General features: G+C 42.5%; 6 protein-coding genes across 24 annotated transcripts; 2 read left to right on the top strand and 4 right to left on the bottom strand.

The window, feature by feature from the left end:
- Positions 1 to 27452: 27452 nt before the first annotated feature.
- On the bottom strand, positions 27453 to 29557 carry LOC117447389 (potassium channel subfamily K member 15-like). The gene is made up of 3 exons (XM_034084096.1): positions 29275 to 29557; positions 27828 to 28390; positions 27453 to 27698 (listed from the first exon to the last, which is right to left on the bottom strand). The coding sequence occupies exons 1-3, from the start codon at positions 29555 to 29557 to the stop codon at positions 27453 to 27455; spliced, it is 1092 nt and encodes a 363-aa protein (XP_033939987.1).
- A 4122-nt stretch (positions 29558 to 33679) lies between these two features.
- On the top strand, positions 33680 to 37476 carry LOC117446545 (opioid growth factor receptor-like). The gene is made up of 8 exons (XM_034082810.2): positions 33680 to 34302; positions 35024 to 35086; positions 35212 to 35244; positions 35337 to 35391; positions 35501 to 35579; positions 35671 to 35737; positions 35811 to 35959; positions 36043 to 37476. The coding sequence occupies exons 1-8, from the start codon at positions 33778 to 33780 to the stop codon at positions 36350 to 36352; spliced, it is 1281 nt and encodes a 426-aa protein (XP_033938701.1). The 5' UTR covers positions 33680 to 33777; the 3' UTR covers positions 36353 to 37476.
- A 338-nt stretch (positions 37477 to 37814) lies between these two features.
- On the bottom strand, positions 37815 to 59739 carry dido1 (death inducer-obliterator 1). 4 transcript variants are annotated; one of them, XM_034084040.2, is made up of 17 exons: positions 59648 to 59739; positions 58099 to 58193; positions 56802 to 56901; positions 55480 to 56551; positions 54010 to 54394; positions 52578 to 53087; positions 50069 to 50345; positions 47102 to 47612; positions 46851 to 47010; positions 46618 to 46734; positions 46380 to 46535; positions 45964 to 46129; positions 44972 to 45425; positions 44235 to 44382; positions 44034 to 44123; positions 43753 to 43948; positions 37815 to 42723 (listed from the first exon to the last, which is right to left on the bottom strand). In XM_034084040.2, the coding sequence occupies exons 3-17, from the start codon at positions 56881 to 56883 to the stop codon at positions 38393 to 38395; spliced, it is 8655 nt and encodes a 2884-aa protein (XP_033939931.1). In that variant the 5' UTR covers positions 56884 to 56901; positions 58099 to 58193; positions 59648 to 59739; the 3' UTR covers positions 37815 to 38392. The 4 variants fall into 4 exon arrangements, with proteins under 4 accessions (XP_033939931.1, XP_033939933.1, XP_033939932.1 ...); XM_034084042.2 differs by having other exon boundaries at positions 46428 to 46535; XM_034084041.2 differs by having other exon boundaries at positions 52578 to 53084.
- A 606-nt stretch (positions 59740 to 60345) lies between these two features.
- zmynd8 (zinc finger, MYND-type containing 8) lies at positions 60346 to 87599 on the bottom strand. Of its 11 annotated transcripts, XM_034082435.2 has the most exons (23): positions 84543 to 84663; positions 84381 to 84451; positions 84152 to 84278; positions 80232 to 80299; positions 79822 to 79973; positions 70036 to 70257; positions 69250 to 69363; positions 68187 to 68252; positions 67921 to 68013; positions 67732 to 67819; positions 67109 to 67164; positions 66942 to 67019; positions 66707 to 66822; positions 66129 to 66631; positions 65908 to 66039; positions 64861 to 65016; positions 64211 to 64738; positions 63612 to 64124; positions 63144 to 63334; positions 62126 to 62206; positions 61931 to 62009; positions 61591 to 61830; positions 60346 to 61051 (listed from the first exon to the last, which is right to left on the bottom strand). In XM_034082435.2, exons 3-23 carry the CDS (start codon positions 84229 to 84231, stop codon positions 60879 to 60881), a joined length of 3729 nt encoding a protein of 1242 aa, XP_033938326.1. In that variant the 5' UTR covers positions 84232 to 84278; positions 84381 to 84451; positions 84543 to 84663; the 3' UTR covers positions 60346 to 60878. The 11 variants fall into 11 exon arrangements, with proteins under 11 accessions (XP_033938326.1, XP_033938327.1, XP_033938324.1 ...); XM_034082436.2 differs by lacking the exons at positions 84152 to 84278; positions 84381 to 84451; positions 84543 to 84663 and adding exons at positions 85616 to 85709; positions 87486 to 87599 and having other exon boundaries at positions 66707 to 66843; XM_034082433.2 differs by lacking the exon at positions 84381 to 84451 and having other exon boundaries at positions 66707 to 66843; positions 84543 to 84664.
- Positions 87600 to 89998: 2399 nt separating this feature from the next.
- Positions 89999 to 127866, top strand: LOC117446440 (nuclear receptor coactivator 3-like). 6 transcript variants are annotated; one of them, XM_034082601.2, is made up of 24 exons: positions 89999 to 90087; positions 108854 to 108921; positions 109150 to 109241; positions 115198 to 115302; positions 115578 to 115738; positions 117271 to 117371; positions 117568 to 117742; positions 117855 to 118046; positions 118400 to 118486; positions 118768 to 118911; positions 119543 to 119690; positions 119779 to 120407; positions 120749 to 121722; positions 121822 to 121945; positions 122199 to 122435; positions 122580 to 122792; positions 122933 to 123050; positions 123177 to 123348; positions 123827 to 124189; positions 124586 to 124948; positions 125066 to 125315; positions 125387 to 125585; positions 125747 to 126029; positions 126163 to 127866. In XM_034082601.2, the coding sequence occupies exons 4-24, from the start codon at positions 115217 to 115219 to the stop codon at positions 126172 to 126174; spliced, it is 5031 nt and encodes a 1676-aa protein (XP_033938492.1). In that variant the 5' UTR covers positions 89999 to 90087; positions 108854 to 108921; positions 109150 to 109241; positions 115198 to 115216; the 3' UTR covers positions 126175 to 127866. The 6 variants fall into 6 exon arrangements, with proteins under 6 accessions (XP_033938492.1, XP_033938494.1, XP_033938495.1 ...); XM_034082603.2 differs by having other exon boundaries at positions 122196 to 122435; positions 123177 to 123339; XM_034082604.2 differs by having other exon boundaries at positions 122196 to 122435; positions 125087 to 125315.
- An 8741-nt stretch (positions 127867 to 136607) lies between these two features.
- Positions 136608 to 137884, bottom strand: id1 (inhibitor of DNA binding 1, HLH protein). Its single transcript, XM_034084029.2, has 2 exons — positions 137422 to 137884; positions 136608 to 137185 (listed from the first exon to the last, which is right to left on the bottom strand). Exons 1-2 carry the CDS (start codon positions 137779 to 137781, stop codon positions 137150 to 137152), a joined length of 396 nt encoding a protein of 131 aa, XP_033939920.1. The 5' UTR covers positions 137782 to 137884; the 3' UTR covers positions 136608 to 137149.
- Between the last annotated feature and the right edge of the window lie 6295 nt (positions 137885 to 144179).

Below are 144179 nucleotides of genomic sequence, written 5' to 3'. Positions count from 1 at the left end.
GGGATTCAGCGGACACATGAGACTCTCTCCATCTCATCATCAGAGCCGAGGATATCCCCTAGTTATCGATCACAACACGATCACGGAGGAAAAGAGAAGAGGAAATAGAGAAAACACTGATATAGAGCAAAATGGGCTGAACCTGATTCAACAGTAGATGCACATTTCCAGCAGAGATAATGAGATAAGTCAAGCCTAAAGAGACCCATTAGAGGGATTTCTAAGTGTGAAATAGAACAGTTAAGTGCCTTATTATCCAAATACATGTGAAGTATTGAACATATTTATAATTTAGCCAAGGTAAAGCCCACTCTACATGCAGCAAAGCCGCGGTACATTACTGAAGCCATTATAGTTCTCTGAACACACAGAGCGTATTTAACATTGTCATCCATAACACGTTGTAGTAGCAGGAAAAATAAAATGTTATAGCTTAGCTTAGCATAAAGACTTAGCTTAGCAAGTCTGGCAAAAGAAAAAATTATACATGCTTCTTCCACCAAAAGAATTACATTTATTCGAGAAACTTTTACACAGGTTAGTTTACAGTAATATTCACATTAATCAGTCTGTTTATATTCACTGCTATGTAACTGTAACCTGAGAACCACTGAAGCTACAACAGTGCAACAGTCCAACTTTTAAAGGAACCCCCCCCCCCATTTAAAAACAGTTCTTGTTGAGAAAAACAAGCATATCTGTCTTCTCAGGCATACCGGGAAGAACTGTTTGAACATTTTAAAGTAAAATGCTTCAATCTGGTGCACTTTAAGCAGAATTACTAGAGACTAGATCTAAGGGGTACATAAACACCCATTTGAATAATTAAATAAGTATGTGAACATAACCAATAACCTACCATAGCCAATAACAAATACATGTAACGTATTTTATTTTTGTTGTTCATTCATATCTTATTTTACTATTTTATTTATGCATATTTTTTTATCTCTCCAGTTTAAAACGATATGTCTGGTTTACTGTCCTATAGTATACATTGGAATGATGTCAAACCTGTTTTATCCCAATAATTATAAAGGAGAGCCTTGGAAATATGTGTTTACATAAATTGTGATCAAAACGTTTGAGACCCACTGAGATAACGACTAAAGTGAACTATCTAAACACTCAGAGTCCTTCACCTCACTGAGCTGTAGTTATCAGCCTCAGTCTGACTAGAGAGGACTCTCCCTCCACATCATTGTAGAAACATCTTCTTCTTCCGTTAGAGCAGCTAGCACCAGATGCTAATAACAACAGCGCCGGTTCCAGTGCACCCTCCCTTTCTCCCTCGCTCGCTCCCATGCTCGCACTTTGGCTGTGAGCTGTGGGTGCCAGATAAGCCAACATCCCCCATTTTCATCACTTACAGCGCCCATCGATGTACAGGGCAAATGAAAAGTGTAACCGGGATGAAAAGGGTGTTACATTTACTTAATTATGAATGTTGTTACATCAAGGCCGAAAATTAGGATGACCAACATCTATAACGCCAGTGCGACGTGCCGGCCCTGGTCCCAGGTTACGCTGTAGGAAGTATAGGTACAACGCTACATTGCCCGCCCTGCCGCAGTCATACAGTAGGCTACAGAGAGCGGCGAGAAACATCTCCTCAGGCATCGAAAAGCGGAACCGAAATTCACATTTCTAAATGATGCCGTTGGAATCGAAATGTTGACCGGAACCGGTTCTCGGTACCCAACCCTACTCACGCCGTACGTGCGACTGGGGCCGCCATTAGCTGTCTTCAACCGCGGTCCGTGCCCCTCACGAGCTACGTCTTCCCTTGACACAGGAACCACACTCCGTTGAGCGCCTGTGTCACACAGAAACAAGCTTCCTGAGACTCTGTCGCTGACGAAGAGAAGCCTGCTCGTGCCGCCAATGCTCAGGGCCACTACTGAGCGCCGGCTCCCCCGTTTCCCAGAGGTTTGTAGCTGAAGGGAGCGATACACTTCTTCGCCCTGGCCCCGAACCGCGAGGGGTAAAGACACTCTCCGGCTTGTTACCGTCGCGTCCAGCCTCCCCCAAGCCTTCTTAACTGTTGAGGGGGCGCTGAGCGTCACAGCTAGCGCCTCTGCACCGGACTGCTGGGTAGCCAGGAAAAAAAAGGCGGCCTCTTCAGCCAAGGCACAGGGCTCCGTAATGGACGTGTTGGCTAGCGCCGTCTGGACCCGGGGAGGCAAGTGGCACAGGAACGTCTCCATAAACAAAATCCGGGGATCTCCCCCCCCTAGCAGATTCAGCATTTTCTCCACGAGCTGAGATGGCTTGCTGTCTCCTAGGCCTTGAATGTCAAGAATCTGGCGGGCCCTCTCCTTAGCAGATAAGCTATGTCTTAAGGAGAAGGGCCTTAATCGCCCTAATATTTGCCATGTCGTGGGGGGTCTACGATAAATCCCACCAACCTGGATGACGTGGAGCTTCCCAGCGCTGCTACCACGTGGAAATATTTCAAGTCCCCATCACGGACTTGTCGGCAGGCAAAGTGTGCCTCCACGTGTGCGAACCACGCCGCAGCGGCATGCTCCCAAAGCTCCGGCAGTTTAATAAAAACATCAGCCATGTTCATTAAGTCTTCGGAAACTTTCACGAAAACGTCAGGGTCACCAGTGTAGAGCCGATGAATGGGAGTCAGAGGCGGTGTGTTCAGTATGGAACTCCACACTTTATTATCCATTAATCAAGACAAGGTAAGTACATTTACTGCTACTGCATGTCAAACTAGCATGAATGACAACAACCCCGGCACCCTCGCTAACGGGTCCGAGTTGCAACACAATAATCCCAACGGTGAATGATGTCTTATAACGTGTCACCACAACCTTTAATAGGTCCAAACCAAAATCATCACACACCATTATTTGAATAATTGCGGAAGGTTCTAGAAAAAAAACATCTCCGACAGATATACACAAGCAACATTTTGCAATAGCTGAGACCACGTTAATGCATGCAACCAGGCATTCATGCATTCACACGCTTGAGCTGTGTCGAATTTTAACCTCCTAGTGCGAAAACTGTGGCAGCTTCAGTAGGGGAATATTTTATTATGGACAAGCAGACCTACAGAGCAAGCGTAAGAGCCGCTGGTCACAGCTCAAAAGGTGCGTTTATCTTTGAAATGTGTTAAGAAGCTCCAGCAAAGTGGAAACAACCAACAATAAAAACAGATGGTTATAAGGTCTAGTAATAATAACCAACAATAAAATATACGGACGGCTTGCATTAGACAAACCTGTGTGTACATGTAAACATATACCACCTGTATTAACATCCTCTTCATTTCAGCAATAGAACGCTTTTGCATATTCTTTCAAGTTAGTTTAATAGAAAATGGTGTGTCATGAACTTGGCAATTTGTTTTGTGATTGGATGTTTTGTTTTGGAGTTTGCCGTGTTCTTTTTTTTATTCAGGAAGTACACTTGGAGCTCTTCCGGGCCATAACATTGTGACAACAACTGTCACACAGCAGCAGTTTTCTTCACGAGGCTCACACCACTATGAGGCAGAAGAAAAAAAGTGGAATTCTTCTGTTTTTACAGAACGTCTTTTCATCCAAACTCAATTCTTCCCTATAATGACCAAGTTCATACTCTCATGACAGCATCATATTCATCAAATGAGCATCACTCAGCCAGTTCAGTCGAACAGAGGAGGGAGAGAAAAACAATAATGTTTCTGAGCTCTAAATTGTGTTTGCTGATAGCGCTGCTGCTTCGCTAGCTGTTGATGGATATTACTTTCCATGCCGTTCCCCAGGCCGCCGTGTGAAGCAGTGCCTTTTGAAATGAGCGATTGTGTGATGCTCCTCTTAAACTAGTTCAGCATAGCATCATTCATCATCTGTGGCACAGCCAGCGGGGAGCAGCAGCGTCCCCATGTCTGCCAGTCACAATGGGGTTACGTGGAGAATTGCTGTCTGCAACGTCACAATGCTGCTCTTTGCACTGCACCTCTGAGATTGCACATTTCACATCTGATACCCCAGCTGGGGGCTATTTTAAGAGGTGTTTTAAAGATACTGCCACCCTGCATCTATCCTGTATTAAAACCAAACCTATATTTACCAGACATTTCTCCTGAGAGGGGAAAACAGAGCAGCAGCAATGTTTCATCCATGGGAAAAACTGGGAATAACATTTTTAACATTATCTTGGTGTTCTTGATACTTCACACTTAAAGGTGGGGTAGGTAAGTTTGAGAAACCGGCTCGAGATCGCTAGAATTTGAAAATACACAACCGGAGAAAATCTGCCACTTCCTTACAGAGCCCCTCCTCCAACACACACGAACGCGCACATGACCAATGAGGGCACGAGATAAGTTTGTGCCCCGATGGAAGGCTGACAGGCAGGGAGGCCATCCAGCTACTTTAGCCGGGCCGGCTAAACGGATTGGTTGTACCTTTTACAGTATTACGGCTTCTACAGATGACATTTTTTTATGGATATTTTGTCAAAGCACTTCAGATATTCATTGCTATCGGGATGTTAAGAGCATTCCATGGAATATAACAAATAGTGTATCTCGAGCCGGTTTCTGAAACGTACCTACCCCACCTTTAAGTTAAAGAGGCCCTATTATGCTTTTGTTGGGTTTTCCCTTTCCTTCAGTGTTATATAGGCTTTTGTTCATGCAAATGGTCTGCAGAGGCTAAAATGCCAACGTTCCCTTCTACCCCCGTCTGAAACTCCTCGATTGGACTCCTTTCTTTACTTTTGTAACACAAAGACATCACTATGTAACTAACGTTCTTCTATTGGCTAGTACTCCTGCACATGATATTTGATAGGCTAAGGGGCGGGAGATCTCTAAGCGGTTGACCAATCACAACAGAGCTGGCAAGCTAACCGATCAGAGCAGACTGGGCTCTGGTTTCAGACAGAGGGTGAAAAGAGGTGTTGCAGCACAGGCAGTATGAGAAAAACAAAGAGCTTTTTGAACATTAAAGCATGGAGACATGTCACAGTAGAGGCACTAAATACAAATGTAAACCTTAACATCAGCATAATATAGGATATTTAAGATATACTGTAGGATGTCCAAGTTTATACAGTCATCGGAATTGGCACGATAAAGATTGCCGTGAGTTTGTCAGTGCTCCACTTTCAGGATCACTTTTTCCGCAGCACATCTAAAATGCACACCTGCCAACTCTTCAGGCTGTGTGTGTGTGTTTGAGAGGAGGTTGTTTGCGCAGGGAGCAAACGTATTGTTAGCAGTTCATTTAAAGCTGACTTTGGATTTGCTGCTTTTTGAAAGCATTACCACAGAGTAGAGGACAAAGCTAACCTCAGCATTTCCTAGGAGAATCTGAATACTGATTTCCCCCAAAAACATTTTTAAGTGACTCCTCACCACATAATCTTTTAATTGAATGGACTCCACTTGAAGTGCTTCCGACGTGCAGCGGCTACATCCACCACTTTCTACCTGCCGCACGAATGGAGTTTTGCGGGTTGATAGAGAGCCACAAAACAAACTGGATGCCCTTTGAATGTACTTCATTTTAAAGGAACATCTGCAATGTGTGGAGCAGTACAAAGACTTAAGGATGGTTACACAAGCATTTGATTTCAATGGAATTGCCATGACCAGTAAACCATCTTCACAGTGCTGCAAACCCTTTGTGAAAACAGAGAGCCTGAGAATCCAAATAGAGGAAGCTTTGGGCATTATTTCGCCACACAAAAGAGAAACGATGTACAGACTGTTTTGAGACAGGAGACTAAGGTACAAACTTGAACTAGCACAATTCCTTACACAGAGCTATAGTGACTCACTTATAATAGCACAATATTCAACATTCAATATTCAAGGATAAGAGAAATGTGTTATACTATCTGTAATAGTTATTGTACAACAAAGGTTTGGGCAACAACAAGTCCTGAGCCATTCACACCCAATGCCAGTTTTGTATGTATCCACTTGGGATGCTTTGTATTGCTCCTCTCTGTGAAAGTAAACTGGGCTGATTTATTTTGCCCTTTCATTTTCCTTAAGAAAAGCCCCTTTCATGTTTTGGGGGTTTTTCCCTTTAGTGTTGTATAGATGTGTGTGAGTGTAAAAGTCAGTTCCTACAAAGAAAAGACCTTTTTGAACACATAGAGGCTCAAAATACAAATATGATCCAACAAATTAACAGCATTATACAGTATGTCCTCTTGTTGTCTTATTGTTTTGTTTTTTCTTTCAATGTACAACCTTAAGCATGTGTTTCCAACTGCATAATTCTCAATTGGTTCAGACGACATACGTTTGTACATCATCTCTTTCAATAAACTATAAGAAAAGTGTGTTCTTTTTAAAAACTAGAACAATGAGAGTTATAGACTACAATTTTCTGAATAAGACACCCAAAAAAGATTCTTGGTTTTCATTCAGTCCTTTACAGCCATTCAGTATAATATATCTATTTTGCATGAGCACGATGTAATGGAAATGAATGTTATGTTCTCCTTTACTCTGAAAATAACCCTTAAAACTACACAAAGACAAACACACTTAAAGTTAATGTTGTAAATTACTACAGTGCAGAGCATATCTTCATTTCAAAGTGTTTCATGTCATACTGCGTTTCATTTCACTGCTGCGGCTTCAGATTTGATTACATTTGAGAGTGAAGTTCAAGAACTTGTAAGAGGCAGCATCTGACAGTGAAGAAAACTAAAACACACATTCCCTTTTGTTGGACTATAAATAAAACACACAATTAAACAGAAACGGAGAAAACAATGGTTTCGTGATATTGTTAGTTTCTGACAAAGCGGTGACAAAAAACAAATTACTTTAATTACCTTAAGAAACAACATTAGACCCAAGTAAGGGAGCACAGATATCACAAAGTGCTCCACATTGACAGTATAAAGTGTAATTCAGTGTAGTCAAAGAGTGAAATTGAAAGAGCCACAACCTCTATACAAAGCTATAAACCTGGGAGAAAGCCATTCTACAAAGGTGTTTTAAAAGTACTGTCTTCCTTCCAACATGAGGGAGTTACAGGGTTTGGGAGTTACCACCTCAAAGGAGCGATTGCCTTTGATGGTGTTAAAGTCTGGAGTGTGAAACACGAAAAGCAGCCCGGGTCAGGTGACCTCAGTGACCTGCTGCCGAGATACGGCACTGTAGCAAGTAAGTAATGTGAGAAACAGACAGATCTCAAATCTGAACTTGATAACAAGGATTTGGCCGTTTCTAAATTGAACGAGGAGCCAGAAAAACAGTGTTTCTAAAGAGTTGAGGGACTTATTGAAGACAATTGTTGCATTTGTTCCTCCCATGGCAACATTCAAAAGTTGCAAACATATGCCACATACAAGCTTTTCACCTGATGGTCCAACCCAGTCTCACATCTAAACGTGTAATAACTACGTTGGTCCACAACTTGGGACGTAGTATTTCTACAAAAACGCCTCTGAAATTGTAAGATCCCTACGTTTTTTTTCACCATTCATTCCAATGGCTGCGTCTACGTCACGTGATCTTCACATTTCTCCCTGCAGAAAAAAAAAACATGGCCGACATTCGTTTTATTCTCGGTGGAAAATGCCTATTTAAAGTTACTTTGGCCATTAAAATGCGTTTTGATGTCATTTGATGCGAGAAATACGAGTTGTTATTTCAGATTATGTGTGCAGTGGATGTACATGATCTTTAGTTTGCTAGTTATTACGAAGATTACTTCAGGAAATTGTGTCCATTCAACGTTTTCATTGTTACCAAGGTGGTTGCTAGGGACGCTGCTATCGATATTATTTCTGTTATGTTGTGTAACTGTTTAATGGTGTTATCTTTATTGCTACCCCCTTCCCCGTCAATGTATAGTGTTGGTCCACAGCGCAAACATATTAGTTTAACAAAATCTGCATCTAAAATTGTGGCATAGATACGTTATTTTCCCCAGTGCAATTCTCCAACCCAGTCTCACATCTCACAGCACATCGTCATAAACAAATACTGAAAACAGACCGAAAACATTTTAAAAATAAAATAATACTTTATTCCGAGTGTGCTTGCTTTTCTCTTTGAAAGTCATCACATACCGGCATTGTAATACACGGTTCGGCTGCATTAAATATTACATAGCTGCCGTAGTTCTCTATTTATAGAGCCCTGATGAGAAGACTTCTAGACAAACATGAGGAACTGAAAACGTGACGTGGATCATAAATATATCAGCAATTAAACAACATCTTACATTTCTTTTCACACAATATGTCTCCTTGCAGTATCAACACTAATTCGGCTGACTTTTATATTTGATCCAATTGGTAGATAGGCTGTATTTACACCATAAAGGTGCACAGATGATATAAAAGGACACATAGTGGTTAAAGCATGCTATTGAATTTCATTATTTTATTATTAGATATTAATAGGATCCCTATAAAGTATATTCATTACTCGTTATTCTCTACTAATAGTTAATTAAAGACTGTATATTTTGCACATCCCTTTCAAGATTTAAAGATGTTCTAAGGTTTATTGACATATCATATACACAACTACGTGTAGTTGTGTATATGATATGAAAAACTTGGGTCGCAGGTTCCTCAACAGTGCATTACAAGACATCTATCAATATTTGTGTATACCTCCAGCAATGTTAACTATGTTGAAGCACTTATTTTAACTGATATTATACATATGTATTATACTCTCTTACTATGTAGGTAGTATAAGAAATGTGTAGAATATGACACTTTAATGGTGGAGGTACACACATATTGATAGATGTCTTGTGATGCACTGTTGAGGAACCTGCGACTCGAGTTTTTCATCTCCGACCTTGTCATGTATTGAACAATCAATAAATAAAGAACACAGAATTATTAAATATAAAACACAGAATTTGTGTGATTATACTAAATGATTTTCAAATAAACACAACTGCATATTTAACTGTTACACATGCTGATGTAACGCAAATGTTCCAACTTGGGATCAATAAAGTATATCTTATCTTAAGATGATCGATGGCTACTGCCATATTTGCAAAATGTGCCTCTGAACCTTGACAAGTGCATGTTTCAGGCTTTTTTTTGTTGATTCTGCAGCCAAAAATGACCCTGGGATCGGCGAGAGACAACGAAAAGGGTATAAAGCGGTTCGACAGCTAAACAATAAGCTGAAACTTATTTTAAAGCTCCCATAAGCCGAGTGTGGGGGGAAATTCTGAAGCAATTGGAGTCAGGACTCAAAGAGAGACACGAGGAGAGCTGGAGCTTTGATGGCAAACACTGGCGGTTTATTTGGAGCTTCGGCCGGAGAATTCACAAGACATGTCACGGGCCACGAGTTGACCACACGGTTGAGATGCCACAATCAATTCTGAAGCACCCTCCTGTCGCTCCAGGTTTGAACTAGTTCAGAGTGTAATAATCAACATTCTTCAATAGAGAGACTAAACAGCCGAGGACACTGAATCACATTTGCTGTCGCTTATGGAGAAAGATGTGTTCCAGCTGTCCCACAACAATAACTATCTCTCACCGAGAGTTGCCCGGTCACGAACTGGTAACAACAACAACTTGCTAGGGCAGCCTCTCCTTAAGGGAGATAACGGCTGCTCAATGTTGGTCAGCTGCGTCAGAGGGCAAAAGGTAAACATGTAGGGCGAAATGATTCCCTGACACTGAGGGAATTCGGTTTTGGATGACGATTGTTGGTAGTTTTGAAACTATCAGTGACCAATTTCATATTACATTGTCTTTGACATTGTTCTTTCAGCTTTAAAACGGACAAAGGCGACACACACATTGCCTCAGACATCTTGCTTTCTGTGGCTAAACAGAAGCCCAGCACTTGCATCCTCTCGATATGTAAATAATGTCGACTTAATCTGATCATCTGTGTGAAACGGATTAAGGCAGGGGATTTGTTTAGTATTTAATGGGATATCATGCTAATTCAACATCAAAATTAAGCTTATGAATACCCTCGACACATGCTTACTCTCTCTCTCTTCACTTTTCGACTCAATCAGCTGACTGTGGGATCTCATCTCCACAAATTTGACAGGCAAAAAAAGATCCTGTTAATCCTTATAAAGAGAACCTCTCAAAATAATGACTTAACATATCCAAAATACTTACAATTGCAAATTGGTTTCTTGTTATCTTCTGATACTAGTCATTATGATTCATTATTTTAAGACAAAACCAAGTCATCATTTTGCGAAGTTCGTCCCAGTAATGTTTTCTTCTATTGACAGCAAAGGGCCTGCATAGCTGACTGAGGGATAACTCTTTCAATAACATCTACCAGATTTTGCCACAACATCTGGAAGCCAATTATGTCGTTTATATTCAAAGAAAATCATATTCAACTGTACTAACGGTCCTTTTCTTACCATTCATTTGTCTTTTACTGTGTTCATGTATGCACCACTAAAGCAAATTCTTTGTACGTGTGAACCGACTTACCAATAAACCGTGTTTCTGGTTCTGATTTGCTCTGCTGCTGTCAGCTGTCTGATCAGTGTCAGATCCATGCAACCCTCCTCCACCCCACCCCCCCTCCAGCTTTCATCACCCTTGGGTCTTGTCAGAATTCTCACACCACAACAAATCCATCCAGAGCTTCAGGCATTGCTCTTCAACCTTTCTCCACCACAAGTATTCTAGACTCGATCAGGGAGAATTTCCTGTTGAACACCAGCACCTCAAAATAAGGACACTAAGAGGGGGTCTAATCAACCGAGAGATACTATTATTTCCTCAACTTGTATTGGCGGTTTCAAACCATCATTGACTGCTGACTCTTCTATTCTCTCAACCGGCCGTTAAGCTATTAATCACTTACATCTACACTTACATCTACACTTACATCTACACTTACATCTATGAACAACCCATCATTAGACAGGCTTAAACAAGTGTATCTGATCCCACCCACATCCTCCACCCATCGTCCATCTCGTTCCTTCTGGTAGGAGATTCGGGGTCCATCAAAGCAGACCATTACAAACATTGAATCTCAACACATTGAATGCAAAGTTTAAATGTCGACCATGGGATTTAAGATAAGATAAGATAGTACTTTATTGATCCCAATTTGGGAAATGTTTGCGTTGCAGCAGCATAAAAAGACAAGGCATTAGAGAAATGAAAAAACTAGAAATAAACAACCCAAAATGTAAACATCTCAAATAGATGTTTACATGTTGTGCAAATGTTGCCATTGTATGTTGTCTACGTGTACGTGTATGTGCAAACTGTGTATATGTACATAAGTCATGTGTCAATATGTTTTATCATGTACTATGTATGATTTTTCTATCTTTTGCGGACCTGCAGGACTTTATTGTCCCCTTAAGGACATTTGTTCTGAACAAATGTCCTTAAGGGGACAATAAAGTAAATCGTATCATAACTTCTTCAGTGGCAAAGGACATTTCCATCAGCTGGCTATAAACAAGCCTTACCTTGTCTGTTGCAGTTGGCTTTTGTTGTGGCTCAATAACTGAGATCCATAGAAAGGTTTGAACTGCAGCATCTGCATATTACTCCAAACCAGAATATGTTATGATCAAAGTAAATACGGTACGATAGAAGATGAACAAATCCCTGTCTTTGTTATCTTGGCCACTCTCCTGTCTTTATTGAGGAAGGATTGACTAATGAGTGAGATCAGCCCTCTTTGCTTGGAAGGGGAAAGGAGACACAGAGATACTGAGTGCACTCTTCTAAGCCTGTCTTCTATTAAATCTCTCCATATTGAACTATGTTAGCTGTAACATCCATATGCATCCAATATGTGCACACACTGTGACATTTAAACTATGCCTTAGGTTATGGAGTTTAAATATTAGATGCAAAAATATTGTGCCAAAGTTATAATTGTGGAAAACAAGTGAGCAGAAGCCTTGATTCAGAGGGTGCTCTTTTATGCAGCGCAGTTAATCAAAAAGCTGAAAAGAGCTTCTAAACAATGAGACAATCAAAACCAATGAGGGCTTGCATGCCTTTGGTTTTTCAAAGTGTAAGATGTTTTATCTCTTAATGACATGCACCTGGTGAACAACTGGTGTTTCGTGTTCGTGCTTTGAATAGCAATTATGCGGAATGTCAGAGGAGCTATTATACAATAAGCATTTTCCAATAACAATCAGCGTCACTGTATTGTTTTCCCCCGACACGTTCGCACCGTCCCTTGTGTGGAAATAGCGAGCACTCACCTTTCTGCTGAACAAGACCTGATGCTAAATCTAATTCTGACCTACCATACAACATGTCTAAGTGACAAGTCCCATTGTGCGAGAAAATCAATCACTTTCCCACACACGCAAGAACTAAAAGTCAGCATCCTCCTCCTAATTTGCAAGATCTTAACTTTCTGGGTTTACTCTGCGTGTTCCCCCTATTCTTGTTAGCGAGAGTGAGTGACTGAGAGGATCTCTGCAGGTGGCGCAGCCGTTTGGGGATGATGAGCGATGGTGTGTCTCGGGCCCATCTTTAATTCAGATGTCTCATGGTTCTGTGGTGGAGAGAAAACAAGAGACTTAAAGATCCAAGATTGATGCTCGAGTGGGAGGCATGCACAGCCAGCGTGAGTCACACAGCTGAGGCACCGTGCAAGAAAACAAGCGGTGGATCTGCAGTTCGTATGTCATGCCTTATACTGATCGACTGGGCTGTCTGGTTTGGGTGTTTCATTCATAAATCGCTGTCTTTTATATGTTTGGGTGTACTGGAGCGCTGCGGGAATATTAACTGAAAATGCAGCTCAGAATTAATATTTGAGATGTTTGCCGTTTGAAGGACGTCTCAGTAAGAAATAAACATGGCTGGAAACCCATGAGGGCCCCGGGGCAAGAAATGAACCCCAGCTGACACCTCTTCCTCTCACTCTGTGGGCTACGTCTATTTCAAGGACACGTCAAAGCAAACAACACTTATATGTGGCAGGGTTATTTACAGTCTCAAAAAGTGACCAATAACATGTCAGTTAGTTGGGATGGTTTGATTAAACAATCACATAAGCAAAGTATAAACCAAAATAAAAATGTTTTCAAAATTATAATTAAAATTGCCAAGGTCAGATACACCTCACTATATGTAAGTGTTGCACACAATTACCAATATACCAACAATTCTGGGGGGGCTATAGCAACTCAGCTGCGGTCAATATCTATCAGCTTTTCCTGGTCCTGCTTTGCATCCGAAATGTAAAGAGTATGTGTGAAATATAAATGCCCTTACAAAGAGAAACTGGGTAGAAACAGTGGTGCGTTTATTTTAAAGAATTAAATCAATGAATCACCTCTGTTTGAATTAAGAGAAGAACGGACCGATCACTGTTAGTGATAAGATAAGATAAGATAAGGTAAGATGGACCTTTATTAATCCCCGTGGGGAAATTCAGTTGTACAAAGCAGCAACAGGTTAAGCGTGAAAACAGGACAGCACAGATTCACACAGGTTAATAAAATCAAAAATAAAATCAAGATTTTTTTTAAATAATAATGATAATAATAATAATAAAAGACTATGACGTAGGAGATGAGTAAAAATAAGTGTAAAATAACTGTCAGCATATATACATATTTAGTCTAAATCTAAATTTCGAAGTACGAAATGAGTTAAAGTGACAAGTGAAAAGTGAAAATGGACATCTGTACATGTAGTGACATATCTATCTATCTGATGTCGGCGGATCTCTGGTGTCGGCAACTTAACAAGATTTCAAGAGATTGGAGGCCCATGTCAAGTTAACAAAAAGGGGGGGGGGTACAGGACCTTCAAATCTACAGGTATTATGACAACTCCGGGAGTAACCGGGAAAGAGGTACGACAGCTAATGTTGTGCTAACTGATTGCTAACATCACGTGGGCTTGTCATGCATAACTGATCCACCAGTATGTTTATGTTTGCTGCGATATTTAATGTTTTAAATCATATTGCCAGCGTAGTGGTTTGTGTTGCTTTGGTTCAGCAATTCTCAACACAGAATTAAACAGTCATCTGACGGCTGACATCGATTTTTTTTCACATGGTCCGTATTTTGTTTTGTTTGTTGGTCATAGGAGTGGCTGTTACAGCAAAGTTAAAAAGTCATCACATCATATTAAAAACCATAAAATATTTCAATCCAAGCACCTCTTTTTTGACACAAAGGGCATGGCCTGCCAACTTTCCCCTTTTATGTTGCATTACATCGCAGTCAGAGCTGTCCAAAACTGCAGAAACAACTTTGAAAGAAGCACAAGAACTGTTTTAAAAACATACATAGACAAATGTTATGAAAAGTGCCTTAAATATATAGAAGTGGACAACCTATAACTTCAGTTGGTGCTTTCATTTTCACTTGACAGTAGCTTAAAAGCCTATAATCACTTATTCATGTTCACAAATTTAAAAATAAAAACTCATAACTTTCTGGTTGGGTCAATTTAAATTCTGAGATATATCCTGCTAGAAAGGGTCAACAAGTTTTATAAATCAGAAGATGTTTGTTTAGAGACAGAAATGTGCTCCTTAACTTAAATCTGTTCCTTTTCATTGTGCGGTAGGTTTTGTTAAAAGTTGGCATTTGATCTTATGATTGTGCTAGAGAGAATGAGTCACATGTTATATAATTCGCCATTTAAAAAAAACATTTTCATACCACCCCCAGAGCGAGAAACACTCTTTCTCAAGGTCGGTATGTGGAGACTAAGCAACGGTGTGTTTCAGCTGAAGTGATGCCATCAGCCCCCCCAACAGACCAAACAAAGACGTCCTCACAGGATAAAGGAGCGGTATGAATGGAGCGAGACTACAGGTGCTTGTGTAATTGCACACACAGCAGTTCCCAAGTCTCCTCAGGGACAGCACAGCTCTGAGCCAAACACAAAGGAATCACATGAGACATGCAAATCAGAGTAAAAAATGATGTCTGATCATTTGCCTGCTAAACGGATTTGGGCAAGCTTAACATTTATATCTTTTGAAGTCCACTTGATAAGAATTGGAAAATTGATTGAAGCGGGACGGTGCACTGATTGGTCAACCGCTGAGAGATGTCCCGCCCCTTAGCCTTTCACGTAAAATGTGATGGATCGAACCAAAAAAAGCGTGAGTGTTACACAGTGATGTCACTATGGGGAACTTTGGGATTTTAGCCATTGCAGACCAGTTACATGCAGACAAAACTACAGGAAAGCGAAAACCCCCCAAAAATAAAAGGGCCCCTTTTATGTGTTTAGATTTCCACTTATTTACACCTGTACTTCTACTAACTATGAACTATAAATAAAAGCTTTATATGAATTGGAATAACTACTATGATAAATAATGTATACAGAATGTATATACATAATTTACATATTGTATACATCAAGGACAAGGTGTAAAATTAATATAAAAATGATTGTGATAAAAAAGAAAAGAAAAAAAGAAAGTTTGGGGCTCTCTGCTGGAACTGCTACCCCCGCGACCCGACCACGGATAAGCGGGAGAAGATGGATGGATGGATGGATGATTGTGATAAACATAAGACACGGAATTCATTATGAATAAGTGGAGGAATTGAACTCGTGTCAAAACGTACATTAATTTTTACTCCTTATGCTACAGATATGATATGATACTTTGCCATACACTGAAATAATACACCATATGGGGTATCATTAATTATGTATCATATGTTCATGTGTGAAAACAGCATTAAGGAGTAATGACTGGAAACAACCTGTGATGACATCTGCTGTAAAACTGTCAGAGGGGGAGGGTGTGTTGTCTGGCAGTAAAGATGCAATGTGCTAAACAATATCATTTGCAAATGCGGAAATGTTATGAACAAACCTTAAGCAAAAATATGTGTATAAGGGGAAGAAGTACTCAGATCTTGTACTTAAGTAACAGTAGAACTACCAGAGTGTAGGAATACTTGTTACTTGTGTGTGTATTCTTTTATTTTACTTTGCACACCTCACCGCTCTATTGCTTTTGCTGGAATTTGTTGGGATGGACAACAATTGGTGCCCAATATTTTTGTCACGATTTCTAACTTCCCCAGCCAAACTAATGTACTGCTGCCACCAGCAACTCTTCATAGTTGCCTTGGAAACGAAACTTGCGGTAGCTTTTCTGTTTAGTGAAAGTGAAGTAATTGATGCATTATATGCAAATCAGAAATAACAGTGTGGGTAGAGATGATGTGGATGTTCACTCAGCTGGCATACCAAGCAGATGCAGATGAGTGTAAAGCTGTCTGTTTCCTGGGAAGACCTTTGATGGTGAATGCCAGCCGCAGCTCTGCTGATGGAAACGTCTGCTTCCTGCTCAGCAGACCAGCAAAGACACAGTCAATGGAATATTAAAATCATTATATCAGAGAAAGGAAAATAACCAGAGTTGGAGGCGAGAAATGGAAGTGCCATAAACAGAAGTGATTGTTCGAAAGGAACCATTTCATCCGACTGGAGTATTTCAGATGCCGGCGTGGTCATCACTGATCTACTCTGTGCCGGCTGAATGTCTCAATCTACGGTGGACAATGAAATGTTCTGCAGAAAGATAACAGTACTTTAATTGGATGTGAGGCTCAGGAAGGTCTTAAAAGAGGACTATAAGCACATGCGGGGAAATCTATCAATGTAAACCTTTTTTTTCATGTAGCTTAAATTGCTAAAAAGATGATCATTTTCTCATTGTTTCGCTTCCTTGTTATCACTTTTTGATAATGAGCATGGCTCTATATGGGGAAACTGTACAGCAGTCCCTTGAGATACAGTAACAAGGATTTTAAGCTACTGACAGTTGACAGGAAGAAAAGCAATGATGGAAAATGGAATAAAACTGAAGAGCAGTATTGTGAATTATTTAGTGCCCTTAGCAAAGATCTGACTACTCGCTCATTTATGAAGATTAACAGATGTGGAAAATCACTCTTGTCATCTTTTACAGTTCCCAACTATATATAAATGGCATCTCCAATGTGAACCCTTCTCTATGAGGGTCCTCTCTTCCGCTCTTCCCATCACAGTATGTCTAAAAATAAAAAAAGGATGCATTTGTTATCCAACCCGACTCAGGCCCATTGTGTTGCCTTATCTCGATCTGTATTTCTGCCCCGACAGCAACTTCTGAATCAGTCTTACCTACAGGAGGAAACGCATGTGTGCAAGATCTATATAGAGCTGCACATAATGAGGAGAACAAGAGATACATGTGACCTGTTCGACTCAGAGAGAATCCCAGCCACAGAATGTGTAGAATAGACGGAAGTCCTCGTCTCATAACGATGCATCTCTTCAATCTCAGCATCTGTGTTGTTCTAAATTGCTGAGGCAATTGCGTACCTTATCTGTCACAATAAGACTTTGTGCTGTTTCATTTCTAACATCTTCACTCTTTTCTGCCGGTCCTCTAACTCAGGAGCCCTCACAGCCGATGAAGACGCTCTCACTCAGACATTAATCTGCCACTGGCCGCAGCCTTGCTCCCCGGCCGCAGATATACTATCTTAAGAGAATGAAAACTTCATTTGGCCTCCTCCTCCTCCCCTCTCTCTTCGTCCAATCTCCCGCTCCATCTCAGAGCCTCTGTTTGGACAGGAAGACGTGTGCTCAGAGAGGCTGTTGTCTTGTTAAATGGTACAACTGAGGAGGAAATGGATTACAGCCAACCTTGATCATTTAACATCCTCTGCCTCAGACAACAGACTGAATCACTAAGGAACGATTTGCCTCAAAGGACACTCTCGTTTTATGCTGCTCTTTGTTTTGCCTTTTACAGCTCAATATTTACCTCAAACTCTTTAGTATGTAACACACAAGACTAAAGCCAAACTGGAGAGACCATGCAACAACTGTAGCTGGTTAGACGTCTTACGTGTCAAATTAAACGAACAAAGACGGTATTAAGGTACATCAACTGTTTTTTGTAAGTTAAGTAATGTCGTACAAAAAGCGCAAACACTGGAGACAGCTGTTTATGTGACATGTAAAAACAAAGTTGATTTCCTTTAAAGGTCCCCTTTTATGCAAAATCCACCGTCGGAAAATTAGCTGATCAGATTTTGGCCACTTTGTGATGTCACCATGGGTTCTTTTACATAAAATGTACTCAACTTATGTACATAACCTTGGTAACAAACATGTTTATCTTTACCCACAACATAACCTTTGCCAAACCTAACCAAGTATTGAATTCACAAAAATGACCACATGTTGAGCAGACGACCCTGCATCTAAGTAAGTGACCTTAAGGTGTCCCGTCTTAACTTGCATAATGCACTGAATCAGAAGAGAGAAAGTGTCACAATCTGAAATTGGTTTTACTTATGGGTGGCCCAGGAGCCTCCTCTCCAGGTTCTAGTCCCTAATCCATATTTGGTCCAATCGGGACGTGATCTGGCATTCCTTCGGTTCAAAGACCAAGACCCATGAGCCAAAGGTCTCTGCACCCATCCTGGTGTTGGAGCAGTTGGCCCAGGGAGCAGTCCCTTGCTCAGGGACACCTCTGTACTAGCACTTGGTCTCTCCGGGACTTGAACCGCTGACCTTCCTGTTCCCAAGCCATGTCTCTATGGACTTAGCCCCCACTGCCCAGAAGAACAGCCGGCAGTGTCTAATGTAGAAGAGGCAGGAGGGACCCAGATGCAGAGTTCACATACATTAAAGATATTTTGATAAAGAAAAACATACAGGAACAGTGGCAGGCAGGTACAGCTGGCAGGAAACAGGCAGACAAAACTCCATACAGCTAATAAGGAGGAAGAGGAACTGACAAAACTAAATACACAAGGGAAAAAGGAACAGGTGAAACTCATTAGTGCAGAACAGGCAATCAGACAGGCAGGAAGTGAACAAATGCAGGAAGTGAAACGAGACAAGAGACTTTCAAATTAAAACAGGAAACAAACACATACATTAATATGGAATATTAATATACTGAGCAGCTGGTTTAGCAAGTCAGTAGGTCCTATCTTCTGAGGAGAATGACTGGCTGTACACAATTACGTAAAATAAATGTAGTTATACGATCATTCATACTGGACCGAAGGTGGACCGACCGAAGTATCAAAGAAAATAACTTGGCTTCTATCACAGTAGGACTTTATTTAAAGAGCCCTATTGTGTTTATGGGCGTTTTCCCTTTCCTGTTGTGTGTTATAGGTCAATGTGCATGTAAAGGGTTTTACCAGTGGGAGTTTCTCCTCCGACACAATTCCCCCCCCCTGCCTGAAACGCCTTGATTGCAATCCTTTGCATTCCCTAACATAATGAAATAACTATAACGTGCACTTCTATTGGTTAGCGCTCCAATACATTGTAGATGCTAGGCTAAGGGGTGGGACATCTCTAAGTGGTTGACCAATCACAACAGAGCCGGCCAGCTAACCAATCAGAGCAGACTGGGCTCTGGTTTCAGACAGAGGGTGAAAAGAGGTGCAGCAGTACAGGCAGTATGAGAAAAAGAAAAACCTTCTTGAACATTAAAGCATGGAAACATGTCACAGTAGAGACACTAAATACAAATATGAATCTGAACATTTGCATAATATCGTCTTTAATTTTGCGTTAAAATGGAAAGATGAGAACATGTTTGACAGTATCCTCTTCGACCAGTCAAACAAAGTCAAACACACCGAGCAAAATAATGAGGTTACTGGGAAGGTGACATGGACATTATGAGCTAACTCAGAGTGGCATTATTCATTTTAATTAATTACCCGTTTATGATTCCTGCAATCAAACTGGGACGTCATTATTACAGAGATGTGGGCCTGTTGATTAGAGGGGGGTTCTCTTTAAAGACTTAATTTAAACTGCGAGTGATCAAGCAGCGTGATCCCTTTGACACAGAAAGTCAAAGAGGCGCAGTGTGTCAAACACAGCGTCTGATTGAAGAAGACAACCACGGAGTAAAAACAGCCTTTTCACACTGTTCGACACAAGCAGCAAATTGGTTGGAAATTAAAACTAATGAGCAATTACCCCACCAATGAACTTCTATTAATGTCTGTTTTCTTAATGCTCCTCCGCTGAAACCTAATTTCTACTTATTTAATCAATCTGAATAAATATGACACTTGTCTTCAGTTCCTAATCTTTCATTGTGCTCACTGCAGAGACTGTGCGTAGGTATTCTGATGCACATCCAAGAAAATAACCCATACTCTCCGGGCTCCCGCTGAAAGACTGCGACTGCAGTGTACACAGAGAAATATATTTCTCCATAATCAAAACATGGCAACCGCTATTGCTTTGGTTTATTTGCTCATTCATAAGCACTTAATTTGCATGCAGGCTCTATTGTGAACCTCCTGCCTATATTTCTGCCATGTAAATTGTATTATTTACCCTTTGGAAAGAGAAGATTTGCACTCTGCTTGAACCGAAGGCTTGTTTTTTAATTAATCTGGCCGCCCCTCCCATGCACATGAAAGACCCTTCAACAGGGACAGTAATGACTTAACATGGGCGTTCACAAAGGGAAATCTGTAATACTATTCACACACTCTCTCAGTCCTGAACAACTACAATACAACGGAGGATAAGCCACATCATTGCTTTGATTGTGGACTGTAATCAATGATGGTGGGGTAAACTGAAGGTTATCGATGTTTTCCTAATGGGCTAGGCATTGTTGTGTTAGTATTAGAATTTTTGAATTCATAGATTTGCAGACATTTTCTCTCGAACAGATCTGAGTGAAATGTTAAAGGTCCCATGTCATGGCCATTTCTACTGACCATATTTCCATTGTTGAGGTTTACTAGAATAGATTTAAATTATGCAATTTTCCAAAATCCCATTGGTTTCTCAAACAGCATCTCTGTATAGTATGTGTATTCACCGGTATTCACTAAACGGCTTGTTGGAGCTTTTCCGTGTTAGAGTTTTACTCGCTACAGGGTGCACTTTGAGGGTTTTTGACTCTGCAGACCGTTTACATGCATACAAACCTCCATAACACACCAGGTAATAACCGGCAAAGCATGACATGGGCCCTTTAAGCAACCTCAGCACAGATTATTGAAGAACCTGTTCATCACTAACAATAACGTAAAACCAAAATGCCTGGACTGCAGTTTCATGAATGGATGAATGTGTGCAGGAGAACTGGACTCCTGAATAATATGGATGTTTTAAAAAGGATCCCTACCACCACCTACAGCTTACAGCCTGTAACAACATCCAGTATGTGAGCATCAAATACACTCTAGGAAAACTGATAAATGGATTGCCTCTCACTTACAATACGTTACATAAGAACATCCTCATACAAAGGTCTTTGTGTTGGAGTAAAGCTCATCCTGCCTCTGCAACTCATGTTACACTATCATTTAGAAGATAGCTTTCAATACTTTCGGGCTGAGTGTCTGAGCAGCAAGAGACACAGGTATGAAGGGGAAACTCAGGTGTCATCGTCAAAATGAGGTGACACAGCATCTGCAACATCGATAGGAAATGACGTCATTTAGCCCAGTTTTCGTCATTCACCAAAGAGTGAGCTTTATTGATTGGTCATAACTGTAACTCATTACTAAAAATGTGTCAGTAAGCTTGACTAAAAACACACTGTCATCTACTCGTAAAAAAGCTATCTGTGTCCAGGCTTGATGAGTAACCGATTACAGGATTATTTAATCGGGATACAAAAGAGTTAACCGTATATTTGTAAGAAAGTGTTAGGATTTGTCTGTGTTGGTATTTTTCTTGTCCTTTTCTGTCTTTGGGTTTCCTGTTTTATTTTGTAAAGTGTTCATCCCCGTTTCCTGCCTGTTTGCTTTCTGTCGGTTTCCCTCTCTGATTACCCAATTGTGTTCACCTGGTACCTATGTGTTTTCTCCTCCCTCCTCACCTGTCTCGTGTTTATGTGATTAGTCCTGGGTGTATTTAAGTTCTGGGTTTTCTGTCTCTCTTTGTCGGGTTGTCTTGTGTGATAACTAAGTTCGTCGGTGAGTGCTCTGGTTGTCTTTGTCGATATAGGTATCATAGCCTTGAAATAAATCAGATTACTGGTATATTCCTAAAACATGGGGATTAATAGCAGGATTATGCAGATACACTGCCCTCATTTTGTGCTTTCAAATGCATATATCTTGATACAATTTAAATATTGTTGTTGTTTTTAATGTACAATCTGCACATTTTTACTTTCACTTACAATCTTTGAATAAATATTATTATTCTATTCATTTGTTACTGCACAATTTAAATTGAACTTCTTATCTTCATACATCATTTTATTTTTGATTTCATTTCTATTAAAACTTCTTATATTTGAATACTTTTTTTCTTTTATATTATATTCTAAAATGGAGCAACTGTCACAATTTCCCAACCGGATAAACAAAGTATTTGAACTATGAGTCCGGTTACATAGATAGACCAATGCTGCTCCCTAGTGTCAGACATTGAGGAAATTAAAATGCAAGTCACCGTCTGTTTCCACGAGAGGCTCATGTTAAAAGGATAATATAATTCAACACTTAAGTGATCCTTGAGATGACCCTCCACGAGGAGGTCAGAGTACAGGTCAGATACAGATTACTAAAATATTAACAGGAGGAGATAATAATTGCAAATGAAGCCTTCTTGGGGAGCAACTCGTTCTGATTTAAAATAAGATACAGAGCTCCTTTAGCTGCAGTGTCTTCTGACAGTGTTCTTTATCAGCATGGCTCTTTTAGTTCATTGTCAGTCCCAAAACTGCTGGTACTTCAGGACGAAACCATATGCCAGTTGTGAGTCGATCTGTGATCTGACTGCTACAATAAGAACCAGCAGAGTTGTTGTAATTGGGGTCAAGAATTGGAGAACTGCTGCTTTCAACAGCGTGTCACCCTGCTGATTAAAGTAGAAATAGGAGAAGAAATGTGAGGCTGCAAAGGAAGATTACCTCACATCATGTGAGAAGGTGTTTTACAGATCTCAGATCAAACAGTGAACCATTTTTTTTGTATGTCTTGGGCCATGTTAAACACTAGCAAACTCAGAGTTGTAAAGGGTCACTCCAATAATATAAAAACTCCAAGAAAGTCAGGTACCTCACTAAATCGAAGATGACAAGATTTTCTGATTGTTATACTGCATTCCAGAAAACTAAGACCTTGAATATGTTCTGACTAATCCGCCCCAACTTCATGAAGAAGTGACGTCACACAAAAAATGTAAGTGCAAATAGGGCAAGGTAAGTGCATTTGTTTGTATTCGATTAAAGACTACAAATTAAGCTAGAAATGTTTTTGGTTCATAGTCATTGGTCAACCGATTAGAGATGTCCCGCCTCTTAGCATGTCACGCACAAAGTGCTTTATCGCTAGCCTATAGAAGCGCAAGGGTAAAATAGTGATGTCCCTATGTTATAGAAGTAAACAAGGAGTCCAATGGAGCAGTTTCAGGCAGGGGGAGGAGTGTGTGGGAGAGAACCCCCCTCTGGAGGGAACTTTGGGATTTTAGACCTTTCAGACTATTTACATGCAGAAAAATGTATATAACACACAGGAAAGGGAAACCCCAAAAAGCACAACAGGTCCTCTATTTTCACAGGCTGGGTAGCACTCATCACAAGGGACCCTTCAAGTAATTTTGTTACTGCAAAATTTAACGAAAAGCGAGCTTTATTAAATAATAAAAGCTGTGGCAAAAAAAAGGCAGTATCCAAAATATCCAAAAACAAACGAGCACTAGGAACACAGACCGTGGAATAACATGGAGGGGAAAACAATGGACCGACATGGAACACAGGGGAAGACTAGACTAAATACACAGAAGGGTAATCACAGGACAAGACACAGCTGGGCAGGGGAGGGAGAAACACAAGGGCAACAGGTGAACACAATCAGACACACTAACTAACGACAGGGAGGAGGACCAGACAAAACACAAGGAGGAAGACAAAACACCAAATGAACAGACTTACAAAACCCATAACCAGACAGACAACACTAACACCGTGACATAAACCTAGGAGTGTGACAGAACCCCCCCCCCCCCCCCCCCCTCAAGGGACGGATCCCAGACGTCCCAAAAAAAAAAAGTCCAGCAGGGTGGGTGGAGGGGGACCGGGGGAGGGACACATAACTAGGGCCAAGAAAGGGTGGGTGGAGGGGGTCTGGAGGACGGGTGGAGGGCGGAGTTGGCAGGACCCCCGGCAGGAGAGCAGTCGGCGGGACCTCTAACGACACAGGGTTGGCAGGACCCCCGGCAGGAGAGTAGTAGGCGGGGCCTCCAACGGCACAGGACATGGAGTTGGCAGGACCCCCAGCGGAACCTCCAACGGCACCTGAGTAGGGACAAGAGAAGGGACTCGAGTAGGGACTGGAGAGGGAACTCGAGAGGAGACTCTCTCGAGAGTGAGAGGGCTAGAGAGAGTGCTTGAGAGGGGACTCGATAGGTGACTCAAGAGGTGACTTGAGAGGGGACTCGAGGGGGAAACTGAGAGGTGGCTTGAGAGGGAACTCGAGAGGAGTCTTGAGAGGGGACTCGAGGGGGAAACTGAGAGGTGGCTTGAGAGGGAACTCGAGAGGGGACTCGAGAGGGAACTTGAGACGGTCGGTACGCCGACAGGACACAGGGATCTGGCGTCGGCTGGAGAGCCAACAGGAGACGAGGTGCTGGAGTCGGCCGGTACGCCGACAGGACTTGGGGAGCTGGCGTCGGCCGGTAAGCCAGTCCTGGAGCCGAAACTGGAATCGGGACCATGGCTACTGGGGCCGGTACTGAAGCCGGAACCATGGCTGCTGGGGCCGGAACTGGGGCCGGAACCATGGCTGCTGGGCCCGGAACTGGGGCCCGAACCATGGTTGCTGGGGCCAGGACTGGGGCTGGAACCATGGCTGTGTGGGCCGGTTCTGTAGCCGGAACCATGGCTGCTGGGACCGGAATCGGAACACGCAACCATGGCTGTGTGGGATGGTACTGGAGCACGGAACCATGGCTGTGTGGGCCGGCACTGAAGCATGGAACCATGGCCGCTGGGGCCAGAACTGGGGCCGGAACCATGGCTGCTGGGAACGGCACTGGAGCCGGAGCCTCTGGAGTACGGGCTGGAATCCTGGCCTTGCATCTTCCAGAGACCTTTTGGAGGCTTCGTGGACCTCCAAACGCCAGACGGGTTCCTGAGAAAAGGTCTGAGGCTGGAACTGGAGCCGCTGGAACCGGAACAGAGGCCTGGACCATGGCTGTGTGGGCCAGGTAATCGAGCAAGGAAACATAGCTCTGCGGGCCGGTACTGGTGCATGGATCCATGGCTGTGGAAACCGGAACTGAAGCCGGGATCATGGCTGTTGGAGCACGGGCTGGAATCCTGGCCCTGCGTCTCCTAGAGGCTTTTTGGAGACTCCGTGGACCTCCAACAGGACAGTAGTCGGATCCCAGGAAAGGGTTAGAAGCTTGTGACAAGTCTTCAGGGCTACTAGTAAAAGTTTGTAGCCTCTCAGGCAACAAGCTCCTGAGCCAGGGCTTGCGAGCAACCTCCCGGCATGCCTCCTTCAAAGCAGCCTCTTTACCCCGTCTAGATGAGGCGTTCTTCCAGGTGTAAAAAATGTACTCCAGAGAGTACCCAAGACATTCCGCCTGTGGGGCCAAAACATTAAAATCTGCTGAGTCCAAATTTGGTTGGTTCATTCTGTTACGATTGGGTGACGCAGGTAGGACTCAAATGCAGAATTTAACGAAAAGCGAGCTTTATTAAATAATAAAAGCTGTGGCAAAAAAAAGGCAGTATCCAAAATATCCAAAAACAAACGAGCACAAGGAACACAGACCGTGGGATAACATGGAGGGGAAAACAATGGACCGACATGGAACACAGGGGAAGACTAAATACACAGAAGGGTAATCACAGGACAAGACACAGCTGGGCAGGGGAGGGAGACATAAACCCAGGAGTGTGACACGTTTTTTAGTTGCCTTATTTTCTACAAAGTATAATTCAATGCATACTTTTCTTGTCTTTTGGTAAAGACCTTTGAATAAAGCATTGTGTATTTCCTCAACAAATCTATGAAGGCAATTAAACACTCAATTGGAAACATCTCTAATTTGCCACTTTTTGTGTGCAGCGGTTCATATTGCAGTCTTTGTTGACACACTCATTCATCACGTTTTGGACCGCTGCCTTCAGACGGTCTCTGCTCACTTTACTGTACGTGCCTGACTACAGTTTTCCACAGCACTGAGCAATGAGGATGGAAACGTTACCAAGGAAACCACCCAGAGCGACAGAGTGAGTGTTCCTATTAGAAGACACTAACAATTACTGAGTGGAAACAAGTGAAGGACAGCTGACAAACCTGCACGTCTCACACCTCAGATATAAATGAAGATAGCTGATAACCTTTCTCACTTTTCACACACTTCCTGTCAACGCTGTTATATAACAAGCAATACATTTCTCTTTAGTGGTTATATTTAGGGCAAACATTGTCTTTTTCTTCTCCATTTTGAGCTTCATGGCTTTCATAACATGTCTTCTTTCAGATTCTTTTTAATAAAACATTAAAAATAACTAATTTAGTTTTCTGGTACCTTGTCTGTATCAATTGTCTACAGCAGGGGTGTCAAACTCAAATACACAGTGGGCCAACATTTAAAAATGGGTACTAGTCGAGGGCCAGACTGAATCAATGTTTATAGCAAAACGTATTGAAATGAACTTATTGCACATATTAAACCTGGAACTAACAAAGCTTAAATTATTGCCTATAAAAACAACATTAAACATTAAATAATCAGTTGCATTCATTTCTTATGGCTCTATCTGCAGCTTTTCCAGAGACATTTCTTATGATTACATTTTTCCACAGTGCAGAAGGAAACATCCATCAAACTCAGTTTGCTGCTGTGTGATACTAGTTCAAGCCAGAGACTTGGCATCTCATCTCGGGTGCAAGTTCATCAACGTTTGGGCTCAGGCTCTGAGCTGAGGAAACCCTCAGGATGGAGTGAAGGTGTGCGTGCAATATACCGGCGGGCCAGATCGAATAGTAATTAAAAATTATCCTGCGGGCCAAAATTAAATCCACCAAGGGCCTGATTTGGCCCCCGGGCCTTGAGTTTGACACATGTGGCCTACTACAGTATACTTCTTTTGCATAATAAAATAAAATAAATAAATAATGTTGGCTGTTGACAGTATTTTCTGATTTATTAAATCATAGAGAGATATTAAACATTCCCTCGATACACATTTGTTTACTCTAATAAGTCACCAACGTATGTTCAGATTTCTCAACTGTGCAAATAGGCATATTGCCTAATTTGCATATTTAAACATAACATTTCAAACTTATAATACAATAAATATCTACAAAGTAATCGACCAGGGGAAGATAATGATATCTGTTAGTTAAAATATTTACTCTATACTTTATAAAAAAGCATTGTAAACTGTTAAAGATGTATGCTACAGGACTCAGAAAGCACTTCCAGCAGACATACTATCAGAGGGTTCAGTGTTGTGTGCAAAACGTCCAGAACAAAGGCCACAAAGTGTAATGTTTGGAGAGTTATAATGACTTTCTCCTGCTGTGGGGATAGTTCTTGCCCGCACAGAGAGCCTGGCTGCAGGGGGAGGCCTGTGAGGAGGTGAAGCAGGAGCTGCAGGAGGCCCGCTCCACCCTGTAGGAGATGGAGTTGTAAAAGACGGGGTTGCTGTGGCCGCCCACCTCGTCAGGATGAGGCGGAGATGGGCGGTCGTATAAAGCACAGCAGATGCAGGAGAGCAAGGCCCTGAGTCTGCTGGGATCAGAGAGCTTTTTTTGCTCAGGCAAAACAAGTCTGCGCTCCTCTACAGGGGATTGGAGGAGATTCATACAGCTGGTGCCTCCCTGCATGGGGAGGCTCAGGTTGCACAAGCTGCTGTGTCCGTCTTTATAGCTAACATCAGCAGTTTCGGCCTCCGACACCTCCCTATCCCCCTGCGTGTCCTGAGGCTGCTCCGCCACCCTTGATTCAGGCTTCACGTCCCGCTCCCCGGTGCTTACAGTCAGAAACCTCAGCACCACCAGGTTAAGAAAAGCCCCAATCACCGTCAGCCCCACCAAAATGTACACGAAGCTAAACGCCACATAGGGGGGTCGCTTCGAGAGAGCATCAGTCTTCTGCAAGGCCACAAAATCTCCAAATCCGATGGTGGTGAGCGTGATGAAGCAGTAGTAATAAGCATTAAAGAAGGTCCAGTCCTCAAAGTGGGAGAAGGCTGCGGCTCCGACACACAGGGTGCTCATGCACGACAGCAGGCCCACCAGCACCATGTTCCCCATGGACACCTCGGTCTGCTGGAAGCCCAGGCCCTGCTTGGCTCTGCGCAGGAGGAAGCGGACGAAGGTGTTGATCCTCTCGCCCTGGCTCTGGAACATGACCAGGGTCAGAGGGATGCCCAGGACAGCGTAAAACATACAGAAGGCCTTGCCAGCGTCAGTGCGTGGAGCAGCGTGGCCGTAACCTACAAATCACAATATTCAAAGACTAGAAATAAACAAGAAAGTAGAAAATATACATGTTGCATTATAACAACAAGGTATTATGTATACATATAAATATATGACAGATGGAACAGATGTCAAATGTACAATGTGGTTTATATGTAGCAGCTTCCATGGATTTACCTACATGAATCAATGTTTTGATTTGTCACGTTATGATGTGTAACTGCACATTGTGATAAAATTACTATGAATAACACCCAAATTCTGCCCGCTTTATAGGCCTATAACGGTTTTTAGCTCATGTTTGGACAGTTTTATTCAACCACAACCCCACTGCAACTTTAAGGTACTTTACTTAAGTATATCCAATTTATGCTAGTTTATACCCTACTCTACTCGGCTTCATTTATGAGGGAAATTGTGAACTTTTCACTACATACATTTAACTGCCATCGTTTCTACTTTATTAAACTGCAACACATATTATTATTTTGAAGTCTTCATGTATTAAAAAATGATAAAGCTGTACATTTTACCTCAACAAATCTAAAAGAGCATCTGAACTCTGGAAAATAAATAGCTTGAGATGAATATGATGTACAAATCATTATCTTGTTAAAAAAAACAGGATAATTGCATTATAATATTTCAGGTCCCTCAAGATAAATGTAACGCTCTGAAAGGGGCCATTTGACATAGTTTTACAACTTGCTGATAATTTGCTTGTAATAAGCTACATACATAGGTCTACTTTGCAGGACTTTGACTCACATATTTGTTTACACTGCTGTCGATCCACTGTTACTTTTATAAGTGAATAAGTACTTATTCCACCTCTAAACACATACAAACATGCGGAAACACAAAGAAGTCAGATAAAGTATGGAGAAACCATACTTGCCAATTGTGGTGATGACAGTGATGGCAAAATAAAAAGACCCTGCGAACTTCCACTGCCTCCCGGCGCGGTGCGGCTCGGACTGCAGCACCACCCTCTCGATGTCTCGGTAGTCCTCCGCCGTGAAGCCGTACTTCCTCTTCAGATCGTTCAGCCTCTGCTCCAGCGCCTTCTTCCGAAGAACCTCGCTTTCCGACTCCAGCGCGTCAAACACGGCGGCTCCCAGCAGCAGGTAGAAAACTATGGAGAGGATGAGAGAGAGGGTCCTGATGTTCTGCGGCTTCATCCTCAACTCCGTAGTGCGCGCGGAGCGGCCCGAGGGAGGGAGGGTGCTCAGAGTAACACGCAGGAGCTCCCTCCATCAACTCCATCCATAGAGAGTGATGAGTTCAGGCACCTCAAAGAAAGCTATGTGTGTGTTGAAGTTGTGTTATATTAGCCTAGGTGAAAAGCTTATGCACAGGCACCTGAGCTCAGCAGCTGCAGCACCTTGCCTTCCTATAGGATGTTAGTAAAGGTGCTCACATCACATGACCTATGCCATGTCTTACTTTGCATATCTCTATGTGCTGAGTACATAAGTGCAACACGGTCGAATAAATGCAAAATAGGCTATGGCAAAATGCAGTCCACTATCAGCTTTCACTCCTGGCTTTCAAATAGTTGTGTGAACACTAGAAACGTCTCACACTCAACGACCGCCACTTGGATATGTAACTGAAGTGACCCTCCTTAATTTCTTCTTACATTTTTTTAAATATATTTAATATAAATACCACCACCATGCAAGTGATCTTGCTAGTATGCTAGCAGCTGTGTAAGATTTGAGACAACACTACAGTCAAAATTCACGTACTGTACAAGTGTTTAAAGTGCATAAAATAGCAGTTTACTAAACTGAGACACTAATTTGCTTTACCATAATTATCCTACAGAGGCACTTTTGTGACACAATTGGAGCGAATTCTATGTGCTAGCTAGGCAGTCAACTCGAGCACCATTTATACACTTACACGTGATTATACAACCAACCAAACTCACTCTCTGTAACCCGACACTCTATTTAAACTGCTCTCCCTCGCTAATGCTGCTGCCTTGCTGCTTCTGCTACGCTGCTGCTTCTCTGCCCCACCACCACCCAGCATCCACCTGCAGGCTCCGGGGCATAGTTATTAAATCATCACTTATCAATACTCTTTGTAAAAATCATTTTCAGGGAGTGATAAGGCCGGAGCCTAGATGCCAAACACAAACTATAAGCTGCTTTTAATAAACATTTGTTGTCCGATATGCAAATCACACACCACTTTAAACTGCAGCCTTTACATTTACAAGGCAGCCATAGCCGTATAAAAATGCGTAAGTTCTCAGTTTTCGTTTTCTGTCCCTCTATATTTAAAAAAAAAAAGCCTTTAAAAAAAGTTGTTGTGCTGCTGACTTTCCCAGACGGACTCCTGGCTGTTAATCCCTGATCCTGCTTGGAGAGGTTTGGGATGTGTCAGAGTGTGTTGTGTCTGCCACACATCAGAACTGTGCTTTACAGACTCTACTCCACTGATTATTTTGCCCTGTGAAGCGTTCATGTGCGGAGTATTCACAATACGCTCGGCTAAAGTGTTACTCTGACCGATGAAGCATTAGCTGGGGGCAGCGTTTGACCTTTATCAAGCACACTAGTCCCTGAGTGATCCAGCAAGCCTTTGTCATTAACTAAGTTCAACACACACACACAGTGGAGATGATCCGTGTGTGTGTGTGTGTGTGTGTGTGTGTGTGTGTGTGTGTGTGTGTGTGTGTGTGTGTGTGTGTGTGTGTGTGTGTGTGTGTGTGTGTGGTTGTGTGTGTGTGTGTGTGTGTGTGTGTGTGTCAGTGCAGCTACACACAGCCAGGCCTGCATGTTCATGAAGCCTCGCTCAGGTTCTCAAAGGCATCTGCTGGGTTTTTGCTCGTCATGCTAATTGGGTTCACAGCAGAACAACAAGAAAATAGACTTGACTGCTGTAGCTCCATGCGGCAAGAGATTTCAGTTCCTATCCTGCATGAAGGACACATCTTCTGAAATCTTCTGTGTCTTATAAAGGAATGGAACTCAGTGCCAAACTACCTTACTGAAATAGAGTCCAGAGCCTCTTTCAAGAAGAGATTGAAGGGCCATCTCCTAATGACCGTGTACCCTGTGAGCTGTGAACCCTAATTTAATTTCATCGCATGTTGTTGATGATATTGGTGATGTTTTTAATGTTGTTAATGATGTCAGGACTTGTGTCCTAAATGTTGCTGTATTATTGTTGTATTGTTTTAAGTGTCGGACCCCAGGAAGAGTAGCTTTTGTCGAGAGCAAAAGCTAATGGGGATCCTTAATAAACATAAACATGACGTTTCCATCTATTTCAGGAGGACATTTCTATTTGTGTGAGCCATTCATGCACTAAACCAGGCCGTAAAGCGCCTGAGATCTGTCATTTAAATCCACATTATTGCCTCCATTCCATACAGAGCATATGGCAGTCTCTATGGCACTGTGTTTTTATCTTCCGCAGACAGCACAGGACCGTGTCCCGCTTTAGTTAGCACCAATGAATCTATTGCCAAGCAGATGTTAACGGTCTAGCATGCAGACAAGTCTTGATTTTCTCCATGGGCGGTAAGAGCAATGATCTCCTTTTGAAAGGAGTCCCTCAGAGATAATAGCATCGCCAGAGTCCACTTAATGAGCACACACACTGCTTACTTCAGTATTATCCAGCATCACTTCTTCTTGTAGATTTCACATTGGATTTTCACAAATCACCCAGAGAAGAAATAGAAACATCAATTAAGCAGTATTAGACAAGTGACTTAAGTAATAAATAAAAAGGATCCTGTGGTTTAACAACTCTCCAGAAGTAATGCTGCAGTGTTATCGGATCATCTCATATCTCTGTGCTCTACAGGACATTTCATGCATCCCTTTATCTTCCACAGGAAGACATTAAGAGCAGGATGTGCACTGACTGAGTCGAGACACTCATCTGTCCAAGTGCCAGCCCCGTATAAAATGAGGCAGGAGAATACAATGCAAACATGATGCTATCTGTACATTGATAACAGCGGGTGACGCCAGAATCGTTATGATCGTCATATATTACGGAGACAAAGCCTATTTTGGTCATGAAAACAAAAATGTATTTTCAAAGCTAGAAAAGGCTTTATATGAACCTGCAGGCGGGCGTCTTCTCTGGTGACGAGTCTCAGATGAATACAGGTTTGAACTTTGCAGCTAATGGGAACAGTCCATTGAGCCTTATTAGCCAAAAGGGCACGGACTGTGTCTTTAATTTATTTTCAAAGGTTGAGGCACTTCTCCGTCACCCTCACACCAGGTGTCTCATTCTGGTTCAGGCACCTGGTGTGAGGATGCAGTGTTGTGTTCTGTTTTCTCAAATGATCGTAAATTGTAGCTGTTTTGGCACCAGGGTAATTCTTACTCTCGTGAGGATACTGCCTCTGCATAGTTGCTGAGAAGAACCAAATCAAAGTCAAATAATTTAGATCATTCACCAAATAAATCTTGGCATAGGGTAGGTTATTTATTTTACTATTGTTGGATGGATGTTAGATATTTAACCGGACACTTCCACCTAAATATTAGCCCAAATTGAAAGGATATGTTTTTAAATAATAATCACGACATTTCAAAAACTCAAATGTGTTAATAATCAAACATTAGACAGGCCTCTCACAGTCTGTTTTTATATCGCTTCTTAACTATTTTTCTTTGTAGATTGTTGCTTTCATTGTTTTAAATGGTCTATTGCTTTAAGTACATGGCTGGTGTTATTTATTCTTTCTTGTTTATTTTAAGTTTTTAGCTTTTCATTTGTATCTTTACTTATTTTATGGTTTGTGAGCTGAGCTGTCTGATTTTTATATTCTGGAGGTTTTAAAGTGCATTACAAATAAAGCTGTATTTGATGTGGGGGAATTATCCTCATTGTTTACCTCACAATCACTTCTGCATGTTCAAAAGTCTGCACATTTAAATGTATATTTAACCTTGTTCACATACTGTAGGATGGACATTCACCTCATCAGAGTTTAACTTCTGTTATTTTTGTTATTTCCAATCATACTGTTAAAACATGTTAATTCTTTTTTTATTTTGTTTATTCTTAATATCCCCGTGTGTATTCTCGTGTGTACTAAGTGTTTCTCTCTTATTCTGTTGCTGCTATAACACCTTTTGTCCCTATGGTGATATAAATAAAGGTCCAGCATGTTTCTGATTGGAGGAATACGATGTGTTGCAACTGTCCACAGTCTCCCCTACATTCAAATGATATTTTCCAGATCAGCTTTCTCAGCAATACATATTGTGTTGCCATTTAACCCTGAACTAGCAGCCTGAGCCGGGAGGTGGAGTTGGTGTGTGTTGGTGACAACGTTTCTATTTACAGTAGGAGTTGGGAGAAAGTGAAAGCGAAACAGACAGCGAAACAGACATGTCATAACGCGACATCGGGTGACATGAGGCCCCTGCCAGTGCTGTTGTGTCGACTTGTGGAGGGTATTATGGCCTTCTTCAACGACAACGGAGGTTATTCTGTGTTTGAGTGGTTTTTACGCTCTCCTGGTATCATATGGCGCTGTATGAGAAGACTGTGTAGTTTAATAGTCAACGCATTGATACCGATAAGATGGCGATCGAATTGCGAAAGCGCGGAAGAGCCTGAAACAAACTCCGAAGTCAACTTTCCAGCGATTAGTTCCCCCAAAGATGTGGAGCAGTCCCGCGGTAAAGGTCCACCGAAGAGGGCCGCTGACTACAACCGAGATTTGACCCCCAAGGAGCGGCAGGGGTGTGACCGAAGCGTCGGGGAGTCTGAAGAAGTTGTTGCGCAGTTAACCGAAGATGAAGATGAGTCTGAGGAAGATGGTGGAGAGTTTCGCGTTGATTCCTCAGATGAGTTTTACTGTGGCTATGACTCCACCTGGGAGACAGAGGACCAGGAGCCGAGATGCAGCGGGACAAGGCGACCTGCAGCCGGGCATGTGAGTCCAGAGGCCCGCTGCGCTGTGAGGGGGGGGGGGGGGGGGGCGAACTGGACTGTAAGAGCCGAGGGCATGCATTTGATTCACTTTCTATGTTTAGATTTACACTGTGTGTCTTTAGTGATCCAAACATAACCTTATTTTAACTTCTAATTGTCACAGGGATATGTTGTAAAAGTAGAAGTACCAGAGTGTAGGAATACTCTTTTACAAGTTAAAGTCCTGCTATCAAAATGTCACTCAAGCAAAAGTACAAAAGTATTAGCATCTAAGTAAAGTAGTCACCATGCAGATCGGCCGATTTCAGAGTTAGATATCATGTTTTGATTATAATTATTGATGCATTAATGTGTAATCAAAGCTGGTAAAGGTGCAGCTAGTTTTATGTGAATGTGTATACTGCAGGGTAGCTTGTTAACAAACTCCAGGTGTAACTAAAGTCTTATTTAAGTGTTGATTATATTTCACATCATTAATCCAAATCTGCAGAGTAATTTAAAGGCACTAAAACTATTTGTGGAGTAATTGTACTATATTTACCTCTGAATTTTAGTGGAGTAGAAGTACAAAGTATAAAAACATGAAATACTCAAGTAAAGTACAGGTCTCTCAAAATTGTACTTGAGTAAATCTACTAAATTACTTTAGACCAATGTACATTTGTAACAATTTCACAATGTCTTGAGATTCAACTGACTTTCTTTTCTTTTATGTGCACCAGTACAAGTTCAGAAGCTTCGAGAATGCCGCAAAAGACATGCAGAACTACAGGCATGACTACCCTGTAAGTTGCGTACTCGTACACACACTCACACACCCACACCCACCCACACACTACAAACATAATATACACTTTAACTTGTTTCAGCGTTAACCAAGCACATATTGTTCTTTTATACTTCCCCACAGTCTCTGAGCAAGATGTCACACTGGAATGAGTCGGTAAGTACACACATGATAACTGTGTTGGACTTATAGAGGTATTTAATTATGTGTATATAACATTTGTATAATCTCTCAATCGTCCTGAATAGGATGACCAGCCTAATCTGAAGTTTCACCTCGGGCTGATGCGTTCTGTACCTGACGGTAGGCCTACACTTACAATCATGTTTGACTTATGTGTCAAATCAGTATAACTATCCTAACATCTATCAACTTAGTATTTACTTATTTTATCTATTGTATTTGTTATCAGATGCTTTCATAAAGGATTTCCACAATGATTGGTATGGAGATTATAATAGACTGGAGAGTGGACACTCCTACATTCAATGGTAAGAAACTCTATTATCACATCATTGAAAATGTTATAACCTTAACCTTTTACTTCCTGTTGAAAAAATGTACTCATTTGTTCTCTTAAAGGTTGTTCCCACTGCAGGAGCCAGGGGTGAACTATCAGGCAAGAACACTGACGAAAGACGAAATAAAGGTAAACTGCTAAAAGCTACCGAATTCATATCTTAAAATAAATGTCCAGATTGTAAACTCTACTTTCCCTTCAGGACATTTGTCAAAGCAGCCTGGCATTGTTGAATCTGTTGGATTCCTATAAGCTCATGTTGGACTTCTATGGTATCGAGTTGCTTAATGAACAAACAGGAGAATTGACGAGAGCGCTGAACTGGAAAGCAAGATTCAACAACCTTAACAGGTGATCTCTTCATGCTTTATCTCTACAATTGTACACTAAAAGCAATACAAATAATATATATAACAACTTTTTGTCATTGACAGTCACACTCACAACAACCTGCGCATCACCCGCATCCTGAAGTGCCTGGGAACCCTGGGGTACCCTCACTACCAAGCCCACCTGGTGCGCTTCTTCCTGGAGGAGACCCTCGTCAACAGAGAGCTGCCACAAATCAAGGATAGTGTGCTCAACTACTTTGTGTTTGCGGTCCTCGATAAGAGACAACGTAGAAGTCTCATCAAGTTCGCCTATTTGAACTATGACCGTAAAGAAGAGTTTGTGTGGTGCCCAAAGAAAATTCAAATGATGTGGTCACGGGAGTCAGCGTCTCTGCAAAAAGCATGCTTATGATCTTCACATGCATCCCTTGAGTATGGTGAACGAATAGGAAACCAAAGACAATTAAGCTCTTAAAGTATTTTCTGTCAATGTTCCCCAAATTCAATCTACATACTTAGGTTTACAATACTCTATACGACTACATACTAATGCGGAGAACTGAATGTAATAAACATATCATCACACATTCAGGAATCCATTTAAGGAAATATTCACAAGAATTAGTATGCAGTTTGTTTTGAGTATACTGTAAACACACTGCATACTAAAAACAAGCTTAAGATCAGAATGTAAAATATTTAGCCATGATACGACTATTACTATTTTTGTTTCATTAAATGTTATTCTTATACGCGTTTTTATAAAGAAAGCCGTTCTAAACTGGGTGAAACTGTTTAAATCAGCAAGTGCAATTGAATCTTAAGTGCCTATGATTCAGAAGTAGTGAAAATGTTTTTTTTTTTTACTAAACCTGAAATGTTTATTCAACTTATAACCTGAACTCTTGTAATTTCTAATACATTTTATTCACTTATTTACTGTGGTTTTTCCTTGCATTTATTCCTATTATCAAACTAGCATTACACACACGTGTTTAGCTTCACAGATTATGGCAAACATAAAGTCAAACACTGGTGTTCTTAAAGAAAAGGATATATTACCATTACGTTATACGTGAAGTATATTAAAGCATTCTGCATTTAAAGGTGGGGTAGGTAAGTTTCAGAAACCGGCTAGAGATACACTTTTTGTTATATTCCATGGAATGCTCTTAACATCCCGATAGCAATGAATATCTTAAGTGCTTTGACAAAAAATCCATAACAAAATGTCATCTGTGGAAGCCGTAATACTGTAAAAGGTACAACCTGTCCTACCTGCCTGTCAGCCTTCCATCGGGGCACAAACTTATCTCGTGCCCTCATTGGTCATGTGCGCGTTCGTGTGTGTTGGAGGAGGGGCTCTGGAAGGAAGTGGCAGATTTTCTCCGGTTGTGTATTTTCAAATTCTAGCGATCTCGAGCCGGTTTCTCAAACTTACCTACCCCACCTTTAAGGGACCCAATGGAGTGTTTCTTTCCTTAGTTTTGGTTCATGTAAATTACAAATAAATGTATCCTACAGATATTCCCATCACGCCTGGGTTTCTCCTCATTCTGAACGATGTAAGGGCACAAATATCTAAGGTTTTATAAAAGACTGTACTCAGGTTTCCTTGAGACTTTAGCTTGTGGTGAGATTCTGCCAGCGCTTGGATAAATGTGGATATACAACTTTAAAACAATTAAGTAAATTATTTTGGAGGTGTTGCTAAATCACAGTTATTGGCAATGGCCTAGCCTTCATGTGACACTTTACTGCACTGAGTAACTAATATACCAAAAACCTAAACATAAAAACTAAGCAATTTCACATGACTTTATTTATTCAAAACTGTTTTTGTTTAACTTTGTATTGACAACAGCAGAGGAAGATGTCATCAAACAGGTTTAATTGGTTGAGCTGAAACAAAATTAGGACATATCATTTACAACCATTGATGGGATGAATATTGTAGATAGTTGTAGCCTTTCGCTTCATTGGTGCTAGACATTAAACACACATTTGCCTGTAAACAGTGTTTCCTTTACTTTCACATTATCCATCTCAGATATATGGCTTTCATTTTTCACTACTTAGAAAAGTATGATTAAAAACATCAGTATATACACAATACATTCATATTTACATATTGCAAATGGTGTGTTACATTATTGTTTTCTTAAAAAAAAAGAACTGCTTGGAAAGGAGAAAGGTACGTGTAATAGGACTGTTACCCACGTTAAACATCTTGTACACAAGCAACAAAAATGTCCTTCAGTTTTTTGTTTTTCAAATGTGGTAAAACAAGTTAGAAACCTTTAAGTGACAAAAATAATACAAACATTGTCAAACTTTCTAGTATGAATACAACTGTGGCCATTTTACGAAATACTGCTCATTTACAGTGATACAACTCTTTTTCAACCGGTGAAAGATTGAACTCTCTTTCGTGTAGTGTCCTTAAAACTGACTAGGACACGTTCTTGTCATTTTCTGCAGTTTTGTCCTTCTCCTTAGGTGTATCGTGTTTACTGTCCTTTTTTTCCTCTCTTTTATCTCGGCTTCTGCTCTTGTCCCGACGATCCCTGTCTTTGTCCCTCTCTCTGTCTCTCTCCTTCTCTCTGACTCGGTCTTTCCCACGGTCTCTGTCCCGGTCTCTTTCCTTGCTACGGGATCTATCCCGTTTTTTGTCCCGCTCTCGATCACGCTCGCGCTCTCGATCACGCTCTCGGTTTCTCCCTCTATCGCGGTCGTGGTCCCTCCTGTCAGAATCCCTGGCTCTGTCTCTTTCCCGGTCTCTTCTCTTGTCTGTATCTTGATCCCTGTGTCGCTCCACCTCCGTCTCCCTGGCCTTCTCGCCCTCCTTCCCTCTGCTGCGCTCTCTTTCCCGAGTACGCTCCGGATCCCGTTCTTTTTCACGGCTGCGCTCCAGATCATGATCTCTTTCTCGGGGATGCTCCGGATCCCTTTCTCTGGTACGCTCCGAATCCCGTTCTCGAGGACGCTCCGTATCGTGATCCCTTTCTCTGTTGCGCTCAGGATCGCCTTCTCTTTCTCGGTTGCGCTCAGGATCAACATCTCTTTCTCGGGTACGATCAGGATCGCGTTCCTTTTCCCTGGTACGATCAGGATCGCGTTCCTTTTCTCTGGTACGATCAGGATCGCGTTCCTTTTCTCTGGTACGCTCAGGATCGCGTTCCCTTTCTCTGGTACGATCAGGATCGCGTTCCTTTTCTCTGGTACGCTCCGGGTCGCGTTCTCGTTCCCGGATACGCTCCGGGTCGCGTTCTTTTTCCCGGATACGCTCCGGGTCGCGTTCTCTTTCTCGGATACGCTCCGGGTCGCGTTCTCTTTCCCGGATACGCTCCGGGTCGCGTTCTCTTTCCCGGATACGCTCCGGGTCGCGTTCTCTTTCTCGGATACGCTCGGGGTCGCGGTCTCTTTCTCGGATACGCTCCGGATCGCGTTCTCTTTCCCGGGGATGCTCGGGATCGCGTTCTCTTTCCCGCGGATGCTCGGGATCGCGTTCTCTTTCCCGCGGATGCTCGGGATCGCGTTCTCTTTCCCGGGGATGCTCGGGATCGCGTTCTCTTTCCCGGGGATGCTCGGGATCGCGTTCTCTTTCCCGGGGATGCTCGGGATCGCGTTCTCTTTCCCGGGGATGCTCGGGATTGCGTTCTCTTTCCCGGGGATGCTCGGGATCGCGTTCTCTTTCCCGGTTACGCTCTGGATCATGGTCCCTTTCTCTGGCTCTATCCCACTCCGGCTCTCTGCTCCACCGCCTGTCCTGGCCCCTGTCCCATAAGGGCCTGCCTGGGTGTGGGACATCCCGTTCTCTTTCCCTCCGGCGGTCCTCGGACAGCTCCCCCTGTCTCTCTTCAGAGGGTTTTAAGGGACCAGCAGCAGGTTCTCTGTGCCCTCCTTCGAAGCGACTGAAGCGCTCTCCGATGCGAGGTTCTGAGTCCTCTCGGGTGGAGCTGCTCTTCCTCCTCATTTCAGGAGAGTGTCGCATCCAGGGCTCGTCCTGGTGCAAGTCTGGACTGTGAGCTCCCATGCGACTCGGAGGACCAATGGGAGCCTCTGGAGGAGTTGGCAGTAGAGGCCCAGAGTGACGGATAGGTCTAGGTTCATCAGAGTGCCTGTCCAAGCGGTATCGCTCGGATCCTCCAAAACGCTCAGAGGGATGTGGTCTATTCTCCTGAGGGGGGGGACCCCGGTGCTCATCAAAAGATCCTCGACGTGGAGGTGAAGAGAGGGGTCTGGAGCTCTCGTACTGGTTATGAGGCTTTAAGTGCTGTCCGCTTACCTCGCCAATGGAGGGTGGACCTCTTCTGTCCTCATACTGATTATGTGGCGGACCCCGGTAGGCCGGACCTGGCGGGGGACCCTGACTGTCTTTATAAATATGTAGAGGGTTTGGATTCTGCTCCACGTTAGGTTTGAAAGAGTTAGGGTTTTCTCTGTTATAATGTTCTGCAGGGCCTCGAGGTTGGTCCCCCATTGCGGGTTGAGCCCGTTGGTCACCATACTGAGGTGGCGGGGGACCCCTGGGCCCTTGAAAGTGGGACGGAGGAGGGAGTCTGTTTTCAAAGTGACTATGGGGTGGCCCAGCGAAAGGTGGAGGAGGAGGACCTCTGTTTGCAGGGAAGTTAAATGGTGGTGGTGGGGGACCCCCAAATCTTGGTGGAAGATTCTGTCCATCAAAAGTAGGAGGTGGGGGCAGGCCTGGAGGGAGACCTTGCTGTACAATGTGCTGGGGGGGAATGGAGGGATTAAACATTTGGGGAGCAGGGCCTCTCTGGGCCATTGGAAGAAATTGTGGTGGTGGTCCTCGGAGGGGCATTATATTATGGGGAGGTGGTACAGAAGGAAGCTGCTGCTGCTGCTGCTGCTGCTGCTGCTGCTGCTGCTGCTGCTGCGGCGGTGGTTGGGAGCCTTGCCACTGGTTCTGATAAGGGTATGCAGTTGGACGTGGACCATATTGTTGGCTGTTATCACCCTGCATAGGGGGAGGACCACGGACAGCGGGATGAACATGCATGGGTGGAGGGGGTCTCTGCATAGGAGGGTGGCCTGACATTGGAGGGTGGCCTTGCATGTGTGGTGGTATAGACATCGGAGGAGGCCTTAAAACCATATTTTGTCCCTGCATCGGATGGTGCGGGGCGAAGTTTGATGGGGGGGGGATGTCAGCTGGAGGTCTGTACTCTCTATCGAAGCCTGACCTGTGATGCGGCATGTGATGGTGCTCAAGCGAGTGTGGAGTGTCGACCATTTTTGTGCTCTGAGTGAGTACTGGGATTGTGGAAGGTCTTTGGGATGCGTTTGCATGCTCGTTATAATAACTTCTGGATGGCACATCTTGGCTATTATCATCATAATCTGATTCTTCATTAGCTTTTAAGATACTGGCAGCATTTGGCCAAATACTGAACTTGTCCAATTCTGTTTCTGGCTTGATTGGCTCAGCTTCCACAGTTTTGACTTCTGGCTCATCCATATAGTTGACTTCCATATCAGGGTCCACGTCCTCTCCTAATAATGGAATTGCTACCTCTGTTTCGTCTGACGTTAGGAAGGGTAGCGTCTCGCTTTTCACTTCCTCAAGAGGCAGCGTTATCTCTTGGGCTTCTGAGGAGTCTGGGAGTTCAGTAACTTTATCCAGATTAGCCTCTGGAACCACAGGTTGTGAAACAGCTGGAGAATCCACCACCGGAGCAGATGGTTCTTCTTGCTCCTCAGGTTCTTCAGTCGGTTTGTTGTCGTCTGCAGCCTGGCGAGGATCCCTGCTCTGTCGGGGATCTCTCCTTTGGTTGATCAAGGGAGCAACTGATGTAGACTTTATTAGTTCCTCAACCTTTTTGCCAAGCTGCAGTAGCTGAGAATTGGCCAAAATGGATGTTACAGGTGTGGTTAAGAATGTCTCTGGAAGTGTCAATGAAACATCAGGTGTCACCGTAGAGAATTTTTGCTGCTCTCCCTGTTTCTGGAATGCTTGATCCCCGATCTGTTTTAGGCTCTCCAAGATCTTTTGTGCATCAGTAAGAGACTCAACCTTAACTTGAACTGGTACAACAGGTTTGACATCTTCAAAAATTGAGTCATCCTCTGGATCGTAAGCTACATCATCAGCTTCATTTGCAACCACCTCAGGCTGCTTAGAGATTTTAGGTTTGATTTCCATCTCCACAGACTTCTTAGGCACATTGTAGCCCATACTGGGGTCATACTCTTCTTCTGGATCGTACGGTCGGTCATCTTCGTCCTCCTCCACCGGTTTCTCTTTAGAACTCTGTGCAAACTGCTGCACAATGGGGTCAAGCATTGAGGCGGACGGGATGGTGAGTTCCCCACTGTTATCAGACGGAGAGTTGGAAGCTTCTGAGTCGTGCTTTTTCTTCCCAAAAAGAGTGTTGAGGATCGTTTGAAGAGGCGTAGCAGCAGAGGAAGCAACAGAGCTGGATGAGGATGGTGACTCCTTGCCGGTGACAGTGGATGTAGCTTTGAAAGAGGACAAAAGAGAAAAGACAGAGGAGGTGGCTGTGGTGCTGCTGGAGGTCTCAGAAGAGTTAGAAGGAGGTGACCCTGGAGGAGTGGTGCTGAAGGGGATTTCCAGACTCTGTCGCGAGCTTCTGTCCCCTCTGACTGAAGAAGATATTTTTGGAAGGCCAGTGTCATCAGTATCTCTGTTTTGAATCTTTGATCGTTTTTCCTCAGTTTCTAACGGACCACCAGCTCGCTTTTTGTCCTTTTGGCAGATCAGCAGACCCAAGAGGAGGTTAGGACGAGCAGGTTCAAGCCCTGCAAGAATAGACAAAACAAGAACCTTTGTAAACATTTTATGTTGATAACCGTAGATTAACAGAACTGAATGATAATCTTGTATTCCTGACATGCTCAATAAAAACATTTAAGTTAAATTAGTTTCTACAAGATTTTTTGATACATACATGAGGAACTGTAAGTCCATAAGGCTTTATCAGAGTTGTATCTGCTCTCTTAAGTGAATCCTTTTATATCTCAACTGACAATTGTGGAAATGGTTCGCAGTCATTAAATGTGTTAATATGTAAAACAAAACAAACTGAAATATGTATGCAGGTGCCAGCTGCAGAGAAACGTGCGCCATCAGTAGGCTTGTGTTGGTTATTGAAGAGATGCCTTTGTAGAGGCCTTGCTTATGCAATACATAACCAAGGGTCACTGACAGCACAAGACTGGACCAGGAAATTGGAAAAACACATGACTGCCAGTAAGACTGCACTAGATTGCAAACCATAATATAATTCTGGTAAATCTACAACCAGGTGAATACATCAGTTCTTATGGAGATCTGATTAAAGATCATTACTTCAATCTGTTTAAAGAAACATCGGGAAAAAGTAAGATGTGTAGTCATATGTTTTCTGAAGCTAGTCCAATAGTAAGGAATTAAGTGGTGCAGCATGTTACCATTTGATCACCGGTGTGATATGATGTAACTTGTCAACCATTTTAAATTATTTATTTATTCAAATAGTTAAATTATGTTTATGTAGAAGCCAAGTCATAAGAAACAACAGGCTGAGACTGGACTCAAATGGCATCAACCTGCGATGCAAACTTCCTTTATTAGAAATGTGTTATACAAAATCAGAAACACAGCAGAGGACACAGCAGCTGTTATATGAGGTGTTTTCTGGATGAGATTTAGCAAAAGAGTTAGTGCCCCCTACAGGACAAACTAATAAAACACCAAACCCTCAGTTAAAAAACAAATATGACACAAAATCATTAAAATAAACACAGTTACATTTAGTGGTATATATGTGTGACCCTGTGAACGCTTACCTGGCCCATCAAACGGTAAGAGTTTGGAGGGTAATGGGTCCTTTGAGCTCAGAGGGATGAGATAGAGGTCTTTGATACGTCGGTTGTTGTTAGCCACCACACCAAATCGTTTCCTGCTGCTGAAGTAGGAGAAGAGAGAGACGTATGCCACTTCCTCCTCCTCTGTGGCCGGGTGGAAACGGATCAGACATAGTTCCTGAAAACACGGAGAGCAAAGTATGTAAGGGATGCGAGGCCTTTACATTGAGCACTTTTATACTCAATCATTGTTTTCATCAAACCTTTGAGAGTGAGGTTTTCAGTTTTCCAACGTAGTCCCACACTGTGCTTGGAGATATCCGTCCTCCAATGTGAATGGTGTCTGGCAAATCCTGCACACAAAATATAACACTAAGTATGATGCTTTTGCTTGCTTGCATGATATGCCCAAAGGTTTTGAATTAAACAATGACTAAAAAGGAAGACGAATCTAAATGGCTAACCTCCTTCAGGTATTCAAAGGATCCTGACACCAGATAAGCCTTGGTCACAAACTTGGCCACAGACTGCATGTTGATTAGTCCTTTCCAGATCTTCTCTTGACCGTGGAGGAAGATGGCCGTCTCGCCCTCAGGAGGGGGCTCGGATGAACTGTGAAACCAAAATGTCTCCGTTTTAGGGGAAATCCAATACCTCACATATTTCTAATGCAATTTAAGGGACAACAATTTAAAAACACCTCCATAACTTTAATAATGACCCATAATTAAATGTCCATGACCATTCATATCGTATATGTACACAAACGGATGTGTAAAGTAAACTTTAGTTATTGATAAACTTTTGTCCAATGTCTAATAGATTGTAATGTTTATATTAACTGAAAATACCTTTAAGAGGCACATTGCAAACATTCTTTTTAATTATATTAGTCTGTCACTGGCATTACAAAATAAGGGGAAACAGACCGAGTTATACCATTTATACTAATGAATTAGAAATGTGGTTTTTTTCTGGAAAAACAATATGGCAATATAAATATGGAACCTACATGCCACAAAATATTTCAAACATATAATTGCAAAACTTATAATTACATGGTTTTTAAAAAGGTTTTCCATGACTATTGGAACCCTGAATTTAAGCCCTTGAGTAAAAACATACCACAGTTGCAAACAAATAAACCACTAAAGCGAGCAAGTCTCTGAAGAGCTTATAAAAGCGTGATGAGATTAAGCACCTTGTTTTCCCTGGTTTGAAGGCAGCCACTGAAGGGGGGGGAGCCGGGGGCATCGGCAGCGGAGCTTTGGGTGCGACATCCACTGGAGCGCTGAAGGGAGCTGGGAGGGCTTCTGCTGAGCTGTTGGGGAGTCTCTCTGCAGCCGGGTAGGTGACAGTCACCGCGGCGCTGTGCCTGGCCATGCGGGGGTCTCTGCGGGTGGTGCTGACACAGGACACGATGGGGGCGATGGGTGTGGGGGCCTGGGCCAGAGGAGCCAGCATACTGAGGTCCAGCTGTGGCTGTGGCTCTGGGACAGCTGGCTCCACAGTCGGCTGGTAGGATGGAGGGACTTGGCCAGGAGGAGACACGTCCCCCGACCTGGAGGAGGGCTGCTCGTGTCTCAGAGGCTTAGTGTCAGGCTTCTTGGTCAGTTTGGCTTTCTTAGCTACAGGCTCATCTTCTGACCTCTGACCTGGAGGGTAAGATTATAAGAATGATTGCTTGTGTGAAAAATGTCGCAAAGAAAATGTTGAAGAATTTTATTTAAATAAATGTGTGTCTGTCATTCATCAAATGACCGAACGTAATGAACATTTAGCAAGGAAAGTCGTGCAATATTTCTATATAAAAAAATGCCATACTGTAATTCAAACTGTATGGCGACTTCAACAGTAAAAATGCTATGAAGTTATTGGCTTGTGCATAATGAGCATTTTCTTCTGCTGCAGTTTAACATTGAAATCTGTGAATGTTTCTCAGTGAGCCTGGCACTTACCACTGTGAGTAAACAAAACATGACATCAGTTTCACCCTTTCTTTAAATATTGTCTGGAGTAAAGGGAACGCTGTAGGCAACAGGCTGCCAACCTCCTACATCTCAGTGTGCTAACCAAATGGTTTCATTATTTGAAAACTCATGCAGCGTGTAGAATAAAATCTGAGGTTGCTCAAAGAATTATGGAAAATGGCCACTTTTCAAAATGGACCTTACACTCCTGTGTGTCATTTACCTGTGCATATCAGACAGTTGAGGTCGAACAGATGAGTCCTGTGTTCAGAAGTAGTGTCCTTGAGCATTGTACTGAAAATGTCTGGCATGCTGCCGCTGCCACTGTTGCCCTCCGCAGCAGAGGGCTGAGCCGAGGCTGGAGGAGTGGGCATCGACTCATCTTGGTCCTGTGAACACAGAAAACTCTGAGGTGAGCTTGAAAATCATTGCTTTTCAAATAACACCCAGTACTTTGGGTGTTAAAACAGATAAGGTGTGACACCCGATAAAAAGAAAGCTTCAGAAAGAAAGAAACAGCATTGAAAAACAGGACAGTTTGCAAGATAGTTAACCCAGGATTTGTATTTGTAACTAAGCAACCCATGCAAAAGTGAAAAACAAGTGTTGAAGAGAGAAAGACAGCATGCCACCACTTACTGCAGCAGCGGCCATGCGAGAAGATGAAGTGTTGGCAGAGATACATACATCTCCATCAGATGTTGGTGGAGCGTCATCCATATCCATGCTATGAGAGTCATGCCTGTTGCCCAGTTTAGAGTGCCCTGAATGGGCCCTTGCACCGGGAGAGTGGGCCTGCAGGAGAACAGCACATTTTGTCTTTAGAGTTACCTACATTTAAACTTCATGTTTCATTTAAAATGAGAGTAGTATTTACCTCAGCAGTATCAGGCTTCTTCCACTCAGATATCTCTTTGGAAAGCAGCTCTTCAGCGCTCAGTCTCACCAGCCTGTAGGGACTGACCTCACGACCCACCACTCTGTAGAACAAGCCCTGAGACACAACACAATAATCATGAACATCAGTTACAAATACGCTTGTTAAGCTTTTTAGGCTGAAGATACACAACTCTTTAAACATACACAAAATACGGAAAAAAGTTTACTTACTTTGTTTTTGGGATCTTTCAGGTTGAACATGAGGGACCTGTATTTGTTCTTGTACTTGCTGTCAGTGCTAAGGCAGAGGTTGAACATTTCCTTTTCAATGGCAACCGATAGCTTTGACACTTCAGGCTCATTCATATTCAGGTCGTCACTGTCGCTCACCCTGGTGGTACCGAACACAACAAATGATGGTGTTCAAATCTGAAGTTTTACTGAAATATTTGTCGATGTATTACGAACTTTGGACTCCTTACCTCTTAAAGATGATGTCAGTCAGCGAGCGCCGGATGTTTGTTCTCATCTGGTTGTTTGGTGGGGGCCGCACGGGGGACACAGTGGGCGCAGAAGGAGCTGGATGTGGAGGTCTGGAGGATGAGGAGTGGCTGGAGGGAGCTGAAGAGGGTGGAGTTGATGGGACTCTGGAAGACGAAGAGGATGGAGGTTCCTTTTGTGGGGGCTGCTTCTTAGGAATGGTAAAGTTGGACTTGGTGACTCTCAGCGCTCCTGTGGCGTGGATCGGACCCTGAGGAAAGCGAGACTTGTTTTGGACGGGTATCGGACCGGGTTTCTTGGACTTTGCTGCAGTTTTACTCAGGGGTGTCGCAGGCTTCTTTGACGCCTTCGAGGTGGTGGTCTGAGGCTTCCTGCCCTTTGGGGAAACCTTGGCTGCTTTAGTCGCCGTGGACTTCTTGTTCCCTTTAGTAGGAGCAGGGGCTTTTGCTTGAGCAGGTTCCTTCTCACTCTGCTTCTCTTCTTTAGGGGGGGCTGCAAACCAAGAAGATACATACATGTTAAAATATGCAATCATTTGCAATATCAGCAGAAACATGTAGCAAGACAGAATGATGACTTTCAGATGACATTGCTGACTCATAAAGCTCCACATTATGAGATCATTAACGGTCATAGTTACAATTAAGACCACCCACTCTTGATGAAAAGATAAAAACGTAATTCACAGGTTGTGTGTGCGCATCCTGAACACACTGCAATAAGCATTCTTAAATACACACAAAGTTGACGCCCTGGGCGGTTTAATAGCCCCTTTATTTGTAGCAGCTGAATGCGGATACATTGTGCTGTTAATGCAGGTCCATTTGGGGAAGAAGCATTTTCTTCCTAAACATTATTTAGAAGAAATGGGCTTCATACTCCCACCATATATCCGAATAGGAGGGAGGGGGAATGATGCACTCCTGTCTCGTGCAAAAGTACTCAGCAGATACTGAAAAGATAGAACCACAACTACCAGGTTGAAGTTCATAACTTCCTCATTTTCAAACTGTTAATTTAAATACATTTGTTTAATGAGCTCAGCCACAAACCACAAACACTAGAACCAGCTAAGGCTCTGAGCTCTGTCTTAAAAAGTGAAACCCCAAAGTGTCAGTGGTAGTCATATGAATAATAGATGCAGATGCACAAGAATGTTCCTTAAACTAAAAAATATAGTATTATGTTAACCGGTTATCACCAAGACTTGTATGGCAATACACACTCGGTTCAAACTGTCATATGCAGATGCCAGAGCGTCATCCATTATGTTCAAGCTGAATTAGAATAAGCATTACCCCACTTGAACACACAAATTATTCACCCACTGAAATGTAGAAACCACAAGATTATTGTCCAGAACCACAGTATTGAGACCCGAAGCAACCAAAGTAAACCATCATCTAATTAGTGTCACACCAAGCTAAATATGACTCAGAAGAAACAAGAACAAATGAGCCATGACTTCTTCCTCCTGTTGGTCACTGCAGTCAATGGCCACACTGATTTCCTGACCTTAGAGGTTCAATTAGCTTTAAAAACCTGCTTTCTCATCAATAAAGATCCACATGTTGCCTTCAATGACCCCTTATAAAGGGAAACTAACTGTCCACATTTCATTGGAACAAACGATCCTTATATTTATCAAATCTCGTCAAAAGTGCAAAATGTGTGTAAAACACTAGACGCTGGATGTACTCCTCCTTTGCTCAGCCAGGTCTTCAGCTTCGTTCTTCTGCTGTGGCCCTTCTGAACTTCACTGCAGTATCTCCAGGAGGGGGGGGGGGGGGGGGGGAGAGATGGTCTCTGGCAGGGCTTCCTTCTTTTCCCGTCTGCTGAACATCTGGGGGGAGGGGGTGTCTTCTGTGTGATGCCTCCATAGTGTGTAGATAAATCAGTTGTAAATGCTTAGATTGAGCTGAACTTCCCACAGCAAGCCAACACTGCTCAGATAATCAATCGAGGCATCCTACAATCTGTTATATCACCTTTTATTTCAAAGCCAGTTTTCCAGGAGTGATGCATCATAATCAATATGAATAAAAAAATCTTTGAAGTCAGCCTATTAACCACAAAATGAAGGGTATAAATAAACTACTGCAGTGACGGCAGATATTATCAACTCAATATGAGCCGTTAGCTTCTTTAGTCCACCTTAACATGGGGAGATCTGAGACACCTACCTGCTGGAGAAAGGGAGGGAAGAACCTTTTTAATGGGTCAACAGCTGAGGTGATGAACCTGGGAAGTGGAGACTTGTGTAGGAGTTTGTAAAAATCACACTCACTCATCACATTCATGCATCTAATAGTGAAGAGTTAAGTTGAGACTTTTCTTCCACATGGTCCCGTTTTCCCCTACACCCCTGCCTTTTAGCTATGGGGAAAGAGGTAATCCATCGATTAAGTGTCACACACTCAAAAAGGACAAGTTTGATATTGAAAAAGTCTAACTTGACGTAGCAGGGGCCTCTGCACTGACCTCTTGGCCATAGCATGGCTATGGCCACAAAAGGAACGCTAGGTCTACCTGGTATAATGTCTGTTATTCAAACTCCTGCTTTCAGTTTATAACCCAGGTATATCTATTAGGAATGTGGTTCTCCCGAGCTGACATCACTCCCAAAGCCACTGCCTCCAGTCTTAGTACCTAATCAAATGACTAATCACCTGTGGAGAGTACCTTGGGGATAAATGCATTCTCTATTATTAAATACTTACCCAAAGCCACAAACAACACTTACCTTTAGTCACAGCTGCCAACATGTCATTAGCAGAAAGAAACCTTTACATTATCAAAATCACTTCATAATCACTTTGCAAATGTTTTTTACGTCTAGCATACAGCGGAGTCCAGCTCCACGGCACGTTACGTTAGCACCACATGTATAATATAAACATAACAACGTGGTTTCAAAAACAGCCCAAGACCTTCAAAGAGATACATACACTTTTTGTTTAAAACTGTTGGTGATATGGGTGTAGTCTTTTCTGGTGTTACTGCAATGTAATTATGGTCGCTGGACCAGGATGCAGTGGCTGGCGGGGGCGGTTGTTCCTCAGCGTTCTCCTCCTCCTCTTCGTCGTCATCCTCCTCATCATCATCATCATCATCGTCGTCATCCTCCTCATCATCATCATCATCTGGCTCCGAGCTGTAGTCTCCGTCGCTGTCCGAGTCCTCCTCCGCTTCCTTTTGTTTCCTCTTGCCACCAGCGGCGCTCTTCTGCGTGGACGGGAAGAAACACATTCAGGCTTTTAGTTTCAGCACTCATCTGTTTGACAGCATTACAGTCAAAACAGAAAAAACGGTTGACTGATAAAAGAATTGCAAAATGCCAGGAAGATCTGTCCATGGTTATGATATGTAACTTGTACGGCCTTCCTGCTCGCACCTTTAGTACAGTTCGAGAACATAGCATGTCCGAATTGCTCTATATGTAGCTTTTGTAAACATTACACTGTGTACCAAATATTTCTTGGCAGATAGGGTAATAACTTCATCATTAGCTACGTCTGAAAGCAGAAGTCTGGGGCAAATAATTGCAAGTCTCTTGAGTGAGAATGTCACAAAATGATTTTAAAAAAAAAGCCAAATTCTGGGAAAAAAAGTCAAAATGAAAAAAAGTAACATTTTGGGGGGAAAGTCAGATTCTGAGAAAAATGTCAAATTTGAGATGCATTGTGTGACATGTAGTTTATGGGCAACGTGCTTCTGTAAATCGGAATGTAACCGTATAATAAACACTGTATTCTTTGCAAGCTCTTGTGGGACCACATAACATGAAGTCACGGGCCAGATTTTGTCCCCGGGCCTTGAGTTTGACACCCCTGGTTTAAACAATATGAAAATAGTTTCCCAACTGGAGTAAATAAAAGTTCCCCGCAAGCTAGTTCAGATTAGCCACTTGACAGAACATGGATGTTTATTTGCTTCCACACCCTTTAAAGTTTCAATCTCACAAAAAGTATGTGGCCGTTTCTCAATGTCGAGTAAAGCTGCTGCAGAGCCACTATTTCAAGTATACTACGTCATCGAGTGGCGCCGAATGCAGGGCATTTAAACAGTCCTTCGGCGCCAGTCCATGACGTAGTATACTTGAAATAGTGGCTCTGCAGCAGGTATACTCGACATTGAGAAACGGCCTGAGTGGGTTTTCAAAGTAATAAAACCTCAGGATGTTTCCAGCTATGAGTGTGCAGGAAATAGGCCGTGTGAAAAGTAATGACAAAAAGAGCCCTGAAGAAGACTCCCGTGTGGATTTGGGGATGCAGAATTAGGTCAACAATAGGCTTAGAAAAGATACAGAACATAAGCACACAATCAAACCAAACAGTAATACCGGTAAAATAATGTATACTGTTCGTCTAATTATTCATAAGGATGTAAGTGCAGTGGATATTTTCAAGCCTATAGGTGTTTTGTTTCTCTGCAGTCACCATTATGATAACATTAATGATACAGGACATTAAAGGCACAGACAAAAAGCTTGAAATGCATCTCTGTAACCAAAACCAGGTGTCAATTAAAAACAAGGAGCAATATTTATGTAGATATCCCTTTGGCTCAACACCCTAAAACAGGTTTATCACCCCCAAACATAAAAGCGTACTGGGAAAGGATTCACTTTTCCAATCCGAGGCAATGTCTTCTTTTTCCCTTTTTGGATTATACGAATGTTATCTATAGGCGCGCCTCTGTTGAACCCCGTGATTCAGTTCATCACTCGGCCCTCAGATGTATTACAGTTGTTATACTCATCACTGCTTCTTGTATGAAAAGGTTTAAAGGATTTCTGACTATATAAAAGCCTCACATCATGCAATCACATCACTTTGAATCAGTGATTGATTAATGGTTAAAGTTAAACGATAACATTGGGGAAATTGCTTTAAGTTTTGTGCTGCACACACTATACCACACATTACAATTGCACCCAGTTGTAAACAAAAACATTTTTGATCATTTTGATGATGATGACTCCATTTCCCCCATGAGTCAGTAGACCGGCCCGTTGTACAGTTTGTCTTATCAAGTGATTTGAACCTGCTCCATTGCAGGTCGCCAGAATGGGTTGATGACCAATTTAATTAGCTTCCTCAACATCAATACATTCTTATATATCAGAAAATAGCAGCTGCTTGTTACCATTGGTTGAATAATTTGACCTCAAATTATTATTTTAGACACATGAATGGTGAATGCTAATCAACAGTGACACAGAAAGTAAAGGAAAGTATTTGTAGCGAACCAAGACACACCACAAAGGAAATCATTTCTCAGATCTGGTAAAAACACAACATAGCAACATTTATATGACAGTTAAGCTAAGGAAGTGCCGTGTGCTGCTACTGCCGAAATATAACTCGACTCCATGTTTTCTCATTAGGTGAAAGGCAAGAATATCTACGCTTAAAGGACAGGCAGAAGGCATTATTATCGAGTGGTCCGAGTTACCTTTGGTGCAGCCTTGGTTTTCTTTTCCGCGGCCTTGACCTTCTGCTTTGGCTCCTTGACGTCAGTGATGGACTTCATGGCTGCAGCGGCGTGTCTCAGGATGCAGTCATTACCACAGTACACAGAGTCCTGCTGAGCGTTATTCTCACAGCCCGGCCCGATGCATTTGGGAAGGGAAGACTCGTCTGCAGCTTTCGGCCCGGGCGTCTCCTCTGGGGGCTTCTCCTCTGGGGGCGTCTCCTCTGGCGGCGTCTCCTCTGGCGGCGTCTCCTCTGGGGGTGCCTCCTCCGGCCCGGGCTTCTCCTCCGGCCCGGGCCTCTCCTCCGGCCCGGGCCTCTCCTCCGGCCCGGGCTTCTCCTCTGGCCCCCCCCCTGTTGGTGTTGTGTTCAACTCTACGTTTGACACCACTTTCTGCTCCGCCTCTGGTTGTGCTTTCGGCTCGGCCTTCTTCTCCACAGCTGGTGCGGCTTTCTGGACTGCTTTTGGTTGGGTTGGCTGCTGTGCGGCCTGCTACATGTCGGTACACAGTACAAATTAACAGCTAAAGTTGTCATTTTGTCATCTAGATTAAAATGTACTTATAAACAATTAAACCCCCAAAATTGTGAATGTTAACTGCTTTAAATATCCAACAATCATATAATGGTTGAAATTGTGATTATTGATCAACACTAAACATGTACTATAGAGAAGCGAAGTCCCTCTCTTTCCGGTGGACCTCCATGGGACCTTATTTCGGAAAAATTAGGTATTGAAGTCAATGGCGAGGAGAAAGATTATCTTTCGATCCCGTTTGAATTGTGCCACGAATTACACAGATGATGTTTGTCAATTTAAAAGATAATTTTGCAAGTAAAATAAAAATGTGTCGTAAAACTGTGAAGTAACACTTTTTTTGGTGTGAAACCGCTCAATGAACTACATCTCCCGTCTCGCACCACACACCAAGACGGCCGTCACGTTGGCACATTTCACTTCTTTCTTTCAGAATGAGGCACAAAGTATTAAAAGAGGTGAAAATCACTCCAAGTCTGGGCATGTTGAGAGCTGCACGTACACACAAGGGGAGTTAGTCGGTTCCAAGAGCCAGCATGCGGGACCGGGATTCTGGGATTTGTAGTCTTTCTAGTTGCGTATTTTTTTGGTTTTACGACAAACTGTGACTTTTTTGACATGGAAATAATTTTTTGAGATTGACAAACATCATATGTGTAATTCGTGGCACAACTCAAACGGGATCGAGAGATACGTTTTCTCTCCCCATTGACTTCAATACATAATTTCCCCGAAATAAGGTCCCATGGGTTGGAAGTAGATGGGCGGGACTTCGCCTCTATGAAGCATTGGAAGACAAAACATCAGGCAAATCAGTCAATAAATGATTAGCTGGACTCATAACACAGCCGTTGATTTGAGATCAGTTTGAACCTACCGGCTGAAAGATCTTAATCTTCTTCTTCCCAGTTGGATTAGTGGCTTTTTCTATCCTGCCTTTGATGCCCTGGTCCTCTGATCCCCTCTCTTCTGCTCCAATGGTGGAGGGTGGAAGTGCCGCCCCCAACTGAACACCTAACATACTGGAGTCTAGCCCAAAGGTTGCAGCGGAAAATAAGAGAGTCTGCGCTCTGGCCTTCCCCAGATCTATGTTAGAGGAGAGCATAGAAGTGGCGGGTCGGACCAACTGCTGTTTCTTAGCGGTGCAGTTGGGGCAAATGTAGTCTTCCCCATTTCTCTCCATCAGGCGCCCGCGGGCCTCAGTGATGCCCACACAGTCTCCATGGAACCACTCCTCACAGCGGTCACAGCAGATCATGAACCTGGAGAGCACAGAGCTTTTATAGTGCCAACCAAAACTCAGTCTAGCATTCTTTACCACACTTTTTGACAATTAACACAATATGGAAATGTGGAAACACACTGTGGCTGTAAATACGAGCCTGACGACAAGAAGATGACATACATTGAAACTTAAAATGGCATTGTTTAAAGAGCAATTGGTATTATATTAATTAAAATGTACTTCATTGTTAAACACATTAAAAGGTAGGGTAGGTACGAATGGAGAAACCAGCCCGAGTGCGCTAGAATTTGAAAGTACGCAACCGAAAAAAATCTTCCCTTCCTTCAGACTTCCTTACAGAGCCCCTCCTCCAACACACACATGACCAATGAGGGCACGAGATAAGTTTGTGCACGAGATGGAAGCTGACAGGCAGGTAGGCCATCCGGTTATTTTAGCCGGGCCGGCTCAGATGATTGAGAATCAATTACAGGCTAATAATGGAAATCTATTTTTGACATGCATTTTTCCGATAATACAATTATAGCCGACAACCTGGCTCATAACACAAAGACACTTTAATTTCAACTACTTATTAATCGCAGCATCTACAGATTATGTGTAATAACTGTAATATATACCTGGCTGCTAAATCCTAAGAACCGTTACAGGATGTGTATTTTTTTAATTATGTAACTTTTTATGATATATTTTTTATTATATCATAACTTAGTACTAAAAAATGCATGTCACATATTTAACATGTGTAACATTAAGCTGTCTGTGGCTCTTTTTCCCGCTGTAACTACGCACATTTCCCCTCCGTGGGACTAATAAAGGGATTCTGATTTATTTTTGACATGATATATTTTACCAAAAAGAAAAACGTCCAACACGGCAAATGATTCCTTATTTTTTGTTGTTAGAATAGTGATGTTAGTAAGATTTGTTTAGGTCTGAGCTATGGATTATTAAATCATCCATCCTTTCTTACTAAATCTAGAATGTCTTACCCTGAAGTTATTGTTTTAATACAACATTGAGACATATTCAGTTATCTGATAAGAAACCGGTAGATATTGGTCAAACTAACCCCATATTATATCACTCACAAATAAATACCTTTTGTTGTGTTTCTGGCGACAGATGCAATAAAGTGCATTGGGGTCATAACCTCCCTCATCTGAATCCATGGAAGACGACGTGGAGGAGGAAGATGAAGACATCGAAGAGTCATTCTCATCTTCGTTGTCGCCTTGTGGGTTGCGCATTATTCCAGAAGGTTGGTTGGCGTTCGGCTTCATCTCCCTCTTGACAGGAGTGGTGATCTTGTTGCCGGGGGCGGGACCTTTAACAGGGGTGGTGCTCTTAGTGGCTGCCCTCTTTTTATTGATGTATGTTCTTATGGGTCCACGTTTGACAGTCATCGATGCAGGCTTGCCGGTGCTCTCCTCATCAGTCTCTTTGTCCGAGTCCCTCTCCGTTTCCTCTTTGTCGTTTTCATCTCCATGTTGGTTCTCCTCCTCGACAACCTCCTTCTCCCCAGAGTCCTGCTCTGGCTGAGGCTGTGCTGCATTAGTGCCCTCTACATCTTCAGGACTGGGATTACTTTCTCCGTCTTTTTTCTCTTCATCTTTATCCTGTAGCTGGTCTTTCTTGGCAGCGTCTCTGCTGTCTTCATCATTCTCAGAGCTCCCCTCATCTTTGACTGTCACTCCACCGCCTCCTCGAGTCTGTCTGCCGCCTTGACTTTTCCGTTGGGGCTGCTTCCTTGTGCTGCTTCTCGTCTTCCTCTCGGGGGACTCTGTCTTGTCCTCTGCAGCCTTGGTGTCAGCATTTCCATCGAAGCTGGCCTCTGAGGCAGTCTCTGCATCAGTTGGGGTTTGGGAAGGAGGATCTCCACTCTCCAGACTAGGAGGGGCGCTCCTTCTTGTCCCTCTTTTGGCGGTCGATAGGAATTCCTCTAGTTTGTCAGTGCGCTTAGGCTGCCTGCCGCTGCGCCGTACAGGACAGTCGGTTACTGCCTCCACTGGCATATCTCTTTTTGCAACAGTTGACCGGCGGAAAGACCAGGTCTTCTTTAACTCACTGTTGGCCGGGGAAGAGTTCTCTGGCTCCTCTATCGTCTCTTTGGCCACATTCTCGCTCTCGGTGTGAAGCGGTTCTTTCTGCGATCTATTCCCTTCAACAAATCCTGTGAACAAACAAAGCAAGCTGTATTCAAAGAGAACAGATGACTATCCACTACTAACTAACTATGACAGTCTTCAGGGTGTAACATAGCCAAGAAACTACACACTTTTACTGATGAGCCTACAAAACCAATTATAACAATTATTATTTGTTTTAATCATTTAAAGATCATAGAACCACAACTGTGCCCAGTATTGCTACAATGTCAACACCCCTTCATTGTGAGTGGAAGAGATGCTCAGCCAAGGTACCTTGAGAGCAGCTATCCATACTGTCCTGGCTCTGCTCTGTTTCAGGAGCTACACAAAGCTCAGGGCTCGCATTCTCCTCCATAGATGATCGAGACAATCACTACGTTCAAACAGAATGTCAACAGTTAAGAGAAGAGCACAAGAGACCAGCCATGAGTCACTCTTTCCATTTTATAATACGGCAAATACTGGGGGGGGGGGCTTATTAATAAGGCAAGCTGGTATTACCAAGATGTTCCCATCACCAGGAGAAATTGTGTTGTTCATTTAAAATGTTCAAATGTAGCCAAAACAGAATTACTTCATATAATAGTATTCCATCTTACACACATTCATTTGTCCTTATTCTATGTATTATGGCATTTTCAATTGCATAGCTTAAGAGATCATGCTCTTCAATTTAAGAGCCTATTATGATCCGTTTCCTTTTATAAGAAGTGTTGGTTCAGTGCAATACAGATTTTTTTTCAAGTTCCTTAAAATCTATTCCAAAAATAGTAAACCGCAGTTGCCGCTGAGTAAAAGGCTACTGAGGTCCTTAGCAGGACACATGTTGGGATGTCCATCTTTGACACTAGCTCGACTGTCTGTTCCAAATAAATATATCTATACGCATTTGGGTTTTCAAACTCATATCGAACACACATGTGACTTCTTATATCAATAACAGGTATATATAAAAACTCCTATATGTAATCAATCAAGCAATGTTTATTTATATAGCCCAATATCACAAATGTTACATTTGTCTCAGTGGACTTCACAGTTTGTACAGAATATCAGTATGACAATACGACACCCTCTGTCTTCAGGAGAAAACCCACAGTCATGTAAATAACCTGCTGGGCCATTATATAAGCATATAAAATGCAAATGTCAGAATCAGTTGAAATGTAGGCAGAAATGCCCATTGTAAAATGTTCTGCAGAATATACATCGGTGTCACAAACTTTATAAAAAGAGAACTTATTTATTATATGCATGTTGAAAAACTACAATTACCATTGGCTGAGTTTTAATATAAATACATATTATCAGATTTCAATATGGAACTCTGAAAAATGGGAGTATCAGTGAACACTGAACGATTTCTGACATTGGAATAGATAAATAAATACATGTTTAATAGTCCTACATTCTAAGGCACAATGTTTTCTGGCCCAAAACAATATAGATATTGTAAATGTTGATTTTAAATCAAGTGTTATTTATTATGAGAATTCACGGAAACTGAACTTTATTTGAGATTCTCCAGGGCCAAACGTGCACACATAAAATAAATAGGCATTGTCTTTACCTGCAGTTCAGCAGTGATGATTAACAGAGTTGTTCTTCAAACAAAGCAAAAGCCTTGCACCAGTAGTCATCTGTCTTGGTACAAGGTCAAAGGATCTGCCAAAAAGAAGAGACCAGTAAAACCCAAGAACTCCACACTGGTTTGAGATGCAACAACAGCTAGGGCTAGTTGAGATGACGAATATAAACAAATGTGTATTTTATGAAAATGTAAGATGCTTAGTCACTGGGATATTAATCAATTCCATAACTGCTATATACACCATGTTCCCAGTTGGAATATTGAATGCCAAAGCACAAGTGAAATGATCAACATTAATAAAGCATGCATGTCTTTAAAGTGACCCAGTTAAGGGGATGGTATCGTTCATGCTGACTCATTGAGTAGGCGTATCGGACACTCGTATCTTATTCTTTTCACCTGCCCTTCTTGCTAAAATGCTGCTATGAAACGAGTCTTCTGAAGTCTGAACTTTGAGGTAAATGCGAAATTATACCTGCTAGAAGATTGCATAGCTTTACACACTGCACCGTCAACATTTGAAAAAGAATACAGCTAATGATTCCAATTTAATAAAGTATTTCTTCAATTCTGTGCTGTGATCACAGCACCGTGCCACGTGAATGGCAGGAAAAACTGTTGCCAAGAGAGGTGGGAGGGACCGCTGACATCTAATTTAACACTAGCGTTTAACAAACAAACCGATGAGAGAAACAGTCTGTAGAAATGTCGCTATACGACATGTTGACACAGTAGCCGTTTGTAGTGAGTATTTGCCGCTTGAAACCAAAATATTGAAGCTGCACTGGGCCTTGGTGCGCATGATATAGTAAATCTTACATCTCAATAAATCACAGCCATGCATAGGTATCACGCTAATGCAGGCCTACGTATCTGTAAATATTTAAGAAATAAGCCAAACTATATTGTGGATATCAGACATCGACCTAGGACAACAGAATGTAACGCGACCTCCTGAGACCGTACACAGCCCATGATAGCTAACACCGACCGTTAGAAAACGTTAACCATAAGCCCAGTGGCACAAACTGTTCTTTGCTTTAATTGACCGGTCACAATAAGCAACTATGTACCTGGCGTTAAGCGTCTTGACATGTTTGTGGTTTTCGTCGTTTATTTGCATCTACAGCGAGTAACTAAACGATGCGAAACGTGCACTTGTAGCTAACAAACCTAGCTAAGGCTAATAGCCAGCACGAGCACAGTAATGCTAACGGAAAACTCAACTTGTAGCTATTAGCCACTTAGCTTACACAGGAAATTATAGCAAATAACGCTTACTATCAACCATTACGCTTAATGCGACATGCGTTTCGTAACTAGTCATATTCAACTAACACATGCTAATTATTAAGGACAAATACAAGCGTAATCTGCACACCAGTTAACGTTTACGCTAACGTCAGGCGCAGTTTACATCATCTTAAACCGACCTGCAGAAAGAACACAACTGAGACACGGGCGTATCTCACACATCATTTTAAACCGCATACATTGCTAAAATATCCATTTGTTGCAGTCTACCCACCTAAAGGTTAGAAATACCGATGATATTCCCTCGTTCTTCGGGTCAGTCCTCCATTTTCCATTCCCGCTGGAGGAGCTAACTGACTGCGGCAGATGGCTGACGGTTAGAGTACGCTCAGCGTGTCTGCAGCGCCCCCATCGGACAGGAGGGGAACTGCGCATGCGCGAACAACAGTACTGGGTTTGTTTGGCTTGTAGCTTGTAGCCCTACGCATTGTAGTACAAGATACAAAGTAATACGTAATCTTCATGCTAGCATATTTCGTTTTTATTTGATTATATTATAAAAATAAAGATGTACAATCTAAATGGAAATGTGGCTGGATTTGATCACTTCAATTAATCACTTGGAGTAGACAATATATTAATATACTGAATGTATCGCATCGTATACCAATCAAATATGCGTCAGGTTTCACATTTGGGAAGTGGGAACCATCCATTCTGTTAAGGAATGAGTAGCAGCTTAAAGTTGTCAAAATCCCAAACTTCTTCTGATATTTGATACAGAATTGCAGAATTTTGACCACACATGCGTCTGTATTTAATGCCCTAATTAAAATGTAAATTACAACTATAAACCAACAATTTTACCAGATGGTATTATCCAAACTTGAGTTTAAGAATGTATTTTCCAACTCACACTATAGTTAAAGCTACGCCATTGGATTGCAAACTGCATTGTAAACATTGAAACAGTTTGTTTAAAATGTTTGTATTTGTTAGTTTCTTTGCAGTATACAGCAGGCAACAGTAGAATAACAAATACATTAACATAAAATATAAAATAGCAAATGTACAGACGTTTCTGTCAACAGTCTAATCTAACCTCTGGGTGGTCCATTATGAAGGGTTACATTTTTGCAGTTTGGAACTGTTAACACTATGATTATGTTTTGTGACACTCAGGCATGCTCTTAAGATCTGTAAATTGACAGCTCTCCAAAGTTGGTAAATGTGCATGAATGTGCAGTATACATTTTGTAGACTGCCCCCTCTAGTGGTTATTATCTGCTGTCAGTCTTGTTTCCACATTTAAAATGTAACCACTGTGCACTGGGATATGTGAGCCTAAAAAGGCAAACACAAATATAGATATATATTTATATATCAAAAAGGATTTAGATTGCTCCCTCAACAGCCGCTTGAACAGACAAATTTACATCGACATATCTTTATAGTGGAAAAAAAATATCTACACACATTTACATTTTCAAGTATGGAAATCTTGTTTAGGACAAAGTAACAGCAACGTTGTCAGTGCTCTTTTCCATGTCACAGTCTTTGTCTGACGGTGCAGAGACCGGCGTTTCTCTCAGAGTGCTCGGGCCTCCAGCCTGCCCTAAACCTTTGTTAGGGAGCTCTGCTGTCGACTCAGCTTCAGGTTCTTGCTGTGGGGCTGTGGCTGAAATAGAACAAAAGTGAGGGGAGAAAAAAAACATTACATTTAGGAAAATGTTAGGTGTATTGTCGCCAGTGATTATAGAAGCAAGCAAAGAAAAGGAGACGTTGAGACAGAGATATGAGCAGGCTTATGAAAAAAACTTGTGTTAATGTCATCGACTGATACAGAATCAGGTAAATTCTCAAGTAGGTTTACACAAACAAGGAATTTGAGTTGATGTTGATTGAACAAAGGAAGATTACTTATTACGTATAACAAGTATTGTAACAAATATAATAAAGTAAAATACATTATTTGTACAATAAATAAGAAAGTAAAACAAATAAAATATGAAAAATGACAGTAAAAAATGTGTGCAGTGTATTAGAATGTAAGTGGAAGAGCTGGACGGAAGCATTGTGCAGAAATGTGTGCAAAGATTCCCAGTATGAATGTAAGGAATGACACACAAATGATGCAAGATTTAATATGTGATGTGGCTGAATATAATGCATATGTTGATGTAATATAGACATTGATGGTGCTGGGACATGCTATACCTGACTGCGTGCAGGACTTCATGTGTTCGGGCCAGTGGGCCTGCTGACAGGGGTAATCACAGTAGCTGGTGTTCCAGCAGCAGTAGAAGATGGCCTCCTTCCTGCAATTAGCACACCACTGTTTCTTCTTGGTCTCGTCTACTGCTTGCTGCTTCTCCTGCTCCGTCTGTTTCTTCACCTCAGTCACAAGCCGCTCTCTCTCCTGTTCCAGACTTTGTCTCATCTCTGCCATTGTAAGCTCTGCATTGAAGTACATAAAAACACGATCAAGCAGAAGTAAAAACACCATACATAGTTTTGGGGGGAAAAGGCTTTATGCATTGGTCGATGAAGTTCTCACCAAGATTGTGCTTCATTTCTGACAACTCTTGCTGATGAAGCCACTGTAATTTTTCTATTTCGATTCTTAGTCTTCTTATCTGGTTAAAAAACAAAAACAGGGGTTAGGGTATGTAAAGGGCCAAATGCAAAGCCACTGTTATGGTCTACTAGACAGTAGTAGTTAGTTTCTATAGGGTCAAGAGCAAACACTTACCTCTGCTATTGTATTGCCTGACGTACTCTTCGAAAGGTCATTGTAGATTTCATTCATTGTACCTTTGATTGCATCCATTATCTGAAAAAAGAGTAAATCATTATATTGCGAAGTCTCATTCAAGAAAAAAGTTTTCATGGCAGGGCATTCAGGGCAGGAATTTTCAAGAAACATCATAGTTCAGAGAATCAAGTTTATTTTGCCAGCCTTAATGCTTGCAGTGCAGTGATTCATCCACCAGAGGGCCCCAGACAGAGCCTTCACTAGTTTACGTCAGACGAACGTCACCAAGATGGCCGACTCCCTCTCATGCTCCCCCATGATGCTCCCTCCACCTGCCTCTGAATTACCAGCATGCCCAGTTTCACAACAATACTGTATCTAACTCATATCTGCCGTTTTAAGACAAACCAGCATATGATTTAGTGACATAATTTGCAGAGAACCTCTCTTTAAGCCACTGTGAATGTAAAATGCAAACTCTGACCGCTTTTAGCCGTTTATACTGTTCGCTATGGGGAAGTTGTCGAGGGGCCTTCAGGTGCCTTTGAAAGCTCGGAATTGTTTATTATACAGCCATACCAAGCATGTTATTGTAGTCTGAGGAGAGAATTCTCCTGCATCTTTTAAACACAACTTGCTTTGATATTTGCAACGGTCATATTTGTACGAATTTATTATTAGATTATTTCGTAATAATACTTATTTTGGGCAAGATACGATTATGAATGCTGAAGATCCCATGTTTTCAAATAGTAAACATGCATACCTTCCATAATTACACCATCTTTTGTAAAAACAACAACACAGGCCTTTTTTAACTACCAATTCTTATCTGGTTATTTTTTATTGTCATCGTCAAACCCACATTTTTGTTAGAGTCAGAAATATGTAGTTTAAAAGCTAGATAGAATTGACATTCTCTCATAATTGTCTCTCAGGGCTTTCTTTAATGATCAGCCGGGGCTTAGGCTACGTCCAGTAAATTTGGCAAATGTAAACAGACAATTATACTAACTTTATTTGTGTACTTGGCAATGTCTGCAGCTACTTCTGCTGAGGCCGTGGGGATATACACGTCTGTGGCGACTGGTGACGAGGTGGCAGCTCTGCCTAAACTTGATGCTGCCATCATGGCAACAGAAGCTGGACTACTGGTAACCAGGGTGACCATGGATGTGCTGAGGGGAGAGTCTTTTAGTTGAACAGCTGGAATTAGAAAACACAGAAATTCAGATTATTATGGAAAAAGGATGGAGAAATATTTTGCACATTTGTAGAGAAGGGCTGCCCAAAGTGGGTCAAACTAAGTTAATGCAATAGGTATTTGCTTTTCAGCCCATAGTCCACCAATGAGTTTCTGTTTTGGCCTTTCCAATTGAAAATATTTAGGGCTCACCTGCTGTGAAGGGTAAATAGCAGGATTTTCTATTGCATGAAGGACTTCACACGGTGATAAGTCATACTTGAAATACGTTTTATCTACCTTTAACAGCCTGTCTGGTCTGATAGCGTGTGCTTTGTGAAGACTGCGGTGCTGAAGAGGAAGATGAGGATACTGCTGTGGAGCCATTCCCTGTGGCCTGTGTTGATGCTTGAGCCTGGCCTTGCTTTGGAGACAACGCCTCTATCTGCATGGTGGCCACAGGCGACTGGTTCTGCTGCTGACGTTGCACCTTCTGCATGTGCCACTTCTGCGAGGAGGTCTGAAACTTGGCGGAGGGATTCCAGACCACCGCTCTCTGCACCACCGGCACCGTCTCTCTGGGCAGCAGAGGACGCTGTTTCTTCAAAGCAGGCGTGGTGGAGGCTGGGGAGGAGGATGAAGAAGAAGAAGAAGAAGAAGGGGGTGTTGCGGTGGCGCTGGACACGGGTGCGAGGCTTATGGTTGAGGGAGAGGGAGCAGTGAAGGAGACCATGGTGACAGGGATGGCCATAGGTGAAACACTGGAGGGAGTTGTGCTGTTTTGAGACGGTGTCGATGGGGTCGGGGCTTTACCTACCAGGGAAAGTACCAACATTATTTACCAGTGCCAAAGATTATGTAACGACATGTCACATATGCTAAAAGATAATCACTCTCACCTTCAGATTTACCAACAGATGACTCTTTAAGAGTGGTATGGTCTTTCCTGCTCCTCTTCCTGTCCTTGCTTCCCTGTTCCTCTCCGAGGTCGATAACCAGCTCTCTCTCTGAGTCAGAGTCCTCCACCGGCGGTTTTGCATCTTGTTTTGCCTGCACCTTCTCCCTTAGAGGAAGTGATAGTGGAGTTGCTTTGGTCTTGACAGGGCTCTCTTTTTCAGAATCCGCGCTCGTTTTTTCTCGTTTCGGAGCATCTGACGCTGCTGCACTGGTGTCGCTTTCTGCCGTGTCTGATGTCTCTAGCGAATCGGCTTTACCCTCCTTATCTTGGCTTACAGAAGGTTGATCTTTGCCTTTACTTTTGATAGGCTCCTTCTGGGCGTCATCATTGGAGGCTGCATCCTGACCGTCCTTGGTCTTTTGCTCCTCATCACTGGCATACTCACTGTCACTGGAGTCAGTCTTATCAGAGTCTTCTGAGTCACTGTGCTCCACACTTTTATACACATCAACAGAGATCTCATCTATACCTGCAAAACAAAGAAGGAGGGATATATCACAACGCTATGTTCAGTTACTTAGGAGAGCAATCCTTCTGCTGACTATCAACAACAGAAATGGCTTTTCGCTATTCAATGCATGCTCTACTGACCCAGTTGTGCCTTGCAGCTCTCTATGGTTTTGTCCAAGTTCAGCTGGAAACGGCTCTTGATCTGTCTTTTTGGAGAAGTGAGGACGGGTGTGGCTCCTTGTTTCTGCTGAACCGTTTCACTGAGCTCCTTTAGGTCCATTTCTGCTTTACTCCGATCTAGAAAAACACAACATGAGATTATTCCAAACAGAAATGTATCTGTAGGACTGAAATTCCACCTAGGCCTACTCTTAAACAGATCGATTGGTTGATTAACCTTATTTTTTATCTCCTAAATGTATATTTAAATGGTAACAACAGACTTAACGGTCCCATGTCATGGCCATTTCTACTGATCATAATTCCATTGTTGAGGTCTACTAAAATAGATTTACATTGTTCAATATTCCAAACTCACATTGGTTTCTCAAACAGCATCTCTGTATAGTATGTGTATTCTCTCTCTGTCCTATACGGCTTGTTGGAGCTCCTGCCCCCCCCCCTCCCCATGAGCCCACTGTGCTCTGATTGGTCAGCTCGCCCACTCTGTTCTGATGAGTCCACCACCGTTACAGCGGAACATCAGTGATTATGTGTTACAATGGCGTTAGCAGCCAGAAAATGACACCAGTAAGGACAAACAGATGAGAATGCTGCGTGGGGTCTGCGAGACAGCGAGACACCGCGAAACTCAGCCTGAACTCAGCCTGAGCACACACACACTCGTAGCCTGGCTGTGAGTTTGTGTGTGTGCTCAGGCTGAGTTCAGGCTGAGAAATCCACGGAGCTGCGACGGAGAAAGGATAAGGCTGAGTGAGTGAGTGAGTGAGTGAGTGAGTGTGTGTGTGAGTGTGAGGAAGTCCGCGGATTGGCCGTTACGTCACAGTGACCCTTACATCACTACGACCAGGAAGAAAAAAATGGAAAAAGAAAAATGCCCAACGAGGCGTTCTGGGGCAGCACAGACGGGTCTTTTCTGTGTTAGAGTTGTACCTGCTACAGGGTGTACTTTGAGGGTTTGTGACTCTGCAGACCGTTTACATTTTATAATTGCCATAAAATATTCACCTAGATTGAGGTTCAGAATGCTTCCTGTGGGCGGCGTCTTCTCCTGCTTGACACTGGGAGCTGGGGAGTGGAATGGTTTAGGGCTGTCCAAGGAACTGCCTGCAGGACATGGTCGAGGATGGGCAGGTGATGCTGTTCAGAGACACATAATGTTAGTCTTTCTTCATTAGACATAACATACTTGTTGCAACAACAACAACAACATGCACGTGGTAAGGTACCTGTACAGTCCATGGACTCTTCTCCTGTACTGTACTGGCTGTTTGGAGCCTTTGTCTGGGACTTGTCCGCTGTCTCCTGCTCGGCATCCGAACCAGTATGGGCGGAGGAGTTGGTGCTCATGGGGGATCGAGGCATGTCAGCGAGGGGGAGCCGTCGTCCTGCTGTGCCCCCTCCCACCACTACAGCTGCAGACAACATGGTCCTGGCTAAAGAGATCTTGGGCGATGCCGTCATATCAAAGCTCAGTTTGATCTTCTCCTGCTTCTCAGATTTGATCGAGGCGGATGAGGGGTTGGAGGGATCCAGCAGCATCTGGAAGTTGTTGTCAGGAGAGTATGGTGTCCTGAAGGGGGCATAATTAAACACTCCAAACTTCTTCTTCATGTTCTCCACATAGACCTCCATCTCTTGCATGGCACTGTTGAAGATGCTCTTAGTCTTCTTCACAGAGAAGGGAATCTCTTTGGACATGAGGTAGCAATTGTTTAAAGGAACCCAAGCCCTGAAGGATGAAAACATAAATCAGAAACAAAGCTTGAATTGTGCAAGAGGAACCGAGTAACTGTAGGGCTGATACCTGTCATGCTGACCAAAAAAACGAGCATCCACTTGTCCGTCTTTGTCCCGCAGAGCTTTAGCAGGCCAGAATGGAAACCCTTTCAGTTTGGCCCACACTAGAGGGTGTGGGTTACTCTGCAGACAAACAGTAAAACACTGGAACTAAGTTGGTGTATTCCAGGGATTTGTGTTTAAAAAGCTAAACAATCTGGTGGAATCATAAACAGAAACTTCAAGTCACTCAACTAGCTTACACAAGGCTCACAGAACCAGTTGTCTCTCTTTTGGCAAGCAGACAGGTAGCACTCAGGACAGACTTCAATCTCGTTCATCTATAATTAAAGAGTCAGAAGAAATATGAAATGAAGTTTCAGCACTCGTTTCTGTCAATCAAATATACAAATATTTTCCGAATACTCACCTCGTGTTCACAGATTTTTACTATAACTTTAGCGGTAGCCGTGAGTTTGTGATTGCCTGAAACAAAGACATACATTTATGTTACACAACATAGTTTTTAAGAAAACTCTAATGAGAATTGCAATTAAAAACTGACAATGAACAGTAAATCACAGTTGATTTCATTGAAAATCAATTAGACTATTTCATGACATAGTATATGTATCTTCTTATTAAAGAGGCCCTTTTATGCTTTTTGGGGTTTTCCCTTTCCTTTAGTGTGTTATATGGGTTTATACATTCCCCTCCTGCCTGAAACACATCCATTGAACTCCTTTCTTTACCTACGAATCATATTCGCTTCTATTCCACACATTGTACGTGATAGGCTAAGAGGCGGGACATCTCTAAACGTCGGACTGATCACAACAGAGTCGGCCAGCTAACCAATCAGAGCAGACTGGGCTCCGGTTTCAGACAGGGTGAAAAGAGGTGCTGCAGCACAGGCGGTATGAGAAAAATAACAACCTTTTGAACTTTAAAGCATGGAAACATGTCCAAGCAGAGGCACAAAATACAAATATGAACCGGTAAATTAGCATAATTGGGCCCCTTTAAATATGGTTTCCACACAATGAAACATACCTCCATTGTATATAATACAGTTGTGCAAAATCCATTTTGCATCTGCCAAGAAGGCCTCTGTGCAGCCATACATTTTCTTTTTAATATTCTGCGGTGCAAAAAGGAAAGATGGGGCCCGACTGACAACACTTTCAAACATTGCTAAATTCATATTATCGAAGATACATTTGTAACAGCTTGTGGGTTTACCTTCTCAAGTGTGCAAAGGTCCATAGGGTGAAAAATGTACTCGGCGTAATCTGGATGTTGTTCAAGAGAGACAGGTTTCTGGAAGGGTTCAGTCTATAGAAGTGAATAAACAAAAAGAGAATGAAGGAAACTCTTACTGCTCAACCTTCCCCTCTACCACACATGCTACTACTACAAGAAAATCTACAAGCTGCTTCAAACAAAAGGAGGAAAACCAGTGGAGGAAAAAGTCATGACGGGGTCTTGTTAGTGGTGTAATTGATTACCCAATTAAAAGTCTTTCTCTGCGTGGAAGCTGCATGGGGGGTGCGAGATGACAAGCGCGGATGATCCTGAAAGAGAGTGAGAGGGGGCAGCTGTATCCTCAGCACCAGCTAGCATGTTCATGGTTTCCAGCTATGACAGGCTCATTATAGTACAATCACTGCGATTGTTAGTTCTGTTATTAGAAATATTGCACATGCAAAGTAATAATATATAATCATGCAATATTGATATGAGGACAGGTAGCACGTCAGGCAGCAGATCTTTACATCTAGCACGACTAAGGGGAATATGATGGGTACATAAGCAATCTAAAAATAGAATTGTAGTCCAGAAAACACATGCCAATATCTAAAGGGCCTGTGTCCACATAGCGCCTTTTTCAATTGTTCTCAAAGGAGAGAACAGATGGCCTTCAGTTGCCTTGAGGAAAAGTGCTGCACCCAGCGTTTGCTTTTCTTAGCTTACCGCCATTTTTGTGATGCCACTGCTTGTCGTTGAAAACATTCATCTTTTCAGAAAAGCACTAGTGCAGAAACTGGAGGAGAAGCTTTAATGGCCAGAAAGTAGAATCTTAACAAATCAGCCAGTGGATTTTGCTGCCGGTTGAGTGATTTTTTGTTATCGCCTTAACGTCTTCATCCTCCTTGCTTTACAGCTATCAGACTGAGCAGTGACAAGTTAATTAAGACTAACAATATAAGGAAGCAAATTCCGGTCATTGTTAAAATACGTAGTCGCCCAAATTGATAAGAAAAAGCAAGGAGGCAAAGCTGGTGAGTCTTACAAAAGCCGTGATACCTAGTTGAGATATCGCTGTCATAGAAACAAGCTTTTCCGATGAAACGCTGGAGGAGGCTCTGACCAGCTCCCTGCTAGCCCCTTTCTGCTTAAAAAAGCACTACGTGGACACAGGGCCTAAGTGATCAATCTGAATGTAGAATTAGAAAAAGGCAGAAATGAGAATATACAGTATACCCCATCTGTAATTAGACATTGCCACAACACAATGTAATCAGTTTGGTAGCATGAATTCACTATGAACAGAGGGAACAGAGTACTTACACCTGGCTGTTTCATCTTCTGAAGGGCAAACTTTAGTAGGTATGACAGCTGCTCTATCGTGAGCATCATCATGGCTTTGCTCTGAGTCTCTATACACTCAGCGACTGTTATTTTCTGAAAGACATCGAGAGAAAAACAGGCGCTTTCATCACTTGAGTCCAAACGTACTGCTATTTCAACAGGCTCTGACTTAAAGCTTTGAAACTTGTTTTTTACACTTGTACAAAATGTAATGAAGTACATTTACTCAAGGATTGCACTTAAGTACAATTACTTAGGTACTTGTATTTTCATTTTACACTACATCGTAATTCTACTTTACTACATTTTTGGGAGCCAAAATTGTACATTTTTCTCCACTACATTTATCATTTAGCTTTAGTTACTTCATATAATTGGATGTATAGCTAATCAAAATATCTATAACAACTTAAAAATAAACATTGACAGACAAGTATAGATGAAACTATATAGCGGCAGTATACAAAGACATTACAGTTCGCTCCACATTTACCTGCTGGGATAGACACATTCATGCATAGATAATTATAATTCAGCCATTTAATATGAATAATTCTAAAATGGGCCATTATGCTTAACGAGTACTTTTACTTTAGGAACCAAAGTATATTTTGAGGCCAATACCTTTGTACTTTTACTTAAGTATGATTTTGAATATAAGACTGTCACTTTTAAGAGTACATTAACAGTTTAATATTGCTACTTTAAACTTAAATATAAAATCTGAGCATTCGTCCAACACGATACACACTCCTGGGCGAGTACCTCACACTCCGGACAGAACCAGTCCCCCTCTGGCTCTGCGGGCAGTTTGAGGCACTTGGCGTGGTAAACCCTGGGGCAGAGCTCACAGCAGAGCACCTGGCCCTCGCGGTGGCACAGCCAGCAGTAGAAGTCATTCCTGCCGTCCTGCGGTACAACATCAACAGGGTCTGAGGTGAGTGCTGGCTGCTTCACATAGTAAAAGGGACCATGTCTTAGTTCGGACTGCAATGCGGGCAAAAGAAAAACAAAGTTGGGGAAGGTCAAAATTAGGTCAGAGGTTAGAGAAGCCAAGCACACGTGCACAGTATCAACAAAAAAAGAAACATCCAAAAGTTAACACTGCTGTTGTTGAGCCACGATAAGTACATGTGGCAAACGATAACTGCTAGTTCATAAGATGAGACATTTAAAAAGGGGCCCTATTATGCTTTTCACTTTCCTGTAGTGTGTTATATAGGTGTTGTGCATGTGCAGTAAATGGTCTGCAGGCTAAAATCCCAAAGACAATTAGCATAATAGGGCCCCTTTATTAAAAGTCAACATAATGTTTTCCTTGTGATGGAAATGACCTTAAAGACAACAACTGGATATTTATCAAATGCTCCTTTCTGTTTCGGAGGGTAAACATTTCTGACGGGCTCCTTTAAACTGGCAAAGGCTCCCGTAGTTACAGTTCCCACTAATCATTTACAAAGTTTAGCTTAAAGTGCCAATTGGGAGATACCAGCAATCATTGACCTACTGTGCATTTGTGAACTGTTTTACAATCAAAGGAAATACACTTTTTTATATTGCAGATATTCTTACTGAAATAATAATAACGTCAACAAATGTGTTAAAATTAGAGTTGCATAGATTATTTATTAGACGTCAGAAAACAAATTAAAATACTATCACCATTAGTATTAAATTAGAACAACTACGTAAAGATGTACAGCAACAATATGTATTCCTATGGAGGACAATCCCAAACATAAAACTCTAAAATACATTTTAAAATATCTCTCTAATAAGCTGTAGTTCCCTTTCTTGAGATGTTGTAATAATATCACAACATCTAGCCCTGGATTTAATCAGGAGTAAGATTTCAAACAGCTGGAATTAAACAGTGTGTATTAAAGACTTTCAGACACATGAGAAAAAACATCAAATGTACAACAACCATAAACAACCGAGACATCTCAAGGCAGCTTAAATATCTGTGAAATGGAAAGAAATAGCTCTGCCTCAGTTTCACTGATGCCAGTTTAGAAATGATATTAACAGGACACAATATCAGGGCATAGAGTAAAGATGAAAGTCAGTTGCAGAAGAAGCTACATTTAGATGTTGCACAACTCACTTAAAGGTGGGGTAGGTAATTTTGGAGAAACCAGCTCGAGTGCGCTAGAATTTGAAAATACGCAGCCGAAAAAAATCTGCCACTTCCTTCCAGAGCCCCTCCTCCAACACACACGGACGCGCACATGACCAATGAGGGCACGAGATAAGTGTGTGCACAGATGGAAGGCTGGCAGGCAGGTAGGCCATCCAGTTACTTTAGCCGGGCCGACTCAGATGATTGGTCGTGCTTTTTACAGCGCCACGGCTTCCACTGATGACATTTTTTTATGGATTTATTGTCAAAGCATTTCATGTATTCATTGCTATCGGGATGTTAAGAGCATTCCATGGAATATAACAAAAAGTGTTTCTGAAGTGAATTACATACCCCACCTTTAAATGAAATCAATTTTATTTAAAAACTTCACTCCCATCCGCCCCAATGGAGCTGCCGAGTGTCTGAAAGTTCAGATTGTAGTCATACTGGGGAGTTTCCTGGGGGGTATACTGCGAAGCAGGATTTTCGCTTAGCCGGCTAAATTCAGGGAAAACTCCGGCTTTCCGGTCATCCGAAGCTGGTTCTCTTTTTAGCAGGCTAGATCTCCATGGTAACTTATGCTTAGCGGCTAACCTGGTCGGGACCAGGTTAGGTTGCAGGCTAAGAGATCAACTCAGTGAAAGCACCGCCTGCTGACCAATCAGAGCTCAGTGTGCGGAGTTTAAAGCGATCAAGTCATATTACAGGATAAAGGAAATGCAGAAAAGCTGCCGTTGCAGGAAAGACGGCCGGCAAAAATCACCGACTGTGTGAACGTGAACATGAATAGAATATCACCTCCATCTTCAGAGCAATCTGACTATTATAACATTAGCGTTAAGAAAGCTTACTTAAATATCGGCCACAACATAAGTAACCGGATCAGAGTACATTAAGTACAGTCCGCGGCATATCACTTCATAATGTATCATATATCTCCTTATCTGAGTCAGCTGAGCCGTATCTGGCCGTGCAACACTCACAGTGTCACGTACTGTATGCAGAAGTATTATTTTAAGCAACACATTAAGTTGAGGAAACACTCGAGACAAATGTAATTAAAGTCAGATCGTGTCTTAGAGACGGGGCAGTGATATCATAAACCTGTTAATGTACGCATTCAAACACTTTTTCCAGCTGTATTCACCTTGCAGGTGCAGCTCTGAGGCTTTGATCCTGGATAAAGTGTTTAAGTCATGGATGTTTAATTTAACTTCTTCATATGTCTAGTATTAAAGTTAACTTTTCATTCAGGAAGTATGACGCTGCGCTGTCAGTGCGCTTCTCCATGTTTGTGATTGGTCGAATGCTCCAGATACCACCCCTTTCATGTGAACGCGCACCTAACTAGATAGGACACGGCTGGCTTGAGCGATCCACTTGATAACCCGCGTCGTAGTACCGTTTAGCGAGAGCGCGTATGTTTTGGATTAGGCCAACCGGCTAACTCAAACATATCCAGGTTAGGTTGTGTTAGTCTACTACAAATAAACACGACGTTTATCTTCTGTTAACTTGATTTATTCCATCAACGTACATAACACCAATACAGAGCCATTAACGAACAGTGGACCTCATGCTCCAGGTCTAACACAGACTCACTGCGCATGCGTTACACAGCCTCCAGAGAGCAACCTAGACTACCGTATATCCTGTAGTATAGGCGCAAAGAGATTACATGTTAACAATCTCATTCTATCTTTTTAAAGAAATAAACTAAACAAAAATAACTTTACATTGCATGAATCATAAAACAATCATACAGTGACTTAAAACAAAAATGTTTAAATTCCCTGAGTAGTCAACATAAATTAGGGAAACATTTAAGAAACAAATACATAAACAAAGGTGTTTTCAATGTTCCATTTCAACAGACACTTTAACCCAGATCCCATTGTCCTTCACTGAGTGCTTTTAAGAGCACAAGAGCCGAAGCTCCTTTTTTTGTGAGACAGTCAGCGAGCTGAGATTTTGTGTCTGACCAACGCACCTGCTTGATCCTCTTGCTCTGTATGAGCTCCTTAATGCTACTGATTTCCAACCTGAGTCTCTTCTCTGTGACTTGTTTTGTGGACTTGAGCGCATCGAACAGAGAGTGGTTATCAGTCACACAGAGTACAGGGGGTGCATTCAGTCCAGCATTTCCAGTAGTGAGCTCAGAAAATAGTGTGGCTAGAAAAATTGCATTGTCTACCCCATCTGACATGGCAAGAGTTTCCCCTGCAAGGGTACTGCGAACCACTCGTCTGATTTTCTTTGAATGCCAACAGAGGGGGGAAAACTTCCCTCTTTCTCCCATAAGTGTTATAAAAGTACCTCCCTGTGTGCCTCCGTCTGGGAGGTTTCCAAATGAAGCATCACTGAAAACTATCAAGTTCAAAGCATCACTGTTTCCCAGATGTTGAAATCTAAGTGTCACCTTTTCAGACTTTAGTTTACGGATGATCTTATTAGCATCATGAACAGACTGTACTGTTGCCCCTTTTATATTAGAAGCCAAACAACATGAATCAAACATTACATCAGGTCTTGTCTGTTTAGCAACCCATAGGATCTGTCCTATTTTTGATCGTAACTGCTCTCTCTCAGTTTCGTTGAGGGGTTCATTTCTCTGTGTGGCCCGACTTGCTTGTATGGGAATAGGCTCCAGGTTCTCGATGTAACTTTGTTGATGTACCTGAACTTCACCGTTAACAGTTACCAAATCCATTCCTACATAGGAGAACTTTTCATGCTCCTCACGCCCAACCTTGAATGCAGACTGCAGTTGGGGGATCACATTGGATGAAAAGTTTGATGAGCCTGCCCAAAGAAAATCATCTACATGACACGCAAGCACCCCAGTGACCTTACATTGCTCATCCAACCAGTAAAAGACTGCCGGATCCACCTGTGACACTCTACCACCAGTACTCAGCATGATTTCCTTCACTTTGTTGTACCAATATAGTGATGCATCTGCAAGACCATATACACATTTCTTTAGTTTCCATACAACATGTTGACATCCTGCCTCTAGAGGGGGGCGGATATAAATATCCCTGGATAGCTCCATACCTTGCAAGAATGCAGATTTGATGTCCATAGAATGGACTTCCCACTGGTTTTGACATATCACTGATAACATAAGTCTGAGTGAATCTGTGGCACATGTCGGGGAATCTTTCGGTAAATCTTGAATATTCAGCTCTTCAAAACCTCTGGCAACCAGTCGGGCTTTAGGCACTATACCCTTGGGAGTGTCCTTAAGACTACAAACCCATCTGGTGGAAATGCATTTCTGCCCTGCATCTTCAACTTCCTCATATACATTATTATTGTGCCAGTTCTTTATTTCTTCCTGTTTAGCTGCATCAAATGAGATGTCTTTGGTTACAAGTACATCAGCTTCTCTGTCTTCTGTTTCAATGTTGAGATTATCAACCTGTGAGATATCAATTGATTCCTTTTGCCCATCACTACCATCATTCTCTAGATGTTGCATGTTATACCAGGTTTTATATTTCCCCGTAGCCTTGCCTGATCTCCCTAAGACTCTTGCTTTAAGTAGAGTATTGTCACCTCTGTTCATATATGTTACAGTCTGTCCTGTTTTTAAACTCACACCTGCAGAAGGGGCAGGATTATTATGGGCATTAGGCCTATGCGCCATTTCAGTTTGTGTTACGCTACTCAAAGTATTTGGAGGATCGATCGCTTCACTTGTATTGGCTTCCCTGTCACCGAATTGTTGTTCATTCTCTGTATTTTGCTCACTGTCTAAACTACCAGTTGCATTGTTTATACCTTGCTCACTTCCTGCTTCTGTGTCAGCATCATTTTGTACCATTTGCTCTTCATTAACCTTTGTGTTCACCTTGGAAAGCCTAGAGTGATGCACTCTCACTAGACAACCACCATGCCTCACAAAAACAACAGCCCCATCCTGACCAATAACTATCCCTGGTCCTTTCCACTCAGTGCATTCAGCTCGTTTGTAATACACCTTGTCACCCATCTCATATTTCTCATCTGTGGGTCTGAGCTGCTTACGTAGTGCTCGTCTTATCCTTTCTGAGCACTCTGCTTCAGTAAATGCTTTTCTAGAGGCATGCAAGGCTGAAATGTGCTCTCCTACTCTAGCACTCATAGTGGTACCTTCTAGCGCAGGTGGTTTATCACAGTACAGAAGGAAGGTTGGGGTTCTGGCCAAACACCAGTTGATGAGGACTGTAGCCGTGCACATTGAGCATACTGTTCTTAGCCATGAGAGCCCAGTCTAGGGCTGTTTGCCAGTCACATCCATTTTCCCGTCTGACCTTCTGGATGATGTTGGTGAGGGTCTGATTGTGTCTCTCCAGTAGCCCATTGCTCCAGGGGCTGTATCCAGCCGTGGTTTTTGTCTCAATGTTAAAGTTCTCTGCCATGTCACGGAACTCTGCATTGTTGAATTCTCCTCCATTGTCACTGTAAATTCTCCGTGGTGGGCCGTGGACACTGATCCATGTATGAAGGAAAGAGTTCACCATCACAGAGGAGTTCTTTGTTTTCACAATGCTTCCAGCGCTGAAACGTGTAAATTGGTCAATGATGTGGAGGTACCATTAACTTGGTTCCAACTCGTGCAGGTCCACTGCCACCGTTTCATTGTACTCTGAAGCCAGAGGCAAGCCCACAGCAGGCTTCGGCTTGGTCTTGCTGTATCTCTGGCATATGTCACATTCCTGTACTATTTGTTGTAAAATAGTGTCACAATCTTTGTCTTTATTTCCCGAACTGCGGAGGAGTCGCTGTAGTCTTTCTGCGGAGGCGTGACCAAACTGTTTGTGTAGTTTCAGGAGAGCTTTGTGTTTCTCATTTGAGGTCATATTTTCTGTGACTGTAAGGACCTCATCTTCATTCTGGCTGTCTTCTGTGACTGTAAGGACCTCATCTTTCATTTCAATTTGATTCAATCCTGTGTCCTTGTCTCTGATATCTATACAGTAGTGTCCTGAACTGGTGAGTTCAAGAGGGATATTCTGTTTAAACATCACAGCTCTATCATTCTCCATGTCCAAGATGGTTCCTGCCCTTTTCAGTGAAGTCTTACTCAGAAGTAGTGGGATATCAGCTTTGACTACTTCAGTTTCCACTCGACATTTTGTCTGTCCTATTTTGGCAGGCAGGTGCAGTATTCTGGAGGAATGCACTATATTTCCATCTCCAAAACGGAATGGTCTGGAGCTTGGAGTTTCACTTTTCACAATCTGGTTCACTTGACTTTGACTGAGATCAGCGACAAAGCTGTCCAACCATTTTTCTCCACACACTGTGCGGGTACATGCAGTGTCAATGATAGCCGTCCCTAAAGACTCCGTTAGGAATACCTCTGATTCAGACAGTGAGGCTTTAGTAAACAGTGTAATGTCACATTCCTCTACCTTTGTTCCATCTTCAGTTAGCTTTACTTGTTCGCTACTCTTGTGAGGACAGTCTTTAGCCCAATGGAACGTGCTCTGACATATAGCACATTTTGATCTCTTACCGAACCTATCCAGTGGGTTGGTACCCTGTGACTGTTGCCTTTGTTGTCCAACTTGTCCAAACTGCTGCGTTGTTGGACGTCTGAATCTTCCTTGTGAGCGTTGCTCTGTGAATAACGCTTCATCGTTAACATGTATTCCGTTTGATGTGCCGCCTTGCACTCTCCCCCCAAAGATCCTCTTCAGCGCGGACTTCATTGCAGCAAACGTTAAATCTGTACACGCAGTCAGCGCCATTTGTCTATTTTTCTCGTCTAGACAAGCCGTGTCCAAAAGTTTAAAAGCTAGCACGGCGTCAGGAAGAGTCATGTCGTACTTTTTCATTCGGTTGTATCGCTGTTCAAAGTCAATCACATAGTCCGCCATGGACACGGAGCTCTCCTTTTTGATACAGTCAAAAAAAGAGTAAGCATCGTATGCGCGGTCTCTCTCTTCTTTGAGAAACATGCCATCTAGTTTTGCTAGCAGTGTGTCCATACCATTGTCGTTGTTCAAATCCACAGCGGGTATTTCCATGGCGATGTCCCTTGCCCTTCCTTCCAGCCCCAGGACAACGGCGAGGGCTTGTTTCTTCTTATCAAGTTCAGTAACCAGCTGCCAAATGGCGATTTCATTTTTCCAACACTCGTATGGTCGGGATTCGTCGAACTTCCGTGGAACTTTGTAGTTAGCAGTAGCCATCTTCTGCTAACCATCCTCTGCTACCAATGTTAGTCTACTACAAATAAACACGACGTTTATCTTCTGTTAACTTGATTTATTCCATCAACGTACATAACACCAATACAGAGCCATTAACGAACAGTGGACCTCATGCTCCAGGTCTCACACAGACTCACTGCGCATGCGTTACACAGCCTCCAGAGAGCAACCTAGACTACCGTATATCCTGTAGTATAGGCGCAAAGAGATTACATGTTAACAGGTTGAACCAGCTTCGTAGTATAGGCCCCAGGTGTTGAGGAGTGTAACCGCACCTAATATGTGTTGATGTGGCACAGGGCATTACTGAAGAAGAGCCTTCATGTCCCATCAGTGAAACTCTCCTAAACTAAACTTTAATATTGACCCAGTATGAATGACTGATCAAACAGGAGCAGTAACTGCACCCATGCTGCTGATCGTATCAGTGAGCCTGCATTTATGATCTACTGACTTTGAGGGTATGAATGTGGCCGCCTTTATTTATTTGTTATTGAATTGGTAAATGTGGCAGTTACATCAAAAACAATATAAACGCAAATTGTTTTACATTTATCTTTAACAGAATTTGTATCCTGTTGTTCACCGTGAAGGATGTTGTTATCTGGCATCTCCAGACGAGAAAGCACTTCTGGGTTAAAGACAATGAAACTAGCTGCTGACTACGCACTAATGTCACTATTCATCACGACTTGACGACTGCAACAGCATCCTCTACGCTGGCATACCAACCTCCTCAATAAACTCCAACATATCCAGAACTCTCCTCACCCACACCCGCTCCCGAGACCACATCACTCCCGTCCTCCAGAACCTGGCTCCCCGTCCGTCAAAGAATCGACTTCAAAGTCCTCCTCATTACTCACAAAGCCCTCAACAATCAGGCCCCCCCCCTACCTCACAGACCTGCTGCACCACCACGCCCCTTCCCCCCTACCTCACAGACCTGCTGCACCACCACGCCCCTTCCCCCCTACCTCACAGACCTGCTGCACCACCACGCCCCTTCCCCCTACCTCACAGACCTGCTGCACCACCACGCCCCTTCCCCCCTACCTCACAGACCTGCTGCACCACCACGCCCCTTCCCCCTACCTCACAGACCTGCTGCAACACCACGCCCCTTCCCCCTACCTCACAGACCTGCTGCACCACCACGCCCCTTCCCCCTACCTCACAGACCTGCTGCACCCCCACGCCCCTTCCCCCCTACCTCACAGACCTGCTGCACCACCACGCCCCTTCCCCCTACCTCACAGACCTGCTGCACCACCACGCCCCTTCCCCCTACCTCACAGACCTGCTGCACCACCACGCCCCTTCCCCCTACCTCACAGACCTGCTGCACCACCACACCCCTTCCCGCTGCCTCCGCTCATCAGAAGCCAACCTCCTATCCATCCCCACCCGCACCAATCACCGGACCTGGGGGGACAGAGCCTTCTCCGTATTGCTTGATTTTAATTTGACTTTAACTATATATTTATTTGTTGTTCCTTTCTTCTCTTTTCACTATATCTGTAAAGCGTCTTTGAGCACATGTATAAGCGCTAACAAAATACATCTATTGTTATTATTATTATTAATGTAGAGTTCAGTCAGTAAAAAATAATGCTAAAATAAAGTGCTGCGAATGTTTTCTCAAACTGGCTGTTTAGGCTCATGTTTGTGTAAGATTTCAACAGATTTTTAAATTGACAACAACAACAACAACAACAAAATACATTAAAACTGAAAAGAATGTTTGAAAAATGCAAAAACTAATATTCATTTGGATGAATGTTCATCAAGTAAAAGGTACCCCTCAATAACAAAACATATGTTTACTATAGCTTAATATTTATCAACTTTAATCACTGAAAAGAACACTGACTTGCTCACCAATCAATGTAAATATCCTCTTGGGTATGAATAGTTTGGGATGTTTTAGGCAGCATCGCACAGTCCCATGTTTAGGGAGAGAACAGTGCTCTTAGTTTCAGACAACTTCGACCTTTGGCGGGTACATTTAAACGTTTCACATTAGGGGCAAGAATCAAAATGTTTTTTTGCGATTTGAGTGAACTGACCCTTTAAGTGCATTAACTCTGTGTGTTTCATGTGATTTGATTCAGGAGCTTGCTTAATCAATCTGAAGAGTTGTTGTCTATTGTAAGTGTGTCACTTATCCCATTGAGCTGAGAGGGAAGCAGTTTAAATCCCGTGTCAGGTGATCGTTACCTGGTCTTTGCCGCTGCTCACCGCACCGGGTTTCTTCTTCTTCTTGGTGGGGCAGGGGGAGGTTTCAGCGGAGGAGTGACCGTTGGATGAGTGAGAGGGACTCGATATCTTTCGTTTGTGGGTCACCCGTTCTGCTGATCCAGAGTCTGAAACTGCAGACAGAGGTCAAAGATTACACACACCAAGGAGGGCTCTCTGGTGGCCTAGCAGGAAACTAATACCAGAAATGACACCACATTTGTTTCCTGCACTCTCACAGTCAGGTTGGAGCCAGTTAGCACAGCGAGTTGAATAGTATGTCGAGTAAAACCAAGACAGGCACATCTGAACCACTTTACACAATAATGCATCGCCAGTATAGAAACAGAGCTTTGCTAACCTATCAAAAACCAACTTGTATATGTGCTTACCTTTGGATCTCGTGGAAATCTCCATTTCTTCTGATGTGATTTCAGTTTTCTCCTCTTCCTCGGCCACACTGATGCAGAAAACATCAAACATGTATCAGTCACACCTCACCAACAGCTGAAGATGTATCTTATTTATAACTTGTGCTATATATAATTAAGTTAACAATGTGTTTGAAATGGTTCCTTAGGACAACTTGCTAAGAGTTAAGTGGTACACTCAAGTTGGGGTTAAAGAGGTTAGCCCATTTCTTACTGTCAGTTGTCTGCTACGCTTTATCCTATGAAAGCCAAAAGTAGACCCCCCCAAAAGTATGTACTGCGTCTTAAATGCGTGCAGCATCTCAGTTTATAAGCCTCCCTAACTACTCCAATTGAAGGCCAATTGAAATATCCAACTATTTGATCAATATTTTATTTTCCAGGTTAAAAGTTTCAGTTTTTAGAGTTAAATCGGAGCATCGAGAACACAACTGATTGTCTGCAAAGTGCCGAAATCGCCAAGATATTGACCTCCAGTTGGGTGATACATTAGTGTAAATGCTATATGACTTTTTTTATTAAACAGTCTCTTCGTACAATGGGGTTTTTCTAGACAAGAAAGGCTTGTGCTCCTTGACAGTGATATCATTCTGTTTGGAGTGAGGGTGTTTGGACGGGAACAGAGTTATCTTAAAGCGCTCAAAAACATTAAATCGCATCTTCAAACTACTTCTGACAAAGTTTTCGGAAACCACACCATGGGTCAAAAAGGCGTAGACTGATAAATGAAGCCATGGTGACTGTTTCATTTTTTCACAATCATTTTTTTGTGACTCAGAGTCTTGTTTTACGAGCGCTGTGTGCCGTTAAATAAAAAACATTGCTTCCAACGTGCTCTACTCTGCTGAATGTTACATAATATCAATCAAGACATTTTAAGCTTTTAAGCTAAATAGATATACGCATGAAAACAGCTGGAAAGAGTCTGCAAAATGCCAGAAACATAAGAGCCAGACACTGTACTGGTACTATAGGAACACTATTTAGTTTAGACATCTCTCAAATGTTGATGATATCTAAAACACAATTAAAGTAAAAAGATAACCAACACTAGACAGCTCAATGTGCAAGGCCGTTGTCCAATCGTAAACTGCAGGCACTTTTCTCCACCAACCACAGATCTATAAATAGTAAACATGACACACAACACACTAACCCCCTAACACAGTAGAATCTGCGTCTGACATCCAGCGAGGGAAAAAAAGACTTCCCTGTTGTTTCAAAACACTCATGTAATATTCATTGAGCAAGTGACCTAATAAAGGAGAGCATACCATTATGGATTGCACAATCAAATCCCCAGTTCTGAGGAGAAACATTTCCTGGACATTCAAGATACCCTGAGTGCTGTGAAACACCTTCTTTTCAATATCCGCCCAACAGGTTAATTCGGTCTCAGTCCAACATGATTCACCTTGGTTTGCAGACACACTCTTGTCGAGCCTATTACTGTTGCCATTTTCTCTGACGCCACAGCAGTAGCACCTTCCTCACTGTCTCATATTGCCAATTTCTGTTTTTGTTTCTACACAGGTAAGGCACCATTTGGATGTCTTGTGTGACAAACATAGACTGAAAACAGAAATACTGCTGCCATTTGAATAATCTTGGCTACCCCTCCTGCTCCTCAATCACTAAAGGAGGATGAAGCATGAGACAGGAACACAGCACATCTGCAGAGACAGACAGGAGTGCACTGCAATGGTTTTACTGGCCTTCTCATCTAACGTGTCTGAACATCCTCTGACAAACCCTCTCAACATCCTGTCCTGTCCAGGGCAGGAAATACAGCAAGAAAAGACAAAGAGAAAGACATGGACGGTCACATAGGCGGATATCAATAGTGTCCATCCTGAGAAAAACATTTCAAAATCAAAGACCCACAGAGGACACATTGTTACCTCCTGACACAACCCTCTCCACACCCACTATTACCACAACACCCATGCTTCAATGAAGGAAATGAACAGCATACCTTTTTTTCCTTACTCACACACAGATTCTTCAGCTTATTCTTTAATCTTTTTCAATTATTCAGGGCGTTGGGGGGATGAGGGAAAAGATGGGTCCAGGTTTCCCAGAAGGCCTTCTCTCCCTGCTGCTCTCTCCTGCAATTGTCAATCTTTAACCTCGGCTGCAGGCTGCCGATTGGCTTGAGCGCCACACGGAGGCGCCTGATTGGGTGCTCGGCTCGGTGTGCCACACGGGCTCCCTTCTCCCCGCTCTCCTCAGCCTCAGTGCTGCAATGCAGAGAGGACTGCTCCTGCTAAAAAGCCTCCTCAAAACCCAGGCTCCCGCTGCCTTTATAGCACATACGGACATTTAGCAGTCACTCATGTAAGATGCCGCTCTACGGGCTAGACAGGGAGAGGATCAGATTCCCTCCCTCACTGTGCTCTCAGCCAGTGTATCTGTATGGCATCCATTTTGAACACTCTCTCTCTCTCTCTCTCTTCTCCTCTCTCTCTCTCTGACCACTGTGCGCACCGCACACAAACAGCACGTACACACGACACAAGTCAAATCTGCTGTAAAAGACCTCATGCGGCTTATTATGTGGCCCAGCATGTTGATATGCAGCATGGGCCTGATGCTGGACACAAAGACAGGACTGGAAATGTCACAGGCCTCCCAGACAGCATGGAGGGACTAAACCCCTCCCTCCTTCTCCCCCTCTCTTTGCAATGCTTCTTCAACATATCCTGTCTCATAATCAATACCTGCCTGGAGACTTGAGTGTGAGCACCAACAAGACGGCATTAACATGAATTAGAAAATGAGAGGAACGCCATGTATTTTCCCATCATCTGTGAGATCTTTTTTATGTTTGATCAAATGTCTGCATTTCTTTTAATCACCATTGAGCAGGATTTTTTTTTTTTTAAATGCACAGAATTAAAGCACATTGGTTTATATTCAGTGCAATAGAAGTATCCCTCATCACATCCAGGCCAACATGTCAAGGCCAACTACATTAACTACGCAGTTCCAAGAAGGTCAAAAGGTGGATATTAAATACACACACCAAACTGAACAGGCTGTCTGTGTCGGTTTACCCCAATCCTCACACCATAGTTGAATGAAGGGATTAGACAAATTACCCTGCACCATTCACAAAACACTGAGGGGGGGATTTGCTGTTTCAGTCAATGCTCCTGGACTCTGGTCAAGCAACATTATGTGCGTCATATATACAGGCTCTAGTTTCCTTTGGTTATATATAAAACACAGCATTTGTCATCCACTAAGAATAACAAACAGATATGCCCTATTCCACAGGGAATATATCCAATTCAGGAATAAACGACAATCTTGATACACTGGCAGAAAGACACAATTAATAACTACATTTAAAATAAATCTGATTCATGCACACAGGAAACTGACATGAATACATGGATAAACAGAATCTAACCTGGTCGACTTCAAGCCTCTCTGGAAGAGATGAGGTTTCTATGCAGAGCCTTTTCAGAGGAAGTCCTTCCCTTCTTCTTCCCTTCTTTCTCACATACAAATACCCAGTGTGCTTGGAGCAGAGGGACAGAAAGGGGAAGCTCTCTAAAATGGCTGACACTCGGTAGCAGAGAACAACACTGGGAGGCAGTGCACAGGCAATTCCTCCAACCCTGTGAGAAATAATCTGCTCCGGCATATTTACTCCTAGATATTTTTGGAAAACCGGTGAGCGGCTTACAGGTTTAGGCCTGTTCAAAGCATTATTCGCCAGGTAAATTATGTAATTGTGGTGAGGTGAACTTGGTGTGTGGCGTAGAATCATTTACAATCTGTTTTTTATTCCCATGTTAGTCTGGTAAACAATTGCTGCCTTGCTCTCGCTCCAGTCTGAGGCCTAAATTAAACTTGCTGTGCTGTCAGTTTACCATCTGTTAATTCCTCTGGGGACTCCCCTCTGCACTGCTCCCTGTCTCTGCCATCCTGGATCCCTCACCAGGCCTGCCATGTTGACCGCATATAGGCCAGGGCCAGCCACAAAACCTCTTTTATGATCTTGACAAAAGAAAAAGCAGATTAAAGTCAGTGTTCTATGAATGTACAATGACCTTACACTTGACCTGTGACCCCCTACCGTCCTGTTAGCAAACACTGTACCATGCTATGCTCTCCTTTAAAGCTCCACTCCTATGCTGTGGGGTGACAAATGATCTTCCCCCTCCCCCAGTCTGTCAGAGAAACCTGTATTATTACCCAGGCACACACACAGTAGCTGGTGCCTTATCAAGAGATGTGTGAAATAATAAAAATAAGGCTTACCTCTGTGGATGCATGGCTACAAAACTCTGTGTGATATGCAATGCTTATTTAAACATGGAGGACAGCCCTGTCAGCCCTCACCCTGCTCAGAGCACAGCCACGGCTCTCCAAGCTGTCCGACACACTGCTCTGATAGAAGGCGCGCAGAGACTGGCCGCACATGCCGAGAGAATGAAAGGCAGCTGCTGATTGGCTAGTGCATTTCCTGGCTGCTTGTCTTTTGTTCAGCACAGGCAAGCTCATACGCAGTACTCAGAGCAAGAGGAGCTAGGCCCAAATAAAAAGTCAGCCTCTGTACACATATCAGTTACTATTAGGACTGTATACCGCTGTTGTTGTTTCAGTTATAAAGAAGGCCTCTGGAGTAAGGGAAGTCAGCAGATGTGCACACAAAGGCCTGTGGCTATATTCCTAAGGAGTCTCAATAGTTCTCAACCTCAAGTTCAATCAACCTTTATGGGAAATATTAATACACTGCTTAACAAATAAAGGCAATGAGTAAACAGACGCTAAATGAAGCGTACTGTGTCTCCTTGGCCTATAAAGGTTTAACAGCAAGGTCGGAAATGCAGACTGAATTAGTCATGTGATTTGCCTGACGCTTGCTTTTGAACTGATGTGATCTCATGGTAACAATGTGGTTCCGCATAGACAAGATTACGCTGTTAAAGCAACAGTGACTTTCAGTGTTTTATATATCATTTCAACATGATGCAGCAAGATCTTCAAAGAAATGTGTGGTAACTCAGAAAACGTTGTTGGCACAGTCCTCTTGCACTATATTAGGGACTTCTTGTCTTGATTTTGTTTGCCTAATCTTTAGAAACATGTATTTTTTAATTACAGCTGAGTTTTCTTTGATTGAATGAATTCCCCAAAAGTCAAGGAGGATGTTTATTAATTGCAAATGTTAGCAAAGTTTTTATAATCTTTTCCTGTTGTTCAAAATGGATGCTATACATCGAGATGTCTTTTAATTCAAACTTAAAATAGCTTTTGAAAATATCCATTATCATTTTGACAAAAACGTTTTTATCTTAAGTATTTTATGGTGTTGTAATTTATTTACTCACATATGCAAAGTGTGTGCAGCTCCCATACACGTACCAGAGAACTCACATCTAGAAGCAGGGAGGACTTGGTGTGAGAGATATGTATGCTGATTGTCTGAAGATGAGCAAAGCAATATAAATGGATTATTCCAACATTATAACCATAAAATAAAATGCATGCAATATCAAATGATGTTTGATTGCACATACACTTTTGGAAAAAAGTAGCAAATAACATGACAATAGCAACATTATGTCTACATTTAGGTAAGACATTTAAAAGATGCTACCTGCATACAGATTAGCCGATGATCCTTTTCATATCTCTTCAAATCTATAGAATTATTTAATAAATGTGTGTCTCCCGAAGACTGGTCCTGGTTGAATGCACATTGTGAATATTTAATGGAAGTACCAGTATGCCATCTATCCAACATCGAACAGCAGAATATGTTATGCATCACTTGTAAAGTCACACTCTGGTGGGTTGATTTGTTTGAAGGGGAAAACAAAAATGATTGTGTCTCTGTCGCTAAAACATTGTGAGATGGAATGCATTGTTACACTTGGCGATAATGCTAATTGCACTCTGCCTTTTGTAATTTATCAAATTTGACTGCTGTGAAAAAGTCTGCACTGCTCATTTGACTGTGGCCTCTCCCGCTAAAGGGGCGAAAGACAGCAGTGACCTCTTGTGGGGAAACTCATGTTTGGCTCAATGCACACCAGCCCAGAGACTCTCAAAGGTCAATAGCAAGAAATTAGGCTGTATATATAAAGAAGAATCACCAGATAAATAAGTTCACGTAGGAGTCCACTGTGAAAAAAGGCTTTCAGATGTGTTGACATTATAAGCAGGGGATGCATATGAGTGTACAATGTAGGATGGAGTATAATGGTTTAAGCCTGCATCCATGTATTCCCTCAATTGGATAACAGTTTGAACTGACTGTTAGACAGAGGTGGAAGAAGTACTCAGATATTTCACTTCAGTAAAACTATCAGAGTGAAGGAATACTCTGTTACAAGTAAAAGTCCTGTATTCAAAATGTTACTCAAGTAAAAGTACAAGCATATTGGCCTCTAAATATACTTAAAGTACCAAAAGTAAAAGTACTCTTTATGCAGATCGGACCATTTCAGAAAAATATAACTTTCAGAAGGACTATCAGCTAAATGTACTTCAGTATCAAAAGTGAAAGCACCTGATATGCAGAATGCACAATATTATGTTATTATGGTTATTGTACATCTAAGAGCATTTTAGAATGTAAGTTGGTCAATACTTAAAATACTATGTAGATTAATATAACATTACTGCAATATACCATATCAGCTTATTATGTGTCACTATATGAAATAAATAACTGAGTGTTAAATAAATGTAGTGGAGAGAAAGGTAGAATATGTGCCTCTACATTGCAGTGGAGTATAAGTATAAGGTGGCATTAAATGGATAGACACAAGTAAATCATAAATATCTCAAATTAAGAACGGTACTTGAGAAAATATACTTTCATCCACTGTCACTAGGCTACCACTTAGCCTATTTGGTTTAGCTAGCTTCTCCACGGCTATGTCACTAAATTGCAGGTACACCTTTAAAAAAAACGTGTACCGAAAACAAAATAAACAAGAAATAAACGTGGGGAATGTTTTCACATAAGTTAATTTTTACATTTCTTGCCAATAAACGTCAACATCTTCACACGTGGCTTGTAGTTAATTAGCTAGTGAGTTAGCTTCAGGTAACACTTAACAGGGACTATTAGCAAAGGACGTCATGACAAATCACACTAAGCCTGTACTTTAACCAGATGTTTAAACTTATAACTGTGGTGACACAGCACATAATATAACATCATCAGGTGATATATATATATTATGTCACCTTAGTCAGGCTCCACTTTTAGTTTATTTGGTGTCCATCCTGCAGAGCGGTGTTGTTCTGAAGTGGCCGGCTGGTAATGAGGCCTGCTGTCCCCAAGATGGCGCCCAAGCCAGACTTTGCCTACTCAGGTAATTCCTGGAAAATCTTCAAGTGTTCCTTTGATTCAATGCCTTAAATATCATATGGCTTTATGTAAATGTAGTTTTAAGCATTCTTCTATCATCTTTATCTCAACGCAGATACCTTGAAATCTGGTCACTTTCTTTGCCTATAATTAATTATTTATTTTTCATTGACATTTACCAGAGCTGCTATTAAAAAATCAATAGTCTAACATGCAAAACGCTATTTAAAGCAAACTGTGTCTATACCCACATCTTGAAACTATATAGCCTACAAATAAAAATAATTGTAAGGTCTTGCTTTAGTGCCTTGTATTTTTCTGAGGTATGAAACAGATTGTATTTATCGTTTCATTCGAAAGAGGACTGTTTTTTAAAATTTGCATTACTGAATTATTGATTATATGAAATGGAAAAGTATGTTACTATCCTTTATCAATAAAAGCATTTGACAAAAATATATTCTTTAGGTATAACTGTGTTTTTAGCTGTTTTCTACTGATTTTCTTTTTTATAATTAATGCAGGGAAGCCAGAGGAACTATATCAATGATTTGTATAACACAGATAACCCTGCTAACTGTAAACAACCATTAGAACGCCCCGAGCAACTAATAAACAAAGTGTATTACTGATCTTTAAACATTTTAGAGGCACCATGTCATGGTAATTCTGGGTTTTAAATGCAAAACACTTTATTGTCATCTTGCTTTAATGGTGTTATATCTAATAATGGCTGTGCATCAATGGCTGTGCAAGATGTTTGTGTGTGCTGTTGTATTGTATCTGCAGAGAAATTGGGGGATGGGAATGGGTTTAGAGTAAAGAAAGGCATGCTGTTAGCTGTTTGCAGGTAAACTAATCTGAATACATTAATGATTATGGGGTTATCTCCTGTCCTTTCAAACGGTTATCTCCTGTCCTTTCAAAGTAGAGAAGCTGAGTAGGGAGGGGGGATGGGATAAAGTGTCTCACACTCTTTGAGGGGGAGGTCAGTTTGCCATGTTTTGTGGGGGAAGGGGCACAAACACAGAGGGCCACCGGGCCCCTCTTTGGGTCTCCATGGAATGTAATTGAGGCTCTCTCACTCAGAAAGACATACAAACAGACCAAAAACACACACTACAAAAATGCAGGAAAAACTATTTGTGTTCTTTTAAGAACTGTTGGTGACTTCATCACTTCACCAGGCTCTAACATAAACAAACCATCTGCATTGATCTGAGTAATCCACATGTAATCATGATTTTAAAATATATATTTGTTGTGACTAATTCACGAATAACCTATTATCAATCCTTATAGTTGTGTAACAATTCAGGAAATACTCTTGGTCTGTCAACACAAGCTTTGTCTGAGTAACTTTTGTGAATTGGTTGCACAACAGATAATGCTATGACTTTGGTAATGAACCTCCTCAGTTGCTTTGCTTTAACCAAATAATTTGTATGGACAACTATGTAGGCCTACTACATGCAAACCCTTGAATGTTTTCACCTCAAAGTTTGTATAGACTGATTGCAAAATTATTTGCAGACAGGAAAGAACAAGTAGGGAGCTAATTACCAACTCTGCCTCTTCTCTTCACCCCCCTCTCACCCTACTCTCCCTCCATGGTTGGACCGTACTCCCTCCTCAGTAGTAAACATTTAAAACTAGTGTGTCTGAGAGATCACCATGGAGACAGTTTCTACCATCCTCTGTGGATACTCAGGGGCCGACGGTGGCTCCACACTCACTTCAATTAATACATCTGACACTGGATTCAAAATCTGTGTGGCATCAGGCTGCACATGATGGCATCTAAGTGAGTGGCATTTACAGACATAATTGCAAGGTACTAAAAACCCAATTGTGTTGCAGCGGATAGAGTGCCCCGTTTAACATTATGGAGACTATAAATCACATTTGCAATTTAAAATGTGGGCATTATATTTATTTCTGTTTTACACATCGCTCACCCTGTCAAATTGCCTTTTGCACTGTTCAGCTTCATTAGAAGTCTACCATCATACAATTTGTTTAAAGGCCAAATGCCCACGTGGGTTCTTTTTAATATTTAAAAACAGTGATTCATTTATATTAAGCAAAAAATATCGTTATAATTTTATGTAAAAATGAATAGCATTATAAAGCAATACTCTAGGGGTATGACAAGTAATTTGCATAAAGCTGCTTTCCTGCCGGCCTATAAATAAGTTTTGTAATCTCTCCCCTAATAATATCAGTGACTGCTGCTCATATCGCCTATGGGTATTGCTCTACGTGTAGTTCGCATAAAGAACATGTCCAACCGTTCGAAGCGTCTTTCAAAGGGAAACCTCCTACATTACCCAGAATCCCTTTCGCTCTGCTTACAAACTGGCTCCCTCCGCTCGGGGAGTGTTTCGCATTTAAACAAACACGGTCCTGCCGAAGATGGCGGAGAGTTTGTAGAGGCGTAAAAAGAAACTGCTCTACTCAATGAAAGCGTCGACGCCGGTGAGTTTTCTGCAGTTAGTTTATGTTTTATTTATACATAAGTTTTGAACAGGGAGTGTAGTGTGTGTTTGAAATGTGCACATTAGTCCCAGAGAGATAGTCGGTGTTGCTCCGCTTCCGAGCAGGCTGTGGTTTTATAAGCTACCGTGATACAACGAGCCACCTTACCGCTGTCTGTGTGTTATGGAAGATCTGTTATGATATCAATGGCTCTTAAACTTTCAATAGAATACTGTTTTACATTAAGCCTGGCATGTTTTGCCTTTTCTACCGGTTATTTTTCCTTTAGCTACAAAGTTTACGAGATACAGGCTCTCTGATTCACTGTAGCCTAACGTTAGCTGTTATTGCTCCACACTGATATGAGTAAACTCGTTTGTGTTTAAAAACCTATATGTTAACTTTGTAGAGACACTGGGCTGTGTTCAGCGTCCACAACACTATAGATTACCTTTGGAAACAGTTTTTTCCTTTTTCCCCCAGCAGTTTTGATACACACGGGGCTGCAGGAATTGTGTGTGTTCACAGCTCAACGTTAGTTACACCGCAGTCGTTTTCTTGGCTGACATAATACAATTGTTTATTGGTCATTTGTTACGGTTGTTCAGCCTGCACCGTTAGTTTAACGCAGAGTTAACTGGTTTTAAACCCATGTATATTCTTCTTTGATATATTTTTGCACAATTCTGCACACATGTTTGCACAGCCCTCCACTTAAATATTAAAAAAATACTGCAGTTTGTCATATATTCACATTGTACTACGTTTTTAAGTTTATTTTGTATTTTTACATTCGGTGTAAATCCTTCGCTTTATTATAATTTTTTGAATGTTAAATCGTTTAAAAAAAAAAAAAACATTTTCTTTTTATAATCGTTATGTTTCTGACCATACACCAAAGCAAAATCCTTGCATGTGACAACGTACCTGGCAACAAACTCGTTTCTGATCTTCCTTTTGTTGTGAACAAACACCATGCAACACCAGCTAGACAAATGGCCAAACGAGAGGCACAAAATGTTCGTAAAATAGGTTTTTCTTAATCTTCGATACATTTCTGATGATAACCAGCTGCATAACCACCTTGTATTCCACTGTCCTCCTCTGCTGACACCAAACTTGAACTGGTTGGCTCACTCTGGTTTAGAGAATCCTCAGCATCTGTTATGTCTTTGCATAGCTGTAGTGAGATTATGCATCCGTGATTGTAATGGTTGGTATAATGGCCCATCACGGGATGATAAATGTAGCTTTTCACCGCTGATAAATCATATTTAGGTGCATGATGTGTGTGAGGGAGAGACAGGCAGACTGGCTGAAGGAGATGGATGTGTTTCAGTGCAGGGAGGATGATCCCTCTCAGGGTTCAGGTAGAGTCCAGGTTTGCTTTCCCTGTGCTCGACAAGCTGCATGCTGAGTATTTGGGTGGTAAGAGGACATTCTTGAAGAGCGTGCTCATGTGTACGCAGACAATGAGGAGGTATGTTAGTCATTCCACTGAAACGGTTGAGGTATAGGTGTGCTGTCGCTTTCTTCGCCTGGGGCCATCCCAGCCAATACTTGCAGGTATTTACAGCGCAGTTTCCACGTGAGAGATACTCAAAACCTCTTGCTGTTTTTGTTAGATTAGCACACGGTTTAGCTGCCAGGATGTCGCTTACTGATGAATGTTCCTGTTTGTATGATTTCATGCAGGCCAATCAATACGTAATCTGCAATATCTCACTAAAGGGAGCATTTAAATGGAAGGCAGCTGGGAATAAACAAGGGCGAATGGTGCAGTCGTCAGCCGTCAGATGAGCTAACTTGTCTTTATTTTGAGTCTGATGGAATGCCATTACTCAAGGTATTTTTGTAAGTGGTAGAATGGCCACTGTGGGAACCCGTCCAATGAGCTGCTTCTGCTCATATTCTTGGCAAACGGAGCGCCCTGTCCCCCATTCTCTGTCCCTTTATCTCCCACTTTCTTTCTCCCTCACACAGGGTGTCAGGCTGCGTTAACAATGAATCAATCTTTGGGGGGATTCTTTGACTGCAGATGGGGTGAAGAAGTGACTGGGATGCATGGCTTTCGCTCTTTGTCTGCCGGCCCCTGTGCTCTCAATAATTCATTAACTTATCACTTTTTCTCATGGGACTGGGAGAAGTCTCTCTGGTGGCAGATTCTTACATCAGATTGCTGATTGATAATCGAATGAGCACACGTTTAGTGGCATATTCAGTAATAACTCATTGAGGTTCATGTCAAACATTTAAGCATCCGGTCCAAAGTACTATACAATTGTAGAAATATGTTGTTGTTGTTGTTGTTTTTACCAACAGACTAAGGAAATAAATGATATGAGAATCATGTGTGTCAGATAATGCATGGATGTAAAAATATTCCCGTTGTGCCGTTCGTATTCATTGAGTGACGTCTTCAGCTTCTGGGTAATGTTTATATTTTTCAATTCTGTCTGTGTATTGATTGTTTCACTCCTTTGTATGTCCAGAACAACTGTATTTTAAAAACTATACATATGTTTAGATGTATTAGGGCTGATCGATTATGGCAAAAATCATAATCTCGATTATTTGGGTCAATAATTGTAAATGCGATTATACTTTGAAAACATCAATTTATTGGAGAAAAAAAATGTGAACAGTATGTTTTTAACAGTTGATTACCCTGAACTTTAAATATAATTCAATTGGAAAACAGAAGAAAAAAATGTATAATAAAAAAAAAAAAATCGTTTTATTTCAATTACATTGTTTTCGTAATCGTTGCAAGCCATAATCGTAATTGCGATTTAAAATACTATTAATTGAGCAGCCCTAAGATGTATAGATCTATATGGAAGCACTGTACATTCATAAAGGAAACCAGTAGGCTTAATTGGGTTCAAATACTTAAAAACATTTATTACATTTCCCTGATATGTAACAGTCTTGGGTAAATGTGTTGCATTGAGTTTAATAGCTGGTATCACGACAAAGAGGAAAAACACGCTTGCCACTTTCTGATAGCTGTCTCTCCTCTGTCTTTGTCGAGCAGCATTTTTGCGTCAGTGATGTCTGAATACAAAGCATTCTTCAAGTGTTTCGTCAGTGTGTGTGTCTAAAGAGAGACAGAGCGATGGAGATAATACGTTTCGTTACGAGTAACTGCCAATCGGTCATGTGGTATGTGTTCAATTTAAGATGAATGCATGGGTGAGTAGTGGCTCCGAGAGGACTCTTGATGACACACAGAGCTGAAAGCAAAGCCCGATTGTTTACCCTAATTGAAATATGACTCCGGACGTAGTGCCTTTTTGTTAGGCAGCAGTACAGGTAGAGTAGGGTTAGTCAAGGAAAATCCCAGAGCTGATGCCTCTGGAGGATAACTGCTAGCTAGCAATTGTCATTCAGGTATAGAAAACACATATTTATATTAATGTCATCAGAATTTACCACTTTCCAAGTTAAGTTGGAGTACATTGTTACAGGATGCCATTTAGACTTGACTTTACATGCCAGACTGTTTTACAATCACGGTTTAAAAAAGTTTCACGTGGTCATCTCAAGCTGTGTAGAACATCCTGTTTAAACACCACATCTCAAGGTCACTCAGTTTTGTGTTTGTTAACATGGACAAACACAACCCCCACACCAGTGAGTTAGCGCTCAACAGGTAGGTTCTGCCTACCTCTGTAGGGCTAAATATAGAAAACTCTACTCAACAAGACAGTCGTGTTTCCACTGCTAAAATATTTACAGCTACTTTGCCCAAACAAGCGAGAGTGAGAATATGAGAGCTGCCGGAGCCAGATTGTTGTTGACTAGAAGCCAGACAGCCGGCCCACTGAGTCCAAAGTCAAGCGGCGTAGTTTGCACTCTCGAGTCTATTGGAAGTTACATGTCATCCATCCCCTCGGTCCCCTCTTCTTCAATCCTGAGGTAATACCCAAGTGTTAGGCTAGCTCAGCCATATGTGAGCCATGCACACTTCTGAAAGCCAAACGGGCAGCCTGAAGCAATCATTGCACCCAATTCTAGTTTATAACCAGCAAGGATTTGGAACAGTTCACTCTCTGTAGTCCCTGTTGATTGGACGAAGGCAAGAGTTTATTAGGGAAGGGGGTGCCAAGATCTTTGTCCCCCCCCCCCCCTCCCTTCCTTGCCCTTCCTCTTTAACTTCAACTCCCCCTTTAACTTTCGCTCCCCCAGCTGAAGAATGCTCGTAAAACGGGTTCACCTGAACAAGCCAGTGGGAGGGTAGCTCCCTGGCCTAGTTTTGTTACCATTGTAAAATGTTAGCAAGACCTTGTTTGTGTTGTTTAGGGCCCCCTTTTATTAAAAAAAAATGCTTTGGGGGGGAGACAGCGAGGGTGAAAAAAGTTTGGTTTGTGAGATAACTGCTACCAGATGCTCTCCCTGTCTGTTATTGAGGAGAAAGAGAGGTTGGTAAAGAGGGGAAGAGAAAAGAAAGACAGTAAAATGCTACATGGAAAAAGATCCATCTTCTCCTTGTCTGCAATTTTCTCGTCCAATGAATCCTCCATTTAAATACTTATTTTTTTTCAAAGTGTGTTTTTATTTCAGGCTAGATTATTACTTTGCAACGAAAACAACAAGGGGAGTTTGGCGTGGACTACAAAGTGCACATGTTCCAAAATGTCACCTTTGCTGCCCTCAATGCTCCATCCCCTGTAATTGAACTGTGTCAAATGGTTGGTTGCAATTATTCCCTCCTTTGTTTACATTGTGGTCCTCTCCCTCTCTGTACATTTCCAAGATGAAACGGTTGGATGTTGGACCTATGTGCCAATGGGGTGTGGTTTCTGGGTCTGCCTGGATTGAGAGGCAGCTGTGGCTGGCATGGCGCTGCCGTTGTAAGAGGATCCTTGCGTGATGTGACCGTGCAAGCAACGAGCTCTGCGTGTCTCCTGTCGTATAGTTCACCTGTAATTTAAAGGCTCCTTTCATTAAAATCAATTATCGCAAATTGCAGCGGGTGTGCAGACACTTGCTCACGGCCTAGTGCTAGACATCTTTTCCACAAATTGGAATTTCTACTTCATTGCAGCCTTGAGTTCAAAGACAAGTCAAGTTGTGAATGAAAGACTTCAACGCCATCGTTAATGGCTCCAGACTTTCTACAGCATGTCAACACTGGCAAGGCATGTGTCAGATAATTTAGTACTGTCCATTTTTTCCGACAACACTCATTCCTTAATTGGACAGATTTTTTTTCTCTCCTTTCTGAATAAAGTGGAAAATGTTCCCTGCTCCTCGCTCTGCCGGGTGACGTCAGCCTTGAGCGTGTGGCTTGTTGTTAAGGCAACAATCCAATAAAAAGGTTGCCTCCTGACAGTGCCACATCATCTGAAGTTTGCACCAATGCATTATTTTGTATTCCAAATAGCAGTCACAAATATTGGAAATTAGTCCGCTCCAATATTTTGTATGTAGGTGGTTCCAATTTTGGCAAGTGACCGACATGTTTCCATTCAGCTTGTTTCTCGTGGTGCTCGTTTGATTGCCAATGCCATCCTGGAACAAGTGATTCTATAGGACGACTGCGGTATGACTATAATAGGAGACGTTAAGGTCCCTGTTCAATTTGCACCACCGGCTGTATTACCCCGTTCCATGTGGCTCCCCTTATATAGGGCAATTTATGAGTTTGAATTTAAATAGAAATGGCAGAGTTTGACACTTATGGGGGCCAAGCACACAGTAATAAGATCAGTATAAGTGTGTTTTGCCGCAGTGTGGATGAAGTCATCTCGCATGCTTTTGAAGGATTCAATGAATTTCCTTTGACGGACAAGGAAAGTATAGTAGTCATACGTGTTGTAAGGTTTTCAATACTTACAATTGTATATTAAAAAAACTCAATCTTGAAGAGGAAAACAGTATGTTATGATTGGATGTGTAGTTGTTGTTGAACGGTAAAATCTATGTACTAGTTAAGCTTTATAAAGGATGCACAATTAGTTTGGTAATAATTTTGATCGAGATTTGATCTTGACTTAGTACAAAAGTGATGCTTTAGGTTTAATTTAACAACTTATCAAAAATGTGAAGAATTAGACAAGTAATGTACTGCGGGCTGCAATACAGTTGCACAGAAATGCACTATTATCAAACACTCTAGAGTCTAAATAAAAAAACTTAATAGAAACTGATATCTCTTCGGCTTTAGTTTTAGAATAAAACGGGTATTCTTACCAGTGACGCCTATCAATATTATTACATGTTACTTGTTAGACGCTTTTATCCAAAGCGACTTACATTCTTTCTCAATACTGTGGGAAATCCCCACAGGAGCAATTTGGGGTGAAGTGTCTTGCCCAGGGACACAACGACATGCTGACTGCAGCGGGGTTTGAACCTGTGCTCCCCTGATCACAACACCAACGCTCTAATCCACTGCGCCACAGCCACTTTGCTGCTGCTTCCCGACAAATAATAATAATTCCTTACATTTATTATAGCACCTTTCCAGATGCTTAAAGCGCTTTACATATACACACATTACACATAATACATGCAATGGTCACCACTGTGGACAATACCCACGGGAGCAAATCCGGGTGAAGTGTCTTGCCAAGGACACAACGGCCTGACGCAGTGGCGGCAGGAGCGGGTTTCGAACTGGAGTTCCCCAGCACCCCCCACAGACCACTGCGCCACCCGTCCCATGAATACACTTAGTTATGTGATTTGGTTGTTAACGCAGTATGTTGACCATGAACTTTTTTTCTTGGCGTGTGAAAACAAATGATGCACTTTGAATCAAAGGGCGGCGTGTGTCAGCTCGAACAGCATGACTCGTCCTTTGCCCGCTGCCTTCCAGTGTGAGCGACTTGATTAGCAGTGCAGGCTTAATCACTCAGCAGATGGGAACTGAGTGCAGTGGGAGCGAGACAAAAACAAACCCACGGTTGGATTATGGCTCGGCGTGTGTGTCAGGTCACTTTTGATTCAGACTCCTGAGTGTTGTGATACAAGGCCAGCAGCGCTCCTCATTTATTTGTCTCCCATTCTCCTTCTCTGTGTGTCTTTCAGCACGTGGTACTGGTGACCCCTGCATCCAGCCTGTCCTCATAAGTCATTTAAACAAGCTTTTAATAGTGTTAACCTGAACTGAGCGCCATGTGGTGGGCAGAACGCGTTGCAGGCGCTGTCCGGCATTGTAGATGAAGACGTAAACGGAAGGAAAACCAAAGAGTAGTATATTGCACCTTATCAAGTGTACAAGGATTAGTTCAATACATTTTGACTCATTATATATACTCAATCAGTAATTCTGTGTGTTCTATTTCACTAGGATACAAAAATAACAAAAACGGTCTCTTCTTGTGCGTTGATCTCATGGTTCTCAGATTATGAGTTAAGTTGTTTTGTTTTTTGTTGTGCCACGCTTAGTTGTTTTTCACCATGGGATAAAAGAAACCAAGTATTGATAATTTTCCCGAAGAGCATGGCTGCGAAGACAAAAAAACCCAGTCCCGCTCGGCTCTCCGTTACCCCTCGTACCTCTTTTCTGGAATCCTTTTCACCTAGGCTCCGTCAACACGTGAAACTGGCCAGTTGAAGGAAAGGAAAAGCAGTAGTAAAGGGAAAAATGGGAGGTGGTGGGGGGGGGGTAGTTGTGAAACTGGCGTCAGACCATCTTTTGAGTGGAATTCTTTGCGGGGGTTAAAGTTCAGGCGCTGCAGCGTGGCGCTGTGATTGGCTGAGGAAAGGTGAAATGAAAACCACAGTAAACTTTTGACCCCGGCGCAGGAGCTCTGCAGGAACGCCCAGCCCAGCTCTGGCGTGGTGGAACAGAGCCCGCTCTCTTCCTGTGTTTACTCCACCAATCCAACAGGGACGGTGGGGAGAGGAGGAGGAGGAAGGGGGAGGGAGCACAGAGAGAGAGAGAGAGAGGGAGGAAGGGAAGAGGGAAAATCGTCAGAGCTGCAGTCTGAAAATGAAATGAATATCTGTTTTTTTACACAGTGGAAACGTGTACACAAACACTGTTTCTAAAAAGTTAAAACCAGGCAGTGTTTCTTCAAATCAACGTGACATCATTAAGAATATTATCCTAAATGTAATTACAGTGTTGACATATCTTCACTCTGAATTATCTGAGGCTACGTGAGATTTCTCTTCTCCCTTCATCTCCATCAGCTGCTAAAGATGCAAATGTTATCAGAAGGGCCAATATGGCGGCCGATCAGGCCTTGGCGCTCTGGCTCTCCAGATAAAAGGCTGTTTAGTCGTTGATTAATGATCTAATTTCCATAATATTAGCCTTGTGCGATCACAGCCGCCTGCATTTTGTTTGGCCGCTGTGGTCTTTCTGCTGGACGATGGAGTCTCCTCTTATCTCCTCGCTTTATACAGCAACATGTCAAGCTTATGGAAAATGAAGAGTGTTGTTGGAGATTTAGCTGGTTGGATATATGCCGGCGTGCGACCTTGTCTGGTCCTTTTGGTTCTTTGTCCGTATTAATGATGGATAGTTGTAAGAGATGCATGCGTGAAAAACACACACAAACACACACACACACACACACACACACACACACACACACACACACACACACACACACACACACACACACACACACACACAGTGGAATCTGCCATCTCTTTGTTTCCACCTTCATTTATTTTCCCTGGTTTTTCTACATTATGCAGTTTATGTGAGAATAATGGGGAGATGCACACACAGCTCAGACGTGTGTGTGTGTGTGTGTGCGTTGTGTGCGTTGTGTGCGTTGTGTGCTGAGCATGGGTGGGGGATGTTTTTTATAGGAAAAAGCAATACATATGAAGGCAGTTCCTCTCTGCTTTGAAATATCTTCTCCCCCCTCACCACATTCATCTATGGGCATCATGTACACGACAAGTTTGAGGAAAAGCCACAAAGACAAATAAATGTTCTGATTTGTTTTTATGTGCCCTTGTAAAATTATTTTTACGAGACATTTTCTAACATGATTTACGTCAACAATGTTTTTTGCAAATGTGTCGCAGATGAGCTAAGCAGTGTTAACTTTATGTCTCATTTCATTTCTTTAATCTACAAAGATTGCGTGTGACTAATATTATTAGATTAGGGAACTGTTTCAATGTTAAGGACAGTTTAGGTCTTGATTGGACAATCAAGCCAAATTCCATACGGAGTTATGCACCTTACTTGTGCTTTCCTGAAAAGCTTCACACACTTCAATGAGCTTTGGAGAGTGTGCTTTACTGCCTGCTTTCCAAACTCCAACTCCCTCGTTTTTCGTTTGCGTCACCACCATGGTTTTTGAAAGCTGCGCTTTATTCCACTGTGAGCTGCTGCTTGTGTGACTGTAACTCCGACTCGTTGAGGCCTTTCATTCGAGAAACTTGTTTAGTTTGGCTTTGTATTTGTTTTTATTTATGGAAGTGCCAATTTGCAACCCTTGCATGGTTTGAATGGATGGTCACATTTTAGCTGCAGAGGAATGAAGAGGCAGAAACATCTTGTTCCACCACCAGACACGCTACAGACAGACGCAGAGACAAAGCCTGTGTTTTCGTCTTGTTTTTAAGCCTCGCTGGAATTTCACAGCTGCCTCAGCACCTAAATGGAGTCTTTCTCCGAACAATTTACAGCGTCCCTTTTTTCTAAATCCACACTTATACACACATGCTTGACATATGTCCTTTTCATCCCCATCCCTGAATCGCATTGTGTGGCGCCCTCTCCTCTTTATCACACCATTAGACCTCCTGGCTTCAGTTGAGTCGCTCTCGCCCATGTTTCAAATCACATGTAGTGTTGGCACTTGGCAGCATAAAGGGGTATAACTAATGTTCACCAACAAAGGGGCATTTGACACAAAAGCAAAAATGTTTGCTGCAGGAAGTTATCCTTTTTCAAAATTAAGTGGGAATCCCCAAACTGTCAGCATGATGGATGGTTGCTAAACAAAGTGAAATATGTTTCTTAATTATATGAAGCCAAACCAGTAATGTCCTCTATGGTTCCTTTGTTTTTCCTGCCATCATGCAAGGGTAAAATAATGAATGGCTTAAAGTTCAAACACTAAAAGTGCTGTTGCAATAATCATTTGCTAACTTATTCCTTAACTTACAAGACCTTCTGATTACAAATGTTACGTTGCTTTCATTGTCTGTTCGTCCAGAATGAAAACAGAATGATGGAGCTACATTTGAATTCATTCAATTTTCACTCAAAACTATTTGACAAATATTTCTAGGTGCCCATAAATCCATCTTGAAAAGGTTTGGATTTATTTACATTAAGGGTCCCATGTCATGGCCATTTCTACTGATCATAATTCCATTGTTGAAAATAGATTTATATTGTGCAATTTTCCAAACTCACATTGGTTTCTCATACAGCATCTCAAAGTATGTGTATTCACCGTCATTCACTCTCTGTCCTAAACGGCTTGTTGGAGCTCCTGCCCCCCCTCCCTGTGAGCCCAGTGTGCTCTGATTGGTCGGGACGTTGAGAGGCTCGTTGCTGCGATCTGCTGCGAGGAGCAGCAAGCAGCCTCTCGTCGATACAGCGAGAACAAGCTAAATTCATCCTGAGCACACACAAACACTCGTGGCTTGATATTGAGTAAGAAAAGGGTTTATGACGCTGTGAGAATGGGGAGAGCATTTCTCCGCGATCCCAACTTAGCAGCCCGAAAAACGTTTACCCATTTAAACAGTCGTGGTAGATACCTTGTTTGTTTTAAACATCATAAATACACAAACAACAATGAATACTTACAGGTTGTGTACCCGAATCTCCCGCTGGTCCAAACAAAGAACAGCATCGTTCTTCAGTGCCCTACGCTGTACATATCCGGCATGAATCGCTGAAAGGTTTGGGAAACTTTGTTTTGTGAAAGGCTGGCAGAGGGTGTGGCCTCTGGGTATCTCCACGTCAGAGTACCCAGGAAGTAAACAATGTAAAATGAGAAATCTCTAACGAGGCGTTTTGGGGAGGTCTTTTCTGTGTTAGAGTTTTACTCCCTACAGGGTGTACTTTGAGAGTTTTTGACTCTGCAGACCGTTTACATGCATAAAAACCTTCATAACACACAAGGGGAGGGGTAATAAGCGGAAAAGCATGACATGGGACCTTTACAAAAGGTGCTCTTTGACAACTAGGAGTCAATTATTAAGTGCAAAATGACAACAAGCTTTTTATACATCAAACTAATCTGTAATGTGTTTGTCAAAAGTTTGTTTTTACGATCAAACCAATCTAAAGTGTGCGGGACTGTTGATAATTTATCAAAACCCATGATATTTCTTTGAATGTGAAGGATTTTACACTTTATTCATATAGTAGACTATTGTTTTATATGTTAAATAGTGACATGTATATAGGTTTCTTCATTTTTGCGTTACTAATTCTAATTTATTAATGAATGAAGTCTGAAGTCTCCACATTTAGATGTTGAGTCTGGGGTCTGCGTGAGATCCAGTTGCACGCAGCCCAGCGGCTGGCTGTATGCTCAGCAGGAGGCGGAGAAGTTCTTTGAAGCAAAACAGGAAGTCATTCTCTCCTCTTGTTTCTTTTTTGCTCTTGATGTCCCAAATTCAAGTGGACACCTTTTTGTTACTTTATTACCATGTCTGTAGGTCTTTTGGTGTTTTTGAGTGTGTGTGAGTGCAGTAATGATACTAAATGCTTTTAGTAGCTCTTGTCTGCCTTGATTTTGAAAAGAATGTCACTTTTTTGCAGTATATTCCTAAAAAACTGAAGCTATTTAACCAACTCTCTGTTACACACATTCATAGTAAAGAAAGTGTGGGCACATGTGCTTTGGCTGTGTAGGGATCTTTAGTTGTGTATGTGTGCCCCATTCTGTCTGATCTTTGTTTTGGGTGGGCCAGTGTTTATTGTTGGCCCTGCCACTCATTGTCTCAGGGAGCTCAAGTTGCCGGTTTTATTTCAGGCGGAGCAGGCATGTCCTCTCCACTATTCTGGTCCTGACTGACTGACACTGCTGCCATTATGGCCATCAGCCAAACTCCTTTGTGTCCAAATAATTCTCTTTTTACAATAGTGACTGAAGTGTTTTGATTCCACAGAAAATGCAGTGTCATTCACTACCAGAAGTGTTTACCTAAGTAATCTCATCAGCATCTTATCTGTTAGAGAACAGGCTGTTAGAGATCCCCATTGGCTCTCTCGCTGATAGTTGTTAGGCACACACAAAAAACAACACTCCTCAAGGAGCCTCATATAGTCCATTCAAACACATTCAGCTTTTTCAAGCAAAGAGTCCTTTTAGGCCCCGTCCGTTCAGCTCAAGAAACCTGTCCGTCCACACGAGACAGCTGGAAAACGCTGGAGGCGCTGTAGTACATATGCCGGGCCTGTAAGTGGCGCTGTACTTCCGCCACAAAATACACCAAAAGCAGTGAATAAGACCCCCCGAGCATGGTTGCCATGGTTGCCTGGTTGCCCTTCTGGTTATTCTCCGTGGTGGATTTAGTAACATGTAGTTCTCCATGTCCACTTGTTGCTGATGGTTGTGGTAGAGGAGCTGTAGATTTTGCAGTAACATCTGTATCATGGTTAGTAGCGTCTGGAGCACGAACGCAACCCTGTGATCCGCTGTTGTTGTTGTTGTTGTTGGCGAAACGCATCAGCAATGACGCAGGGGTGAGCAGGAGAAGTGGGGAGAGGCAGGGCTATGGCGTCATCAATTCAGGAAATGATCGTATAGGGTTGACCACAACATATTGCTAGACCGTCTAGAAAACTGGGTGGGAGTTTCAGCAACAGCTCTGAATTGGTTTAGTTCCTACTTAAAGGACAGACAAACTTTGTCTCGATAGGCAATTACAAATCAACCATGACAACTATGTCATGCGGGGTTCCTCAAGGCTCCATCTTAGGACCTTTGCTTTTTAATATCTATATTCTACCACTGGCTCAAATTATTAAAAACAGTGATCAAAGCTATCACATCTATGCAGACGACACCCAGATTTATTTTAAAATTACACCGGGAGACTACTCTCCGATTAGAACACTGAGCAAGTGCATTGAGCACATCAATGACTGGATGACTCAGAACTTTCTCCAATTGAACAAACAAAAAACTGAGATCATTGTTTTTGGAGCAAAGAAGGACCGATTAAAAGTAATCGCAGAGCTTCAGTCGGCAGACTACAAAGTAACTCACAAAGCAAGAAATCTAGGTGTAGTGATGGACTCAGACCTGAATTTTAACAGTCGCATTACAACAGTTATTAGGTCTGCCTACTATCACCTGAAGAACATATCTAGGATTTAAAAAATGTCACAACAGAACTTAGAAAAGCTTGTTCATGCTTTCATCTTCAGTAGACTCGACTACTGTAATGGTGTATTCACAGGGCTGAAATCCATCAGAAAGCTGCAGCTGATTCAGAACGCTGCTGCTCGAGTCCTCACAATCACTAAAAGAGTGGATCACATCAGTGCGGTTCTGAAGTCTTTACACTGGCTTCCAGTCGACCAAAGAATTGATTTTAAAATACTATTGCTAGTTTTTAAATCACTAAATGGTTTAGGACCGAGGTATATAAACGATCTCCTGCATAACTATGAACCATCCACGTCCTCTGGGTCGGGCCTGCTCTCTGTTCCAAGAATAAGAACTAAACATGGAAAAGCAGCGTTTAGCTATTATGCTCCAACAATCTGGAACAAACTTCCCGAATCGTGCACGTCTGCTGAAACACTTCCTATTTTCAAATCCAGACTAAAAACATATCTCTTTGCCGCTGCTTTTAATTCAGCTGTTCATACTCACACACACTGCAGTATGCCTTTTATTCATGTATTCTGTACCTGCTGTGTTTATTTCTTTATTTCATTATCATTGCTTTTTTATGCCTGTTTTTAAATGCCATTTAATAATGTGTTTATGCTGTATTTATTCTTAAATGTCTTTTGTTTTTATTTTGTAAAGCACTTTGAATTGTCGCCTGCTGAAAGGTGCTATATAAATAAAGCTATTGTACCTCTACATTTATATAGCCGAACCCAGATGTGGCGCAGCGGATTGGAGGTGGGGCTTAAGACGATTATAAGTGCACATGCTTTGGGCCCAGATCCCTGGAAGATCCTGGTATTTTTAAATCATGTGCCACTACCTGCGGGTTTGGAGTCCCGTTCCGCATCAAATGCAAAAACATATGCAATATTTTAATCTAAATTAAGAGTCTTTGTATGACTAAACGGGTAACAACTCCAGACTATTTCAGGCCAAGAACTTCTTCTTTATTTATTTCTTAAATCTCTCTGAGCAGCAGGTGCCCCATATTTCCACTTCTCAGGAGTAATGTGTACGAAGGCTCATCGATCCTCATTTGCCCATCATTACTCAGTGCACTCAACACCGAGACTGTCTGAAATCATTTCCTCCTTCACTCATTCAGTTCTCTCTAAATGACACGTACTTAATTGTTAGGCGAGCATTTAAATTCTGAGAAAATTCTGGCGATCACTGATCCTTTTTGCATTATCACCGAGAGGTGTAGAGTTGCATGACTGTAATTTGTATAGATTCTGACACTAATTTGTGAAATTGTAGACCAAAACCCAAATGGCTGACAGTAAATATAGTGTATAACATAATAAATAGGGAGTGTTTTCAGACACAGCTTGAAAGATACATGCTAGCCTTCCAGGTAAAACAAACAGCCCATAACTTCACTTCTCACTCCTACAATTATTCTACTCAACTCATTTTGTAATGCTTTAAATTGGAGTAATTGCAGCAACGCCTCACAAACTGATTAAGATCTAAAGCTTTAGTGCGTTTTGATTCAATGCTGAGTACAGCCAAACTTGACAGTCTCTTCTCTGTCATTGTAGACCGCAAATACCTCAGTCCTTCCGTGTACTTGAGTCCGAATGCTTCTCGTTTTGTGCCGTCCCCCTGTTCAAATGAAATCGCAGCCATCATATTTCGAAGCTCGCGCCATTGCCGGGGGAGGGGTTACAAGACTCGCGTCTTGTGCTGCATTCACTTGCACTCGGACATTAGAGATTTTCTCTCATGAATGTCCGATGAGCCACAACTTTTCTTTCAAAACAAAAATGCCAACTGGGGTGGCAGGGCTATTTTTTAGGGTGGCAGTTGCCACCCTGGTAGATCCGCCCCTGATCCCATCTCCTCATCAAATCCAGATCTTCAGCATCATCACCAGTGTCTAGACCCCGGGGGGTTCCCTATATACTCACTAGTGCTGCGTACCGGTACGCCGAACCGGTACTGGACGTAAAAAGTCTCGGTTCAAGTCCGGTTAAAACTGGAACGTCGGGAATCGTTACTTGGACTCGCAAAAAAACTAGCACTTACGTATATTCTCCTTCTTGTTCTAAACCATCTAAAACCTCCCTGAAGGCAGCAGACTCTGAAAAGAGTCAAGGGAAGCTTATAAAAGTTAACAGCATTTAATTACACAAAAGATGCGGTGGTGTACAAATGAAATTGCAAAAGGAGGCGCTCTCCTCATCTCCCGTCAGCCCAGGTCAGCAGGTAGAAGAGTTCAATTCTTGGCTTGCTCTTCCTGTTGTCATCTGAGGCCTTCTCCTATTGGCCGGCGTCGTCGGGGGGCGGGTCCAATGCAATTCCTGCCTTTTTTCTGTTGCTAAATTACATCATTCTGGTGTCTGTGGTTATTTAAACATTCCCTAATAAACGTTATTCAGCGTCAATAAATGAGTGCTAATCCCAGTGTGCTCAGTGTACAACATCACATGTCATTTCACCTTTGATTCACGATTTGAAAACGTAGCATTTCTCCACACGCTAATGCTAACCGGAAGTGAAGAATTTTCAGAATAAACGTATTAAGTTAATTGTGTGAACTTCCGTTTTTTTTTTTAGAATAAAACTGATTTAAATTAAATGGTGTAATTAATTCAAAATTATTCTAACAGTATGTATGTACATCACTATGTATGTAGTATGTACTGTATAATGTACACATGTAGAGTTGTAGAAAAGACATGGTGTGCAGACAGTACAGTACACTCTGACTGTACAGTCACTACAGTGTAGCCTATACTGTATAGTAGGTGTGTAACAGTGTAATGTGTGTAGTCTACTCTACACTCTACCTTTCAGCAACGCTTTAGGGATTTAGGCTCAGTCAGCTCAGGGACTCTTTGGTTACTTTAGTTTGGTAAATGAAATACATGTTTGAACTTTGTAGTAGTTCACCGTAGTTGCTGTCATAAGTCATTTGTAGACTGATGTTTTTTTTACATTTGTACTTTGTAGAGAAATGTAGACACAAGTTGGAAGGGAGCACAATAAACCTGACGAGTTTGAATTTGAGTTGATTATGAGTTTATTTTCAATTGATAATTAGCTCACAATAAGTTCACTTTAGTTACTCACACAACTTGACACAAGCCATGGGTTCAGGTCCGGACTTATAAGTCCGAACCTGAACCTCTGGACTTGAGTCCGGACCTGAACCTGAATGTGAGTCCAGGTACGCAGCACTAATGCTCACGGCTGAATTTCCCCCTTTAGATATACCATTTCAGGATCGGGGTCTAATCGCCAAAGACTTAACATTTATCATCAGTGGCGGTGGTGGCGAAGTCGATAGGGACTTGGCTTGGCAACTGGAAGGTCACCAGTTCAAGTCCCGGCAAGACCAAGTGCTACAGAGGTGTCCCTGAGCAAGGCACCGTTCCCCACACTGGGCGCCGGGCGCCGTTCAGAATGGCAGCCCACTGCTCCTAACACTAGGATGGGTCAAATGCAGAGAAACAATTTCCCCACGGGGATTAATAAAAGTCCATCTTATCATATGTGTCAATAAATGTTCTTCAAACAAAATGAAGTATCTCCTGATTGAAATGTACACATTATATGAGTGTGCTAAGTAGTAGCAGTTTTAAAATGCAATGAGGAATCAGTATATATCACACTTTAGTTTTTTATTACAATACAACGTAAAAAACAAACGAGTAGATTAGTGTCAAATATGTCAATGTCAAATATCCATTGCCACCAGTATCTACATTTTTTCCAATAGATACCCAGCACTATTTATGTCGTGCACCGTGTCCTCTCTTCTCCCCTCCCCCTCCCAGTTCTCCCGCCTCCTCCCCCTCTTTATTCTACTCAATCTGCCTTGACTCCTCCTCCTGCTGCGGACCATATTCACACCATATATCCCCCGGGTTGAATTACATTTCCCTTCCAGAAGTTACTGCTGTGTATTTCTTCACGTGTCAATAAACAGGAGTTCACACAGTTTAACAATTGTATTGGATAAGATGCCCATATATTATTATTACACACTGCTTTCTCACCCTAGTTTGTTTGAATTGCTGATTTGCTGTTGTGGCGTCTGTAAGAGGCGATTCAGAATTATTAAGCTGTGTTTGGACAGTTGACAGACAGGGAACGCTTTTCTCTCTTTCTCTGCGATAAATTATTCAGCTGCAGCATTAGCTCAGTAGCAGCTTGACGTTCAGGCCTGATGTGATCAGTGGTCTGTGATGGAGGAACACACACACACACACACACACACACACACACACACACACACACACACACACACACACACACACACACACACACACACACACACACACACACACACACACACACACGATGGGCAGTAGGATGCAGGCTTGCAGCTACTGTGGTTATTGTGAGTTAGACTGTTTTATTCAAAACTATTAAGGCTACCAATAAATGCTAGTGTGTTTTTTTGTTTAACATTTAACACCAATTGTGGAGGTTTCTTTCATTAAAGCCATGCAAAATTGTAGCTGTGTTATGAGCCATTTGAGTGTGATTATTATTAGATTTTCATTAGGAGAGAACATGTGACAGGGATGATGGTGCTAAAGGTCACTGGTTTGGGATCAGTTTGTACCCAAACACAAAGCCAGGCCACACTTTCTGTTGGGACCATATGACGCGTCCCTTGATATGAAAATGTGGCTATAAAAATGAAAGTAAACCATTGAAAGCCTGAAATTTGAGTGTGACATTGTAAAACAGATGATGGTGGCCAGCTCAAGAGAGATTCCTTTATGTTGCTTTGATTACAGCTTATCCAATTGCTCTGATGCGAAAACAACAAACCCCCAGAGGGCCTTCTCTACTGTGATTATGAATAGCATTATAAGTGCTGAAGGTTATGGAAGCTTTGACATAATACTTAATATCGCATGTCTGACTTCTCAACGTTTTGAAAGCAGTGTATATGTTCTAATTGTAGGATAAAGAGGAGACATAACAATTTTTTTACTATAAATAATGACCAAGCAACACATAAAACATTAGTCATGTGTTCAGTAAGGATAGCTTATTGGCCCATCAGGCTATAAATTAAGAGTTAGCCACCACCTGATAATTGTGCAGGGATTTCTGGCCGTTTTGGGGATAGATTAATAATTGCCACACTTAGTTGTTCTCTTAATACTGAGGACAAAAGCTTGTGTAAGCCTCTGATGGCCAGCAGCTAATATCAATCAAGGTGTGCGAGTACGATCCAGGCGACAGGGGTCTAGCCTGATAAACAGAATATGTAAATATAGGGTGGATGAGTGGCAACATTTCCAGGAAAGGGAAGTGATGACGCAGTGGAACAGGCTGAGGGGAGGACGCAAACAGGATGCTATCTGCAGTGGCTTCCTGTGCATTTTTAGAAATCATTTTTTTCCCATGATTTTCTGTGAAAGCTAAACATAAAAAGGGCAGTGCTATTATGGAGTCCCGTTGAGACTTTCAGAGTTCATGACCTTTCCATTTTCTCTTTCCAGGAGATGTTAAGACATTGAAGCGACACTAGACCCTGAATGGAGCTTGACTGGGGCTTCTACTGGTCAAGGTGAGCATGATGTATAACTTAAAATCGATTTAATTATATAAATATAATGTATATAAAATGAATAAATGAGAATGGTATCTGTGTTGTTGATCTGTAACCAGTGTTGGGACTAATGCGTTACAAACGAACGCGTTACCTTTTACGGTAACTAATAGCAGCGGACAATGATTACTGCGTTACATTATGTGATCCAACTGAACCGAATCTCCCTGCGGATGTAATTTACAGGCGAATACAGTGATGTCCTCTCACAGCACCATGGAAAAGTGAAAGTGACCAGAGAGGAGTGATGATTGGTTAACGCGGGATAACATTTCAGGGTAAGCCAATCAGAGACAGAGTTAGGCAGGTCTTGCCTTATGGGGAAAATACACAGACACACAAACACTAGGCTTGTTTGAGACAAGCTGCGGCTCGCCTCGAAAGTAGACGAGAATAGCCGATCTCAGCCGGGGAGGTCTCAAAAAGCTCGCCTGAAGTCGGACAGCTCGGAGTCGGCTTCTTCATCTTCTTCTTCTCTCGGTTTTTTGGCGGATTGCAAACAACTTTAAGGTGCATACTACTGCCTCCGGAGTCGGCTTGACTCGGTTTGCATTTATAAAGAATGCACACATGTGTTTAATCGTTAATGTCAGATATGTACTAATTAAATACATTTGTTCCTGCTCAAGATTAGATTCAACTTTATTGTTATTTCACATATTACAGGTACTGAGACAACGAAATGCAGTGTAGCTTCTAACCAGGAGCAACAAGCAGTAAAGTGAAAAGTAATTTACACAATCTACAGAATAAAATATAGAACTAATTGAATGATGAATAAACAATGAGGGGTATGAATACACTAGATACACACAGCAGCCTGTGAGCAGTATGAACAGTGTATGAATATGCTAAGATAGCCTGTATAAAAACGGTAAGCAGTGCAAGTATAGTAGGAGAGTTTCATCAGCAGCACGGGGTAAAAACCGCCAATGAGCGCTCAGCTCGAGATACCAGCGAGTCGTTTCCCATCAAGCATTTCGCTTCCGCAGCAGGCATCTTTGTCCCGCGAGATTTCAACGTCTCATGTGGGCGAGCCTCCAGAGCAAGTCGGACAAAATGACTAACCATCATGCAACGCACTAGCAAGACGTTGATCGCAACTGCGCAGGTCTGCGTCAGTCTCGCTTGTCTCAAACAAGCCTACTTGCTAACACACACACACACACACACACACGGCAACGCCCACCACCAGCACACACACACACAATGGCAAATGCAAGTATCAGCGAGAGCAGCAGCGCATTTACAACTTGGAGATATAACCACTATTTTCAATTTGTGGGGATAAAGGATGCAACAAATATTACGGTCAAATGTAAACTGTGTGCAGACGGAAAGCATTGTCCACTTGATTGTTGAGGCTACAATAAAGATGCCTGTCAAAATGTCTAAACATATATTTTGTGTTTTATTGTCCCACTACATTTCATAATGATAATTGCTACAATGATGGGGAGTTGTCTTTTCTCTTACGGTGCCACAGAACAACACAAACACTTGTATTTTTATTGTTATTATTTTTAAAGTAAAGTAACTTGTTACTAGGGATGGGAACGATTAATCGAATATTCGAAATTATTATTCAATTATTCATGTATTCGAATATGAGTTATGAATATATATATATATATTTTTTTGGGAGTGATGCCTGAGTTGATTACATATTATCAAATTTAGCACGACAGTGCCATAGCTAAATGTGTTGGGTGACGTCTAAAGGTGTGTTTTGCTCCGCTCACCGATCCCTCACAGAGGGCAGAGCTGCAGGTGCTGATCTCTCTCTCTCATGTCCGGTTATACTATACTCGCGTTTATGTCCAAATCCATCAGATCTAGCTAGTTCTGGCACTGGTTCTAGCTAATGACATGGCTGCTGCCCCTCCCTACACGCAGATCACGCAGACTTAAACCTCATCTTAGGCCCAAATGTGGTGCAAATGAGCTCCGCAGCCGTTGCGAGGTTCTGGCGCTAACAGTTCATGAGCGTGCTCCCCCGCCCCCTGTCAACACTCGCGACACATGAGTGGCCAGCCTAAACAACAATAAGCGCTGCTTGGCAACCGTGTGTGGCGGCAAAGTACAGAGACATTTTGACTGGAGAGATTTAGTTTTTCCGGTATTCAACATATTTTACCAGTCATAGTCCGGTAATTATTTACACTCTAAGAAGAGTCCTACACAGACATGGCGTCAAAAAGGAGTGATGTGTGGAAATATTTCGACCAGGTTAGTGAGTGCGGTGTAGAGGTCAAACTATGCCAAATTAAACTTATATATACATGCTATACCTTGCTATACCCGCAACCTCCGTTCCAGCGGAGAGGATATGTACATTTCGGTTAACTGGTTAACCGTTTTTTGGGGGGTCGAATATTCGAATATACATTTGCTTTCAAATTCCCTTCCCTACTTGTTACTAGTTACTTTTATAATTTAGTAACTAATAAAGTAACTAGTTACTTTTTTGAGAGCAGTAACTATAACTATTACTAGTTACTTTTTAAAAGTAAGTAGCCCAACACTGAATATTACAGTGTTACGTTGATTTGTTTGTCCTTCTCGGACCATGCACTACGCATTTCAGTGGTTTTGTGTTAGAAAATAAAGCAACCAATCAGATCTTGTTCTGGGTCTCTGCGTAGAATATCCTTCAACCACGGTATTCTATATCCTTGATATCGGGCCTTCTATCTTAGAGGCCCGGTAGTTCACTGGCTCGAGACAGTGGATCTAGAGATGAATGCCACAAAGCAATTCATGCAGCTTTATTGTTTTTAACGTTGAAATGGCAAGTGCAGCAGGTGAAGGCAAGTTTATTTATATAGCAATATAAAGCAAGGCAATTCAAAGTGCTTTACAAAAAATGAAAGACATTAAGAAAATGGCATTTAAAATCAGTCATTAAAAAGAAAAGCTAATAAAATAAACATTAAAAGAAAAAATACATGGATAAAAGTTACAGTGCAGTCTAAGATATGAATAGTTCAATTAAAAGCAGCGATAAAAAGAAAAGTCTTCAGCCTGGATTTAAAAGTAGTCAGAGTTGCATCGGACCTGCAGGTTTCTGGGAGTTTGTTCCAGATATTTGGAGCATAATAACTGAACGCTGCTTCTCCATGTTTAGTTCTGACTCTGGGCACAGAAAGCTGACCAGTCCCTGAAGATCTGAGAGATCTGGATGGTTCAGGAGGTCAGAAATGTATTTTGGGCCTAAACCATTCAGTGCTTTATAAACCAGCAGCAGTATTTTGAAATCTATTCTTTGACACACAGGAAGCCAGTGTGAAGACTTCAGAACAGGAGTGATGTGATCCACTTTCTTAGTGTTAGTGAGGACTCGAGCAGCGGCGTTCTGAATCAGCTGCAGCTTCCTAATATATTTTTTAGTGAGACCTGTGAAGACACCATTGCAGTAGTCGAGTCTACTGAAGATAAAGGCATGGACAAATGTTTCCAAATCCTGCTGTCTTTTAATCCTAGATATGTTCTTTAGGTGATAGTAGGCTGATTTAGTAACTGTTTTAATGTGACTGTTGAAACTCAGGTCAGAGTCCATGACTACACCTAGATTTCTGGCTTTATCTGTTGTTTTGAACATTGCAGACAGAAGCTCAGCGCTAACTTTTATACGTTCTGCCTTGGCTCCAAAAACCATTACCTCAGTTTTATCTTTGTTTAATTGGAGAAAGTTCTGACACATCCAGTCATTGATTTGTTCAATGCACTTACTCAGTGTTTGAATTGGAGCATAGTCTCCTGGTGAAATTGTTACGTAAATGTGTGTGTCATCTGCATAGCTATGGTAACTTATTTTGTTGTTTTTCATTATCTGAGCCAGTGGTAGCATGTAGATGTTAAAGAGAAGAGGCCCCAAGATGGAGCCTTGAGGAACCCCACATGTTATATTTGTCAACTCAGATGTGTATTTACCAATAGAGACAAAGTTGTTTCTGTCCTTTAAGTAGGATTCAAACCTATTTAGAACTGTTTCCGAAAGTCCCACCCAGTTTTCCAGTCGGTCTAGTAATATGCTGTGGTCAACAGTGTCAAACGCAGCACTGAGATCGAAGATGAAGTTGTTGCTGAATTGTTGTGAGTACCCTTTTCAAGACGACAATTCAGTGAAAAGACGGACATTATAACGCCGGGGGGGCGGCGGCGGGGGGTGTGTGTCTGCAGAAGGTCCAGTTGTGATAGACACGGTTCGCCCATGAAAAACACACACTCACACACACTTGCCAGGTAGACAGTCTGTCAAAAAATTAAGAAATGGTATTATTTTTAACTATGATATGTTGTATTTGTCAGGTTGGCAGCTGTTGTTTGTGTGCCTGGTGGTTTGTCTGACATATCTCATCTTGTCCCTGAGCAAGTTTCACATTGTCAAATGAAGCTGATTCAGGTCAGTGGCAAACTGCCAGGCCTGTTGAGACTCATCTGTGGTTTTGGTTGGCTGCTGCTCGCAATCTCTAACTCTGCTCCAGAAGTGCTGTGTGTGTGGGTTTTTTAGATTTCAGGCAGTCAAAGTCTTTTGGAAAGAGCAGAATTAATTAACAAATGACACATACTATTTTCAATGTAAATTGTGTCGTGTAGTTTAAATTCCTTGCAAACATAGTTGTTTAAGTGAAGTTACAAACAGACTGAACATTTTTCCCCCATGACCAGAACTGTGTACACAGCCATACATTCCCTGTTCTCAGAAAGGCCCCCAGCTCGGCTTGTTTTCCGTTTTCAGGATTTGAGGCTGACTGAGGGCTGATGTCATCTTTCTCCACTGCTGCAGAGGTGAGCCTTAGGACAGACAGCAGGAAGGAAGGAAGGAAGGAAGGAAGGAAGGGAGAAAGAGAGAAGGGAAGGCATTGAGAGTCACAGCCAGAGCAGGACAGGCAGATTTAGAGAAAGGTGGTGAAAGGTAGACGGACACCAAGCATGCACTGCAGAATTATGGCGCGGAGTGCTTGTCTGAGACTTGGCGCTCCTGTAGGAGTAGTAGTGGTGAATGGGCTGCGTGTCCTAGCCTGCAGTTTGCAGAGTAGGAGTTGCATAATGGCTCCCATCCGTTCTATACTTTTCCACTCTGGAATGAGCTCACTCTGTGTTTAAGACTTTGTTTTTTTGTGTGCGGACGCAGAGTCAAGCATAAAGTCGTATCTGGTTGTGAAGCAGCATGCTACAGCTCTGTGTGTGTGTTTCTGGGTGGGAATCGGAAAAGAGCAGTGACCTTAGAGGCTAGTTAGAGAGGTTTCGTCTAACGTGAACTTTGAGGGGGTCAGACACAGGGCAATGGCAGAGCAAGACAACAAGGGCAGGGTCCACAGCCCAGTACTGCTACACCCAGGGAGGGAGGGAGAGAAGGGAGGGACTGCCTCAGGATGGTATGGGAGGAAACAGCAGTTAAACCCTATTGGAATAAAGAGCGGATGTGGCCTAGTATGGAGAATGCGGAGTAAAGAGAGAGCGGAAAGGGGATAATTCTTACTAGTCCCTCGCCTGGATTGTTTCTGGGTTCCACGTGCAGTGGGTATTTTCTTCCCCCAGTGCCGTCCCATGCAGTTAGACAGAGAGGAAGGCTGGTGAAAATGTGTCTCTAGCTGGGACAGCAGCTAAAACTCTCTTGCATACCGTGCTGCGACATGCCTGAACATGAAACTGTTCTGGAAACAGTTTGTGCGCGCTGTGTATTTCCGCTGCTAGCAGAGTGGTATCGTTCTAGCGGGCAAGCTGGCTGAACGCAGAATGACCCATCTCCCCCGAGGCTCCAAATCACTACATCATCATCAGTCGCTCCTCACAGTGGAACAGATGAGATTTCACTCCCATCAGGCACTAAGCAAGGCTGCTTTACTAACTGGATAGTTTACCCTCATAAATCTGTGGGAATCTACAATCTACTCTCGCCTCAGAAGTCACTTTATTTATAACCTCAGTAGCTTCTTTATTTCTTTCCCCCATTACTTGACACTGAGCTCTCAAGGTTTGCCTGGCATAAAAAGTGAACTTTGCAAAGAATTGACGGCTGAAGGCATGTCCCAATCCACACTTATCCTTTGATTTGATTATGCCACACACATAAGCATATAAAACCACACTCCCAGTTCATTCCCTCTGATCATGTTGCGCTCCCTGTATGTATGTATGTATGTATGTATGTATGTATGTATGTATGTATGTATGTATGTATGTATGTGTGTATGCATGTATATATGATGTGCGGTTTTGTGTTTTCAGGGGCTGATATGCGCTGAAGATGAGTGGCATAGGAGACAACTCGTTGGAGCCGCTGTGCTCCGACCGCAAACGTAAACTCTCCACCTGTGACACACCAGGCTTAGGGTGAGTACTGTAACTTCTGTTGACTGTCAGTCGCAAATCAATCATTGTCCGCTGCTGTTTTCGGTGTGAATGTCAGCAAGTGCACGAGGTCGCTTCCTCCCTACTGCCCCCTGTAAACATCCCTACCCCCCTTCATCTGGTTCAATCGTATGTCTTCTGCTGCCATCAAAGTATCCGAAGCATCCCAGCCAAGGCCGTATGGCCTGCATACGGACGGGGCATGGGGAGGTGAGGTTGTCATAGTAACGTGTCTAATCGCCTTGGCGCCTCGGCAGGTGTGACAAGCGTCGGAGGGAACAGGAGAGCAAGTACATCGAGGAGCTAGCGGAGCTCATCTCTGCCAATCTCTCCAACATTGACAGCTTCAACGTCAAGCCTGACAAATGTGCCATCCTCAAAGAGACTGTGAGACAGATCAGACAAATAAAAGAGCAAGGTACCCACCCTGTACACTCGCATACTCACACACTCCCTAGCATTATTATTACTTTTATTGCATTTGTTACATTACATTTAGCTGAAGCTTATAACTTGCAAGTACATGAGTTTTCAATAAACCATACCAATGTTAGTGCCACTGCATGTTGGAGCCAAAATATCGTACTTTAAATGTATTATTTAAAACATATGAATTGCAGTTTCACACAGTTTTGGGACCGCAGTTTAAAGCCTTCTTTATTAAACCTTATTTTGTATCGTTTAAGTTAGCTGAATGGGGCTGTTGTTGTGACAAATAAGACAAACCTTTCTTAGTTTTAGTTTTTTACAAGTCGAGGTATTATTATTATTCATATTATTTATTTTGTTTGTTATAAATGAATTTCTATCACTAATGGAATTATATAATTTATTTTTATATATTTATTTTCTTGTATTTGCTATGGGGGGTAAACAAGGATTCTCTTAGCCTGCAGGACAGATGATGCCGTGATAAAGTGGTGTTTTGGTTCATGGCCAGGCGGCTTCAGACTGACAGCCAGTTTGGCGTTTTGTATCACTGGGGGTAAACGAACACCAGTAATTGAGACCAGTCCTTGGTGGTCGTGGCTCAAGGCTGTCAGTGACAGTGTGGATCTGTTAGTGCCAAACCGTGCTCCTCGCTGCGAGACGAATGACACTAGTGGTGACGCAGGAATCAGACCTTATTCAGTCGCTGCTGCCCTCGGGCCATCTTCCAATCGTTTTGCAGATTTGCCATTAGATTGGATATTCAAAGGAGGATATTTCCACCTGTTTTACATTCGTTGAGATTATATCTGTGAGGTTAAGTGGGTGAGGAAGAGAAAGAGCAATAATATTGGAGTCTACCCAGAGGGTCACAGTTGGCTACTGCTGGCCCCGGTGTTATGCAGCCAGGTTGCCATAGTTACAGGATGGCTATGATAGAGGGCCTGTTTTCTCTTCTCTTTTCTGTCTGTTGTCCATTTAACTCACCTTTTCCCTCCCCCTGTTTACACATCTTTGCGATCATTGTCTCCTTCATCAAATTAGCCTCTGCTTTCTCTGTTTGCTCAGACAACAGCTCGTTTGAATTGGAAATTGAATTAAATCCAGAGTGGTATTATTTGTCGCCCTGCTCAGTGTCCGCGCCACAGATGGCCCTGCTATATAGAGTGGTATCTAACAAAGCCTCCGACACATGCTGGTTTTAAAAATAGAAAGGCATGCTAATTATTCATCCGTGACTCATGCTGCCACCTGCTGGCTGGAAAGACAATTATTTTTGCATAAAGAAAGCACCCACAGCAAACTGTAGGCAAAACACCATTATACAAAATGTATTAAACTGTCACTCAACAAAACATGCAGGTCATGTGCATTTCTCAGAATGAAGGTCACTAGTCTTTCCTTCTGAACCACAGCTGTTCTAGTCCAGTCACACCATGGAAATGATTTATAATGTATAAAGTAACAAATACAAATCCATTGGCATATTTAACTGTTGTTACATTACTCATCTGTCCTCAGGAAAGAGCACTTGCAGTGATGACGATGTCCAGAAGGCGGATGTGTCCTCCACTGGTCAGGGGGTCATTGACAAGGACCATCTGGGACCGCTGCTCCTACAGGTCAGCTCGGGGACAATCATTGGGGGGGGGGGCAACAATAATGACCTGCCTGTCCATATGCTGTGCCAGTGCTTTGCTCTCATTGCTCATTTAAACTTGATAGAAGTGTCTCAGCTGGTTAATAGAGGCGCATCAATTGTAACTAAATGAAGTTAATCATCATCTCTTCATTTTTTTATGGCACCTATGTTTTCAGGCCTTGGACGGTTTTCTGTTTGTGGTCAACCGAGAGGGCAACATTGTGTTTGTGTCCGACAACGTGACGCAGTACCTGCAGTACAAGCAGGAGGAGCTTATCAACACCAGCGTGTATAATATCATCCACGATGAGGACAGGGAGGAGTTTCACAAGAATCTGCCCAAGTCTAATGGTGAGACGAGGGTTCAATCACACAGATGTATAAATATATGAACATGAGTACTCGATAACACACGTATGAAGTCGTGTTCATCTGCTCACCCGTTGCCAATTTCTCTCCATAGCACCGAACGGGGCATCGTGGAGCGGAGAGGCACCCCGGCAGAAGAGCCACACCTTCAACTGTCGCATGCTGGTCAACTTTGGTCACGGTCAAAGTCATGGGATGCCAGAAGAGAGGCCGGGCAGCCAGCGCTATGAGACCATGCAGTGCTTCGCCCTCACTCAGCCCCGAGCCATGATGGAGGAGGGAGAAGGTAAATGTCACGGATGAAAGCTTCAAATATGTATTTCTTTCATTCCCCTGTTGCTGTTGCTGAATTCCCTATGGGGTTAAAGGTTTATCTTATCTTGTATTTTATTTTAGATTAAAATGATGTGAAAATACGACTGTTAAAATGTGGCTACTGATTCCAGTTCAATTCCATTGAATAATGCTGAAGTTATGATTTAACTAGCAGCTACCTTGTAGAATACATTTACGTGTGTTGCCATGCCTTCCACTGTATCTTTCGGTATATTTTTGCCTAGATGTTGCAAATAATACCAAACCTACAAAATTATAATTGTCCAGAATCTCAACTGATCATTGTGTTTTCTCTTTACTCAGATTTGCAGTCATGTATGATCTGTGTGGCACGACGCATTATCCATGTAGAGAGGACGGAGAGATTTAGCACTCGCCATGAACTCACTGGTAAGTTTCTACTATCTCTATAAGATGAAAGTAATTTCTCACATTTAATCAGGTGTGTATCACTGTGAGCTAGCATATGATGATGCTGTGTACTAAAAAGAATGTCCCCACTTATACTCATAACTTGTAATGTTATGGTTATGGGACCTTTAAAGCCATGTCGTTCTTGTTATTTAGAGATGTACATCTAAGATTCTTAAATACACGAAACCATACTCACTGCATCTATAGTTCCCCATAAATCATCATCCTTTGTGTAATCCCATCGGTTTGTCTTGCAGGTAAACTGATTGAGATTGAGCAGCAGGCCTCTCTCAGCACCACGATGCGCCCGGGCTGGGAGGACCTGGTGAGGCGCTGCATGCAGATGTTCCTCAACCGAAGTGAGGGACAACCGTGGTCCTACAAACGGCACTATCAAGATGGTATGTTTAATCTGAACCTCCCTCCCTAGTCACGAACACAAAAAGCATAGCATTCATGCATCTGGTGCTACATCAGCAGATGCTACAGCAGCTTTATATTTGCATTTAACATTAATGGATTAGAATGACAGCATGGGAACAGACACTGGCGAGCTCTGAGCCATTATGAAAGGTGTGATTTGATCATTAACTAAAGTATTCAAGGAATGTACCCCAACTTGTGTTACGTCGATGCATTCGTACGTCACGATGAGTATCACTCTTGACTTATCTAACAGACAGCAGCCTACATTTGTCTTGGTCGAACTTTAGCAGCTGTTATTGCAGAATGAATTGGGTTAGCTTCACATCAAGAGCTTTTAGACGGTGACCACTGGAGGGCTTTTTGTCGCACAGTATCTATATGGAAGATTTATTGTGACCGGTATTAGCAAGTGAAGGTTGAGCAACACATGTTACCGTGCCTCCCTTTGTGTCTTCTGAAAAACATATCTGTGTTGCATTGATTATTTCACAAACGGCAAGAATATATCAGATATATGGATATTTATTCAAGTTACTTCTTCAACCTGGAACGGCTGATTATTAGCACTTTTTTGAATGACTTCAATTCTCCTTTTCTCCACTCCAGCTTTCCATAACGGCCACGCGGAGACGCCTCTCTACCGCTTCTCCCTCGCTGACGGCACCCCCGTCACAGCCCAGACCAGGAGTGACCTCTGCAGGAATCCCAGCACCAATGAACCGCACTCATACCTCTCCACACATTTGCTACAAAGGTACACATGTTTTAAATGCTCTCCAAGATTTGGTAACTGTCTTGCTTAGTTTCATATTCTGTTATTAACTTTATGGATTCCATTTTAGGGAGCAAAATGGTTATCGAGCCAACCAGGCAGCCGGTATCAGGCCTCAAACCGTGCCTGTGAACAACCCCAACCAACAGATGAACATGAGCCCAGCGGGGGGCATGAACAGAGGCTACGGCATCACGGAGCAGAGCAACATGCCACAGAGGGGAGCGCCGTCGTACACCGGGGGCAACCGCATGAATCCCATGAACCAGATTAATCAAATGAGTCCCATGCATCAGATGAACAACATGGGTCAAATTAATCAGATGAATTCCATGCATTCAATGAACTCCATGAACCAGATGGGGCCTATGACTCAGATGGGCCACCACAGTATGCTTCAGCAGCAGCAGCAGCAACAGCAGCAGCAGCAGCAGCAACAACAACAACAACAACAACAACAACAGCAACAACAACAACAGCAGCAGCAACAACAACAGCAGCAGCAGCAACAACAGCAGCAGCAGCAGCAGATGGGTCAGTTCCATGGAGGAGGCGGACCCGGAGGTGGAGGTGGAGGGTACGGGATGACCAGTCCCCCCCCTGCCAGTCCAGGGATTAATGGCCCCCCACACAACGTCATGGGTTCACCGAGAGTCAGAGGAAGCCCAAAAATGGGTGCAGGTCCCTTCTCTCCTGGAGGTATGAACCACAGCTTTGTAACTCCTGAAGACTACTACATGTCAAAAATCTAACTTCCTCAGAAATCTGAAATCCTTTATTCGTCCCACAGCGATGAAATGTACATTGTTTCAGCAAAGGGGACAGTGCAGTTGTCTTACATAAAAAGAAGGAATCACACTCGTATAATGAAAAATTAATTGCATTAAAATAAAAGTACATATCCAGGGTAGAAAAGATAGGTAGCATTATTTCAGTTTTTAAAAATCACAACTTTTTAACCACATTTTGTGACATTTCTGTATTTTTTGACATTGTTACCTTCCTGGATTGTTGACATATCTGCGGTTGTTCCTCTGCAGGTATGAACTCTCCCATGAGCTCCAGTCACCCCGGTAACTCTGGAGGAGGATTAGGAAGCACCACCTTCTCCAGTAGCTCCTTGAACGCCCTCCAAGCCATCAGTGAGGGAGTGGGCAACCCGATGCCTTCCCCCCTCACCTCTCCTCCCCCTCACAGGCCTGACAGCTCCCCGAGCATCAACTCCACCAATCAGACAGCTGGAGGGCTGTGTAAACCCAGCCTTCCGGCCTACTCTGACTCTAAGAGCCCAGGCAGCTTACTGGGGGGTGCAGGAGAGTCTCAGCAGCATCCGCACACCCCCACCAGCGAGGGGCTGCTCGAAAAGCCCGACAGCCAAGCCAGTAGAGAGGCGGGTCCTCCCGGGGGAGACTCCAACCGACGGGTCCCAGACACCAAGAGCCACAAGAAGCTTCTGCAGCTCCTCACCTCCCCCACGGATGAGCTGGTGCCACCTAACCACACACCGAGCTCCGGCCCCTGCTCCACGCCCGAGGCTAAAGAAGGAACAGCCGGTGTCACGAGCCCCTCCTCCTCCACGGGAGTGTCCTCCTCCACGGGCGGAAACCATGGCGCCGTTTCTTCCTCCGGCGCACATCTTACCAGTCAGTCGCTGCAGGAGAAGCACAAGATCCTCCACAAGCTCCTGCAGAACGGGAACACTCCTGACGAGGTGGCTCGCATCACAGCCGAGGCCACTGGGAAGAGCAGTTTAGAGGGCGGGGCAGCTGAGCCGGGGCCCGTCGCTGCAGGGGGGGCGAGAGGACCAGAGTCAAAGCAGGAGCAACACAGCCCGAAGAGGGAGAAGCCCCACGCCCTCCTTCACTACCTCCTCAACAAGGATGACTCTAAAGAAGGCGGGGATGTCAAGCCAAAGCTGGAGGAGCTGGAGGGGAGAGTAGCTCAGGGGCCCGGGGTCACCAGCTCGGACCCCCACTGCATGGATGGGAAGGTAAAATTGGAGCCGAATGAAGTGGTGAGTCTTATGCCCCATAATACTAATTTGTGAAATTGAGTTTAAGATATTCCGTGGAGAATGTTTTTCTCTAATCTTTGCTGTGTCTCGATGGTTCAGAAGGAGACACTGGAGACCATTCTGGGGGTCCCAAGGAACACTTCTAGCTTCTTCTCTGAACCGGACTCCAGAGCAGGGAAAGAGGCAGGAAACAAACCAGGAAATATGCCGGACAGTTTACATGGTGAGTCCATCAATCTATTTTAGTATCGTAATCAAATGTAACACTGGTTAATGTGGAAAAACACAGAACATAATGCACGTCCGAGACACTACAGCCATAGAAGCCTTGGCATATGGCATCAGATAGTTTTATATATAAGTCTTGCATGAAATATCACACTGTAGATGCTTCCTTGTCAGGGCAGTGTTAATCACACAACCTATATGTGTTGGTATGTGAACTTAAATGTGGTATTGTGTGTGTGCTCCAGAAGGGGTAAGAGGCCCCATGCCTCCAGCTCAGCGTAGTGCCTATCAGAGAGCCTTGTCCATGGATGCCAAGCCCATTGGAGGAGAAGGAGCGGTAGGAGGGGGGCTGGCCAGCCGACGAAACCTCCCCTGTCCCACACTGATCAAGCAGGAGAAGATGGATACGCCGATCCGACCCGGGCCCATTCCCAATGGCTTTCCAGGGGGCATGGGTGTGTGTCCGCCACGAGGCAATCCAACAAGTAAATTAAAGACTTTAACTTAGCATGCCCAAGAGTCCTGGGGTCAACAGAGTAGAAAGCATGGGGATAATACTATTACTTTTATATATATTTTTTTAATTACTTGAGAAACATACTGATAAAACATTGATTCTGGTCTTTCAGGAGGGACGGGCAGAGGAATGGGAATGCCTCAGAGGCCTCCCATGTCGGCACCAGGCGACTGGGGCATGCAGAGGTCCAGCGGCAGCCCTGTGGCCGGACCAGGACACCCTGGCATGGGACGCTCCGGTCCAATGGGAGGACCCATGATCAACCGGTCCAACAGTGTTCCCGGAAAAACCCGCTCTATGCTGCAGCAGCAACTCATGGATATGGGTATGTTTTGCGTTGAACTGTAATGAGAGACATGATATGAATAAAGATAATATCGGTATCAGAATCATTTTCTGGACTTGTGTAATTTGATTTAAGGTGACCTCTTATTGATCATTACCTTCCCATTTTCCTCTCTGCAGGTACCAATGAAGCCAGTATGGGTATGAGCCCGTTTGGTGCACACGGCCCCACACCTCGGTCCCCGTCCTGGCCAGACTCTGCTATGGGAATGGACAGACCAAAGACTAACACAACCAGGTACACCTTTTTTGCACCTCACCCTGTGCTTCTAGATGTTTTCCAGCTTTGAACCTAAGATGGTGTTGATAGCTTCTGTGATCCCAGTCAGTGGTGTAACCTTTCCTGTGTGGCTTCCTGTGTCAGGGACCAGTTTGGGCACCCCCTGGAGGAGCTGCTAGGGCCTCGGGGCAACAGCGAGGGTCCGAGTGATGAACGGGCACTTCTGGACCAGCTGGATTCTCTTCTCAACACCACTGATGTTATCGCTCTGCAGGAGATCGACCGAGCCCTAGGCATCCCTGAAATAGTAGGCCAGGTACTTCACTTACTAGAGTAAACGTATTATATTTAGCATATACAAGAAATTAAAACAACTTACTTTGTTGACAATTGGGAATATATACATTTGTTATTCTTTATGCAGAAAGCGTGTGCTTCAGGAAATATAAAATACGACTTAATGGTGCAATGCTCATTTTATATGCATAGTTGTCCATTCAATGTTAAGCTATTTAGTGGAAAGCTTGATACTCAAATTTAAATTTGAGATTTATAATGCCAAATAAAATCCACAAATAATTGATCATTTATCAGTAAAAAATAAGTTCATCATCTCCAACATTAAAGAGAATATCATTTGAAAATATAACATGTTTTTTTAATGGTCTTTGTGCAGAGTTCATAAATAAATGATCCATCACTAGTTCGACAAAATGAATGCCCGTATCTGCTTTTTGTTGATATTAAAGTTTAATTGTCCAGTCTGAATGAAATGCATCTTGTCTGTTCCCCAGAACCACGGACCTGAAGGCCAGGAGCGAGTGCCGGTTCGGCGCCCGCAGTCGGAGCCTTTCCCCGGGCGCGAGTCCTCTTTAGGCATGGACCAAAAGCCCATGTACAGCCAGGGCTACCCTGGACCCCCGGGGCCCTCCGCTATGGGCATGCAGCCCGGTTATAGTGGCTCCACGATGCATGGCCAGTCTCCAGGAAACTTCAACCCCATGATGAATCAAGTGGGCCAGACTGGGGGCTTCCCTAATATGGCTGGTGGCATGGGGGGTATGGGCAACCCGCGTTCAAACATGATGAGGCCTCGCATGATGACCGCCACCAAGCCACTGAGACTGCAGCTGCAGCAGCGACTGCAGGGACAGCAGGTGATCACACACACACACACACACACACACACACACACACACACACACAGATATACACATTATAATAAAGTTACATCAGGTCAACTGCTGTCTCAGGAGAAGGATGTCCCTATTTAAAAAAAAAAAAAAAGCCATAATGCATTTCAATTGTTGATTGATTTCGTTTCCAGTAATGACAAATAAGCTTTTGTCAGACTTTAGAGACTCGATTTTGTAAGAATGAACAGGCCATAGGTTTTATGCTCCGATAGCTGTCATTTACACTTTCAAAATGTTTGATTTAAAGGATTCATTACGATACATTTCCGTTATATAATCCAAATATGACACCCAGCAGTTAACATAACAAAAACAAAAACTTCAATATTTAACTCCTTATCTTGTCATATTTTGCAGTTCATGAACCAGACCCGACAAGGCATAAAGATGGAACACGCCTCCGGAGGAAACCCTGCCATGCATTCAGGCATGCAGCCCGGCATGCAACCCACAATGCAGCCCGGCATGCAACCCACAATGCAGCCCGGCATGCAACCCACAATGCAACCCGGCATGCCACCCACAATGCAACCTGGGATGCAACCCGGGATGCAATCTGGGATGCAACCTGGGATGCAATCTGGGATGCAACCTGGGATGCAATCTGGGATGCAACAAGGAATGCAACCTGGGATGCAATCTGCAATGCAACCTGGGATGCAACAAGGAATGCAACCTGGCATGCAGCCCAACATGCAGCCTGGAAACATGCCTGGACAGGTATGTAATCTCACTTACTCTCACTAATGTAGTGTGCCTTCACTTGCCACTTTTTAAATGTCGTCTGCTATGGCACATTTGGGAGTGTTAATGTCAAAGTGTGATATTTATCTGCAGCCTGGTTTCCTGAACGCGCAGATGATGGCTCAGCGCCAAAGGGAGATGATGACCATGCAGATGAGGAGGCAGCGGATGATGATGTTGATGCAGCAGCAGCAGCAGGGGCAGGGTCAGGGTCAGGCGGCAGCATCAAGGGGCTTCAGCCCTCCTCCAAATGTCACCGCACCAGGAGGCATGGAGAGCCCCATCGGAGGCCCCGCCATGAACCAGCCTGGACAGCAGGGCTTCAACTACGGAGGTAACTATGGTGAGTTAACTGAGATACTTGTGTCATTTTCTCTTGGATGTTCCACTTTAACTTTGTTCTTATTGTTGTAGTTGCAGGGATGAACCAGCAGGGGGACCCATCGTTCATGGCTCCTGTTAGCAGCCCACCAGCAAACATGATGCAAGGAAGAATGGCAGGCCCTCCTCAGACCAACATGATGCCGGGGATGCAGGGGAATCCCCAGGGAGGGGCCATGTACCCCTCTGGAGAAATGAAAGGCTGGACACAAGGCGGCATTCCCCGCAGCAAGTATGTACCGCCAGGCCTCGTTCAGCAAAATAATGTATCAATTATTCAAGTGTTTAAAGCTGGTGGTAACCTTTTTAGCATCATATAAGGTTTTCCCTTGTGTTTATTTCTGTCTGAGATAAACGGCCTGTGTTTAACCTTGTTTTGTTTTTATTTTTTAGCTCCTACCCCCAGCAGCAGTTTCCCCAGCAGGGCAGCCAGGGCCAGTTTGGACCCATGATGATGAACAACTCCATGGGTGGAGCAGGGCCGGTCAGCGGTGCCGGTGCGGGACAGATGGGCCAGATGCCAGTACAGCGGCAGAGCCAGATGCAGGGCCCGATGCAGGGCCCGATGCAGGGCCCGATGCAGGGCCCGATGCAGGGCCCGATGCAGGGCCCGATGCAGGGCCAGATGGGCATGAACCCCATGGCAATGGGCAGAATGCAAATGGGACCTGATCAGGTGTGTAAAACATTGCAACATAGGAGTTTTAAATGATAATATGTAACATTTCCTAATGCTTGAATATAGGTAAATGTATGTTATATATTTTGTTGAGTTGTGTTCTCACAATATCCTGTTTTTGTCTCTGCAGAAGTATTGCTGAGGACCGGTGGCAGAATCTGGAGCCTTTCAGCTGCAGCAGAGCGGTCCGAGCCCGAGAACAGCTGGACCGAAACACACACACACTCAAAAACACAAGCAGTAAGAGTTCTCCGGCATTATCTGTGACACAGGCACAGCAGACCGCTCATCCTGGAGGACGTGGGGCTAGACGGACTACCGTTGGGCTTCACCCCCGATTGAAGCCTCAAAATCTGTTGCCCTGTGAAGGTGATGCACAAACACAAAATACCTGTGTGTGTGTCTGTGTGTGTGTGTGAGCGCATGTTTGTGAGTGCGCTGCTGTCGGCAGTATTCAGCGTCACGGCCAGGCTGCAGAACTATGGTACAACGAGCGGTGGCTGCACTTTACCAGGAAGCTTCTGTGTGGAACAAAGATCGATGCAATATTTCTTCATCATTACAGCCTTACTAGAGATTCAATGCCTTCACAACAATGGGTTTCTTTTATTTCTACTTTGGATGCGCCTCATTCTTGAAGTCATCGGAAGCTATAAAGCACAGTTATCTACGTTATGCAGATCGGAGCAATAACTCTACGCCTCTATGCTTTAGACTGTAACTGAGCATCCTAACACCTGTTATAAGCAAACAAATGGTACTGCAGTATTAGATGTCTCTGTGAATATGAATTGTAAATATTCTACAAAATATATCAAACATGCTTTTTAAAGGCCCATTATTGCACAAAGTATGAGACCTGGTTGTATTTTTGTGTCCCATAGGTCAATGCCTATTTGGTTGATTTTTATTATTTTGTTAATGCCGTTGCAAATATTGCAGGTGTGTTCGGGGGTTTCCTTCCCTTGTTTGTTATTTTTCTGTATGCTGTATTTTTTAATTTTCCAAAAAGTCATGTATTCCATGTTTTAGCGAGGCACTTTTACTTGTGACGAGGATCTGACGAGTTGAAGGTTTGAGCTGGTCGGAGGTTTTATTGGAAGATGGCGGAGGTGGTTGATTACATTAGAAAATGAAATTATTTTTGGGGGCTTTGTGTGAGGGGAGGTGTATGGGTTTTGTCTGCAGTACAGTAAAGAGGAATGTGCTCCACAATGTAACCTTGCAATGTTTCCCCCCTCCCTTAACCCTGTTGAGGGTATTTTATTCACCCCCATCTTCTGTTGACTGTTTGTCTCATCTTGCCGAATCTACCTTTTCAACATGCGCAATCCAAAGATATTTTTCCACATCTCTGTATAGTCTCCAAGGTTTCTGGTGTACATTTGTAATGATTATATTCGTCTGAAGGTGACTGGGGTACATATCATTGATCTGGTTTTTGTACTGTAAGCATAAGGAGAAGTTCCTCCACAGTGAGAGGCGTTCAGTGCAGAGCGAAGAGGACTGGAAACAGAACGTTTTTACATCCAGGAAAAACAAACGAAGCATGTTTTGCTGTAAAAGAGAAATACCAATGGAATGCAATCCACTCTAAGACATATCAGTATCTCTTCTATCTTTCAGGAAATAACTTCATTTTATGTCAAGATGTTTGTTTTTTTACTTCAGGAAACTTTGTAGAGTTAAAATGAAGTGCAAAAACGAGGCAAGAGATCATAGGGTTTGTTTTTGTCGTTATTTCAAGGTAAGATAAGCTGTCATTTTACAGGATGTATATTACAGATTTGTTCTGTTGTTGATATTGATGTAAATACAAATTTCTATTTAAACACTTTTGACTCTGGTTGTGTAATTATTACCCTCTGACTGCAGTTCACTCCCTGACTATTAACAGTAAATATCAGCCACTATTGCACTGACAAAATGTTGATCAAAGAAAGTGAATCGTAGCTAACGCTGTCAGTATCGTAATATAGATGTTTAGTATTTGCCCACAAAACAATTTTTGTTTAAAGAAGAGATATATTTTCAGAACATTTAATGGAGCTAGTGATGGATGTGTAAAGAAAGACATTAGATGTTAATGTATACATCATCAGTAGCATGTTTACTCTTTAACAGAGCTAGTATTAACTGCTTTGTATAAAGAATTAAAGTTTAATGTGACGATTATTAAAGGTTGGCCCTCCTAAGGCTCACAAGACACATCTGGGGCGGGTCATGATGATCTTGAAATAAATCACTTTGATCAAACAATGCAGATGTAGGCTAGACTTTTAATTGCAAGATGATTGACTTGTTACTCTTTTTTTTGTACCTCTATAAAGCATCTTTGAGCAACTGATAAATAAAAAGTATTATTATGAATTTTAGGCTGATCTATGAGCGGCCCGACCTAAGGATGCAGAGGCAGAACGTCCAGCGGTGTGGGAATTTATTTACAAAGGGTGGCAAATAGCCAGGCCACAGACATGGCAACACTTAATCCAGGAACAATTCAATACAACCTACAACCACACTGCCCAACCTAAAGGCAAAAAGAGCTGCCTTTTAGCCCCAATATTTAGGCTGTACTGTACTATAAAAAGGGGTTTTATGTACAAATCTGTTTTTTATGACAGTGATAGAAAGGTTAAACAAGACAAACATCACTGCAAAATAACAAAAATACATGAATTAAGCTATACATAGTTCATGTACGAAAAACTATACTAGCAAATATACATGAGATACACCACTTTCCTCCTTCTCTTTTATCCCAACCCGGAAAAATAAAAGTGGATGCCGTTTCCCCGGGGACGCTTTTTAGCGACGGACCTGGGGACAGGAGACAGGTGTGTGTTTTACATGTGACGTTATATCGGTACTTGTTGTGGTGATGGGTATCACTTGTCTTAAATATACTTATATTACTTAAAGGAGACCTATCATGCTATATTTAAATGATATAGTGTATGACCATACCTATATAAAGTATATTTATACATTTTATTTTTCAAAATACCAAACAGATCATTTTTTAGACATGCCTCGTTTCGCTCATTTTCGCTCTATTCCAAGCCTGTCTTTGAACATTCTGAGCAGCAGCTGACCACGCCCCCCTGCAGAAGAGCAGGCATGAGCCGGCGAGAGTCACGTTACCATGCTTGCTGTGATTACGAGTGTGGAATAAACATGTCATCTCAGAGCAATGCATGTGTTCAAGCATATTATCAATTTGATCCAGAAACTGACCCTGAAGCAGCGGAGGTTTTGGTGGAGGTGCAAAAATCTTGGTTGCAGCAGGACGTTTCTGAATGGTTAGCTGACAAGCTGTTATTTTACTCTGTTTGTTACGATGTTTGCTACTTATTCCGTTAATATTGTGGCTAATTAGCAAGAATGCAATGTGTACAGTTTGTAACGCAAAAACAGCGATATATATATTTATAAAGGGAGACATTCATATTTTCAGCATATATACAATGGCCTCATTGCATTTATTAATAGTTTACAGTCCTTTTCTTCCAACATCGTGCTACAACCGTTGGAAAGTTCAATAACTTAGGATGATAAAAAGTATAACTCCAACAACACCTCAGTTGTCAGCAATGTGTGTAGTTTCATGTGTTTTTAAAAGCTCAGTTATTGACTTATTTGTGCAAATTGCGCCACGATGCCTTCTGAACGGAGAATGTGTGCTGCATGGAGATACCACAGGTAACATTTTTGATAGCTTTACTAAGTTGTGTGGGGGTCTCCAACACGTCGATCGCGGGCAGCTTTTCAGTAGCTCGCCGCTCGATTATCGATTATAGCGTAGTAACGTTGCTTCTTGATTTTTCGGCCGGACAATCATTTTTTTTAATTTTAGAATTGTTTCTGTCACACGAATATAAAATTGGTCGGTGACGCAGAGATCAAGGAACAGACGTAACAGCGGCTGGGCGACACGCCGACACCACACACTGAGCAGTCTGCTTTCTCCAGCCGCCTCGCTGCGGCTCAGAGACACAGAGGGAGGGATTTGTGTTTTTGAAAAACACTCGTTATCGTTATGTCAGGTTTTTGGTCGATTTAATCAAGTCTTGGATTGCAGAGTATGAATGTCCTCTTGCTATTTTCAGTTGATAAATACGCGTGTACAGTTTGTGAAGGCAGGAGGAAAGCTTCCGCGATCACCGTCTCCTCTCCGTTCCTCCAAGCCCCGCCCCCTCCTGAAAATAATGAGTGACAGGCTGACAGTGATCCTATAGAAACTTTATTATTCACTTAATCACTGAGATATAATGAAGCTAACTTAATCTCATACATTCATGGGATTCATGTAACAGTAAGACAGAGAATGTAAGTGTGCACCCACATGCACTATTTTTGTTTTTATAATGCTGTTGTAAATACTCCTGTTGTGTTCAGACTCAAGTCATGTGTGTGATGCCACATTCAGGACATTCAGTGTCCTTTTTTTAACAGAAGACCGTTGCTAGAAGCTGCAGCTAGACTGCAGCTGTATTAGTTTTTTGTTTTTGAGGATGGAAAAATGTCACACACAGATATAGGGAGACTAGACCTACAATTGATTAATTATGGTTTATAATTTCATGTCAACACGAAGAAGAAGAAAAGATGGCTGCACTGTTCAGTAGGGCTGTGCATCTTCACTGGTCTCACGATTCGATTACGATTATCCTGTCAACGATTCGATTCGGTTCGATATCCCGGTGCATCACGGTGCATCACGATTCATACCAATGCGTTGCATCCTCAATGTTCTATATTACTGCACATGGCTTATTTTTCATCAATGCATACATGCAGTAAATACATATGGACTCTCTTTTTATTATTTAGAAAGTGCTTCAGAAATCAATAACATAAATGTCTTGACATTCATTTATAAACCAAAATAAATGAATTGTATAGGTCTAGCCTCCCTATATCTGTGTGTGAAGTTGTTCCATCCTCAAAAACAAAAAGCTAATGCTTCTGCAGTCGAGCTGCAGCTTCTAGCAACGGTCTTCTGTTAAAAAAGGACACTGAATGTCCTGAATGTGGCATCACGCACAGGACTTGAGTCTGAACACAGCAGACAACAGGAGTATTTACAACAGCATATACAAACAAAAATAGTGTTCAGTGTCAATCCTGTGGAGTTGGAGGTTATAAATCTCCAAAATCATGTTCAGCTTAAGTCTCAGCAAAACTCACAACATTTCTGGAGCCTTGTATATGCCCAGAAAACTATAAGAACATTCACCAAGCAGCACTGAACATGTCTGCTTTATTTGGTTCTGTATACATCCCTTTGTGAAGCAGCTTTTTCTGGCATGAATGAAATCTAAATACAGAACAAGACCGACTGATGAACATGTAAATGACTCTATTAGTGAACCTAAGTGGGTCCAGCATACACCTGTATGGTGGACTCCATGCAGCGCCAGTCATCTCACGAACTGTAAAAAAGAGTGAATGCACTTATTTTACACACGTGCCATAAGATGCTTGCAAGGTGGTGATTAAGGCGACTTATTTACTATGTGGGCCATAAGAAGAAGTGAAAACATTGTAATTTGCTCTTGGACATGTGTGAATCTTCAGTGAAGTACTTACTATGTTGTCCATATTAATATGTTAGAAATTGTCGTTTTCTTGGACCTTGATGTGATGTTAAGATTTTAGATAAGCTTTAGGTATTGCAATTTCACACAAAAGTAGCTTAATTCAACTGATGAGTGCTATGTGAATAAATGTAAGTGATGCGATGCAAGTAGCTCTTGGCCACTTTCATTTTTTCAAAGTAGCTCTCAGGTGGAGAAAGGTTGGAGACCCCTGGTTTAGAGAATACATTTTTCACATGTCATTCAATATATGTTTATCACACTAGGTGTCAAGACGGATGCAGGAACTTGAGGACTCTGTAACCTGTATGGTGGACCATCCTGGATTGGAGCCTGTGTGCCTAAATATGTTCTCCCTGCAGAATGCGTTGAATATTTACAGAGCTGAACATGGTGGACTACAGTTGAGGCAAATAGAGCAGTGAGTGGTTTGTTTGTTTTGACTGAAATTGTAAAACGAATGCTAATATTGTTCATGGAAATAAATACTGGTGTATATGGCTTTATGCAATCTTTCATTCTGTCATTGTACTATTATATACTACACAGCAATGGCATAATCCCCTTTAAATTCAGAGATATAGCAACTAAGTAGATGTACTCATGTACTGTACTTAAGTAGAAGTTCAAGATCCATTACTTAAGTATTTCAATTGTTTGCTACTTTGTAATTTATACCCCACTACAATTCAGGGGTGAATAATGTACTTTTGTTCCACTAAATGTATGTAATACCTTTAGATACTTTCCAGGTATTGTTTGAAAATGTGAAATATAATCAACACTTAAATCAGACTTTAGTTGCACCTGGAGTAAATTCACAAGCTACCCTGCAGAATACAAAGTCATTAAAACTATCTGCACCTTTACTAGCTTTGCTATCACTTTAATGCATCAATAAATATAATCAAATCACATTATTATTCTGAAAAGGGACAATCTGCATAATGAGTACTTATGTACTTGAGTAACATTTTGAAAGCAGGACTTTTAATTGTAACAGTGTACTCTTACAGTCTGGTACCTACTTTTACTCAAATAGAAGATCTGAGTACTTCTCCCACCCAGGGTCGGCGTCATGGGGTTTCATTCGCGGGCCATGCCCCCCCCAAATGAGTCACTGTGCCCCCCAACACAGGGTGGGCAAGCCTTGCCACTTTGCCGTTTTTTTTTTTTTTAATCATATAAGTGAAAACGTTTCCACTAAAGGTTTTTTGTGTGAAATACATCAGAAATAAATAATATAAAACACAGCCTGCGGTGTGCTCACTGCTCCTCTCTGATTGGTGTGTTGCTTGACCAATGACCCCCGACTTTGGTTTTCTTATCATTATGTGGCTGTGTGTTTAGATGAAAGCCCAGAGGCAATCTGTTCATCTGTTACACTGATTATACAGTAAAGCCATCGAAAATAATATGATATACAGTACAGTACAAGTAGCCTACTTCTGGGTCTCTGTGTTTCATTCAAGCTCGGCTCTGTGTGTGTGTGGCACGAGCGTATTTTGTGAGTGCGCGAGTGGTAACGCGGAATGTTGTTGTTAGCATCTGGTTGGCTAGCTATGCTAACGGATATAAAGAGCTGTTAACTTTCTACACCAAGGTGGAGGAGAATGCTCTCCTGTCAGACTGAGAGGATCGTATAACCTCAGCTCAGTGAGGTAAGGACTCTCTCATTGTTTAGATCATTCACTTTAGTGTTAGTTATCTCAGTGGGTCTCAAATGGTTTGGTCACCATTTATGTAAACAAGTATTTGCGAGGAACACCTTTATATTCTTTCACACACAGTGACGTCACGAGCTACCCACAATGCAACACGCGCCATATATATATATAAATACGCCATTTTTCTGGAGGTGCAAATATCCTGGAAGTGCAAATATAAACAGCTAGCTAACGTAGCCAGGCAGAGCGCACTAGGTTTTTTTTCTGAATTAACGACCGAAGAAATCGCTGCATGTCTTCGGATTACATCTCTGGACTTGAGGGGTGTGCTCGAGGTCGTTACCAGCGTAAACTAGAGCTGTGTGGGTTGTCGGATTGCCCTTACAGACAGATGCAGATGTATGGAAAAACGACTGTGGCCTTCGTCGATTTTGGCTGCATCTACGTCTAATTTCTGGAAACACCAGGTGAATACCCCACTTGTCACCATAATATTATCATGCCATTGCATATATGTGGTATTTTAGAGTTGACTAGATATTGATTAAGGCAATAGACTATGATATTCAGTACAGGAAGCTTAGCAACACCTAGACGGTGTACAACTGCTTGCACCTCGCGTAAAACGGCGGATACCGGAAGTACGGTGTCGCGCTCGGCTCAATACCCGTATGTGTGTGTGAAAGATCATTATAGTTATTAAAGAATAAGAGAATAAATGAAAAACGGGTATGAAATACTATAGGACAGTAACACGAGAATACAGTTTAAAAGGGGAGTGATTAGTAAAATATCCATAAAGAAAAAGTTAATCTGTGTACAGTTCTGTTTCATATGGGTGTTGAGAGATGTAGGCTATCCATAGATCTCTTCATTTTGCTCTCAAAGTGCACCAGATTGATGCTTTTAACTTCAATATTTTAAAAATAATCTTCCCAGGGGAGCATGCCCCCAGACCCTCCTAGAAGAGGTCCACCCCCACCTAAAACATGTTCACATGGATAGGATACTAAATACATTTGCACACTTTTTATATGGTGGCCTATGTCCATATGTTTCTGTTTTGGTGGTCGTGCCACAACCGTGCATGTATGCAGAAGTCATGCGCCATACAATAGCACACCCCTGCAATGTGTGTGAAAGACAATATACTTTACAGCATGTTTTTTTTTAATTGAAGTTGCATTGGTGTTTGTGTGTTGGTTGTTGACGGCAGTGTGTGCCCCCCCCCCCCCCCCCCCCCCATGGTAAATGATTGCCCCCCCCCCCCCCCATTCGATTTGTTCTTGAGCCGACCCTGCTCCCACCTCTGCTTAAGTGATCAAATCAATATGGAGAAACTGCACATTAGGATTAGTTTCATTCCATAGTTCAGGATATTCAATCAATCAATGTTTATTTATATAGCCCAATATCACAAATGTTACATTTGTCTCAGTGGACTTTAACAATTTTTTTTATGATTGATGAAAGTAGTAAATCGGTCAGATTTGACCCGAAGACAACAGGAGGGTTAATACAAAAGGTTACGTAATATATCATTAAGGAAATGTAATGATAGCTACCATATAGAAGTTCTTTGTTACAATAACTACATGTAGTAATAAAAAAACACATCAAAACATACTCAACAATGCTTTATAAACAACAATGTTTTGAATATATTATAATATTCAAAAACAGAATTATTAATCATTGATATAGCATTTATATTAATTATAGTGCTTGACAGGAATCAAGACATACATTATACTGGAGTAGGACATTTTATTTAAATTGTAAATTATCTACAATTACTTATTATCAGCAGGCAAACCCTGTGACCGGAAGATGGCGCTGTTGACTGCTGAGGACCTTTTTGAATCCTGCAGTTCATGCCATGCACGCAAGAGGGCGCTACCTACAAGAGCGTTGAAGAAAGGGGTATGATTTTTCTTTATAGATTCATGGGTTTAATAATAATTAAGAAATTAGCACATTTAATATCCAAACAATATTCGACCCTAATTGGATTTTAATGGTAACAACATCCTGAGTACAGACCACCACAAGCCTGGTTGTAATTCAATTAACTCCACCACATTAAGAAAGAGTGCTATAGAATATGTGATTAAAAAAAGAAGTTGGAAAAAATAATTCTTATTTTTTTAGGATAAAAGAACAAATAAATAATTGTTTGTTAAAAATTATATTTAACTTTTAATGGACAGCTCAAGTAGTGTATGTGTTTAAAAAAAAGAAAGAAAAAAGTATACACTCATTAATACAACTTTAAAACATACGACTGTGCTGTGGGAATCTCTACCAAAGAGCAGCTCTCTCTCTTTCTCTCTGAGTGTTGGCGTGGTTCCCGGCCCATCTGCGGCCTGGCCCGTGGATTACTGTTTGTTAATGTTTCAATCAGCTGTGTGTTGAGGAATGTGGAGCTATTTAACCTGAACTTCCCCAGGTGTGCCGAGGCGCCGCTCAGTCTGGGCCCCGCCGCCCTCCCCTGCCCTTGGCACAAAGCTATCACACAAACACAATCACACACTGGCCACGCCGGGCTGCAGCTGTGCGCATCGCACCGCAGGGAAATGGGAAAAACATTGCACCAGGGAGACAGAATAAATCTTATAACGAATCGCCTCGCCAAATACATTTTAACCCCTGCAGTGCCGGGGGGAGACAGGAAAACTGTTGATTTACACTGATAACATATTGAAACACCATTTTTAAAGGGTGTTTTATTGAATGAAACCAACTTTTGTCTAATTTCTTTCACTTTTTTCTTATCTTATCTTATACGTGGGTTGTTTTATTGACACCATTTCTGTGTAGTGACTTAACCCTCGTTAAAAAAGCATTTGTCATGAGATGATTTTATTTTAATTTAATTCCAAACTTCCACAATTTGTCAAGATGTTAAGACTTGACGATTTAACATGAGACTTCCTCCTGTAATGTGATACGGTAATGACCCATAGAGAGGCAAATTACCATTTTAACTGGCTCTGAGCCATGTTGTTGACCACCAGCTTACTTGAGTGACTTAACAGCTTCTTCTGTGTAGCACTTTTTTATTGACAACCACTTTACACTCCCCTCGTGCTAAAGTCAGCACAAACATAAGCTATTCAGATGAGAATGAGTAGGCCTGCTATTAATCATGTTGATAATAAGGCCATAACAGCCTGTTATACCCACTAGTGTCATGTTTCACAACTATGTCCCAAAAAATTGACCACTAAAAACTCCAGGTGCAAGATATAACACCTCATATAAGCATCTTTATCTCTCTCACCCACAAACACAAGGACACAGAATGATTCTTGTTCAAAAATAATTGTCTTGTTTTAATAAAAACACGAATAAGGTACATTGTAAGAAAACAATATGTTCACATAATGTGGCATTGTAATATACAATACAGTTTGTCGCTCAGGAATCTGAGAAATGTACTTAACTTTTTACAAAATGTTGAATATCTCTATATGGTTAACACAAGATAAAAACAGCGTAACAGAAACATTAGCTTTCTTTAGAAACTCTACAAGCAACGAGCGGCGCTGGTTGCACTGAACATGTCTTGGTCCCCGGGCTAACCCAGTCTATATCTGGACACCTCCGCACATCTTCTTCGTCTTCTTCATTCAGGGCCCTCTGATGAATCGAGAGCCTTGAGTGACAGAGAACCTCTCCGCCGGAGAATGTCCACTCAACGTTATTTTTCTAGCATTGGGAGTTTGAAACGTCCCTACACAGTTCAAGGTTTTTTTACAGATGTGTTTTTAGAATACACATCAGATTGCCTTGTTCGTTTTCTGCGGTGCTCGCTTTTTTGGGTGATGGCGCGATGCTCCACTGGCTCTTAACGGCACATAATCCTGTCGTCTGAGCATCCATTCTGAGGGAAAGAGAAGAGGGATATTGATTAATACATCTGTTCATAGTTAAACTATCATAGTCAAACTCTGTTCACAACAAAAACTCAGCGCAAAATGTACTTTTACGCACAGTAGACATTTTTACGCACAGTAGAACATTTTACGCATGGCTTTTTCAACTTTACGCATAAGTACTAATGTTCCAAAAACACGTCACATCAGTTAGACACTGCAGCGTATGTGAAAAGATATTTACCTCGACTGCGATGCTTGCGATCTCAGCATTGAGCGTGGTCAGAGGTGTGCGGATCATGCCACTGGAGATTTGGCGACTCTTCTCCGGCTCGTCCAGCTCGACCTGCAGGTCCCAGATGTAATCAATGACATGCTGCAGGATCTCCACCTTGCTGGCTTTCTTGTTGGTGGGCAGCGTGGGTACGAGCTCCTTCAATTTGCTGTAGCAGCTGTTCATGTCGGCCAGGAAGGCGCTCATCTGTTCATCCAACAGTGGGATTTTGCATTTGGCGATGGTCAAGCTCTGCTCGGACAGGCAGCGTACCATGTCCTCTCCGCCGACCTTGCTCTTCAGGGCGCAGGTAGATCCGACAACCTTCATGTTGATTAGTGTAGAGGTGTAGTTTCCAAAAGAGGGTTAAAGTAAAAGTAGTTCAGCAGTGAGGCTTCTTTTCCTATTAGAGATCTTGGCAAGCTTATGTTGACAGTTTGCAACATCCACATGGTCTAACCTCCTCTGCTTTATAGCCGAGAAGGAGCCGGGGGGGGCGTGCCAGAGTAGTGCTGTTTGAAGACAGGGAGCCAATCAGAAGGCTGGGTTTGTATTGAAAGGTCGGTCCACAACAGCAATCCTAACCAATGGCTGTTCCCGCCTGGTTATCAGGATTTACAATCTGTTTGAGGGATGGCGTTACAAATGGAAACAAATGTGTGTCTTATGGGTAATATGTGGGAATCCAGCTGTCCATGGCTTGGGGACTCTGCAGGTGTAGATAGCCTGGGGACAGTCACGGGGTGGTGAATGCACTGTGGGAATGTGTGTGGGATGGGACGGGACAGGATGAATAGGATGAATGGCTAATGATAATTAGGCTGCCACAGTGCCCTAGATTTGCCTCTCACACTGTTGATGGCACTGCAGATGTGGATGACAATAGTACAGTAAAGTAAGACAATTGAGTGGCCAAACAATCCTGGGAAAAAAATCTCTTTTTGGTCATTACTGTTTGCAAACAACTGTTGTTGTGATGAATGCAGTCACTAAATAGATAAGCAGTTTATTCAATTTATCGCATCATTAGTTAATAACATTTGAGGACAGATTGGGGATTGTTTTGAGAAAATATATTGCACACTCATTTCTCAGTGGAGCAAATCCCTGTTTTTATTTAACTCAAAGCTCTCTTTATGCTTTCTCTCAGCACAGACTCTCTTTTTGCTGCTCCTCTAAAAGCAGCAGTGTGAGCAGCAGCTTCACGGATTCCTTCACATGTTTCTGCAGTGTGTGCTCAGCCTTGTGTGCTCACTCAGATCGCATCGCTCTGTTCTGAATCTTCCCCCCAGATTGTCCAAACAAGCCCGAGCAGACTGGCAGGCGCCAGCGCGGTGACGTCACCCATTCATCCGAGCCTTGACGCCTGTCAGCCTGGCGCCGCTCGGGCGGTCGCCATGGAGACGTCAAACAAGAGAGCTCGCACTCTGCACTGCTCCATTCACCTGCGTGGCGCGCGGAGCCCTGAGAACAAACTGGCTCCGGGGCTTTGTCGTTCATTTATCACCTTTAAAAGCAGCAGGGGGGGGGGAGGGGGGATTACCGCCCCGCGCACCTGCAGAGCCTGTCAGAGGAGAGGCTTTATTTTAACACTAAATAACTGCTGCATTCCTCCACAGCCCACGGTGACTCCTGTGTGGCCCTGAGATAACTTTACACTTTATTTAATTCGGTGATTTCATGCACATTTTTTGCAGGAATTCAATCAAACCAAAATACCAGTGAAAGTTTGTAATGCATTAGTTAGACCATCATACATGTAAGATAATGCAATGTAATTTTAACAAAACAATGCATTATAACTTTACAAAATGTTATTCACTTAGTTTTTTGTTTTTTTTTACAAAAATAACACATTTTCACCACAATATTGCAGCAATAATAACATTAGACTACTTAGTATAACTTTAGACAAAGTAGATTACATTACTTTATTGATCCATGTGATGACTTTAAAAACGTTTTTTGCATTCAGTTATTTGATGCTATTTGTTTTCCCTCAATGCTCACAGTTTGTAATTTAAAAGTTTAGATCATGCATGAAACGTTGCATGTTAAACATTAAAGGTAATGTTCTATAAGGACTTACACAACTTTATACACTTGCCAAAAAACTTTTTTCAAACTTAATTAACTTTTTATTACATATTAAAACAAACATATTTGTTATATAATAATAACGTCTGACTCATTAGTGTTACTTAACTTTAAGTAGAAATGAAAGAGAAGGCAGCAATACAAGATGGCTGAAAGCATTGCAAAGCTTACTAACGTAAACACAGCAAAGTTATTATCTGTACCCAACGACCCCGCTCTGTTATATTCTTGTAAAATATATTTGGATTTTCATCACTGATTTAATAACGTGAGTCATGTGTTTTAGTATTGTATCTGGCCAAATGGGATTTTATTTCACCTATTTTTTATACTGTTGGGTAGTTGAATCCATGTCAGTGATACATTTCATATGGTTAATCTCAATATATAAAATAACCAGTAACTTTAACCGTGAAATAGTTCAAGAGGTTTGAAAAGATAATGATTTCTCTGAAGTGAAGTAAAAGTATAAAGCGTTATAACATAGAAAGTGATCATATAAGTTAAATTCCCTTACTCGTGCTTAAACAAATTGCTTGAGTAAGTTTACTTTTTTATTTTTAGAAATGAAGCTCTTTTATTTGAATAGGATGTGCAACATATAACAGTTTAAAAAAGCATGTTTTTTCAAAGGTGTAAGATTTATTTTAGACTCATTAATAATCTGTAACTTGCAAAGTCATAAACTTTTAAATTAATTTGCATCGTTTGCAAGAGTTAAAAGTATACTTGTCTCCCACACTTTGAACTCTAATGCTATTTAAAGAGCCCTTCTTGTGTGCACAGATGTTGGAACAGACCACATATAACATCAGCATTGCTTTGCTGTCTTGTAACAAACTTTACTACCACCCTGCCTGTTTTCTTCCAGCCGTTGCAGCAGTAGCCTGTAAAAACTTTTTAAGAAACTTTCTTTTTTTTCTCTTCCTTTTCTCTTTTTTTTGCCCTCTGTCCTAGGTCGCAGCTGACAGGGCGGAGGGAGGGCCGGGTGGGCAGAACAATGGGAGTGCGGTGCAGGGATTGTGGGAGAGAATCTAGGCTGGAGCCACAGTGTCTGGAGCGCCCCTCCACTCCCCTCATCCAGCTTTTGTTCAGCTGCAAAAGCTATCAGCACTTCCTACTGACACCAACAATAACTCCACACAGCTGGGCCCTTTTTAGCCTGTTTACAGCACATCAAGGCGAGGGGAGAGAGAAGACAGAGGGAAGAGGGAGAGGAGGAGAAAGAAAAGTGAAACATATTAGCTGCTGATTTTAACTGACAGAATGGCAGTGCCCTCTCCCCGCTCCCCTTTCCCTCCTTCATCTCTGACACAGTATTCATTTCCCAGTGGACTCTTTACAAGGCAGCCGATTATCACTTTGTATTTAAAGTCTGTTGACAGGCTACTGTTTGTGACAGTGCTGTTGCAACATCCTGCATCATTCAAGCAGCAGAAAGGCACTTTTTTCAGGACATCGTGTCTCTTGGGTAAATGTATGCCCTTACACAAACTGTTCCCAGAATTACTCACGATGAACTGTCCCATTTGCTGGAGGGGAAACGTATTAGCTGATACGCCCTCTTTATCGCACAAGCAAATAGATCTACACAAGCACACTACAGGAAGCCATGAGGGGAAACGCTGGTGCAGGAATTCACTCATAGGAAATAGGACATTCCAACAATGCTTTCACACTTTTAGCTGTTGTTATTATTGCTGTGGGGACAATAAGTAGTGTGCATACTACTTCCTGAAACATGAAAGTCACCACAATAATGGCAGAGGGGAAGAAATGGTTTCTTAGACAGAGGGTTTTAACTTCAGTGTGATTGTTCAGATGCACTGTTGAAAAGAAATGTGCAGGAATTTGATTATGAGGAGAGGACCACATGCAAGTTTTCAACAATTTGTACTCACACACACACACACACACACACACACACACACACACACACACACACACACACACACACACACACACACACACACACACACACACACACACACACACACACACACACACACACACACACACACACACACACACACACACACACACACACACACACACACACACACACACACACACACACACACACACATACAGGCCATCTCCTCGCAGCTGTGGGATTAGTTTTCAGTTCCCAGTCACGCTCTTCCTGTTTGCTTGATAATGATCACACCTGTGTGCAGGTGTGTGGAGAGGCTCTCATGGGACTGGGAGGGGTGAGTGTGGTGTCCGATACAAAAGCACTTTTACCACACCACGTCACGTATTCCCCACTGCTGAGTGAGGGTTGACCGGTGGGGCCATCAGTAATAGGTACGAGCGGAGGAGGCTTGTGCCTGGTTGTGAGGGTTTATAATGTTATATCACGGCCAGAGATGTCATCGCCATAATTGGATGACATAATGATCAAACTTTTATTTTAGTCTAGCTGTCAGTTTTTCATTGATTGAAAGTGAGAAGAGATTCACTCTTAATTGAGAATAAATAATATGCTTTAACAAACTTGTACGGATTAACATTTATTAAAACATTTAATTAATTGTCATACTTTTTGAACAGGTTAGATGAAGTGGCCAGTAATATCATTATTATATACTCGTCTTTTCTCTTTAGGTGAGACTGCCGCGAGGTGACTTGACTCGCCTTCCCCCCTGAACACTTTCTTGAGACCTTGACAACATGTCTCGAGTCAAATGCTGCTCTTGGCTCTGTGGGTGCATGTTGTGTACGATTCTTCCTGGATTCCTGGTATGTCCCGGCGTGGCCTGGCACCTCCCTGGGCTGCCCGGCCACTGTAATGACTGAGGGCCCGTGGTTGGGAGTCACTTCCTGTGGGAGTCCTGGTTCAGAGATGTGTCATCAGCAGGGCAGACCGGCTGGAGCCTCGCTGCTGCTGGGTGTTTTTCCTCTGTGCAGGCAGACTGGTGGGTGTATGGATGCCCTTCCCTGAGAGCCAGGGGCGAGCTGCACACACACTATCTCCATCTGATAGTCGGTGTGCAGCGAAGCCTCACAGAGATCCTTGAAGCCCCACAGGTGTCCTCTGCTCTGCGTCCTTGGCCTCGCAGGGACAGCTTGGTCTCTCTCTATCTCTTTCTCTCTGGTGTGTACGTGTGTGTGTGTGTGCGCATTCACCGGACCTACCCCTCCTTTACACCCCTGTGGCCATCTCCCTCCGCCTGGTTCCCACACACACTATCAAAGCCCTTTAATGGCTTCTAATTAGCTCCCCATCTGCTGGTGACAGCGCACTGGTGGCATGCTAAAGCACCCATTGAGAGCAAAGGCATTGTGCTGTGGAATACTTTCCACTCCAGTGGCAATTGCCTGGAGAGAGAGCTTTAGTTGAGGGTGTGGGGGGGTTGCTGGGGTGGGGCTGGGTGAGGGGGGGGGGGTGAGAGAGGGAGCTGGAGGAGGGGATGCTGGTAGTGTTCTCTACAGTCAGGGGCTTGGGGGAGGGCAGGGGTGGAGGGATTCACAATGGGAGACAGTGTTACGGCTTGTTGCAAATCTAATAACGCCAGAGTCCCTTTCCGTCCACTGGTCATCACCCCCCCTCATCACCACCAGCAACTATTTCACAATCCCACCCCTCCTTCCTCTTTCACTTTAGCAACAGTTTGCCACTGACATCACAGGGAGGATGGTCGTGAGTTAAATATGACTCTGCGCCGAGGCCATGGTGAAACTGGCAACACAGCCAGATGAGGTCCTTTATTGTCCTGAGGAGCCCCACGGCTATTGCTCCCCTCTTGGACCGAACAATAGATGCACCTCTTTAGAAACTGTAAATGTAGCCTAATGAGGCCTCTTCATTAGCAGAACCTGTCTGTGTGTGAATGAATGCGGCCTGTTTGTCAGATCCTATGAGGCCTTCACCGCTCCAGGACCTCCAGCAGGGCCCAGGTCCACTGGTAGCAGAAGGGGCGACCAGCTGTTCCCAGCTGGGAGCCAGAGGATGCCTCTGGGGGACAGGCCTGATTGCTGCCGGCCAGCTGCCCCCTGCTATACGGGGGAGATGAGGAACAAACAAATAACTGCTTCTGGGAAATCATCAGATCAGCTCCAGCATTGTCCGTCACGACTGTTTGCTTATTGACATAGAGCGTTGCTGCACTGAACGGATAACTATATATTAGTGCTGCAACTAATGATTATTTTATTACCCGTTAATTGCCAAAAGTAGTTCGGTCCTAAAATGTGAAACATGTCCATCTAACTTTCTCTCATTTAAATGTCGTATTGTGTTTCTCCAAACCCTACAGATGTTCAGTTTGATATTTGGAAAAAGGTTTTAGTATGAAAAAAACGATTAATCAATTATCGATTATTGATTAATCAAAACAGTTGCAGATTATTTTTAATTAGTTAATTACTATTTGCGGTTCTTTTTTATATACTGTTCATATAATAATAAAAATATATTTTCCAAAGAATGTGGTGTAGGAAATCAAACAGGTATTATCAGAGCTTGAGATTAAAATGGTAAAACTTTTAAAAGGTTAGTACAATTAAGAGCCAGAGAGGTCACATGTTTTCCCATGCTAGGATATATTCCCCTGAAGAAAACAAAACTGACCTATTTAAGGCGGGAACTTTTTCTGGTTGTAAGACTCCATGGCAACTGAAGGCACTAC

This window comes from Pseudochaenichthys georgianus, chromosome 5 (genome assembly GCF_902827115.2).
Source record: "Pseudochaenichthys georgianus chromosome 5, fPseGeo1.2, whole genome shotgun sequence".
NCBI classification, from domain to species: Eukaryota; Metazoa; Chordata; class Actinopteri; order Perciformes; family Channichthyidae; genus Pseudochaenichthys; species Pseudochaenichthys georgianus.
This window is presented reverse-complemented; position numbering and strand designations above follow the sequence as displayed.

Excerpts from the sequence above, each read along its gene's own strand:
- LOC117447389 (XM_034084096.1), bottom strand. The coding sequence starts at position 29,557 with ATGAAGCCGCAGAACATCAGGACCCTCTCTCTCATCCTCTCCATAGTT. Across the intron at positions 28,391-29,274 it reads CACTGTCATCACCACAATTG|GTTACGGCCACGCTGCTCCA; the intron begins GCAAGTATGGTT and ends TGTGATTTGTAG. Across the intron at positions 27,699-27,827 it reads CGGAGGCCGAAACTGCTGAT|CTCTCTGATCCCAGCAGACT; the intron begins GTTAGCTATAAA and ends GAGCAAAAAAAG.
- LOC117446545 (XM_034082810.2), top strand. The coding sequence starts at position 33,778 with ATGAGGCCCCTGCCAGTGCTGTTGTGTCGACTTGTGGAGGGTATTATG. Across the intron at positions 34,303-35,023 it reads GGCGACCTGCAGCCGGGCAT|TACAAGTTCAGAAGCTTCGA; the intron begins GTGAGTCCAGAG and ends TATGTGCACCAG. Across the intron at positions 35,245-35,336 it reads TGTCACACTGGAATGAGTCG|GATGACCAGCCTAATCTGAA; the intron begins GTAAGTACACAC and ends CGTCCTGAATAG.
- dido1 (XM_034084040.2), bottom strand. The coding sequence starts at position 56,883 with ATGGAGGAGAATGCGAGCCCTGAGCTTTGTGTAGCTCCTGAAACAGAG. Across the intron at positions 47,613-50,068 it reads AACAGTTTTAAACAAAAAGT|CCCCCCCTAAAGAAGAGAAG; the intron begins GTATGTATCTCT and ends CTTGGTTTGCAG. Across the intron at positions 46,536-46,617 it reads AGAAGCCTGATACTGCTGAG|GCCCACTCTCCCGGTGCAAG; the intron begins GTAAATACTACT and ends GTTCTCCTGCAG.
- zmynd8 (XM_034082433.2), bottom strand. The coding sequence starts at position 84,231 with ATGGCAGGCCTGGTGAGGGATCCAGGATGGCAGAGACAGGGAGCAGTG. Across the intron at positions 80,300-84,151 it reads CCCAGAGGAATTAACAGATG|TGTGGCCGAGGAAGAGGAGA; the intron begins GTAAACTGACAG and ends TTTCTGCATCAG. Across the intron at positions 65,017-65,907 it reads CATTCTGAACCTCAATCTAG|ATCGGAGTAAAGCAGAAATG; the intron begins GTGAATATTTTA and ends GTGTTTTTCTAG.
- LOC117446440 (XM_034082600.2), top strand. The coding sequence starts at position 115,217 with ATGAGTGGCATAGGAGACAACTCGTTGGAGCCGCTGTGCTCCGACCGC. Across the intron at positions 117,743-117,854 it reads GAATCTGCCCAAGTCTAATG|CACCGAACGGGGCATCGTGG; the intron begins GTGAGACGAGGG and ends TTCTCTCCATAG. Across the intron at positions 121,946-122,195 it reads TATGCCGGACAGTTTACATG|AAGGGGTAAGAGGCCCCATG; the intron begins GTGAGTCCATCA and ends TGTGTGCTCCAG.
- id1 (XM_034084029.2), bottom strand. The coding sequence starts at position 137,781 with ATGAAGGTTGTCGGATCTACCTGCGCCCTGAAGAGCAAGGTCGGCGGA. Across the intron at positions 137,186-137,421 it reads TCGCAAGCATCGCAGTCGAG|AATGGATGCTCAGACGACAG; the intron begins GTAAATATCTTT and ends TCTTTCCCTCAG.